Source organism: Taudactylus pleione, unplaced genomic scaffold, assembly GCF_031769625.1.
Source record: "Taudactylus pleione unplaced genomic scaffold, aTauple2 ptg000390l, whole genome shotgun sequence".
Lineage (NCBI taxonomy): Eukaryota > Metazoa > Chordata > Amphibia > Anura > Myobatrachidae > Taudactylus > Taudactylus pleione.
In genome coordinates this window covers 1,477,054-1,621,232 of record NW_028284791.1, presented here as the reverse complement: position 1 = coordinate 1,621,232, position 144,179 = coordinate 1,477,054, and the positions used below count along the sequence as shown (strand labels likewise).

Genomic DNA, 144,179 nt, shown 5'->3' with positions numbered 1-144,179 from the left:
TATTTTATTTTTTTGCATTATTTTCACTACTCAAAGCATCATAGTTCTTAAAGATGTACACTTGGAACAATGTTAGGAAGAAGATGAGATTATAAATTTTGTGAATTCCTCCAGTCAATCATACTGAACAATCAATTTATTTCACTGTAAACTACATTTCAAACTAAACATTTCATTACTATTCTATCTATATTCTTCACCCTCACTGACCAAGCTCCTTAATTTCTGCAAACCTATTATATGCTTTCAAAATTGCCATGCTACATAACAACTGCAGCTGAATTTTATACATACTGTATATACTCATAGGTGATGGGGAAATGAGGGGTGTATAAAAAGTTACAAAATAATAATCCTTAATTAAATTCCAATGTTGGTCCCATATTCCAAATTCCAAGGGATATTCAATTATTCTTATCATGAATTTTCCAAATCTAATATTTTCTTATTCAGCAAAGGTTTATAATTTACTCCTACAGCTAAGAAAAACCAAATATCTTTCAACTTTTCATTGATTGAAACAAAGTTGTCAGGAAAATAAAATAAAAAAGGTTATTTATTAAGATATTCTGAGACAACATTGAATAAATATCAGACACCTTCAGGACCAAAGCTACAGTAAAATGTAAACGCTAGCCTTTTAGAGTCATATAAGTCAAAAAGAAAAAGATTTGTCATAAATTGACGCACTTTAATTAAAAGATAACTTTTAGTTTTCAAATTCTAAAAGTCTTTATTTAGGTAATGAAACAGTGAAATATAAAAGGAGTGGTGTTTGTAAAGAAAGAAATTTACAGTAGCATAATAAAAATATCCAAACCGCTTGGAGATCTTGTGTTGACCTGAATAGTTTCTGCTTGTTGAAAATTTTGACTTTAGTAAAACACAGACCTTAAATAAAAATATATTATTTCCAAAATGACTGTGTGTGAGTTTTTACCTCCTATATCATTGTATACTTAAGAGAAGAATATAGCCTTCTCAGGAGTGTTCTATGTACTGGAGACAGAGGGGCATATTTACTAAAGTGCAGGGTTTTAGAAGTGGAGATGCTGCCCATAGCAACCAATCTTATTCTACTTATTTAAGTAACACCTTCTAGAAGATAATAGCTATAATCTGATTGGTAGCTAGGGGCAACATCTCCACTTCTAAAAACCTGCACTTTTTTATATATACACCAGAGTCATTTTGGAAATAATAATAATAATAATAATAATAATAATAATAATAATAATAATAATAATATATTTTTATTTATGGTCTGTTGGTTTTCCTATGGATAATAGTTTTTTTAATATTTATTATTCTAAATCCTAGAGCCTATTAATGTTAGCCCAGTGCTTTCTAAAGTTTTGTTGTGGGGTAATGTGTTTTTTTTTCACTCTGAACTACTGCTATACATAAACTGTGGCTCTATACTGATTGCTTATCATTCTTCTCTATGGACATTTTCAATGTAGGAGTTACTGACGGGCAATTAAGGATAGGTTTTACTTGCAGTCAAGTCCTGCATCTTCCTCCTTCAAGTGGAATGAATCCAAAAGAAAAGAGACAGGCCTCTTTCCTTTAAGTTGACATCAATCTGAATTGTCAGCACTGTCTCCAGAAAACTCTCCCAGCAGATCTCAAATAGATCAGGGTAGGCTGTCACTATCCAGCCACTGAATTTCAATGGGTAGTGAAGGGCGTCAGCTTTCCAAACCCTCCTTCAGGGGCTCAGGCATTGCCTCTATGTTTGCTGGACAGGCCTCTCTGAATAGAGTTGCTCCAAGCAGCCACCTCAGGAAAAATAATGCTCAACTGTTGGCTGGTTGTCTCTTTATAACTCCTCCAGCACGTGCTACTGAACTTTCCTGCAAGAGGCACTAGGATCCTGAATATGAGGGGTAAGTCCCATCCTCCACTCCTCCTTGCACCAGACTGTCCATGATTAACTGTGATTCATGTAGCTATTGCCTGCCTTTGTGATACCTTTCAGTGGCAAATGCAGGATTTTTAGAGGGGGGTTTCCAAATGCTTGATTTTAGAGTGAGTGTAGCCAGTCCATGAATAATTAGCCTTAACCATCTTTAATATGTGTCATACATAGTGTAATGTGCATCATAATTCCAGCATATCCAAGACCAGCGATCCCAGTAAGCCATTAATGCAGCAGTAGGTCCATCCTGCCTGAGCTAAATGTTTTTATTTCAGATGGGGGCTCCATTCCAGAGCATTGGAGCTAGTCCGGGAGTCTGGGGGTGCAGCAGAAGAACCAAGCACAACCCTGGGCATATATGTACATATTGGTCTTCTTATGCACTGAATAGTGTATTATACTATATTAATAATTTATCCTATTGATGGTCTATAGCATTGCACCCCTAACAGTGCATGTTTTCCAGATCTCCTAGTTCGGTGCACATAGGTATTTAATACCTGCTGACACATATTAAAAGATCAACAGGGAGTGCTATTTATTTCATTTGTGATTCTGAGAAGAACATGCAGTACAATTCTATTATTTTACAATTTCTATTGTGGTTATGGGCTGGGGAGGAGGGTTTCCAGGCAACCGGAACCCCCTCCCCCCCCCTGCGTGTGCCTATGCTTTTTGACATCCTTAATGGCTCATTTATCTGAATATGCAGATTAACTTTTATTTAAATAAAATAAAATAAAACTTAATTCCCAAACCAAAGACAGAACAGCAGTCCTCCAAGCACGGGCGTAACTATCATACATGCAAGGGGTGCAGCTGCTATGAGGCTCAGAGCTGAGGTGGCCCATCTTCCTTGTCACATGTTACATGTGTTATATATGTCAGGTTTGGATTATTTTTGAACCTGGGGTGGATGTAGGAGAGATAATTGGAACGGGTTTGTAGTATTGGAATGCAGCAGGTTTAATAGGAGTATTATTATTCATGACACGGTGATAAATATATAAACTGGCAGAAAATAAACAAATCCAGGTGCTGTGTGGCTGAATTACATGTGGCTGGCAGGAAAACAAAGTCCAATTAATGAAGCTGAAAACAGGTGTTTAGGTAGAGAAAATAAAGTCCAATGGAGGTGTGACTGAGGAACAGAGGTCTGAAGTACTGGAGTGGGCTCTGAGTCCGGAGAGCTGAAGGGATCATAAACCATGGGGTTTGGAGTAATGGGGTATAGCAGGGTAGATGCAGGTAGATGCGGGTATCTGGGGTAAGCCTGAGGTGGAGACAGATCAGGTAATGGAGCACTGCTAGGACTGCAATAATCACACTGAGCTAAGGAGCACAGAGAACTCTCACACAGCTTCCGCTGTGTACACGTTGCACTGGCAACTATAGAGTGTGCTGAACACCCTTAAGTACCATGGGAAAGTGCATTATAGGCTGCTGAGATTCACATGCCAGAAGCTCCAACCTGATTGGCCTATTCAGGTCAAATGCCCAAAACCAAGATGGCGGCGCCCAGCAGTCCAAAGTGCGGCAGCGCTGCCAGTCTCACCTGTCACCAGATGGTATGTACCCTTGGAACAACCACGTGAACCTCGCACCAACCTCCAGATACCAGCACCCCCACCAGTAGGACCGCGCCAAAGCACCCGCACAGGCAGAGGCCGCGAACCGCCAGGTACAACACCTCTGGTCATGACAAAATACTTTTTTCACCATTGGGTGGTACATAGGGGCCCATACAAACTTTTGCTATGGGTCCTTCAAATACCTAGTTATGCCCCTGCCTCCAAGCCATGCAAGTTGTGGTTTGGCAGGAAAACGATTCATGGGTTGCAATAAATGTTCAATCCCTCTATACCTCCACTGAAAATGAAAAGAGTATCTTGGGGCCCATTTATCAATAATCACATACTGCAATGCGATCTGGGGGGGTGATTCAGCTTAGAACGTTATTGCAAAGCTGCACGCAAGCAGCTTTGCAATTCCGTCCTTGCAATTATGGTAATACAGCAGGAAACGTCATGACTCCTGCATGCATCACTTATCCGAGCTGCGTTGTACAACGCAGCATCGGATAATCTACTTGACCATCGGCCGACTGAGTGACCCATGGGGTCATGCAAGCAGGCCGCTGTAGATGAGAGAAAGAGGCCAGGAAATCTTCCATCAGCTGACGGAGATCCAGGCCTCTTCCATCACCCCAAATGGTGGCGCCACGCCTCCGTTTTGGGAAACAGATGCCCTCGCCGCCCCCTCCCCACTCAAAATCGGCAACAGTCTGTCAACCACTGACAGTCTGCTGCCGCTCTGCATGCGAACACGCAGGACCCGTGTTGCACATGCGTTCAGCAGTGTACTGCTGAATAAGGTCCCGGGTGTGATATTATTGTCTATGATTGCATTACAGTAAGCATATTTCCTATGTATGGCATAGCACCCTCAGGGACTCAGGGACCCATCACTGCAATGTGCTCGTAGTATAGTGACTGTATTAGTGGTCTCTTAGCTCCTTTTTAAGGACTCCTGCGCATGTGTAGTCTACAGACCATGCTGTGTTCTGGAGGAATCCTCTCCAGGTAAATTTTGCGAAGTGTAGCCCAAGCTATTACCAGATGGTGTAATCTGCGGGGGGCCAAACTCTGGAATGTGAAGCATTCTGGAGTTTGGTAAATCTGACAGCATTGCATCCCCCCCATAGAAACCTAGGGGGTTGCGGCTGCTTTTGGAAATGGACGGACCACAGCATATATCGGAGACATCTGCTGTGATCCCTTCATAGTACAATTGGGAGATAATTAATTTTTGCTGCTATCCCCTGAAAATGGGTGTTTTCACAGACAACCTTACCTTAAATAGCTAACAAGAAAACTACCTCTCCCGCGTTGCATGCCCGGTCTGGCCCCGGTATCTGCTGCACTTCCTGTGTATACAGCAGTTCTGGTGCCGGATGCTGGAAGTACAACAGCTGGTATACATGGCATCATGTTACCATGGCAGCGACCAGAGGGAGAGTGGATCACTAGTCTATATACATCAAGCGGGAACCCAGGAAACTATTAATAGGCCCTTAATTTCTAATTACTAATTTCTAATAGCAATACAATGTAGACATTTTGTAGACATTTTGTAGACATCTGCATGGGTTGGGTATGGAATGCAGTTGCTCGGGATCCTGGCAGTCAGTATCCTGATTCCAGCATCCTGACAGGGTTAGGATGCCGACACCTGACGGTTGGTATCCTAACCCTGACCCTCTCCCTACCCCTGACCCTCCTTCCCTGCAGCCTAAACCTTACTCTCCCCTAGGGCCTAACCCTAACCCCTAATCCTCCCCCTAACCCCAGAACTTACCATAGGGATCCCAGCGGTCGGGATGCCGACACCTGTATTCTGACAAGTGTCTGGGATCCCGGCGGTTGATATATTGAACGCATCCCATTTGAATTTATAGTATCTCACATGCTGATAGCAGCCTGGTGACATACAGTAAACAGGGAGAATAAAAAGGTTCAAATGTTACAATTAGTTAGAAAGTTCTGATTAAGTAGAAACCCAGATCTATTTAATAGATAGATACAAAATATCAATCTATTAAATAGATAGGTATTATATATTACATTGTAAGCTGTGGTTAAAAATGAAAACACAATGGGGCTTATTCTGAGTCAGTGGCGAAAATGCAGATGGATCTGGCAGATATCTGCAAGCTGCACATTTGGCGTAGAAAGTAATCGCCACCTGCATTGGTGTTGGACTAGTGCAGACGCAGTGATTCATCCATAAATAGACCACTGTTTCCTTTAAAGGGACATTAAACAGCTACTGGACAGAATGGGTATGTAATGCGGGCTGTCGGGAATTGGTATGAAATACCGCCGGCCGCATGGCCGGTGGTTCGATTCCCAGCAGCAGCAGCCTGACATCAGCAGAGATCCCAGCAGCGGAAGCCCGACAGCGCTGGAAATCCTGATCGTGGATAGGTGAGTATCTACTAACCTAACCTAACCCCCCTAACCCTAACCCTCCTTAGGGGTGCCTAACCCTAACCTCCCCCCCAAGTGCCTAACCCTAATCCCCCCTCTAAGTGCCTAACCCTAACCACCCCCTTCCCCGCTGCCTAAACCTAAGTCCCCCGGGGGGGTGAGTAACCCTAAGTCCCCCCCGGGGGTGCCTAACCCTAACCCTCTCTCCCCCTAGCCTAAGCCTAACCCTCCCGGGGGGGTGCCTAACCCTAAGTCCCCCCCAGGAGCCCTAAACCTAACCCTCCCCCCCGCAGCTGTCCGCTCGCGGCGCCCGGCATCACTACGATTGGGATGCCGGGCGCCGGTCTCCTGGTGTCAGGGAAATGCCGGGCGTCTACATCTAGATGCCCGGCATTTCACCCTTGCCGGGATATGACAGTCGGGAAGCCGGCTGCCAGTATTTAGGCAGTCGGCTTCCCGATTGCATACCGGCTGTCGGGGTGCCTCCTGTCACAATACTGACAGCGGCTTCCGATGGTTGGTATCCCGACAGGGGTTGGGTAAGTATAATTACCCTCCCCTCTTCTCCCCCTAACCCTCCCTTCTTGTGGCTTAACACTATACCTCCTCACCCTGCACCCTAACCCTCCCTATTAGTTCCTATAACTAAGCATCCCCCCTTCATGCCTAACCCTAACACTCCCCTCTTAGTGCCTAAGCCTAACCCCCCCAGTGGTGCCTGACCTTAACCCTCCCCCTTATAGGTGCCTAACCCTAACCTCCCCCCCAAAACCTAACGCTAACCCCTACTAACTGACCTAAACCTAATACTCCCCCCCCCACGGCTAACAGTGCGGGTGCCTCAGCTTACCTTCATTCGGGCACGCCTCCTATCGGATTCCTGCATTGGGATTGATATGTTTTGGAATGCTAACTAGTTAGCTATTTTAAATGTTTAGTTATGTGACGAGACAGTTAAACCTATGTCAACATTGTCTTACCTTCAACTAATGTAAAATAAACACCATAAACGTTGTTATCAAGATATGAATTCCAATATTGATAATTGAGGCAACAGTGCCCCCCACTGTCTATTAATATTATGTATATTTCTAAAAATGACCTTTATACCTGTTAAAATGCCTACTCAGGAGTTTTTCTCTCAGAAACAGCCTATATAAGCTGTAATGTGTCAGTATAGAATTAGCCTTATTCCTGGAACAACACTGACTGCAGAAGTTCTAGGACATTTGAACATAATGCAGTCTCTAGATGCTGAGAGAAGGGCTCCATATTTGCTGATTGATTGTTGTATCTACTGAATTAATTGACGACTGTAACAAAGTATTATAATAAATTTACACTTTTATATCCAATTTGTTTGTTTAAGTATCATACCTGGAAATCCACCCATCTGGGATCTCTTAGTTTGAACCCACCCGAAACAGACCATGAAGAACCAATGGATTGTGAAAGCAGCACCTACAGTATGAGCACAGCGGTAATGTGAACGTGTACTACTTCATCTGTGCATAGTTGCTCAGTATGATCTACTTGTTGATGAAAAGTATTCTACGCATACAGTACAGTATGTGGTTCCATATAAGTGGCCATGAGAAACCTTATATGAAAATGCATGTAGCCATTGGTATCATAGTGCCTTATAACCAATGCAGGGAAATGGCACTGATGATCCCATTTGAATGTATATATTTGATTTCCTTTTTTCCAAGTACCTAAAAGCTACATAATGGTGGAAAGGTGCAATCAGGGAGATTGCTAGACTCTTTAGGGAGTCAGGGAGATTGCTGCTATTTCAGGGAGAGTTGTAAAATATGACCTGAATGCTGACATGATCCTTGGTCGTCTTGCTGCTAAAGGCTTCACTCAAATGTTTGGTATTGACAGTGGCATCCCTCATTGAGGTGACACCTGGTGCTGGTAGGGTTGTAGTATGCGAGGCTTGCAAAAAGGGTTCATGGCCTAACGGGACAGGGGAGTAGCTTTGCTGGTAGGGGTGTGGCTTCACTTTGGGGTCCGGGAGATGCGGGCTGCCCCCCCGGGGACAAGTCTGTTTCAAAGTGCCAGCTCCCTCACTGTGCCAGGAGTGCCGCACGTAATGTTACAGTGCAGCACCCGGCTCCTGTCACTGAGCTGGGTGATGGCGGGTGACACCCAGGTGCGGCCCGCACCACCCTTGTGACACCACTGGGTATTGATAACAGAATGACCTTCTCACTGTGACTAGATACAACACATTGCATATGGTCATCACTATAGCTGCTGCACATGATCAACTGTTACACCAACTTGTATTCAAATGGTAAATTGGAGGAGGAGATTTATATGGCGTAACCGGGACATTATGATGCCTGAGTGGTCACTGCAGGTATACAAAAAATAGACAGCACCCTACTGCAGATAGGCTTCACTTGTCCAAGAATTGGCCAATGTATATAATTTAAGTGGAAAGATGGGAATCTGTCTGTCATTCTCAGCTGTGTAGATGACTTATTGTTGGCAGGGCAAGAAGACAAAATAGCAAGAGTCAAATCCTTGTTGGATGATACTGTAAATTGAAAGATCAAGGGCCCACATATCAGCTATTAGGTCTAAGAATCATACAAGATCTAAGTGCTGAGACAGTCACTGTGGATCAACAGGGCTACATTTAGACTATGGTAAAGAAGTTCAGGATGTCAGATGCTAAAGCAATTAACAATATAAAGTGCTATAGGGACACTGATGAATGAAGGGAATGTAGTCAGTATCCCTATGATCAGAATGACGATTGTCACAATACAGGCAGTGGTATACCGGTAGTCACAAACCTGTCAGATTCTGATGGTGAGTATTAGTGTTCGGTTTAGGGTTGGTCACTAGAGGGAGGGTTAGGATTAGGTTGTGGGAGGGAATGATTAGGGTTATGCTGCTGGAGGGCACGGTTAGAGTTAGGCATTGTGATTGTTGGATCCCGTACCCAACCCATATGAAAGCATTGGCACATGTCAATATATAGGCCATTCTTATAGCCGTGCAAACCAGTTTGTGAATAATCCTGGAAGAGAGCACTGAATGACTGTCAAGAACATCTTCTGGTAACTGAAAGGGATCAGCTCCCTATAATTAAATTTCATGAAGTCTGGAACTTGAGATCTGCAAGTGTTTTGTTATGCTGATTGGGGATGGATGAAGATAATAGGCATTCTTAATCTAGATATGTATTCACCATCAGTTAGGTGAGCAGGAAGCAACCAACAGTGGCCTTATCTACCACAGAAGTGAGTATATGACCCTGACCGAGACAGCTAAAGAAGCTTTGTAGCTAAAATAGACTATGTGGTAATTGGGCATTTTTGATCCAAGTAAGAGTATATGTATTGCATGTGATAATAGTGGTGTGACTGATCTTTCCTCTAATACAAAGCATTTTGGTACAGTATTTCTAAACACATAGCATTAACACTATTTTCTCATGGATTTGGTAGAAAATGCTTCTGTGAATGTTTATCATATGCCCAATGAGAATAATGCTACTGACCAAGGGATTGACAGGCCATGCCCATTTTGGTAGGGAGAGGGCAGAGTCACAGTTGGGGAGGGAGGGGGGAGAGTCACACTTGGGGAGAGAGAGGACAGAGGCACACTTGGAGAGGGAGGAGACAGAGTCATACTTGATTAGTGAAGATGGCAGAGGCACTCTTGGGGAGGGAGGGGGGAGAGTCACACTTGGGGAGGGAGGGGCAGAGGCACAGTTGGGGTGGGAGGGGGGAGAGTCACACTTGGGGAGGGAGGGGCAGAGGCACACTTAATAAGTGAAGATGGCAGAGGCATGCTTGGGGAGGCAGGGGCAGAGGGACACTTGATTAGTGAAGGTGGCAGAGGTACACTTGTTGAGAAAGGGGGCCAAGGCAAAGGCACACTTGGGGAGGGCAGAGACACACTTGATTAATAAAGGTGGTGGAGGCACACTTGAGAGGGAGGAGTAAAGGCACAGAGGTAATGAGGGTAGCCTAGGCACACTTGAGGATAAAGGGGGCAGAGGCACACTTGGGAAACTTCTGCCACTGTGCACCTCTACTACTGTGCTGTATGGCATGCAGGCACAGCAAGCAGATACAATGAATGCTGCAGGGGGAATAAAGGAGGCATAGTGGGGGTGGGGAACAGAAGAGGTGATCATTAGACTGAAGTCACCATCCTCCTATGAGAGGAGTACCAGGGGCATAGATGTCTTATGCCCTGCATCTCATCTAAATCCCATTCTCCAGCTGATCACTGCCAGTGTCATGGAGTCAGGGGCCACAGCATGCTGGTGATCCTGTCAGCAAAATGATTATTAGTCACAGGCAGACATCTGAGCCATCCTATGTGCACAGGCCCCATACAATAGTACTGGCTGTACCCCCCAGTGGTGGCCCTGCTCAGCAGTATTTCATACAGTGACACACCCTGCAACAACACCAGTCAGCTTTAGACCGCTGACTAGCTGGGGGGCACAGCTGAGCCCGACTCTTCCCACCACCAAAATTAGAGATTGGTGCAGACCCCTCTGTTTTGGTTCTAAATAAATGATGTGTTTTGATTTTGAAAAAAAAACCCTCAATTGTTTTTGTTTCGGTTTTTGATTTTGGTTTTGGATCTGGATTTATTTAAAAGATTATTAAACCAGTTAAAACCATGTAACTTTGACCTGTTTTTATTCCTACAGTATTATTAACATCAATAGTCAATGGCATAATTAGGGGGTTTGAGTGGGGCACCTGCCCTGGGTGCTGTGGCACCACTGGCCAGGGCCAGGGCATCATATCCACACCTCCCACCACCATTGTGCCGCAGCTGCCTGCCGACCACCATTACTCCGCCGAACAAGGCCCGTGGTTCTCAGTGGCATTACTGCAGCTGCAGCTCCCACTTAGTTAGGGCTGCTGCAAGGAGCATGACTGCGACACCAGCATCAAGCTCCTGAGCTTCAGCCTGCTGCCTGCTCTCATTGTCCCCACCGGCTTCCAGCTTAAAGTGAGCGGGGAGGGGAAGGAGAAACACACAGGGAGACTAAGAAAGAAGGCGGAGGGAAAGGACACACAGAGAGGAATATAATCCTACACTTCAACATGACCACTACAAAATGCTCTGCTCCTTAACTTCCCACCTAATTTAAAATTGCAGTCACATGTGCTGAACTAGGTAATTGATGAGACAGGAGTTTCAATACAGATGGCTGCAATCATAAATTAACAAGGAAGTCCAGGAGCAGAGCACTTTGTACCTGGTAGAAGGGGTCATGTTGGGGTGTCTGTAGAATGAAAGGGGGGGAGACACACAGAGAGGTATAGAATGAATGGGGGAGACATAAAGAGGCATTGAATAAAAGAGGAGGAATCACACATAGAGGCATAGAATAAAGGGGGGGAGACACACAGAGAGACATAGAATGAAGGGGTGGAGAAACACACAGAGAGACATAGAATGAAGGGGGACACAATTCAGGGCTTGAGATGATGATGTGCTGAGAGAGACAATGCAGTGGGGAGATGATGGTGTGTTGAGAGACAACACAGTGGGGTGTTGATGGTGTGCTGAGGGATGATGCAGGGGGAGATGATGGGGTGCTGAGAGATGATGCAGGGGGAGATGATGGTGTGTTGAGAGACGATGTAGGGGGAGATGATGGTGTGCTGAGAGATGACGCGGTGATGATGTAATGGTATGCTGAGAGACGCAGCCACAGGGAGGAAAATATGGTGTGCTGAGAGATGACACAGGATGAGATGATAGTGTGCTGACAGATGACGCAGGTGGGGAGATGATGGTGTCCTGAAAGACAACGCAGTGGGGCAGTGATGGTGTGCTGAGAGACACAGCCACAGGGAGGAAATTATAGTGTACTGAGAGATGACACAGGGGGGTGGAGATGAAGGTGTGGCTGAGAGATGCAGGGGTGAGATGATGGTGTGGCTGATAGATGATGGTGTGGCTGAGAGATGCAGGGGTGAGATGAGAGATGCAGGGAGGAGATGCAGGGTGTGGCTAAGAGATGATGGTGTGGCTGAGAGACACAGGGGGGTGTTGTGGCTGAGAGATGCAGGGAGGAGATGATGGTGTGGCTGAGAGATGACAGTGTGGCTGAGAGACATAGGAGGGGTGTTGTGGCTTAGAGATGCAGGGGGAGTTGATGGTGTGGCTGAGAGACGTAGGGGAAAGGAAGTTACACAGGAGGAATGAGTCTGGTTGAACCACTGTTGTACGATGATGACCTTGTTAATATTCCTACACAAACAGGCATCTTCCAGATGATGTGACCTACATGAATAGTGAATACCAATTGAAGACGTCATCTTCCCAGGGAGGATACATTTCTTCAGAAGTTCCACATTGTAAGAAACCACCATATAGGTAAGGTGCATATGGAATGGAAAGGAATGTTCCCAGAGTGACGAGAGATGGGTGGCATGTCATGTTGGCACGCTCCATTTTCAGTGGTCACATCCATTTTGCCACGAACCGAAGGTGCAGGGACATAATTTAGTTTGTGTGTGTGTCAATGTTTTTCATCTTGCCCTGGGTGCCGAAGACCCTATTACACCCCTGCTAATAATAATAATAATAATAATAATAATAATATTTATAATAAAAATAATAATAATTTAAAGTTATTTCCATTTTCCTGTCAATTTCAACCACCTCACCCAATGTTGTTTTCACTCTTATTGGACAAAGGCTGCAGTGAGCTTATTTGCTAAACTAAAGCCGGGTACACACTACTGTAGATTATATTTTGTCTGATCCGGGGGATTGGATGACATATCGTCCACTTTGCATTGCTGTTATTAATCTAGTACATTATCTAGCATGCAACAGCAGTATTTAAAATATATATATTTTTATTTTTTTAAAGGGACCCAGTACATGCACTCTCTAATGGTTAGCCAAGCCTCTGTGAAGGCCACACCCAGAAGGAGACTGGCCACACCCATAAGTATTGACCCCTATCACTGCATTCCCCCGATGGTGTCCTTCATGCCCCAGTTCAACACTGTTTCTAAGTAATAATGACCTTATTCAGAGTCAGATGTGAAGCAATATTGTGGCTTTTTGCTGCCGCAGTTGCACCCATGTAACGTGTACACGTCTTTTCATATTGTGTGTCTTTTCACAGCTGAATGTCTGGCGGAAGGTATAGGGGGGGCTCTATGGTGTAGCTCAGCCTTGAAGGCCTAGTACAATACAAAAAGCAGATCTATTGCGCACTGGACTAGTGGGGAGGTTCGAGGTAGGGCTGCAATTTATAAAGGGGTGTCTAACCTCTTAAATACGAAATATACAAATCAAAACAAAATAAATGCACTCTCTACCACTCCTGAATATGAATAAAATGACTGTATACCATGCATATGCAGGTGGAACTGTATAGAATATCAAATCAGCTAATGATAAAACACTGGCCCTCATTCAGACCTGGACGCAAGTGACCGTTCGTACGTTCGGCGTACGTAAAAAAATATTTAAATTCAAGCACTCGCTCGTATTTTCGCACGCAGACAAACATCCTCCCCAAACTCAAGCGACCCCTCCTCTAACTAACGAGCGTGCCAAATAGCGAGCGTACATCCCCGAAGTGGCTTGAAGGGAACGCACGCACTAGTACTACCCGGCAGTTGGACTGTCAGATTTCGATTAACTGCTCGTTTATTCTGCCTACCTCCCTCAATCGTATCATGCCAATCAATATATCAAATCGCTAAATTGTTTTTTTTTTTTTTTTTTAACACAATGCAATAAACTTTATTCATGTCCGTGTTTGTGTTTACCCGCAGAATACGTACGGCTTAAACATTCGCTTTTAATTGTCAAAATACATGTTAGCCTCAATTAAATAATTGTTCTATTTGTTTTTCTACCCGCATATTTCCCGGAGTTCATTTCTTTATTTCAATTTGCTTACGCATGTCACTGCATCAAGCCTATCATAAGTCTCAAGAGATTTCTGGCCCTGTCGAACACATGACTCATACACTAACCAATAGAATTGGTCCTGTTAATTACCCAAATACATTAGCCAATCAAAAAATTTTGGTGCACTTTATTAAAAATGATTTTTAATAAAAACACCATTGCCATCATGAGAGCCTCCGCATTCACCAGGCGCGAGCTGCTGGTGCTAACGGAGGTCATGGATAGGCGGATCACCAGCCAGCCTCCACCCATCACCAACCGCGAAAAGCGTTCCGCATATGCGGAGGTACGGGCCCGCCTGCGCTCCTTCGGATCACGCCGCCAGATCGGGCAGCTGGAGCGCAGGTGGTCGGACCTGCAATGGCGGACGCCCCGCTTGCTGGCATGCTTTCGCATGCAGATCGCCGAAAGTAAGTTTTATGGATTGTGGTTTTCATGTTTGTCTTTGTGGCCCTAACTGCGTGTGCATGTTTTCCCTGTATTTCATATTTATTCATTGTACTCATATCTGCATGGCCATGTTTTCCCTGTATTTCATATTTATTCATTGTACTCATATCTGCATGGCCATGTTTTCCCTGTATTTCATATTTATTCATTGCACTCATATCTGCATGTTTCGTTTTTTGGGGGGGGGATTCGAAAATGGTTATTTTCGCGGATTTGTGTTGAAACTAACCACAGTTTGTTTCACATCTTTTAGGGGCCCAGCGAAGACTACGCCGTCATCGTCCGGCCAGACGGCGCTCACAGACACTCTCCCCAACCCCCAGCCAACACTCCACTACCAGTAATTCCCCTATTCCCCACTTCTCCCCAGCCTTCCAAGACCCTCAGGCTGAAATTTCGGGCCTCCTTCCCCTCCGTCCCAATTCCCCCTCTCCTCCAACCACCCCTCTTAGAATTACCCCCTCCCCGGAGTCGGTCATTACCCCACCACGATCTTTGGGGAATGGAGGCACCTCCGAGGAGGACGATGGAGGGCCTTCCGGAGCTGGCGTTGTATCTTCCGGTATGTTTTTCTTTGCGTTTTTTATCGACACAAACTGTTTGTATGTAATCATGTGTGATTCCTTTTTTGGGGGTTTTTGGCTACACTTTTGGGGATTTTGGCGATTGCCTTTACCTGTTACTGCTGATTTCAACATACACATATCACACCTGTCAGAATTTGTACATTGGCCTTGTATTTTTGGCCTACACCATTTTAGTTTGATGTGTTTTAATGGTGTAATTATGGTTTGTTTTTTTTGTTTTTTTTTGTTGGGTTTTGGTTTTGGCTTGTTTTTTAATGTGGTTTCAGTATTGTTGTATTAATCCCCACACTTTTCTCACCCACAGAGGAACAGAGGCGTCGGGCAGAATTATCCGCCTGTGTGGCCCGGATGCGCCACAATATAATTGGTGTGCTGGTGGTCCTTGACCATATGTCGGTCCTCCTTAGGGATTAGTTTGTTTTTTTTTGGCCCATTTTAAAAATAAAGTGTTATTTTCGAAGTAACGTTCTGGCTCATTCGTTTTTTCTAAATCACAGATTGTTTACCCTGACATAAGTAGACTGTTCCTGCAAGGATTTCCATTTTTTGACACTAAGATTGTGTGTTGTATTTTTATGTAAAATAGCCACAAGAAACACCTAACAGTAACAATCTCATTTCCCTTTTTTGGTGTAGTCACAATTAGATATTACTACATTTTACAGGTTCCAAGTTGGGGTGCAAGCTGCTTAGGCCAATCTTACGAAGCCAAATGATTGTACAGGCTTCCTTTGGGTGTTGGTTTGGACCCTGAAAACATATTACATTTTAGCTCAACTGGCGTCAGTACTGGATTACCCCTTAGTCAAATGTAACATGTGTGAACCTGGTTACAGTTGCTTGTAACGTTCCAAAAAAGGTACAGCATTTCACTCTCAAAACATTTATTCACAACATAACTGAAAAATCAAAGTGGTCACTCACAAACAAAATGCACAGTGATAATCACAAATACAACACATACCAACAAAACCAAATAAAAAAACAACAAATCAAGAACTGGTTGATGAAGGACCATGCCAACATGATTCCACAAATATGGCGTTGCAATATGGGTTCCAGAATATATCCCCAAAATGTCCACATACAGGTTTTTTAAGGGTAGCAGGAAGTAGTCATCGTTGGAGTGCCAAAGATTATGTGAAAAAACAGAAGATGGAGAAAATAAAAATAAATAATTAGATGTTCTCAAACAAACCCTACCACATTAGGTATAAACACTGTTGTTTTGTCAATAATTACCTAAAAAATATGGCCACCACATCATCGCATATGGCCCCCCCACATACTGACCTCCGACCAACCTCGGGGGGGCCATCCTCAGGTAAGGCATCCTCTGGCTGCATTGGGACACCACTCCTTATGGCGATGTTGTGAAATATCCCACACAGGACCACAATTTTCGAAACCATATCCGGCAAATACATGAGCTCGCCACCAGAGTGGTGGAGGCATCTGAATCGGCCTTTTAAAAGGCCGATACAGCGCTCCACCACTTGCCTGGTGGCTGTAAGTGTGGAATTATACTCACTTTGTGGCCCTGGCCTGGGAGCCAAATAAGGAGTGAGCAGCCAGGGCGTGCAAGGGTAGCCACTGTCTCCTGTGAAAAAGAATAGTCAACATCAGGCTCACTCTGTATGAAGCTTAACATTGTTAGGTACTAAAGGTCTCCACTTACCCAGAAGCCACGCATAACCAGCTTGTAGGTTGGTAAATTTGGGCCATATCCCTGATTGCCGGATGACGAAGGAGTCATGTGCACTTCCTGGTAATTTTGCATTCAGGGACAGGATCTGGAGGGAGGCATCACATACCACCATTACATTGAGGGAGTGATAGTGTTTCCGGTTTCTAAATATTGCCTCCAGCCGTGCTGGAGGCTGAAGTGGTATGTGAGTACCATCCACAACCCCTATGATGTGTGGGAAGCCAGCTATTTGGTAAAAATTGGCCTTGGCCACACTAAGGGCACCCATATCCAAAGGCATTTGAATAAAATGATGGAGGTGCTTGAAAAGTGCCTCCATCACTGCCCTCAGGATCCGGGAAAAGGAGGATTGTGATATGCCCACCACTATTCCCACCATTGTTTGGAATGATCCTGAGGCACAGAAATGTAACACCGCCATAAATTGCGTAAGTGGTGGTATTGCTGTAGGACTGTCAATTTGCCACTCAAGATCACTCTCTATTAATGAGAGAGTGTCTATGATGATTTTTGGAGGAAGACGGTAGTGTCTTAAAACCTCATCATCGGGCATTCCAAAAAGGGTGACACGTGTTCGAAATATCTGGGGCCTTGCACGCCTACGATGCCTACGCCTGGGACGAGATTGAGGTTGGTCGGCTTCCGGGAGCAGGGCCAGAACAATCTGACCCATATCAACCTGAAATGGCAAGATTTGAATATCAGGCTTTTTCCCCCCCCAAAAAAAATTTAAACATTTGACTTAGCTTGAAGATACCATCCATTGATGCTTACATGCCGGGGTATTGTCATGATATGTTGAAACTGGAAATAATCACAACATAAATATACATCATTTTATGCTGGCCATTTCTGTTTCAAAAATTTAAGCAAGACAAAACATAAAAGGGGACACACACACATTTGGGCAAAGAGCAAAACGACGTTGCGCACACTACGTCAAATTGAGCCCAAATGTAAGCAACAAATGCTACCGAGAAAACACAAACAATTTTAAGGGATGAATAAGCATTTCACAAAGTGCTAATTAGTTCGCAAATACAAGTCACAATAGTAAGTAGTAAAAATGCGCTAATTAGTTCGCAAATACAAGTCACAAAAGTAAGTAGTAAAAATGCGCTAATTAGTTCGCAAATACAAGTCACAATAGTAAGTAGTAAAAATGTGCTAATTAGTTCGCAAATACAAGTTACAAAAACGCAGCGGAACTAAAAAAAAACAAAACAGATTTTGGATTTGGAAAAACAAAGGTTACATGTGTAAGGCCAACCAAAGTTGCATAAAGACAAACAAGAACATTTCCAAAACAGTTTAACAAATGAACTTACCAAGAGATAATATATAAGAATCCGGATCAAAAGGTCTTTGGGGCAGAGCCAAAATAAAACCAAAGAGAGATGAAATGACGGGAAAAAAATATTAGAAAATTCTTAACCAGAATGAGAGACAAATTGCCCCAAAGTTAGACTTCCCCAAACTTACCAAAACTGGAAACGACCAAAAAATTAAAAAACAAAAACAAACGAACGAAAATCAAAAAACGAATATATCCAAAAAAACTACTTCCAAAAACGCAAACTCCTACACCAGCCAACAATCAACTCCAACCAACGTAACCTCCAACATTCAAAAAACGCCACCTCGAATCGAGACGCCCCAAGCCATAAATAGTGTTTCGTTTCCCGCACAAATTAAGGAGGGATCATAGGAACGCACAATCAATGATGCGGCCGCAAAATAAGGACGCATGTATAAATACGTCACGAGACAAAAACAAAATTCTGCTGTATTTCTTGTTTGAAGCTCAGACATGGCTACAGACCAGGGAAACAATGGACAACAGTCTGGCGGTAAGTATTTCATGCATTTTGACTCAATGATTAATTAGAAACATAATATTGTGCAAGTTGTGAAGTTGAGAATTCTCCAAATTTACACAAATAGGTGAGGAGGATCACATGGAAGAGGCTGCTGGGCCCAGTATTCCGGGCAAAGCTGCCAAAAAGAAAAGGCAGCCACAATTCACAAGAAAGGAGATGGAGGTTTTGATTCAGAAGTGTGTGGACATCCTGCCACAGGCAGACAGGAATATGAGTTCAAGCCAGAAGTGGAGAATGTCGGAAGAGGTAGCCGTTGAGGTCAATAGGGTGGGTGATTATGTCCGTCTAGCCCGGGATGTCAAACGGCGGTAAGTAAACACTTGACCACACTAAAACCAAAAACAAAATAAAATAAAAAATAATGGTTCCTTTTTCACCCACAGATGGCAAGACTTCAAATATCGCCTGAAACAAAAAATGGTGGACAGGGCTAGGCATGCAAGGGGGACAGGTGGAGGTCCCACCCCTGTGTCATTGGAGTTGACTGATTTAGAAGAGCTGGCACAGGCATGTGTGCAGGCTGTGGAGGTGTTTGCGTGTCCAACATGGAAACGGACATGCCAGACTTTGCGGCTCCTCATGTTGTCCCAGGTAAAAATTGTGATGTCACCAACTCTGAAATGTAATTGTGCCAATATGTAGATTCTAATGTGAGTCTTTTCTCATTTTTCCAACAGAGACACAGGCGGATGAGTCTGCTCTAGAGGGGAGCCTTGGCCGCAGAATTTCGGCAGGCTCTGCAGGGGATGAACCAGTACATCCGGCTGAGGACCCTGCAGAAGCCAGTCCAGGGCAATCACCCTTGCAGGCAGTGTCCCTCCTCACAGAACTCAATTTTAAATCGGATTTCCACACTGAGATTCTGCAGAGGATGGACGCCAGTCTGGTACCGGTGGCTGAGGCCCTGGAGCAAAATGCTGCAGGCAACGTGACCATTGGTCAGGCCCTGGCGGAAAATACCAGGGCCAACATCCGCATCGCCACTGCCCTGGAGCAACTCGTTCGCCAACACATGGTGGAGCCGACCTCCCTTCCTGCCGGAACATCAGGATCCTCCACCTCTGGCACAACATCAGCCAAACCTCCAAATGTGCCTAGCCCTGTGCCTAGTCCAGAGGCCACAACATCTGCCTCTGGACAGGCCAGCCCGATGACATCCCGGACCCGGTCTGGCGCCCTCCCTCCCCAGCCAAACGGTGACAGCATTGGCTACTTTTCCCACACTCCTTCTGTGCTTGCCTCATATTCCTTTCTGGCCAAAACTTCCCTCTCCTTTCTTGTGAATTGTTTTTAATTTTTGCATTTCCGTTTACCAAAAATTTATTGTTTGCACAATTAATAAATATTGTGGAATGAACACTGCCAAAAATGTTTTGGTTAAATATGTGCATTTATTTTTTGGGGGATACCAATAAATTTACAACAAATGTACGACTTTGTATTCTGACATTATTGTAAAAATGGGTTACATTTAATCCGGGCCCACAAGCCAACAACGTTCAACCTAAAAAATTACAAATTGGAAAAAAAGGGCTCGTTAAGGAACGTTTAAAACATTACCTAAGGAGGAAAAATCACCTTGCAAACACAAAATGAGGCACCAAACCTAAACATGATGACATTATTGTTACAATAGTCCAAAAACAACACATTGCGGCCAAAATACACCCCCACAAATGTACGCTAATTGATTGTGTAATCCAGACATTAGCAGCTATGATTTCCACCTGCGTTCGGTTTTGTGCTATCCAAAAAAACTGCTTTCCAAACACATACTAAGCCGGTTTTCAATCCAACACTAATTGATTTTCTGACAAGCCGTGATTAATCGATGCTACATCGTGGAGTGCCGGGATGGAGGAGAAGGCCATCGCCACTGTGGTCGAGTTATCCAGCCCCTAAGCTGTGCGAGCATTTTGAAGGGAAAGAGGATCATCCAGTGACGTATGAGTTGGTACGAACACATTTGACGTTCGCATTTGTTAATGTATGTACGCCCAAAAAACGCCTCGCCACGCCTGCGTTTTTCCATCTCCTCCCCCGTCAACACCCAAAAACGCCCTGTTCTGTCAATCACATTTGACATGTCACTTCCTGTACACTATTTGACGAACGAGACAAAATAAGCTCGCAATCTGCCGTGCGCACATGCGCAGTGTTACACCGACGCATGCGCGGTTAGTCAACATCGGAACGCAACGAGCGTACTGCTGGCAACGAGCGGCTCTGAATGAGGGCCCCTGTGTTTACTGAGTATAACATACATGAAGGAAAATAAGACAATAGAAAACGATCAAAATAATGTACAAATGCCAATGAAAATGACTCACTATACACATACAGGTGTATGTATACAGTGTGATCAATGATACATAAAAGTTAAGAGGTGTATACCTCTCTGGTAAATAAGTCTCACAATAGAGACTCTTTTTTTTTTTTCTCTCCATTCCCTATTGTGAAGACTTATTTACCAGAGAGGTATACACCTCTTAACTTTTATGTATCATTGATCACACTGTATACATACACCTGTATGTGTATAGTGAGTCATTTTCATTGGCATTTGTACATTATTTTGATAGTTTTCTATTGTCTTATTTTCCTTCATGTATGTTAATACTCAGTAAACACAGTGTTTTATCATTAGCTGATTTGGTATTCTATACAGTTCCACCTGCATATGCATGGTATACAGTCATTTTATTCATATTCAGGAGTGGTAGAGAGCGCATTTATTTTGTTTTGATTTAGAAGGCCTAGTAACCTTGCACCAGCCCCGGTGACACATACAGGATGCAGCACAACACAAAGAAGATATATAATACATATAACAACATTACACAAAGTCTCTCACATCATTTCATACTTTTACAAAACTCTGTAATTTGTTTTCTTTTTTTGCATGAACTATTTACATCAGCGGAGTCATTTTGCATCATATACTGTATATAAGCTATGAGATGACAGATGAAAGCGTAATGCATTGGGACATTTCTTCATGCTAATTAAGAGAATTGTCCAGCTGCTAAATGTCATGTCATATCAATGTATTGTCTGCCATGTAAAAGGGATTAATTATATTGAAGACTTAGGGGAACTGCTGTGGTATAAATACATGTACATAGACTGGTCTGGGGAAGCAATCTATTATAATCAGTCATTACTTAGTACATACAGTGGCTTTTCCTCGCTTGCACAGCAGTTTGTCAGATTAAAGATGAACCTTCTCTGTAAGTAAATGTAGACGTTCCCTAATATACTGTTTGCATCTTTTTCACTCAAATGTACATCTTAGTTGGAACACGATGCCACAAAACCGCACTGATTAAATTGATATGCGACACTTGTATATCTGTGTACGACTAAGGGGTATATTTACTAAAGTGAGAGTATTTAGAAGTGGATATGTTGCCCATAGCAACCAATCATATTCTACTTAACATTTAACTAGCACCTTCTAGAAGATAATAGCTAGAATCTGATTGGTTGCTATGGGCAACATCTGCACTTCTAAAAACTCTCACTTTAGTAAATATACCCCTAAGCGTGAATCTGTGTACGATGTGCCTAAGATACAGGAGCCGCGGCTTTCATTTCACACCAATATCCACTGTACAGATTCAGACTCAGTCGCACACAGATATACAAGTGTCACATCTCAAATGAATCAGCGCAGTCAGGTTGCGACTAAGTTGCACATTCGAGTGGAAATTACGCTACTCTGTTCAGCGCAGCTCACTTGCGCCAGACATCTTGAGCCCGATGGCGTATAGAGGCTATGTATGAGGACACATTAGTACATGATTATTGCATTTGTGCCAACAATACGGTAACTTTGTGTAATACTTTACCATGGGTCTGATGTAATGTATAATGTCACAGAATTTTAATCTTAGATAACTCTATTTCAGTTGCTTTAAATTTACAGGTACTGTAAGTGCTATTCACTCAGACACTTATATGTTATTATTTAGTACTTACGTATACTGGCCTTGATTCATTACGGATCGCTAATGCAGCGCCGTAATCGCACGCAGGTCTGCTGTGAAAATATGCTGATAAATGTCATCGAAATGCTGTCTCACTGCCGTCATAGAGATGCCCACTGCCTCCCACTACCGCTATATCACATTAGTAATATCTTGCAAGCCTCCATAAACATCGGTAACATCGTGTACCATCGGCCCCTCATGCAGAATTACAGCAGCCCTGACCTTTATTAAAAATTGCTGACCTCGTTGAACGCAGTGACTACTCAAGCTGTGTATGCCATCGCACTGGCTAAGTTATGTACGCCCATGCAACGGCATTCAAACAGTCAAGCACGCCTGCGTTTCTCTATCCACACCCCTGTAACCACCCCCATGCGGTCACTGCCTGTCACTCACTCTGCGATGGCTCTGCGTGGTCTCCATGATCACAATGTGATCACAGTGGTGCCTTTGCGCACGCGCACTGCGATGCATACGCATGCGCAGTATGCAACAATCGGCCAACTGCGAGCGCTCTTGTACTTGCGATCCTTAATGAATCAGGGCCTCTGTCTGCACCCTTAATGTAGTCACAGGAAATTCTGTAACCTTAAAAATACTAATTTTCCAAGAAATCAAATTTTTGTGACTTCGGATGCAATTTGGATTTTAAAAATAGTGTTGTACAATTTTCAGTCGGATGTCTAGGCTTCCCATTTTATAAACACACCTGAATTAGTTACTGTAAATCAAGCGATAAGTGGTTATTATTAACTTATTATGCTGCAGTACTGTAAGTGACATTTTGCTGAAATGGCTAATGTACACTTAATATTAGAGATGTGTGCAGACCCCCATGTTTTGGTTTTGGATCTTGATTCAAATTCAAGATTTTTTTGGAAACTGGATTCATCTTTGTGTTTTGCTTTTGGATCTGTATTTAAAAAAAAAAAATGATAAAACAGCTAAAATCATGTAATTTGGGCCAGTTTTTGTCCCTATAGTATTATTAGCCTCAATAACATTAATTTCCAGTCATTTTCAGTAAATTGTGACCACCTCACAGCTCACAATATTGTTTTCACCAACATTGGCCAAAGGCTGACTGGCTAATCTAAGCAAACAGAGCAGAGGTATAAACACATGGCAGTTTAAAAGACTATAGCACATCTATGAAACAGTGGCAAACAGCAGTGGCAGACAGGATGGCAGTTTAATCAAGATATATTACCCCATAGAAAGCAAGAATGTTTTCATTAATCAAGAACTAGATCAGAGGCCCAAGGCCTGTACAGGGAAATGGAGGTGGAGTATGTATGTAGTGGAAGGCAGATAGAGAAAGGTAGGATTGATTAGTTAGTAAATTTATGAGGAAGGAGGAGATAGTAAAACCAGCAGGTCAGCCTGCTATAGTGTTTGGTTTTAATTTATTATGCAACCCTTGTCGGTTATCCTTGGCTATTAATATTGTATAATTTTTTCCTTTTCAAAGTGTGTAGTAATGTATTAGAGCAATAATCAATAAAAATGTGTGTCTATGCAAAAAAGACCATGCCCAAAGCCTCCCAAAAATACATCCCATTATGAAAAGAAAAGTGGTGCAAGACAGAATTGTCCTTGGGCCCTTCCACCCTTATGTTGGATATTAAAAAGGACATGAACAGTTTAACAAATCAAGCCCTTCAGCAACAGGGACTGACACATTTGTGGCTGAAGTGCTTGGTTTGGCCCCCACAAAACAATATTTTTGAAGACTACCTCTGATCAGGAAGTTGATGATGAGGGTGTTAGTGGTGGAGATTGCCTGTGCTGGTCCAAACTCCTAGAATTTGCCACTGAAATGACTAGACTGCTTGTTATTATTTTATAAATTATTATAATTTTGTTAAATAAGTTGCATGAACTCTCTGCAAATGGTGTAACATGGAGGAGGTGCCTAGATAGATCACGTCCCTACATCTGCTAACTTTGGCTTTCCAAATAGTATAGATGCCTTCACAATGTCAGGACTTTGGCAAAATAATTCCACACCCAAGTGGTGGCTTTTCTGGTCTTATGTCCAGGCATGACAATGGCTTTCTATTTATCACATACAAGAACTGTTGGCACTGGTGGCTGACTTACACAAACAACATCCTCATCATTAACATCCTCATTAGCATCAGGTAATACACAAATATCCCCCTCATCCTCCTGTTACACTTCCACACTAGCATCCTCAATTTCTATTATGTCATCATCTTTACTTGTACTGCTTATCCCCACATTTGCACAGGGTGCAGAAAATGTGGAAGGAGAATCCTCTATGAGTACAGTATCAGAAATGTCAGAATCACACAGAACAATGGTGGACACCTTTAGACACTCCTCATGAATTTGTGATGTTTTTACACACAGTTTGTTCTTCAGCCATAGTGTTTTTTTCTGCACTGATTTGCCTGTTTTAATTTTGACACTTCTTCTAGACTCTGAGTGAGAAAGTGCTGCATTGACATGTAAAGGTTACAGAAGAAAAAGGCCTTTCCATGCCACTGTGGTGTATAGTATGTTGGGAGTCTTATATTTTTTTTGCAGGAAACTTTCCCTTTATTATTAGAGGTGATGTTTTTTCTTTAACATTGTGAAATATTGTTTTGCTTTCAGGTACCCTGTCTTAAACCATCTATGCCCTTGATCGCCAGCTTTAGTAGATGTTGAAGGACTAATATCATTATGACTGGCAGTAGGTGCAGTGCTAGTACTTGGTTGCTGCTCATGCTCTTCTGTAGACTGATTGTGATCCATATCGACTCAGAGCACTTACAACATTTCCCCATTCCCCTTCAGTACAACCACAGTGGAAAATCGAATTTTCTCTGTATGTAATTTTTTATAAGGCACACAATGTCTCCACCTGCCCCCCATACCTTTGTCCCAGAGCTGAAGAGATTCTAAGCAAATTTCTGGCTCATCCTTTTGTTAGAAAATATAAATAATTCAGAAACAATAAAGCGTACACATAAAATAAGCATTTTTAAAGTCAATTTGGATGTTTTTCCCTGCATGGACTGTGGTTGGATGTCAGTTCTTGCTAATTATCTGGCTTCCAAGCCCACGCCTGCTGCATATATAGAAAGTGAATACAGTAAACTGAAAATGATTTCCCCACTTTCCCGTTTAAGAGCTATTACTTCCTATTAATATAAAGTAAAAATGATCCTGCACATACAGTATTTGCCATTTTTGTATCCAATAATTGTATCCTATATTTTTTATTTTTCTAGGATGAAGGAGGAAAATAAAATCATCACCTTGTCCAATTCCATAATGGCTAATACTACAATATTGTATAATAATGTCACCAAGGGATCAATTTCCAGCGGCAAAATGACAAATGCTCAAAAAATCCTTCTTGGGACTCTGACCATCATTTGTTTCTGCATCTTCCTCTACTTCATCTCACTCATACTACATGTTTTCTTCACCACCCCTCATGTCCGAGACAACGCCCGATATGTCCTCTTTGCTCACATGCTGATTAATGATACATTATATCTTACTGCAGGACTTATTCTCTTCATGTTTACATTGTTCTTGGTCTACATCCCTGTGCCCATTTGTTACACAATAATCACTCTGGCGACAGCTACATTTAGGATTACCCCCTACACTTTGGCGGTCATGGCCCTGGAACGCTATGCAGCCATTTGTTTCCCACTGAGACATGTAACGCTTTGTACATCACAGAGGTCTATGTATGCCATCGCCATCATATGGGTAATTGGTCTAATACCAAATGTAGCTGATGTCATCGTCCTGAGCACCGCGGCAGAGAAGACTATATTTACTTTCAATGTTTTATGTAGCCAGGAAATATTAACAGTGAAACTAGCGCAAAGTGTGATCAGATCCAACACCTTCATCATCAGCCTAATTCTGGTGGGACTCATAATCTTGCTCACATACATTAGAGTGATGTTCATTGCAAAGAACATGAGTTCAGGCAGCAGATCTGCCTCCAAAGCCGGTAATACCGTCATGCTCCACGCATTTCAGTTTTTGTTATGTTTGTTTTCCTTAATGTCTTCATTTACCGAAACATATTTCAGAGAATTTTTCTACTTACCTACAATTAACTTTTACCTGTTTATGTGCCTGCCAAGGTTTCTCAGCCCAATCATTTACGGCTTTAGGGATAAAGTGTTCAGTAGATGTTTTACCAAATTTCCACTTTCAAAATCTTGAGAAAAAGTAATTCTTTAACTTCACATTAAGACACACACTATAGGCCTGATTGGAGGTTACCTGCCTGCGACTTTATGCAAATGCTGCTACAACCTACTTTCCTCATGTACATCTGCATGTGCAAGGACTGGGATGTGTCCTCTTTTAGCTTCCGTGCACACTGTAATACGGATTGGTGCATACTTATACTGTACATCACCATTAGTCACACATAGAAGTTTGCACAAGCCCTACGGCTGACTATGGTTTCATATGCCTGCAGCTGTGCGTCTGTGTATTGCAGCCACTTGCACTGACAAGCCGACCACACTCCTGTAACACGTCCACTGAATGGACCATTTTTGCATAAAATTCTAGCCACACCCCATGCACCGCCTGGATCGCCCATCAATTTTCCCAAAAATTCCTGATCCCATCCACCTCGACCTGAACAGTGTCTTTGTGCTTACGGTCTGTGTAACGCATGTGCCGGGCGAGTCTTTAGAAATGTTTGATCATGTGTGGTTGCAAACATTCGCTAAACTACGTGAACATTGGTATTATGTGCGGCTCTGAATCAAGCCCTGTAGTACGGAGAGAGATGTGTGACAGTTAGCAAATCTAAATCATAAATTACAGTAACTCATTGATGAAAATCATTACATTATATTAATTGTTAGACAAATATTTATATTTTTACGGAACATTCTACAAATCAAAGTTTAATGCAATGTGTGATTAGATTGAGCTCATTACAATATGAGTAATTGCTTCTCTCTAATGGGAAACAATTAGGTGAGACATTTACAAAAGACAAAACAGGGATTTATAAACCTTCCATGGAGATTACTAAATCATTAGACTACTGCATGATAATTGTCCACACTCCTGGATTGTCAGGGCCCTCCCAAAAATCAGTTGGTGCTTCTGGGCACGTTTCCTTGAGCCACTCAACATTCGGCTGGGGAAATGGATGGTACAGTAGGCCGATGATGCGATTGCCGTTGAATCACGTCATTGTGGCTCCGCCCCCACTTCACAATGTTGGTAATTTGGGCATTATGTAGAATGGGTTGGGACCACAATGACAGTATTGCCTATTTCTACCGCGCCTCGTCCGCTGCAGTGCTTACCTCCAGGAGAGGGCAACTCAAAGATGGGAAAGTGTGTACTGCAAAGAAAACCAGGCTTATTGTACATAGTGATTTATGCTTATATGGTACAAGATTTATTGATTTACAGTAGCAGTTTCTGTTTCCCATTATTGCCCGTATTCATTTGACGCCATTTTCAAATATCCCCGTATTCAGTTACATTGACTTTTTGCCGGTGCGAAAAGTCAATGTAAAAAAACAGGGATTAATATTCGCCAGCCTTTAGCAGAAGTGGGAAGTGCAGAATTGGGGTTTAGGGGTGCAGGCTTAAAAAAATAGCCTGCACCCCTGGGAATGACATTTAAAAATAGACTGTTCCCATTTTTTTTCGTAGATGGTGCAATAAGTCAATTGAAAAAAAAGGGTGATAAATTTTCACTTCCCTTTAGCAGGTGAAAAAAGTGTAGAATTGGGGTCTAGGGGTGCAGGCTTTAAAAAAAATAATCTGCACCCTTGGGAATGGCCCATTAAAACGAAATGTGCAAAAAAATAAAGAAAGAAAAAAATTGGGACACCCCCAAAAAAATATTCAAAATTTTGGGGTGAAAAAAAAAAAAAAGTGGAACAATGTTATAAAAAAAACGAAATAGGTTCAGGGGTATTCTGTAAGTATGCAGCAGGTGTTTTGTAGAATAGGCTATTAGCAGCAGGTGCATTTTTGTAGAATTTTTTAAAAATTTGTTTAGGGACTTAAAAATATGCCAGTACCCATTTTCAGGTACCCCAAATTTGATGGGACCACTTTTAAAAATGAAAAAAAAAGCTAAGTGCTCTTCTGCATCACTTCTTAAAAGTCGCCTACTTTGGAATTGAAAGAGGGTAATAGCAGGCACATGCGCGATACTTTTCACCTGGAAAACAGGCGAAGGAGGTGAAAAGTCCAGCAAGCGAAAAGTCTGGACTTTTCCCCTCAAATTGAATACGGGCGTATATATAGTTTATTTACAAAAGGTTCATGAAAAATGACAAACTAAATGCTCAACTAAATATTAGGGTGATTAAACCCTTGGCGAACTGCTGTGACAATAAATGCTAAATGCTCATTTGAACAATTGAGAAAAATTGTGACATTTAAGAGTAGAGATGTGAGCAGATAAATGTGTTTGGGGTTTGGTTCTAAATCATTGTCATCTATTGTTCTGTTTTGGATTTCTTTAAATATGTATAAAAACAGCTAAAATCATGTAACTCGGACCTGTTTTTGTTCCTCTATTACTAACACCAATAACATTAATTTCCAGTGATTTCCATTCAATGTTGATCACTTCACAGGACCTGATTTCACAAGGGAGATACGAGAGATATGGGGGTATATTTACTAAAGTGAAAGTTTTTAGAAGTGGATTCTAGCTATTGTCTTCCAGAAGGTGCTAGTTAATTGTTAAGTAGAAACTGAGTGGTTGCTATGGGTAACATCTCCATTTCTAAAAACTCTCACTTTAGTAAATATACCCCATGGTTTGTAGGTCCGAGTTCCAAATTGCCCAAGTCAGAACTTGGTTCTACTCAGAACCCCAAAGTGATTCCAAACAGGGACTCACTTTGACTTGGAACCCCAAAGTTTCGGTGTGTTCGGTTTTCAGTAAAACTGCTCATCTCTACTGCAGGTGTTGGTGATTAGAGTACCTGCCTTACTGTGCTGCATTAGCCCCTTCCATTTACTATAATTTGCATGTAAATACTGTATAATGGGGCAGATGTACTAAGCTCTGGAAAGTGATAAGCTGGAGAGTGATAAACCACCAGCCACTCAGATCCCAACTATCATTTTTCAAACACAGCCTGTAACATGACAGTTGGGAGCTGAGTGGTTGGTCATTTATCACTCTGCACTTTATCACTTTCCAGATATTCATACATTTGCCCCAATGTGCTATTAGCTTCCTATGACAAAGCCATATTGCTCTGTCTATCTCAATAACACAGGTCTGCAAATTGAAGGTATCGAAAGCTTTTTTAATAATACTTTTATATTCTTAATTATACTCCTGTGTACATCAAGAAATAGTATATTAAAAAAAATTACCACAACACATTTACCTTTAAGGGGTTACATACATTTTTAAGAAAAAACAAGAAGTTTACTTGTTTTTGACATATTTATTGTGAAATATGAAGAAGTGTAGATGCTTTCACTGTGTTTTTGTCTTAATTACATAATAAAATAACAATAAAATCAAACAATAATAGAAACAAAACCATAATTATTGAAAAAATTGTTAATATCTTGTTTCTTTTGTCTTCAAATTTTGTTTTGTCGCTTTTCGCTTATAAGCTTTTGCTGTGTCATCTCTGTGTATCATCCAGCAGCAGTCAGCCATCATGCTGATGTCCCAATAACCCTGGTATCTTCTTTCTATATCTTTAACGTCTTGGTGGAACCGTTCAAACTGTTCTTCACTGTGTAGTCTTCGAGATTATTCAGGAAATGCTCAATATGGGAATTCAAAAAATGTACCTATAAACTCATATTGCAGCCAAGGTTTCTGTAACTATTAAGCATTTCCCTGACAATTTCTTTGTTTGGGTCCTTGACGTTGCCTAAAAATTTTGAAATCACTTGTTTGAACGAAGTCCACACCGAAAGTTCCACAATATTCATTACATGCCCGAAATGTTCATCTTTTATTAACTTTCTAATGTCAGGGCCTATAAAAATGCCATCCTTCAGTTTAGCAGTTTAGTTTATGACGGCTACTTGATAAGTACAGTAGCATTAATTAGTGTGTATATTGTACTGTATGAGTGGCGTGTACTGTATATGTACTGTGTGTGTGTAGTGTGTTCTGTGTGTGTGTATGTGGTTGTAGGCAGGGGTTAAAATGAGCCGGCACAGCGCAAAACTGTGTTGCGTCTGTTGTATTTGGTTCTACCTTCGCCAGCTCATATTGTAGTTGTAGTTGTTGTGTGTGCGCAATGTTCCTTTAAGTTTAGGCCCTTTGTAAATTCCAGCTCCAGGCCCATGTGGACCTTATACTGGCACTGGCCGTGGGGGGAAGTTTTATGACGAGAACTGAATTGCAACATTCTATACTACCTACTGAATTAATTTAAGACAATGTTTTATAATAAATGTATGCAGAATACATTTATTGCTTTAAAGAATATGAAAAAAATGACTTATTCATAAATACACGTTTTGCAGAAAAACGTGAGGTGATGAGCAAAATCAGGAGTCATTTTCGTGTTCAGAAGCCAAAAATCTATAAGTATCACATAAATTTGTTAAAAAAGCTTTTTCATAGCAGACCTGTGTAATTAATTACATCTGTACCAAACATTAGACCTGCTGTACAGTGCAATGTACTAGGCACTACTTAATAATGTTGTATACAGTATATAGATAGAATGCTTATTTCTGTGACTGAGGTGCAAGATATAGTAATAGTGAAAAAAAGACTTTACTTATGGAGCTCACGGGATGCACGGTGACAAATGCCTTGGTTTGCGCTAGTGCTCATAGATAGTCCACTCAGGACATTACCCCGCATATAATCAAAGGATTTTTTGGATGATGGCAACATTATTACCATTCTGATAACATTGTCACGCAGTGGATGTTACATCACACTGTGTAAATCCCTGGGGATGTCAGTTACTCCCACCTTCATCTGACAATAAAGTATAAACTCATCAATACAATATAAAATATATCAAAAGAGACACAGTATAAAATATATAAAAGAGACACTTATAGCGGCATTCCTACACACATTTTTTATCACAATTTCTATCTTTATTCACAGTATTATTTCACAGTCATTTTAATTAACGCTATTTTTTTTAATGTTGTTAAAGTTATATTTTTATTAATTTCTCTCTCTGTGCACCACAGTAAACAAAATCTAGTCTAAACATTTTTTTGCAAATAAATTGTCAAGTGGTAGCACCTCCTACCCTACTACACACAAATTTATATCCTATAGGATGGCAGAAGGGGGTTATATAATTTACTTGATATAATCATTGTCCTGTGCATGGTCTGAGACCACTATCCGTCTTTTTGATTATAAAAATCCCAGATCCTGCAGATTTTCTGATGAGGCCCTACTTCAGATTGTCTTGTATATGCATGGTTACCGTTTGAGGCTCAGAAAGTGACAAGGGAAAGATTTGACCATGGAGGCATTTTTGAAGGTAATAAATCAGTGTGGCAATCCCATTCTCGGTGGGCAGGTAAGCTCTAGGCAGCCTTCTTGCTGAACACATCTCTAAAGGATTGGTGAGGAAGTAGAAAATGTCTTGACCTTGGAATAATTCAATGCAGACGAATTACTGATTGCAAGCACACCTGATGGCAGTGAGTTACCCAAGAAAGAAGTTTGGGTTTAATCCAATCTAGGGTTGGAGTCTGTAAGTGTAGCCAGGGGAGAACCAAGATAATTGGGTTTACAGCTGTTGGAAGTACAAAGAAGGACAATTGCTCCCTTTGGAGAGCACCAATCTGCATGGTCAAACACTGGGTCTGATGATAAATGGTAGCAGTAGGGATTTTGCTTCCATCTACTCCAGTTATACTAAGAGGACACTGCAAGGCATGGTAACAATTCCCAGAACTTTTACTATCTTAGCTGTGATAAATTTAGTTTGCTCAGAAATCCAAGAAGGCCATAAGAGGCTCTGAAGACGTGTTCAATAGCATGAACACCTCAATAGAAAATTGAAATGAGGCCTCTACTTTTGGGGTATAGTAAACTGAACCTAATCTGTCCACCCCTCGATCAATTAGGTTTTTCTTATCTCCCGAACACTTAAGACAAAAGGCGAGGTGTTCTAGCACAATACAGACATACAGTAGCTTATTCTGGAACCTCCTTTCTCATTCCTCAGGAGTGAGATCTAATTTCCCAATATGCATGAGCTCTTTGAGTGGCACAAGAAGAATTGAGACCCAAAGCACTAAGCTGTAATTATAGCTTTGGAAATGTTCCCTTTGTTGAGCTCTCTCCCTATGGTGAAGATCCACTTTAATGCAGATGGGTAGTAAATCATCAAAGGATGACAGCAGCTGCCTGGATACAAATGTGCTCTTGATTCATATAGATAACTCCTTCCAGAAAGGTGTTATTATTCCAATGGAGCTTAGAAGCGAAAGTCCTGACATGTAATGCATATTAGCCCACTATTGGGTCCTCTGTTTTAGGCACAAAATGGCGGATGCTGCAGATGTCACTTGTCCAGGCTTGTCGAAAACCTTTTTAGAAGCATTTAGGTAGTTCACACTACTGTGCAAAAGAGGATTGTTTCTTTCCCATAAAGGAGAGGCCAAGGCCTGCCCCGACAACAAAAAGATGGTATTATCCAACTTTGTTGGAAGATGGTGGCCTGATTAAAAAAAACAGACAACTGTTGGGCTCCACATTAAACTTTAGGGGGTTAATGTATGTATCTGCAACTGAGACAAGACTACTGCAGCTTTAAGTGGAGCTGTAGGAGTTGGTGCAGGCTGCATCTGGTGAGGATGAATGGCATCAAGCCACTGCACAAGGGTCTGCAAATACTGCCTGATCTGGGACTGATCATGTTCTTTTCACTGAACTCTATTAAGCAGTTGTTCAAAGAGTTCAGCTGCATCCATACAGTATTTCTTTGTGTTAAAGAGTATACTTTGACAGCACAGAAAAAAATCTCTTAATGGTGCAGGGAAGATTCAATGATTTTTTTCCTTAAAAGGTATAAATTGATCCAAAAATAAAATATGAGATCCAATCGCACTGATTTAAACTTTTAGTGCCTGAGTTGGACACCAACTATACAAAATGCCGATATTAACTCTGTTAGACATAGTTTTAAGTACCGCACATGTGTCCAAGTTTCACAGCGTATGTGTCTTGATGGTTACCACACAGAGATTCAGAACGAGTTTGGACCCAGGAAGTGTGATTTCAGCGAATGTTCCTGGTAGATAATAGTGGGGCGGCTAGGCAGGTCCGGAAGTGTAGCTGGCAGCGGCTGTTTCTAAAGACACACAGCCGCTCACACAGGGCGCCATGTACAGATGGAGAAACTGCGCCTGCCGTGGGACTGGTGCAAGCTTCGATGGTGCGTCCGATGCACCGAGATTAATTTGCGCCTCTGCAAGTGGACATCTCAGTATGAACAAACTGCATCCAATTAAGAATCAGGCCCTTAATGAGGTTATCTGCTGTCCTGAGGGGAGATGGTGGAGATCCCCAATGAGTAAAACAAAAATAAAGCAAAAAAGTAGACAGCACTTTGACCACCAAATAATAATTAGTATAAGTGAAATATTATGAAGTGAGCACATAATGTAATGACATACAGGAACATTTAATAAAACATGAATAAATAGCTGATTTATAACAATGTATTTCAAACAAGAATGTTATTCATCACTATGAACTCTAAAAAGTTCCCCCATCTTTCTCCAGACTTTTATCTGAAGCACAATAGAATTAATATCCCAGATGAGAACCTTATGTGCCTCAAGATGTAGAGATCCCTGGGATGGAAACCAGTGGAACCGAAGCAAAAGAATTACTGTATCTAAAAGAGGATTGGGGCGGGGCAAAATAATAAAATTAGACATACTTCCTGACTTTCTGGCTGTCCCCTTCGGGAGGGAGCACCCAGGTTGGTGCAACAGGGGGCAGTGCTGGGTTGTGGTGGTGTGATTGCATCATCGTGGCCCAACCTCACTTTACGGAAGTGGTATGATTTACCGCCGGACCTCTTCCTGGCGGTTGAAATCCCGACACCAGGATACCGATAGATAAGGAAATACCGATCATCGAAGGTAAGTATTAGCTAACCTATTTCTAACCCCCTAACCCTAACCCTCCTTTAGGGTGCCTAACCCTAACTTTCCCCCCAAGTGCCTAACCCTAATCCCGCCTCTAAGTGCCTAAACCTAACCCCCCCTTCCCTGCTGCCTAAACCTAAGTCCCCCGGGGGGGTGCCTAACCCTAAGTCCCCCCGGGGGTGCCTAACCCTAACCCTCCCTCCCCATAGCCTAACCCTAACCTCCCAGGGGGGTGCCTAACCCTAAGTACCCCCCGGGGGTGCCTAACCCTAACCCTCCCTCCCTCTAGCCTAACCCTAACCTCCCGGGGGGTGCCTAACCCTAAGTCCCCCCCCGGGAGCACTAAACCTAACCCTCACCCCCGCGGCTGTCCGTAGCAGCGTCCGGCATCACTTCGAACGGGATGCCGGGCGCCAATCTCCCGGCGTCTGTAAAATAACAGGCGTCTAGATTTAGACGCCTGTCATTTAACTCTCTCCGGGATAACGCAGTCGAGAAGCCGACTGTCGGGATTAGGTTCGCCGGCTTCCCGACTGCATACTCACTTTAACAATGATGAGATTACCGGCATTGTAAAGCAGGGGCCGAGGCTACGATGACACGGTTCAGTGCAAATTGCATCATTGGCCCTCTCCAGACCGCCCACATCCACCAGGTAAGTGTGTGTGTGGAGGGGGAGGCAAGGGGTGGTGGCCAGTCCCTGGAGACTTGGCCCCTCTTTCGGGTGGCCGGGAGCACCACACAATTTTTGTGAGCCTCCCGGCCATTCTGGGAGAGTAGGCAAGTATGAAATTAGTATAAGAGCACCTGTACAGTACTTATCTGTTATATGAAATTAGTATAAGAGTCCCTTTACAGTACTTATCTGTTATATGAAATTAGTATAAGAGTCCCTTTACAGTACTTATCTGTTATATGAAATTAGTATAAGAGTCCCTTTACAGTACTTATCTGTTATATGAAATTAGTATTAGAGTCCCTTTACAGTACTTATCTGTTATATGAAATTAGTATTAGAGTCCCTTTACAGTACTTATCTGTTATATGAAATTAGTATTAGAGTCCCTTTACAGTACTTATCTGTTATATGAAATTAGTATTAGAGTCCCTTTACAGTACTTATCTGTTATATAACTGCAAAAAAAATCTTCAAAAACAGAAATTGTGTAGCGTTGGACACATAAATATAAGCAATAGTAACATCCTAATTATCTAGTGACCCAACAAGAAATCTACTTTCTTACCCTTTACTTTATGTGTAATAGTAAATGAGCAATGGCGACAAACCACAATTGCCGCCTCCTTTCTCTTGGCCATGTCACAGGACGAATATGTAAGGTTAGAAAATTGTGGTGGGACCAGTGAGGAGAAATGCATTTGCTGATTTGCCATAATATCTGCATTATCTCTAGCAATTGGTTGAAGGGACAGTTTTCGTTTGTTAGGGGAATTAATACCCTTCACTTTAACAAACAGGAGATTCCTCACGGCAAAATAGGAAAAGGGCAATATTGTGTGTTGGAAAATCTGTATATGATATAGATCAGAGGTTCCAAAACTCCACCATTACAGTCTACATTTTAAAGATATGCATTCATGAACACAGGTGACTTAAGTAGTACCTCAGTCTATTTGATTTAAACTTCTGTATATGGATATCCTTAAAACCTGGACTGTAACGGCAAAGTTTGTGAATTTCTGATACAGATGAAAAAAAGGATATGTGTATATTATGGAAAGATAGGTGCTGCAGCAATCACAGGGGAAAGAACTGAACCCAAACTGAAGAGAGTTTGAAAAAAAAAAGGTGAAAAAGAAAAAAAGAAATAGTCCCAAATAACTAATAGTTAATCCGCCGCATACACAGCACAGCTACTGACACTGATTTATAGGGCTACAAAAAGGCAGATCATCACAAGAGACCTCGGAGAGTTGTCAAGGTATTCCAGACTGTCAGCTGCATGGTGCTATGGAGGGAGATCATCAATTAACAGCCAGTGAAAGTACAGCTGTCTTAGGGCCTGATTCAGCTAACAGACGCAGGCACCCGCCCGCTGCGAGAATATGCTAATCAATGCATACGCAAGGAGACTGCAACACAAGATGCAGACGCCCAGCCCCATATTAAGCCGCCCATCTCCCTTTACTCACAGCCTGATCAGCAGCATATGCCGCCGCACTGCCTTAATTATGTATGCCCCTGTAACGGTGTTATAACGCCTACGTTCACCTGACCACCCCCCGTCACCACCCACAAACGGCACTTCCTGTAAATCAATATTGGAAAGGTCTATGTGCACACTGCGTGTAGTCTGCATACCATAACCCGATCGCACTGACTAGTTTGCGCATGCACAGTGCGATGGATACGCATGCGCAGAGCAAAAATATCGGCCAAGTGCGTGCGTTCTCTCCTTTGCGTTCCTTGCTGAATCAGGCCCTTATTCTGGTAACTCTTATGGTCGGTACACACTAGATGATATGTCATCCGAACCGGTCTTCTATTGACTGATCCATATTGACTCATAGCGCTTCTAGTAATGGTGGCACGGCACCTACTGAACATTACTTTTTAACATAGGGCCTGATTCATTACTGATCGCAATGGCTGATTGTTGCATTCTGCACATGCGTATGCATCCGAGTGCACGTACGTGAAGACTCCACTGCTATCGGGACTATGCAGACTCCTTGCAGAGTGATTGACAGGAAGTACCAATGGGGGGGGTGTGATGGGTGGGTGGTCAGCGAAATGCAGGCGTACCAGTGCATTTTATCACCATTACATGGTTGTGCATAAATTAGCCACTGTGATGCCATACGCATCTTGTGCTCTTACTCTGTGTGATGAGGTTAGCAATTCCTGAGTAAGAACAGACCTTGTGCAACTGTTCGTGAGGATGCGATTGTACTTGATGTTACCGTCGGTTTTGCAGTCTTGCCAAGTATTGTGGATATGTGTAAGATAAAGGGGGCGTGCTTATGTTTGGCTGCAATGGCATTGCGATTGCAATCATTAGCATATCTTCACAGTGAGACTGTGGGGCTGATTCTGACCCATTCGCAAGCGCTATGCGCTCGCAAATGGGTTGTTGTTTGCCCCCTGTGCATGCGCCGCCTCCAACATGCGCATGCACGAGACCCGGCCAGCGACGGGCGCTCCATCGCTATGGGTCTCGCACCAAAATGGGGTCGCTGTCGATTGTGATTGACAGCTCACCCCGTTTTGGAGGTGGGCAGGGGGGGTGGCTACGCAAACTGAGGCATTCCCGAAGGAACGCCTGCCATTTGTGGGAGGCACCACTGACATCACAAGTGATGTCAGTGGTGAGCTTCCGGCTCTATTTAGAGCTGGAAGCTCACTGGGGCTTGCGGGAACGAGACGCTACCACAAGTGTCTCGTCGCAAGCCCCGATGGTCGCAATGGTTGCGACCATCGCGACCATCACCTGGCCACTCACAAAAGCTGTGGGTGGTCACCTACAGCTATACGAGCAACCAGGAGGCCGAAACAAACAAACAAAAAAAACGCCCTGATTCAGAGCGAGCATCCAGCTCTGAATCAGGGCCTGTGTGCGTTATTGCGATTGCAATAGCGGTCCTTACTGAATCAGGCCCATAGTCTCATCTACATAAAAATAATAATAATATAAAACAAAATAAACAGAATAGGCATGAACATAATAAAGTAGAATAGAATGAAAGTTAACAATAAAAGGAAAAGAAAGTTATGGTCTCTAATTATGGTCAAGAGTTTATTAAAGATAATTAGCCATAAAGGCCAATATTGTAGGCAGACAGTGGTTAGGTGGGTTGCCCTCCCAATCTCCCATCTATCCGAGTGACTCAGATTAACTCTGCATTTTGGTCCCTGGCTCCCTCACCCACTTGAGGTTGCCACCACACAAGCCCAGGGATGCACCACCTTCTAACAACGCCGGACACTTGGGGGGCCTGCCTGCTCCTAGTACCACCAGCTGCCCGCTACTACTGTTATCTTATAAGTAGGGGTGTGCACCGGCCACTTTTCGTGTTTTGTGTTTTGGTTTTGGATCTGGATCTTTCTTCATGTTTTGGATCTGGTTTGGTTTTGCCAAAACCACCCTTCGGTATTTTGGGTTCTGGGTTTTGTGTTTTGGATCTGTATTTTTTTTTTAAAAAGCATAAAAACAGCTAAAATCACAGAATGTGTTGATTTTTCTGCTCCTATGCTATTATTAACCTCAAAAACCTTAATTTCCACTCATTTCCAGTTTATTCTGAACACCTCACACCTCACAATAGTGTTTTTATGTCCAAAAGGTTGCACCGAGGTAGATGGATGGCTATGCTAAGCGACACGAGAGGGTCGGCACAAACACGTGGCCCATCTAGGAGTGACACTGCAGTGGCAGACAGGATGGCAGTTTGAAAAACTAGGCCCCAAACAGAACATAATGCAAAGAAAAAAAAGAGGTGAAAGATGGAATTGTCCTTGGGCCCTCCCACATACCCTTATGTTGTATAAACAGGACATGCACACTTTAACAAACCAATCATTTCAGCGCCAGGGTCTGCCACACGACTGAAACAAGCTGGCAATTAATCTGGCCCTGCACAAACTGGCTCTACGGAGGCAAGATGTTGTCCTCATCCTCCTCATTCACCGATTCCTCACCCTCTTCAGTGTTGTGTACATCCTCATCCTCACAGAGTATTAATTCGTCCCCGCTGGAATCCAGCACCACAGGTCCCTCTGTACGTTCTGGAGGCTGGTCTCCCTGGAAAAGTTGATAATTCATTTTGATGAACATCATCTTCTCCACATTTTGTGGAAGCAACCTCCTACGCCTTTTGCTGACAAGGTTTCCGGCTGCACTAAACACTTTTTCAGAGTGCACACTGGAGGGGGGCAACTCAGATAAAATAGAGCCAGTTTGTACAGGGGCCTCCAAATTGCCTCTTTTTCCTGCCAGTACATGTACGGACTGTCTGACATGCCTACTTGGATGCTGTCACCGATGTAATCGGTAATCCACGCTTGTCGCTGCTGCTTTGAGGATGCAGGTGCTACAGCCCACACAAATCACAAAGACAGGAAAAAAAAGAAGAATTTTTTTATTGTTTGTGGAGCGCACTTTGAGGGTTACACCACCCTTTAACAGACAGACGCATGCTTGTCGCTGCTGCTTTAAGGATGCAGGTGCGGCTACAGCCCACACATTTCACAAAGACAGAAAAAAAAGAAGAATTTTTTATTGTTTGTGGAGCGCACTTTGAGGGTGTCACCACCCTTTAACAGATAGACGCACGCTTGTCGCTGCTGCTTTAAGGATGCAGGTGCGGCTACAGCCCACACATTTCACAAACACAGAAAAAAAAGAATTTTTTTATTGTTTGTGGTTCACACTTTGAGGGTTACACCACCCTTTAACAGACAGATGCACGCTTGTTGCTGCTGCTTTGAGGACAGTATCATATGCAGTGACAGTAGACTTGTCAGAAATTGTTGGCACGTCCTTCAGTCCGGACCAGATGTCCAAACCGGCCCTTGACTTATGACACAGGCGCACGCTTGGCGCTGCTACTGTGTTGATGCACGTGCGGCTACTTCGCACACAAGTCACAAACACATAAAAAAAAATGTTTTTTATTTTTTGGAGCACTTTGAGGGTTACACCACCCTTTAACAGACAGACGACGCACGCTTGTCGCTGCTGCTTTGAGGATGCAACTGCGGCTACAGCCCACACATTTCACAAAGAGAAAAAAAAGAATAATTTTTTTATTGTTTGTGGAGCGCACTTTAAGGGTTACACCACCCTTTAACAGACAGATGCACGCTTGTCGCTGCTGCTTTGAGGATGCAGGTGAAATCTAGATGGGATTTGGAACCGGGGACACACTACCTCCATCAATTGTCTAAATCCCACTGCACTAATGGCAGATACCGGACGCACGTCTAACACCAACATAGCAGTCAAGGCCTCAGTTATACGTTTTGCTTCAGGATGACTGCTGTCGTACTTCATCCTCATCGCTAGGGACTATTGGAGGGTCAATTGTTTAGTAAAAGTAGTGGTGTTCCTACTTCCTCTCTGGGATGATGAACAACTCCCAGCAGCAGCAACAGCACTAGGAGGAAGTGGTTCTTGATCTTTCCCTATTTTATTTTTATCGGAGAAAGTTTGGTCCTCCATTTATGTTATATTGATATATACGTGCGGCTAAGGCGCACACAAACACAGAAAATATTTTTTTATCTTTGCTGGAGATTAGTGCACTTTGTGGGTTATACCACCCTTTAAGAAATGAGCCAGCCGGCTCTTTACTTATGGGACACAGGCGCACGCTTGGCGCTGCTCCTTTGTTGATGCACGTGCAGCCACAGTGCACACAATTCAGAAACACAGAAAATATTTTTTTATTTAGTTTGGAGTGTACTTTGGGGGTTACAGCACCCTTTAACGGTCAAGCCAGCTGGCCCTTTACTTATGACACAGGCGCACGTTTGGCACTACTTTGTTGATGCACATGCGGCTACTGCGCACACAATTCACAAACACAGAAAATATATATTTTTTTTGTTTGGAGTGTACTTTGGGGGTTACAGCACCCTTAACGGTCAAGCCAGCCGGCCCTTTACTTATGACACAGGCGCATGCTTGGCACTACTTTGTTGATGCACGTGCGGCTACTGCGCACACAATTCACAAACACAGAAAATATATATTTTTTTGTTTGGAGTGTACTTTGGGGGTTACAGCAGCCTTTAACGGACAAGCCAGCTGGCCCTTTACTAATGGGACACAGGCGCACGCTTTGCACTGCTCCTTTGTTGATGCACGTGCGGCTACTGCGCACACAATTCACAAACACAGAAAAAATATATTTTTTTTAGCACTTGGGGGGAGCACCCCTGATGGACAGAGCACCCCCTGGACAACACTACAGCACCCCTTTAGGACTGGGACACTGCAGAGGACTTTGGAGTGGACACAGCCCCTATGGACAACTGACTGCACAACACAGTCCAGCCAGCCCCTATGGACTTTGAAGTAGTGGACACAGCCCCTATGGACAACAGCAGCACAGACAACACAGCCAGCCCCTATGGACTTTGAAGTAGTGGACACAGCCCCTATGGACAACAGCAGCACAGCGCAGCACAGCACAGCACAACACTACTCTGCACTACACTACACTACACTACACTACATAGCCCAGCCAGCCTTAACTCCCTCCTTCCCTCTTCACTGTCCACAGCCGAGTGAGAAAATGGTGCAGACGTGGGTACCTTATATAGGATCCAAAACCCGCGAGATCCGGAAGGCGGGATGATGACGTTTTGCCTCGATTTCAGATCCGAGTCAGGTGGGAAAAGTCGAACCTGACTCGGATCGGCCTCGGATCGGGGGGGGCTCAGGGGGGTTCGGATTTCAGAAATACGAACCCGCTCACCCCTACTTATAAGTGAGTGACAGGCCCGGCAAGTGACCTGCTCCTACCAGCACGCTGCCCACCACTACAATCAAAATAGAAGTGACTCATGGGTCACTTCTTACCCAGTTGCCCTGGGCCGCCCTCCCACTCTGCCTCCTACCTAGTGCTATACAGTTTTTCTTGTTACCCGGTGCGACGTCATATTGTCACGCCACGTTGCTGAATGAGGAGCCACGTAGTGTCTAGATGTCCTTCGGGAAGACTGAGGAGCAGCTAGAAGATAAGAAGAAGAGTGAGGTAACAAAGGTAACTGTCTGGGGTTGGGTCGGGGTTGTGGAGGGGTCAGGATAGGGCTGGGGGGGGCCTGTTTATTTTTGCAGTCCCGGGCCCCATACTGTTTGATGGCAGCCCTGAATATAGCTCCTAAATATAAAATTTGATCTGAACACACATCTGCTGCCCATAGTCCCAATATGACACAGTGTTCCTAAGTTAGTACAATACAAGTTTAGCATCTTCCTCCTAATTTCCAACTCAGTGCCCACGCCTTCTCCCTCGGATCTCCTTTGTGAAATGGCACCTGAACGTGAGGGAGAGAATCCGGGACTCGGGTCAACTCAGAAACCCGTAGGCCCTTAGGACCTGATTCAGACCCACTCGCTAGGATGCATTCGCTCGTAGCTGGCTGATTTTCTCAATATGTGCATGCGTACGTATCTCAGTGCGTGAACCAGTGCTAGACATCAGGAAGAGTTTGCCCGCTGCGCAAATACAGTCCAGCAGAGTGAGTGACAGGAGAAGCCGTTTGTGGGTGATGACAGGGGCTGGCCTTTAATAACGGAGGAGTGGAGATGCGAATGCAGGCGTGCATGAGTGTCTCAAGGTAATTTCAGAGGCATGCATAATTATGAGGCAGCGTCATTGTACATGTCACCTGGCTATATTTTACACCCAAGTGATCGCAGTGCTTGCGGTAGGGTATAGTCAACCTCAAGCGCTGCGTTTGCAGCCTACGGTACCCGATGTACCGATGGTTGCATACACTTCCTGGAGATGACGTGCGCAAGTGGGCGTCTTAAGACAGGCTGGTGGGCCTCTGCATACACTGAGCAATCGCACGCCAAGACATAGTGGGCGTGCTAAAGCCTTGCTGTGCGATCGCCTTCCTGCCGAAATTTGCATACCCTGGGCGCGAGCGTACGCATCTAGTGAGCGGGTCTGAATCGAGCCCTTAGTCGGGATGGGTTCGGTTTTCAGTAAATCTCTATTTAATATGCTATTCTACTTTTTAAAACAAGCAAAGTGATCGGCAATCACAATGTATTAAATATTATATATTTTATATACTGTATTTCATTTTTAAAATGTTAACGGGTCATTTGAAGAGCACCACTTACTGTCTAGGGACTTCATTAGTATTGTGTCTTGGTATATTGATTTATATAATGTTTTCTGTTTTACTGTTAATCAGGTGTATGTGTTATTACATAACACATACTGTGAAGTATATATAAATATTCCTAAATATTAAGGGTCGTATTTAGGGTGAAATGTAAAGGGAAATTGTGGCTTTTTGCTGCTGCAAGTCTGGCGGAAGGTATTGGGGGAGCAGGGGCTGTTCCTGGAGCACCTAGTACCCTTGCACCAGCCCTAGTGACATACAACACAACACAAAGATAAATAATACACATAACAACATTACACATAGTCTCTCAGATCATTTCATACTTTTACAAAATTCTGTAATTTTTTATTTTGCATCAATTATTTACATCAGCGGAGTCACCTTGCATCATACTGTATATAAGCTATGAGATGACAGATGAAAGTGTAAGCTAATTGGGACATTTCTTCATGCTAATTATGAGACTTGTCCAGCTGCTAAATGTGATGTCAAATCAATGTATTTTCTGCCATGTTAAAGGGATTAATTATAGGGAAGACTATAGGGAACTGCTGTAGTATAAATACCATAGACTGGTCCAGGGAAGCCTATATAGAACAATGTATTATAATCATTTGTTATATACAGTTGTTTCTTTTCTCAGGTGTAGAACAGATTTTCAGACTAACAACGAACCTTATCTGTAAGTATATCCATGATTATTGTGTTTGGGCCAACAATAAAGTGGCTTTGTATAATGCTGTACCATACCATCTGATGTAATGTATAATATCAAGGGGCCTATTCATGATGTTAATATCCCCAATAATTAACATTCTAATTTGCCGTGGAATCTGGAGCAATTCATCATTGCTGCGGCACTCGGAGCAGTGGCAGTAGTGCACATTCGTGATCTACGGGTCAAGTATGCGCACAAGAGCCCCGACATCTGGAGGAAGAAGCTGGACAGGGGCAGAGGCATCCGAAAGGATCCTTCTTCACAACCCGGATGACCTTCCAATAGGGAAGAAGCGAGTTGTGATCCACGAACAGGAGCATTCGCCATCTGAAGATGGCGTATGCTGCCGCATTCAAGCTTAAAAAATATTGTATTTTTGGAGTTTGATTAATTCTGTCCCCATACTAGTGTGTGGGGACAGTGGGCCATTCCGCCAGAGCAAGGTAAGCAGGAGATATCTGTGATCCTAGTGTATGGGGACAGCGGGCCATTCCGTCAGAGGAAGGTAAGTAGGAGATATCTGTGATACTAGTGTATGGGGACAGCAGGCCAATCTAGGAGAGGAAAGTAAGCAGGAGATATCTGCGATACTAGTGTATGAGGACAGTGGGCCATTCTGCCAGATCAAGGTAAGCAGGAGATATCTGTGATCCTAGTGTATGGGGACAGCGGGCCATTCCGTCAGAGGAAGGTAAGTAGGAGATATCTGTGATACTAGTGTATGGGGACAGCAGGCCAATCTAGGAGAGGAAAGTAAGCAGGAGATATCTGCGATACTAGTGTATGAGGACAGTGGGCCATTCTGCCAGATCAAGGTAAGCAGGAGATATCTGTGATCCTAGTGTATGGGGACAGCGGGACATTCTAGTAGAGAAAGGTAAGCAGGAGATATCTGTGATACTGGTATATGGGACCAGCGGGCCAATCCAGGAGAGGAAGGTAAGCAGGAGATATCTGTGATACAAGTGTATGGGGACAGTGGGCCATTCCGCCAGAGGAAGGTAAGCAGGAGATATCTGTGATACTAGTGTATGGGGACAGCGGGCCATTCCGGGAGACAAAGGGAAGCAGGAGATATCTGTGATACTGTATAGAGGAAACATAAAAGCAGTCCAATCCACCAATCACAATGGTCTCATATAGATGCTGGGAGGCTTAAATAATAATCCAATAGGTATTGATCCACTGGTACTGAGCATGTGCAGTTCTGGGAATCAGTCCAGACTTATAATTACCAAATCCAATGTCCACATGAATTAATTAGCAGTGCTGATAGGCTTCCGCAAGAGTTGGTCCCCGGGCAGAGGTTTCTGCAGTCCGTTTGTGTGGCTGAATAGCACGCTGCTTTGACCATATATCGGCACTCCTGTGGTGGATGGATAGTATAAGAAGGCAGCCTTCTTATACTATCCATCCACCACAGGAGTGCCGATATATGGTCAATAAATTGTACAAGGATGGTTGAAGCAATACCTAGGCAGTTAGGCAGGCAAATTGGCTTGATACTGTAAGTCAAACAAGCAGCTATGTAGCATATTCCAGGAGTGTAATATCAACATAAGATATGACTAGTCTATGCAAACACAAGCAATGCCTAGTAGGTATAGTATCAACCTAACTGAAAGAAAAAAAACCTCATGCATAGATAGGAAAACAAAACAGGGAGAAATAAGAGGGGGGAAGGGGGGAAGAGTGAGAGGAAAGGAAGGGGGGAGTACAGTACTAGTCAATGTTGATTATAAGTTTCAGTGTAAACGTATTTGAAAGCAATATTAAATAGTCAACAAAGGAGGTTCCACCTTAAAATGATTAGTCCATGGAGTCCAGACTTTAACAAAAAGATCTGGGGTATCGTGAATGATCGAGGTAATACGTTCCATCCTATAGGTGGACCAGATAGCATTAATGGTGGAGATCAGCAAGGGTGGAGCTGTTAGTTTCCATCGTGTTGCAATCAGACATTTAGCTGAGTTTAGAATATGTTTACAGACATTCCTCACTTAACAACCTACTCATTTAACAACCGTTCGGACTTACGACCAGAACTCTGATCATCTGGGACACAAAGTACAATGACACAAAATGTAATTCTGAATGTCTTTTTTTTTATAACTTTAATCGTACTGTACAGTATGTAAGAGTTATGCAAAGTAAAACAATTACAGTATCACGTTTTAAATGTCTACTTTTTTAGCTTTTTACATATATAATTTATAAAAATGTTTACAAAGACACATTATATAGTATACACAATGCACATTCACGTTATTTTAGTAAGTTATAATTTTCTCTACAAACTGGTCACATATAGTTTTTAGCACAAATATTAAGTATATGATTACATGATAATGAAATCATATAATACACTAATAATAGATCATAATGCCAATCATGATTTAGGGGTAATTATTAATATAATAGTATAAGTGTAGAATGAATTTAGTTAGTTTTATAAATATGCTGAGCAATATTTGGTGGGATTTAAAAGTATTTAATAATAGGAGAAACACATATGGACTGTTATAACATTCTGTTATACACATTATAGTTCAAAATAATTATTATTAATATTATTTCTATAAAAAACACTATATAAAAAATTATTATTGTCACTTTTGGCTTCCCAAAAGTTTATATCTATATATTGAGTTAGTTTTAGTTAAGATATACAATATAAAATAGATAACAGAATATTATGAGTATTATGAGTATTAATATTAATATAATAAACTCTATATATATTTAGCTTTAATATAACTGGATCCAAATACTATAAATGGGTATAGGATAGAGGAGAATACCATATATGGAATGAGAACAAATCGTACTGGGATCCTAATCAACCAATCAAAATCCTGGCGGCAAAATGAGTTTGAATGAACCTATGGAAAAGAGACTGGGGGGATAAAAGATGGCTTCCAGTTACATTTGGGTTGATAGCCTTGAGAAAGCTACAGGCGAAACGCGTTTTGGCGTTCTCTAACAATCCCGCTGATCATGAATATATTATTTGTTTAAATGTGTCTGGAAATATAAATGTATTGTGCATATAATAAATATATGAGAATAGAAGCAGCTTAACTTACATGTAAAACCACGCTCAGCGATATTAACACGGAGACTAACAATACAGGTCTCCGTGCTGTGAACACCGGGACATTTCCCAATAGTACTGCTAATTTTAACTATATTTTATGTCTAAATATATTGTGTAAATAACTAACACATGAGAACAGAAGTGCTTGCCGCGTCCAGCAATACTAAAACGGAGACACAGTTCTCCGTGTGGTGAACATCGGGATGTTTCCCAATAATACTGCTGATTATAATTATATTATCTATCTAAATGTGTCTGGGGACATAAATGTATTGTATATATAACAAACACATGAGAACAGAAGTAGCTTAGTCTACAGGTGAAGCCGCGCTCAGCAATATTAACATGGATAGGGGTATTCAATATGGGAGTGAAAAGTCAGTTTTTGCGTTAATTTCGAACCTATGACGTTATTATCGCAGGTTTTAGTTTTACACCGTATTCAATTTCAATGATTTTTCGCAGGTTCGAAAAGTCTATGAAAAAAAACGGGGATAACTTTTCACCACTGAATAGGTGGCGAAAAAAAGTGCAGAATTGGGGTTTAGGGGTGCAGCCTTAAAAAAAATAGCCTGAACCCCTGGGAATGACATTTTAAAAATAACTGTGTCAAAAAAAAAATAGGGACACCCCAAAAAATAAATTTAAAAATTGGGGTGAAAAAAAAATTTGAAAAAATTGTTTAATACTAGGGAAATAGGTTCAGGGCTATTCTGCAAGTATGCGGCAGGTGTATTCTAGAATAGATTATTAGCGGCAGGTGTATTCTAGAATAGATTATTAGCGGCAGGTGTATTCTAGAATAGGTTATTAGAGGCAGGTGTATTCTAGAATAGATTATTAGCGGCAGGTGTATTCTAGAATAGATTATTAGCGGCAGGTGTATTCTAGAATAGATTATTAGCGGCAGGTGTATTCTAGAATAGATTATTAGCGGCAGGTGCACAGTTGCAGAATTTTAAAAAACTTACTTTAGGGACATCAAAATATGCCAGTACCCATTTTCATGTACCCCAAATTTGATGGGACCACTTAAAAAAATGAAAAAAATAACCTAAGTGCTCTTCTGCATCACTTCTTCAATGTCGGGAAAAAAGCACCTGCCGCAGCTATTTAAATCTCCAACTTTCATTTGCAGGCTAAAACGGGGGTACCCATAGTGATCCCCCATGTTTTTACAGCTTTAGGGGGGTCCTACAATTTTTTTAAGGAAAAATTCTTAATTTAACTCAAATCCCACCTCACAGGCTCCCGTTTTCGTAGGTTTCATATTGAATACGGGGATAAGCGGGCGCGCGCCCGATACTTTATCCCAGGTAAAAGCTCCGATATGAAATGTAAAATTTGACAGCGAAGTTTACGTTTCATATTGAATACCCCTTGGAGACTGATAACACAGCTCTCCGTGCTGTGAACACCAGGACGTTTCCCATTAGTACTGTGAATGTGTCTGAAAATATAAATGCGTGTACGTGAAGCAGCGCTCAGCAATACTAATAAGGAGACTGATAATACAGCTCTTCGTGCTGAGAACACAGTGTGATAATAACATATACAGACGCGAATAATACTATTAGAGGTGAAAGCAGTGTATTGGACAATGACATGAACAGCTGTCTTATATATTAATTCCAGAAAGAGTACAATCTATGATGTGGCATAATTAGCAAGGAATACTATTATCCACCAATATAAAACACTTGTTATATCCCACTATTGGGGAATCAGTATTGGGAAAATATGTGGATACTTATACTAGCCACAATGTATTAGATTGCAACATTAAAACAAACTCATTGGGAGCTACTGTGTAACAGTTAATATTGTAATCAGACCAGATAACGGGCAAAATTTACTAAGCGGCAGTTTGACGGCGGTTTCTACTCTATTCTAAACCTCGGCGGTTTGGTGGCAGTTTCTATTCTATTCTAAACCTCAGGGGTTTGGTGGCGGTTTCGCAGGGGTTTCTAAATGACAGCTCTGTTCTATTCTATTCTAAAATGTGTTTTGATGGCAGTTTTGCAGTGGTTTTGGCCTTAGTAAATCTGCAGAAAGCAAAACAGCCCCAAACCACAGTCAAAACACATTTTAGAATAGAATAGAACAGGGCTGTCATTTAGAAACTGCTGTAAAACCACAACCAAACCCCTGGGTTTAGCATAATAGAAACCACCACCAAACCACCGGAGTTTAGAATAGAATAGAAATCGCCGCTTAGTAAATTTTACCCAACCTATTGGAATTACTTGTCCATTTGCGATAGACTTTTTATAATGTGAGATATGCACACTAGTAATCAAATTGACATTATTTGATTGGTTTGAAATGTAAAAACTGACACATATAAAGAATAAAACACTACATATATTAGATCAGCGGTAAATGGAATTCTTTATTTCTTTTTAATACACATTTTTCATAACTTTTTGCACATAGTAATACTATCATTTTAACAAATATTTCGCCTTAGATATCCTGAAGAACATATTTTAAAACAAGATCAAATAAAGATTTATTAATTTTTAACTCTAATACAATACAACCAAGTAATTATCATAAACTGGGATTCTTATAGTGCGCCATTTAGAATATCCCACTTTCTGCTTTTTTCTTTATACAGTATCAAGTTTGAGTTTCCTTTAGACCTTTTCTTTATTCGGAAAACATAAAAATGATTACCTCCCGGCTCCTCGTTTAGTGACCAATTCGTTTAACGACCTAGTCATAGGAACGGAACTCGGTCGTTAAGTGAGGAATGTCTGTAATCAGTTTTTGATGAGGTCACATGGCATTAGGGATGGGGCAGGGAAGTGAAGTAAAAATAAAGTGGTGTTTGTGATTTGTATGCCATCTATATCTTTAATGAGTTCATGAACTTCTAACCAGTATTGTTGGATATGAGGACTTGACCACCAGACATGCAGCAAGGTTCCCCTGTGTCCACACAGTCTCCAGCATAGTTCAGAAGAGGTGGGATATATTGAGTGCAAACGAGAGGGAACTGAGGACCTGATTCAGACCCGCTCGCTAGGATGGGTTCTCTCGTAGTCAGCCAATTTTCACATTGTGTGCAGGCATACGCATCGCAGTGCGCGAACCAGTGTGAGAGATTGGGGAAGCGTTCGCTCGCTCAGCATAGACTGCCCAGCAGAGTGAGTGACAGGAGAAGCTGTTTGTGGGTGGTGACAGGGGGAGGCCACTAAAAACGGGGGAGTGGAGGTGTGAACACAGGCATGCCTGAGTCTCAACGCCGTTTCAGAGGCATGCATAATTAAGAGACAGTGTCATAGTTCACATCACCAGGTTGGATTTTACACTGAAGGGCTCGCAGTGCTTGCAGTAGGATATGGTCAGCCACAAGCGCTGCGATCGCAACCGATGGTACTCGGTGGTTGCATACATTTCCTGGAGATGACATGCATAAGTGGGCATCTTAAGACAAGCTGGTGTGCGTCTGCATACACAATGCGATCGCACGCCAAGACATAGTGGGCGTGCGAATGCCTTGCTGTGCAATCGCCTGCCTTCCCAAATTTACATACGTATTGAGTGAGCGAATGCATCTAGCGAGCGGGTCTGAATGAGGTCCTAAATACCATCAATAATATAGTTTGTGGGAATTTTCTTTAATTCGTACTGAAAGTGAGCTTTTGCCAATTTCCAACCTAATTGTGGACCACCCCTTGAGGGTCAAAGTCTCGCCCACCTCCCGCTCCAAAGCCATTTTGTGTGTTTCCTTTTGAGGTTGGTCAAGGGAGAGCAATAGTTGATATATAGTGGAGATAAGACCTCTGGTGGACTGATGGTATTGACATTATGACTCATTGGGTGTCTTGTCAGTGACTGATGACGATTTGTTAAGAGTATGATAACAGTGCCGGATTTGAAGAATTGATAAAATATTTTGTGAGACAGAGAGAATTGGGATTGGAGATCTGTGAATTCAGGGAAGTAGCTGAGAGGGGTGATATCTATAGGGAAGAGGAAATTAGAGCGAGTCCAGTGATGGAATGAGCGATGGTTCATACCAGGAGGGAATGCTGGGTTATTCCATAATGGTGTCAAGATGGTGTGAGAGGAGTGAAGATGATAAATTTGAGTACAGAGATCCCATATAGACAGTGTGAAATGAATGGTCAGCAAAAGTGAAATAGCAGGAGGATGGTTATGGAGTAAACACCAAATGAGACTGTAAGGAGAATATGCTAAAAGAGTGGCAGCTTCAATTTCTGTCCAAGCTCTTTGGTTAGGAGGAGCATGCTCGCACATTGTGTCAGCTGGGTAGCATGGTAGTACTTAACAAAATCAGTGACCCCTATGCCTCCAGAGGTGCGATGTTTTTGCAGCAAGCGCATTTTCACCCTAGGTCACTTTCCTGCCCATACAAAGTGGGAGATATGTATTTGAAGGTTCTTCAGGATTTTGGTAGGGATGTGAATCGGGAATGTGTCTGCCATAGGTATAATAGTTATCTTTACTGCAGCCATACGTCCTATTCAAGATAAGAACAGTTTGTTCTCTGAATTCTAATCTTGGATAACTCTATATCAATTGCTTTATATTTGCAGGAAACCGTTATATGTTATTATTTACGTTTACTGTATACAGCCCTAACATCACAAAAAAATCTGTAACCTTAAAACTAATTTTAGAAAAAAATTAATTTTTATGACTTCAGATGCAATTTGGATTTTATGCACACCTGAATTAGTTGCTGTAAATCTTTTGATAAGTGGTTATCATAAAGCAGTAAGTGCCAAAGGGCAGGCAAGCTGGCACCTGTAGTTCTGATGAAAAAAAACAATAAATTCATTATTATTTCACCACTATTACCCATGCACTCACCAGTCAGGGGTGCACGGAAGAGGTCCAGTCTTCAGGATAAGCCTGAGGTGCTTGGGAGAGGGGGAACCCCTTAATTGGGGGGTGCCCACCTCCACTGAGATCCCAGGCTTGCGCTGACTACCTTAGGGTGTTAATGCTTTGGCCGGTCTGACCCGGTGAAGGGATCCCCTGGCTATGGCCTTACACCCTGGCTAGAATTGAGTCTGGTGATGGTTTTAAAAATAGGTGGTACCCCACGCATTTATGTCCCCTATTTTTAAAACCAGGACCAATTCAGGGAGCCCAATGCTGGATCCTAAAATACGGGGGGACCCTACTCATTTTTCCCCATATTTTTGGAACCAAGACTGGCTGGGAAGCCCGGGGCTGGTTATGCTTTGGGGGGGGGGGGTTTAAATTAACCATTGAATTAATAACACACACACACAAGTGGCCTGCACATATGTCACTGATTTGTGCATGCTGCTTGTTCGGGAGAGAAACACGGGAAGGAAACTTGGGGATTAAACACGGGTAGGAACAATCAAATAGGCCATCGGAAAACTCAATAATGACAGACTGAATATCCGGTTTAAAAACGGATCATCACAGTTCCAGCACAAATCTTAGTAAATTTATACCATAGAGTCACAATGTGGAAAGGGTCTTTAGTAAAGTCCCAATGTGGAAAGTAGAGTCACAGGGCGGGATGCATGATGCATCGCAGTCACAATGCAATGCATTCTGCCAGTCATCACATGCATGCCAGCGTTGGTAACGACGGTATACATGACAATCCTTGCACAGGACTGCTCTGTCGGTAAGAGCAGCCCTTTGTGATGGAGGGACTTCTTGGTCTATGACTTAAGTCACTCAGGTGTATTTCTGCGCATGTACAGAAGGACGCACATGCCAAAGGGGGGGGGGGGGTGCTGCAAGGGATCCCATCTGATCTCTCTATCAGCACTCAGTGGAGAGAAGCCCATCAGGAAGATGGCGTTACCCACCACAACCAAGTCCCGGAGTGCATATGATAAATGCAGTGAAACCCGCATTTTTGGGTTTTGACCACATTTTTCCACTTGATGAATCCAGCCCAAAATGTGGAAAGTTTGTGCAGTAGAGTCACAATGTGGAAAGTGTCTATAATAGAGTCACAATACGGTTAGTGTCTTTAGTAGAGTCTCAAAGTAGGTAGCACTATGATTGGAAGTAATTTCGGAAAGTGAGGAGTGAAAGAGATGGTTGGGACATAGAGAAAGCCAGCAGAGAAGGAAATAACCAAAAGGACACAATAGGTAAGGTAGAGATATAAGAGGGAGCTTCGGAGAAAGACAACTGGTGGTGAAGTAAAACCAAGATTTAAAACCAATCCTGCAGTAACTCTTTCAATTTCTCCACCTGCTCCCCAAAGGGGAAAAGATATTGAGCAAATTCCTGGTTCATCCTTTTAGTTTAAAAATATAAATAATTCAGAAAGAAGGCGTACACATTAATGAAGAATTTTCAAAGTGTTTTCAAACCAATTTGGATGTTTTCCCATTCATGGCACTGGTCGGATGTCAGTTCTTGCTAATGATCTGGCTTGTAAGCCCAACCCTGCTGCAAACATATAACATTAATACAGTAAACTGAAAAATATTTCCTCACTTACTCCTTTAGGTGCTATTACTTCCTATTAATATAAAGTATCCTGCACATACAGTATTTGCCATTTTCGTATCCAATAATTGTGTCCTATGTTTTTTTTCTTTTTCTAGGTTGAAGGAGGAAAATAAAATCATCACCTTGTCCAATTCCATAATGGCTAATACGACAATATTGTACAATAATGTCACCCAGGGATCCATTTCCAGTGGCAAAATGACAAATATGCAAAAAATCCTTCTTGGGACTCTGACCATTATTTGTTTCTGTGTCTTCCTCTACTTCATCTCACTCATACTACATGTTTTCTTCACCACCCCTCATGTCCGAGACAATGCCCGATACGTCCTCTTCGCCCACATGATGATCAATGATACATTATATCTTACTACAGGACTTATTCTCTTCATGTTTTCATTGTTTTTGGTCTACCTCCCTGTGCCCATTTGTTACGCAATTTTCACTCTGGCGACAGCTACATTTATTATTACACCCTACAATTTGGCGGTCATGGCCCTGGAACGCTATGCAGCCATTTGTTTCCCACTGAGACATGTAACGCTTTGTACATCACAGAGGTCTATGTATGCCATTGCCATCATATGGGTAATTGGTCTAATACCAAATGTAGCTGATGTCATCTTCCTGAGCACCGCAGCAGAAAAGACTATATTTACTTTCAATGTTTTATGTAGACCAGAAATATTAACAGTGAAACCTCTGCAAAGTGTGATAAGATCCAACACCTTCATCATCAGCCTAATACTGGTGGGACTCATAATCTTGCTCACTTACATTAGAGTGATGCTCATTGCAAAGAATGTGAGTTCAGGCAGCAGATCTGCCTCCAAAGCCGGTAAAACCGTCATGCTCCATGCGTTTCAGTTTTTGTTATGTTTGTTTTCTTTAATGTCCTCATTTACTGAAACATATTTCACAGACATTTTCTACTTATCTACAATCAACTTTATCCTGTTTATGTGCCTGCCAAGGTTTCTCAGCCCAATCATTTACGGGTTTAGGGATAAAGTGTTCAGTAGATGTGTTCATTAACTGCATGTTAAGACACACATTATAGGCCTGCTCTGAGTTGTGGTCATCCGCCTGCGACTATGCAAATGGCGCTACAACCTACTTCTCTCATGTAGTATATCAGACATTGCAAGGACTGAGATGCCCACTTTTAGCAGCTGTATATATTGTAATACTGATTGTTGCTTCCTGATAGGTCACCATCAGTCATGGAAAAGAAATTTGCGCAAGCCCTATGGCTGACTATGGTCCTGATTCAGAGCCGGACGCTCTGACCAGAGCGCTCGCTCTGAGTCAGGGCCCTCCTCCATTAATATGGAGCGTCCTCCTGGACGCTTGTATAGCTGTGGGTCACCACCCACAGCATATACGAGCGTGCAGGATGATGGTCGCGATGGTCTTGACCATCGCGACCATCATCACTGCGAGCAACAGCCTGCTGTTGAGTTTTTCAACCGCGAGGCCAGGAGTGATTTTGGCTCTATCAGAGCCAAAATCACTCCCACTGACATCACTAGTGATGTCAGTGGGGCCGGCGTCAGACGGTAGGCATTCCCTTGGGAACGCCTCCATCTGGCAGGCACGCCCCCGGCATGCCCACCAAAGGGGGCGTGCTGTCAGTCAACATCGACAGCACGCCCCCTTTGATGAGACACTACGAGCGAAGGAAAGTCCTTCGCTCATCGCGTCTCGCGCATGCACATGACAGAGCTCCCTCCGTCGTGCGCATGCGCAGTGCAGACCATCAACCCACTTGCGAGCGGACAGCCACTCGCGAGTGGGTCTGAATGAGGGCCTATGTTCACCTGTACATCTGTGAATGCAGCCACTTGTATTGACATGACCACGAAACTCCCGTAACACGCCCACTGAATGGACCATTTATGCATTCAATTCTAGCCATTGCCCAAGATCACCTCCAAAACATTTCAGATATTGTCCGCCTTGATCTGAACAGTGTCTTTGTCCTTACATTATTTTTGGTCATGCACAGTTGCAAAAAAATCGCTCAGCTACGGAATATCGATATTACGTGCTGCTTTGAATCAAGCCCTATAGAAGCAACCAATCAGATTCTACTTATCATTTATCTAGCACCTCTTAGAAGATAATAGCTAGAATATGATTGGTTGCTTTGGACAACAACTCTACTTCTATTACCTGCACTTTAGTAAATATACTGTACCCCTAAGAATTCATTGGACTACTGCATCTTATTTGTCTACATTCCAGAACTGTCCAGAAGGCTCTCATAAATCAGCTGGTGCTTCTGGGCAAGTCTCTTGGAGTCACTCACCACCCGACGGGTGAAGTGGCTGGTACAGGAGGCTGATGACGCGATTCTTGTTGAACCACATTATTTTGGCTCATTCCCCCACTTCACAATGTTGGTAATCACAGGAAGGGGCAGCCCAAATGTAGGAAAGTATGTACATCGCACAGAAAACCAATCTAATTGTAAACAGTGATTTATGCTTATATGATTATTGGTCCTTTTGTTTGGGGTGGGGGTTACATCTATGCAGTATAGAACACCATTAGGATTGTGTTTTCATGAAATATATACATTTATATAATCAGCCTTTTGTGTGATATTCTGTTTTATTAACAATCATTATACTATTAGTAATCTATGTATTATCTATAATGTCTAACTGCAGAGAGATTTCATACTGCCATTTACAGTCATTCAGCTACTAGTAGTTGAATAGGTTGATAGTGAGCAACGTTACTTATAGGAAAATGTTGGTGGTTTTTATGTGTATTTGTACTTTTTCATTCATTTTTAATACACATTGCTATGGGCAACATCTCCACTTCTATAAACCCACACTTCAGTAAATATTCCCCATAGAGTAATGTTTTGTGATTTCTTTACCTTTGCACCTGTTCTTGAAAACGTTTGAACACTGCAGGATAGAATACCAATAGTACAAACCATTATGGAACTTGCGCCAACCCATCTAGTATCAAGTACACGAGACACACTGAAAATATTCTCATATAGTTCTGCTGAACATTATTTTGTTACTTTCTTGGATTCTTTGGACAATGACTGTATTGTGTATAAGGAATATCTACGAAAGTCTGAAAGTGAAATATCTCTGTAAGATCCTCCACTGTATCTGTAACAGCTACAGTAGCTCTAGTGGTGGTTTATACAGAGCAAACTGATTAGGGTTGGAAAATCCTTACATAGAATTGTGGCAGCTCCAGACTTAGCACCAAGCATAACTGCTGCTCCGTCACTTCCAAAACAAGAAGAATTTCTGACAATTTTTATTACATAAGCCACTTTTGTACAGCGTGTGTAGTAAGGAATCACAAATGCCCTGGGCTTCTGTACTGTTAATGTCAACCAACTCTAGAAAAAAAGTTGTAGTATGGCAATCTTCAGAACTGTCAAAACATACAGCCCATATTGAAAAGAAAAGTGGTGAAAGATGGAATTGTCCTTGGACCCTTCCACCCATATGTTATATATCAATCAGGACATGCACAGTTTTTCAAACCAAGCACTTCAGCGACAGGGCTGCCACTTTTGTAGATGAAGTGCTTGGTTGGTTTGGGCCTCCACAAACAAGCTGCCAATTGGCTTAAGGCAGCTAACAGTGTTGTTAATTCTCTCTACACTGGGAAGATTTCAATATCATCCTCATCCTCATCAGTTGGAAAAGGGAAAATGGAAATCAGTTGGCGCTATCAACAAGCAGCTTGTTCAAATGGAGGTGTCAACTCCTAGCAATATATAGAAGGGAAAGATGGATATGAACAGCGCTAAGTGACTTAATAATGTATCACAAATAAGTATTGTTATAGGTAAATCCACAAATAAAACACAAAAAATCTACAGTTTCAAAGCAGAGAAATAATGAAATATATTATATAGATCATCAATATATATTATAATCAGATATATCTCTATACGGCTTGATTGAAAATATCAATTTATTGATATACAAAATATATAAAAAAATGTATATTTCATAGATATTACATTTCACAGTATAAGCAATAAAGGTGAAAAGCACTTGGACAATACATAATAATAAAACATAAAAATAAAAATAATTATAAATATTAAATAATAAGTAAATAAAAAATAATAAATATAAATATATTGAAAATAATGACTGTAATCCAAAAATATTATAAAAATATTCCATAACAAGTCCAAAAGAAAATGTCCATATGGATTGATGTTTTTTTTTATTATTATGTATTGTCCAATTGCTTTTCATCTTTTATTGCTTATACTGTGAAATGTAATATCTATGAAATATATATTTTTTATATATATATATAATATATATTGATGTTCTATAGAATTTATTTCTCTGCATTGAAACTGTAGATTTTTTGTGTTTTATCTGTGGATTTGCCTATAACAATACTTAAATATGATACAGTATTAAGTCACTTAGCACTGTTCATATCCATCTTTTCATCCTCATCAGTGTTAATATCACACTGTTATGATACCTAATGAATTCCTGCACTGTCAAAACCTAAACCAGTGCCCTTTGCCAATAACAACCCTCTTTCCCGGAAAACACACACTTGTTTGTAAGTATTCGGCTTCCACAGGGACTTTGCACTTAAAGTAATAACAGTACAGGAAGCATAGATATCAAAATATAGACAAAGGAATGTGAAACTCTAAAAACTGATATAGAGAACTACACCTAGATTCTCAGAAGGTCTCACATCCAGAAATAAACCCAAGCACTTACTGCTTAGCTTACCAAACTAGACAGAAGAAGTCTGTCTAAAACTAATTGATGTAGTAATACAAATAGCACTCCTAACCCGTGATTACCAGAATTCTCTCCTACAGTTAGCATCACTGCAAGTTAGTAACAAACAAGGGTTAAATTTAGATACTTATAATTAAGGAACTAACAAAAGGGTATGCAGTTATATTTTCACTACATTAGTAATATATACATTCTTAAGCAATAATAATAATTCCAGAATGATAATTCAATAAACATGAGAGTGATTGCAAAACTCAGTTATTTCTTTAGCTATATAGCAAACTGCAGGAAAAGACATTTCAAAACACATGGACTATCCAGAGTAGTACATTATCTATGTGTATATCTGCTAGCAATTATATGTGGTAGAATGTATCCTGGATACTTAGCAGATGAAGAAACTAGCAATCCTGATGACCATCCACCAGCACCGGTGTTGGTTTTCTTCTAGGCCTAACTCAAAAAGTTCTTGCTCTGAAAGCAGGTTTAAACAAAGAACTTTGAAATGAGCTAGAAAGAAGCACCTCATGGCAGAAGGTATATTAATGATGTCCCGACCCCTGCACATGCAGTCTTCCCATTAACTGTGGTGCTCCTGTTTTTTATGCAGACTATGGGCCAGCAGTTATCACCTCTTTTCTAATGTAGGTTGTGGTTTCATTGAGAGCCTGCTAGTAACACCGGTTTGCAGGCTTACGGTGAGAGTATACGGACATCACCGCTCACAATAGGGCTGAAGTCTCATTGAGAGCCTGGTAGTAAGACCAGTATTCAGGCTTATGGTGAGAGTATGCAGTCGGTTTTAATGCTCTTACAATTTTATTTGTATAAAGAAAAATCCAGAGGAGGGTCCTAGTGGGGTAAGTCATTTTGCTATGACATCTCTGAGTTTTTCTAACAGGCTGACACCTGCCTGTCTGCCTCTAAGTGAAGCTGGTGATACAGAGAGTAGCCTTCCTGTGAATGAGCTGGCATTGTGTGTTATTTGTTGCCGCTGCTGATGGCGATACACCCACCCAGTGGGCTGTTACATTCATGCAATCTTTCATTTGACCAGTATTGCTTGTAAACATATCTAATCTTAAGTAGATAGAAGGTATAATGGCATTTTCTAGGCCAAGAACTAGTTTTCTATTAACATCCCAGAACAGGTGATGAATTGCTGCTCTTGTAAAATGGAATCAAGATGGAATTTGGTAGCGGAGACATAAGACCTCAATTAACTGTCATATTGGACACAGCGCAAATACTAGCATAGCCATCATTGTTTCCATGATTCTCTGTGCAACTAGATGGCTGCTTTCATATTTGCTTCCTCTTACAAAGGATTGTTTGACAGTCAATTGTAGTTTAAAAATAGTCTTTTTGGTCCCCTTCTGTGATGAAGATTTACCCCCAGCAGTAACAAGAGCAGCCCTAGCACTAATGGATTCTTCTGGAGAATTCTGGATAGGGAAGGAGTCAGTAAGTCTTTGCGAATTGGATCCAGGAGGACTGATTGTTATTATTTTACCAGATTTTTCAGCGTTTCCCAAGTACTTTGCATGAACTCTCTGCAAATGACGTAACAGGGAGGAGGTTGCTAGATGGTTAATGTCCCTAGCTCTACTTACTTTGGCTTCACAAATGATACAATTGACTTAACTAATGTTGTCAGGATTTGCGAAAAATAATTCCACACATAAGAGGTTTTTATTGTCTTATTTCCAGGCAAGACAATGACCTTTTTCTTATCATGGGCTAGAACTGGTGCCACTGGTGCCTGACTTACTGTACACAAACCACATCTTCATCATCAACATCCTCATTAACAGCATCAGCTACACAAATATCCTCCTCATCCTGTTGCAGTTCCTTAATTTCTATGTCACAATCTTTACTTGTGCTGCTCATCCCCACATTTGCAGAGGGTACAGAAATAGTAGAATGAGGCTTCCCTATCAGTAGGTATTGAAAATGTTAGACTCACACATAGCAGTCGTGGACACCATTAGACTCTTCTCAGGGTTTTGTGATGTTTCTGAATACACAGTGCACCTTTCAGCATTAGTGTTTTTTTTACTGCACTGATTTGCCTGTTTTACATTTGACACCTTTTCTAGACTAAAAGTGAGAATGTGTTCCATCATCCTGTGAGGTTACAGAAGAGGATGCCTGAATGTGTTTGGCCCTGGCTTCTGCAATAGGCATTCTAGTGCATAAAACAGCAGTAGCAGGACCACCACTCAAATATAAAGGCCATGGTCTTAGCCTTTCCTTGCCACTGTGTGTGGTGTATGACATGTTGGCAATTTTATGTTTTTAGCAGTAAACTTTCCCTTTACTATTAGTGATGTTTCTTTGCCCTTAAGCACCTGCTTTAGTAGATGTTGAAGTACTATCATGACTGGAAACAGTCGCAGCACTAGTACTCGGTTACTGTTCCTGCTCTAATATCAACTGATCCATATTGATTCACAGCGCTTCTAGTAATGGTGGCATGGCACCAACTGAGCATTATTTTGTAACACAGGGCCTGAACCTGAACAAACACATGTTTTATTCATTTAGTTTTTAAAACAACACACTGTGACTCATATCACCTCTAGTAATTTTGGCATGGCACCTACTGAATGTTATTTTTTAACACAGTGTCTGAGCTTGAACACACACATGTTTTTTTTAACAAATGACAACTTCACACTGTGACTCACAGCGCTGTTATTAATGGTGGCACAGCACCTATTGCAATTTATTTTTTAACACAGTGCCACTGCTTGGTCCTAAACACATACAAATATAGTGAGCAATGAAGCAAGGTACAATTAAATAATTTAATGACAACCAAAAGCATATAAAATATTATCCTTTAAAAAACAGGAATTGACAAAAATAATAATTAAAACAGACAGTTGAAAAGATCTGTCTGCACACAATTAGTATGCAATATTTAGTAGTATAACACTGCCCACAAAAATAAGAGCAATAAGGATTGCACAAAATATTAGCGCTGTATTATCATATATTGTGTCCAGGTTATAGCCATGCAGTAGGAACCAAGACAGCCATGTGTAGCAGTTCTGTTTCTTTGAAACAAGCATAAAAGAATATATAGGTTAGTATTCAGCAGTAGCTCAATTATTAGCTGTAGCAAGCAGGACAAAGGCCCTCATTCAGAGCCGTACGCTCTGAGCAGAGCGCACGCTCTGAATGAGGGCCGGGCTCCATTTTCATGGAGCGTCCTCCTGGACGCTCGTATAGCTGTGGGTCACCACCCACAGGCTATACGAGCGTGCATTTTGATGGCCGCGATGGTCGTGACCATCGCGACCATCGAAATTGCGAGCCGGAGCCTGCGGTTGAGGTTTTCAACCGCAAACTCCGGAGTGATTTTGGCTCTATCAGAGCCAAAATCACTCCCACTGACATCACTAGTGATGTCAGTGGGCCGGCTTCTGACGGGAGGCGTTCCCGTGGGAACGCCCCCGTCAGGGAGGCACGCCCCCGGCACGCCCACCAAAGGGGGCGTGCTGTCAATCAACATTGACAGCACGCCCCTTTTGATCGGACACAACGAGCGAAGGAAAGTCCTTCGCTCGTCGTGTCTGGCGCATGCGCACGACGGAGCTCCCTCCGTCGTGCGCATGCTCAGTGCAGACCATCGACCCACTTGCGAGCGGACAGCCGCTCGCGAGTGGGTCTGAATCAGGCCCAAAGTTAGTATTCCATACCAGGGGGATTTCCAGTTTAGGGAGACAGAGCTGTAAGTACAAAACTTTAAGATAATGCACATTGTAAAGTGGCATCCGACACACCATTGGTGCAGTAAAATCTCACCCCAATAAGGTTTGCATATCCAGTCAGATCTGGTCTTGCTTGATAGTTACAGTGGCTCAATGTCCAGCTGGTAGGGACAGAGGACCTGATTCAGACCCGGTCGCAAGCGCTGAGCTCTCGCAACCGGGTCAATGGTGGCCCACAGCTCATGCGCACGGCGAAGGCGGCTCTGTCGTGCGCATGCGCGAGACCCGGCTAGCGACGGGCAATCCGTCGCTCCGGGTCTGGCACCAAAAGGGTCAAGCTGTCAATGTTGAGTGACAGCTCGCCCCCTTTGGTGGGCGGGCCAGGGGGTGACTGCCCAAACGGAGGCGTTCCCGAGGGAATGCTTGCCGTTTGGGGGCGGCTCCACTGAGTGATGTCAGTGCCGTTTGGAGGGTGGCTCCACGAGTGATGTCAGTGGAGAGCTTCCGGCTCTGTCAGAGCCGAAAGCTCTCTGGGGCTTGCGATGAACGAGGGTCTTGTCACAAGCCCGATGGTCGCGATGGTCTTGACCATCGCGACCATCATCATGGCCGCTCGCTATAGCTGTGGGTAGTCACCCACAGCTATGTGAGCGGCCAGGAGGCCACTCCAAAAATAACAAAAAAACACCCTGACTCAGAGCGAGCGCTCTTTCAGAGCGTCCGGCTCTGAATCAGGGCCGGAGCACACAATGTACAGCGGCTTCCAGCGGCTCCCATCCCACAGCTCCGACAGCACTTCCTGGTTCAGAGATCATCTTGCCCAATCAGAAGGTCCATTTCATCAGAGGCATGTAAAGACTCAGACTAAGTATCTTATACATACATACATAAAACGGTCCTCATTGGCTACAATTTGCATTCAATTATAAATCAGTTTAACTGATAATTAGAAAGTTGTAATATCAAGGGACCAATTTTTAAAAAATGGTTGTCAACCAAATATAATATTATCAATGATTAAAATCATGCATAAATCAATTTAAAATATAATTTCATATCAAGGCAGGACAGCTCTTAAACAGGATGCATATAAATAAATATATATATATATATATATATATATACAAAAAAATTAAAATTCAGAGGGCAATCACCATCTCAGAAGGTAAACAGTTATTTTTATTTGTTACATACCACCAGTGTCATAATAATCAGGCTATGTGCGACGTTTTGATCCCATGTGGGACCTTTGTCAAGGTAAATAGAACGCCACAGAATGCTCAAGCCATCAGAAAAGGTGCTGGCTTGAGCATTCTGTGGCATTCTATTTACCTTGACAAAGGTCCCACATGGGATCGAAACGTCGGACATAGCCTGAATATTTTGACATTGGGGGTATGTAACAAATAAAAAGAACTGTTTACCTTCTGAGACGGTGAGTGTCCCCTGAATTAAAAATTTTTTGTATACAAGTGAACCTCATTTTTTGTGACGGTTACATTGAGGTTGCACCCCAAATGGATGAAAATATTGCAGTGCGTGCGGGCTGCCTTGGACTCTTTATATATAGATATATATATATACATGCAAAAAACAGCGGCACTCACAGGACTTTGTAAAGAAGACTGCAGACTCCCAAGGTCAAGTTCAACGTTTCAGTCAAACGACTTTTATCTTGATAAACAGCAGCACTCACAGACTTTGTAAAGAAGACTCCAGACTCCCAAGGTCAAGTTCAAAGTTTCAGTCAAACGACTTTTATCTTGATAAAAGTCGTTTGACTGAAACGTTGAACTTGACCTTGGGAGTCTGGAGTCTTCTTTACAAAGTCCTGTGAGTGCCGCTGTTTTTTGCATGTATACATTTTGGCCTGTTTTGACCATCAAAGGGCACCCAGGCATTTGTATGTTATTTAACCTGTGGAGTGCCGGCTTTATATCAATATATATATATATATATATATATATATATATATATATATATATATGGAAATAGTAGTTCTTGGATCGCGCACAGTGTATTAACCTGATTGTGACATTAAAGTGCAGGTGTCATACATATGAAAAGTTAATCGACCACTTGAATCCTTCAAATAAGAGGAGGCAGCAGTCCCTTCCATAGGTCTGTATGGCAATCAGACGAAATAGTGATCTGGAAAATGGGGTGGAAAGGACAAGCGCCAAATAGTGTGATAAATTAAAAAATAATTGTGCCCGTGCTCAAATAATAATGTGCGTACCAAAAGATAAATCTTTAAGGCTTATCTGCAAATCTTGTCAGTCGATTGAGTATACAAAGCTGGACCCGGGTTATTGGTGCCAGATAGGACCTTAGTAGGGAAAGGCTCTTGACAGAGCCAGGTGAAGAAGAAAAATAATATAGTGTAGTAATTTCAGAATACTGAGTCTCGTAATAAATGGTTATGCGTACCCAATAGATTCTTGTGTAGATGCATATAGTGTTAACCTTTGGTAACTTTCTCCAGGTTTCTTCCTTATTTTTCAGCCCCAAAAGTACCCACATAAAGTGGTGATGGTCTTTAAATGAAATAAATAACCATCATCAGCACTGGTGTACTTAAACAGGGGGACTTTATTACATAAATGGGGTAATAGACAAAGTATAGGACAAGTTAACACAAAAAGTAAAAAAATTAGCTTATCTGTAAGGTGGTGTCAAGTCTGTCTGAGAGAGGCTGGCAGTGTCCAACGCGTTTCGTCCTTTGAACTTCCTGTCAAGAGCCTTTCCCTACTAAGGTCCTATCTGGCACCAATAACCCGGGTCCAGCTTTGTATACTCAATCGACTGACAAGATTTGCAGATAAGCCTTAAAGATTTATCTTTTGGTACGCACATTATTATTTGAGCACGGGCACAATTATTTTTTAATTTATCACACTATTTGGCGCTTGTCCTTTCAACCCCATTTTCCAGATATATATATATATATATATATATATTGTGACATAGGCAGATTAGGGGTCCCTCTCCTGGGTAGAGGACTCCTTCCTTACACACACAGCAGCTGGGAAACAGTACATCAGTCTGGATTCGAGTACAAGCTGGTCGGCGCCAGTCTTTATTGTGCAAAACAGAAACAACATAAAGAAACCATAAACATAAATCCTAGCCCTGGCTGGGTTCTAACTTTACAGGTGGTTCCCTCACTACAAGAACCTGGCAGGGCCTAATGCCCTCACCAGCAACAAAGGCACAGCACAGCACTTACAGATAGGTTTTTCAAGTGTCTCTGAGCAAACTCCCTGCCTGCTCTCCCAGGTGAGACACTCAGCCTTAAACAAACTAGGCTTATATTGGCCACTCTCAGGTGGAAACCCTAACAAGCCTGTTACCAGGCTGCAAGACCCAAAACCTGGAGTGGCCGTGGGTGGAGCCCTCCCTCTCCTCTCACCCACAACCCCCAGGTCCCAAACCGGCTTTTCAAAAAGCCAAGACTCAAGCCTGCTACACTGCAGACTTTCTCCTGGGGGTTTAAAACACATAAGACAGGAATCTGGGACAAATGTACCTGCCACAGACCACTTTACCAGTGATCCTATCACAATATATATATATATATATATATATATATATATATAGGGTCCCAATGAGGCAGCACTCCTCATAAACCGCAAAAGGATATATGCAGGTGCCATCTAATCAGACTCACAGCGGAGTCAGAAATAGTTACAGTTACCAGACGGCGGCACTCGGTGCTTAATCAGAAGACCAGATGCGTGGCATTATACCAATGTTTCAAAGTTTATTTACAACATTTTCCTCAGGGTGCATACAATACAAAAAACTTACCACTTAAATATATGAATCCCCCGACATCCGGACCACCGAGCTGCCCGCTCATGCGCTACATAATAACATCAGCACAGCGCTCGGACCAGCCTTCCAGAAAGGCTGCCCATGTGACCTACACCAACCAATGAAAACCACAGGCGGTTGAAAGGATTCAACCCACCTGTATAAACAAAACAAAAGGAGTGCTGGGACAAGCAGTGCACCAAAACATCTCAATTAAATATAGGCACTAGACTGGGATGCCAATGTGATGACTGCAAAACATAAACGGAAAAAGTACAATATGCATTTAAAAAATATCCTGCAAGATTGACTCAAAGCCAAATGTCAATCAATATCGTCACTGGTTGTCGTATAATACTGGGCTAATCACTACCTCCCGTGTGGCGTCATACAAATAGCAATAAACTATATAGCAAAACCAAAAGCAATATATAGGAAACAGAACATATGAGAATTAGTCATTGAGGAAGTTACTCGGGAATTAGGCATCAATCGGTCCAAATTGGAAACACAAACCCACTTTATTGGCAGATACTAGGAACAATTTGCTGGACAAACTGTCGATCCAAGTCGATAAATATCGTAAAGATTTAATTGCATACAAAAAACATAAACGTGAATTTGTACAGACACTTCTCACTCAACAACCTACTCGTTTAACAACCGTTCGGACTTACGACCAGCACTCTGACCAGCTGGAACCCATAATACAATGACCAAAATGTTATTCTGAATATATTTTTTTTAATAACTTTAATTGTACTGTACAGTATGTAAGAGTTACGCAAAGTAAAACAGTTACAGTAACAAGTTTGAGTTTCCTTTAGACCTTTTCTTTATACAGAATACATAAAAATGATTACCTCCTGGTGCCTCGTTTAGTGACCAATTCGTTTAATGACCTTGTCGTAGGAACGGAACTTGGTCGTTAAGTGAGGAATGTCTATATTTGTTATTATATAACGTATATGTTTGTGCAATATTTATAATTTTTCTTAAATATCTTAGGACCTTCCTCAGAGTCAGATATATATATAGCAAAATTGTGGCTTTTTGCTGCCACACTTGCATAAATGTAGCGTGCACGCTCATCTTTTCATATTGTGTCTTTACACAGCTGCAAGTCTGGAGGAAGGCGTTAGGGAAGCAGGGGCAGGGGTGTAGTGTGTGGCCATGGCACCCGGAGCATGTGTGCTCTACCGCACCCCCCCAAGTGTGCCAGGCAGGGGGCATGTCCAGCATTTACCCCCTCACAAAGCTCTTCCCTCCTCACACATATCCCCCCCACACACACACAGCTCTTCCTCTTACTCAGCTTTCCTCCTCTCAAACACACACATCGTTCCCCCCTCACTTAGACCCCCCCAGCTCTCCCCCTCACTCAGCTCACCTCCCCTTACACAGCCCTCCCCCCTCACTCAGCCTCCCCTCACACACACAGTGTTCCCCCTCACTCATACCATCTCCCCCTCACTCAGTACACCCCCACAGCTCTCCCTCAGCTCTCCTCCCCTCACACAGTTTTCCACACTCACTCAGCTTGCCCCTTACACACACAGCTTTCCCCACTCACTGAGATCCCTCCACACAGCTCTCTCTCCCTCCTCATTCAGATCTTCCCCCTTCACACACACACAGATCCCCCCCTCACAAAGATCTCCCCTACTCACACACTCATACACATACATTTCTTCCCCTAAACATTGCTTTCATCCCCTCCCTTCACACACACAGTAGCCCTCCTTACTCAGAGCTCCTCCCCCCTATCACTGTTGCAGGGCGCCGGGGATCAGCCATCAGACAGGGGGTGGATCATCTGTTATTAAGCAGAGCCTGAAGCACATAGAGATCAGTGCCTCCATACTAGGGTCGTGGTGTGGGCGGAGCCACAAGCGCCGCTCGGCCCACACCATGCTTCCTGTCTGGAGGCACTGATCTTTTATGTGCTTCAGGTTCCGCTCAGCAGTAGGTGATCCACCCCCCGTCTGATGGTTGATCTCCGGCGCCCTGGATGGAGAAGGCACCTGGAGCAGGAGCTTCACTAGAACCATCCTCGCTACTCCCCTGAGCAGGGGTGCTATGGTGTAGCTCTGCCTGGGGCACCTAGTAAACTTGCACCAGCCCTGATGACACATACAGGATGCAGCACAACACAAAGATAAATAATACACATAACAACATTACACAAAGTCTCTCACATCATTTCCTTCTGTAATTTTTGTCTTTTGTTTTTTTGCACCAATTATTGACATTAGCGGAGTCATCTTGCATCATATACTGTATATAAGCTATGAGATGACAGATGAAAGCGTAATGCATTGGGACATTTCTTCATGCTAATTATGAGACTTGTCCTGCTGATAAATGTCATGTCAAATCAATGCGTTGTCTGCCATGTTAAAGGGATTAATTATAGGGAAGACTATAGGGAACTGCTGTGGTATAAATACATGTAGACTAATCCAGGGAAGCCTATATTGAATAATGTATTATAATCAGTCGCTGTATTATAATAGTTTCTTCTCCTCACTTGTTCAGCAGATTGTCAGACTAACAACGAACCTACTCTGTAAGTATAACCATGATTATTGCATTTGGGCCAACAGTAAAGTAGCTTTGTATAATGCTGTACCATACCATCTGATGTAATGTATAATATCACTATTATTTCTATTATATTGTTTTATATTCACAGGTGCTAAAAGGGGGTGAGTATGGGATGCTGGTGCTCGGGATTCCAGCGGTCAGAATCATAACGCCAGCATCCCGACAGGGTCAGAATACTGACACTTGCCGGTCAGTATTCTAACCCTTCCTCTCTCCCTAATCCTCCCTCCCCAGTGCCTGACCTAACCTCCCTAGTGTGCACTGCTGAATCAGGGCCAGCGATCTGCAGGGCTGGGATCTGGTCAAAATCCCGACTGCGGGGATTCCGGCACTCAGAATGCCGGTATCATAATCCCAACACTTGTCAGAATTCCAACACCGGCATCCTGACGACCGGAATCCCGAATGTATGTAGCGGGGTTGGGGGATGGTTAATGTTAGGGTTAGGCACTAGGGGGAGGGTTAGGGTTAGGCAGTAAGGCGGGAGGGTTAGGTTTAGGGTGCGGAGAGTGGTGGTTAGCTTTAGGCATTAGCAGGGTAGGTTAGGGTCGGGCACCGAGGTGAGAGGGGTAGGGGTAGGGAGAGGGGTGATTAGATTACTGACCGACAAGTTTCAGTATTCTAACCCTGCCGGAATGCCAAGTGCCAGCATCCCGTACCCATCCGCAGTAACATTGGAGAGTTGGGGGGAAGAGAAAATAAATTATTGGGTGGATAAAAGACTTAAAGGAAATGGAGAGAGCTAGGCGGAGATAATGGGGAGCTGAGAGGTGAAAGTAGGTATCGGAGAAATAATACTGGGAGAGAAATGTGTGGAGTTTGTATATTCTCCCTGTGCTTGCGTGGGTTTCCTCCGAGTACTCCAGTGTCCTCCCACACTCCAAAAATATACTTGTAGGTTAATTGGCACCCAACAAAAAAATAACCATAGTGTGTATGTGTGTCAGCATGTGGTAGGGAATATAGAGCCGTATTCAATATGAGCCTAGCCGCGATACTTTTTCGCGGCCCGGACTTTCCGTCTATATCGCCTGTTCTGCAGGCAGAAAAGTATCGCGGCTGTCCCTGCTTTACCCCATATTCAATATGGAAGTAGGCAAAAACGGGACCCGGCGAAACTGAAACAGGCGGAAAGTGCTGTCATTTTTGGGGAAATCAGCCTGACACCCCCCAAAAGATACTCTGACATGCGGGTTAGCAATGTTACCCCCCTATTTGGCTTGCTGAAGGTATTTGGTGATTTTAAATGAGCTCAATAGCTGTTAAATAGCGTTTTTCTATACGTGATGCAGAATATTATTTAGGAGTTTTTTTTCCAGACAATAACTTATGTCAGCAAATTTGGGGTACTTGTATATGGGGGTCAGCATATTTAAAAGTAGCTAAAGTGAAGTTGAAAAATAATTTTTTGGGGTGTCCTTAAGTTTTTTTTTTTTTTTACACAGATTACCTTTGGGGGACTGTCTGAAGGCTGCATGGGGTTCCCGCAATGTTGCACCCCAAAACCCCAATTCTGCACTTTTTTCCGCCTCCCATTCATAGGCGATACTTTTTCGCCTATTACATTGCATTGACTTTCCACCTAGGCGAAAAGTCTTTCACATTGAATACGGGGTAAAAGTCAAACAGGCAAAAATGACGTCATCGGCGAAAAGTTTCTGCCAAAAACACACAGAAAACTGACTTTTTGCCTCAAATTGAATACGGCCCATAGAGTCATAAAGTTTGGGGGAAAAGAGAAAGGAGCTGTTTTTGTGGGCACACAAGAAGAAATAAATAAGTAAAATGTAACTTTTATTTGTTAATACATTAAAAATATCCCAATTCAGGGAAGATATACAGTACAGTGAAAAATAAGGAATTAAAATTATTATTAAACAAGACAAACATAGATTTACAAAAGGTCGGTCCACTGATGAATTGTTAGTAATATAGGGTGATTGTATATAACTAGATGAGAGTAGGAGTTTACTAATTATAGACACTGAAAATATTCAGGAAAAGACAGGATAATAGTGAATTCTCTTAGTATTCAAAAATGTGCCTGTTATTGGCTTGTATTGCTGGTTATGTCAGCAGTGTGGACTTCATTCAGAGTCGGTCGAAGCGGCCGCACGGTCGTACGCAGCCGATGTTCGCAAAACTGCGCATGCGTAGAGGTCGCAATGCGCGTGCACAAACCTGCCGCTATGATCAGAAATTTCTCTTTCCTTGAACACCACCAGGTCGGTAGTTTGAGTGACAGAATGAGGAGTTTGTGGGTGGTAACAGGGGAAGGTGCTTGAAAACGTGGGTGTGGAGATCCGAACGCAGGCATGCCTCATTATGCGAACTGCGTTTTAAGGGAGTGCATAATTAACAAAGTAGTGTCATGGCACACGTGACATGGGAGGATTTTACACTGACCTGATCGTAGAGCTTAAGAGAAGGTAAAGTCAACCTTTAGCTCTACGACCAGTTCCAATGGTAAACGATGCTCGCGATTAATCCTTATGTAGCCGGAGATGACGTGCTATGTGTACGAGATGTGGGCGTATTTTTAGCGATCCGACCGCATCCACCCCTTGGTCGGCCAGCTAACGATCCGACCTTAGGGACGCAACATGCGTATGCTTCATTAGCATATCCGGACCCTTTTCCTATACGACCGTGCGGCCGCTTAGACCGACTCTGAATGAAGTCCTGTATCTCTAATTCCAATCCATTGCAAATGCTATAAATGAAAAGCAGACAGAAATTCCATCTATATCAATGGGGTGCCAAAATTAATTGAAAGTGTTGTTGTTTCCACGCCTTAAATAAAAGTATTATCTGAGCTGTGTCTGAGTGTTGCTATATTATAGTTCACACATCTTAAATGTAGATATTGTCAAATTATAACTGAGTATCACTGCATCCACATAGTGATACACATCCGCATGTCCATTATGGGAAGTTTAATGTAACAACATGGAGAGAGAGGAATTGATATCCAAAAGTCCCCACTCAGTTGTGTATAATGTGAGCGGAATGTGAATGGAATCTCCTTTTATTATTAATAATGCAACATATTCAGCCAAGTTGTAAACTTGTTGCTATAGTAAGTTAGTTACTACCAAATAGCAACAGTATCTGTAAGTTACTGCTGACAGTTGTGCTAGTTGTTTGAGAGAGTAGTGTTGTATATTTCAAATTCCATCAATTCTATATATAAAGATCCCTTCTAGAATACCCAAAGGAGTGAAGGGAAAATATTTTTTATATAATTTTAAAGTGTGAAAATGTGAGTTGAAAAAAAAAAGAGGAATGAATGTGCAAGATCTAAAGTGTGAAAATAAGGCAAAAAAGTGATATGATGTAACTAATGTGCAAGGGAAAGTATGGAATTCCATGATATATAGAGTTGATGGAATTTGAAATATACAACACTACTCTCTCAAACAACTAGCACAACTGTCAGCAGTAACTTACAGATACTGTTGCTATTTGGTAGTAACTAACTTACTATAGCAACAAGTTTACAACTTGGCTGAATATGTTACATAATTAATTCACATTCCACTCACATTATATACAACTGAGTGGGAAATTTTGGATATCAATATCAATTCCTCTCTCTCCATGCTGTTACATTAAACTTCCCATAATGGACATGCGGATGTGTATCACTATGTGGATGCAGTGATACTCAGTTATAATTTGACAATATCTACATTTAAGATGTGTGAACTATAATATAGCAACACTCAGACACAGCTCAGACAATACTTTTATTTAAGGCGTGGAAACGACAACACTTTCAATTAATTTTGGCACCGCATTGATATAGATGGAATTTCTGGCCGCTATTCATTTATAGCATTTGCAATGGATTGAAGTTACAGATACACTGCTGACATAACCAGCAATACAAGCCAATAACAGGCACATTTATGGATACTAATAGAATTCACTATTATCCTGTCTTTGCCTTAATATTTTCAGTGTCTATAATTAGTAAACTCCTACTCTCATCTAGTTATATACAATCACCCTATATTACTAACAATTCATCAGTGGACCGACCTTTTTATACATCTACGTTTGTCTTGTTTAATAATAATTTTTATTCCTTATTTTTCACTATATATCTTCCCTAAATTTGGATATTTTTAATGTATTAACAAATAAAAGTAAAATTTTACTAATCATTTATTTCTTCGTGTGCGCCCACAAAAATAACTCCTTACTCTTTTCCCCCAAACTTTATGATTCAATCTAGTTGATTAAGGGCTGCACCCCCGTTACCTAACTAACTATTTAGTCTTGATTATACAGGGGCTCAACTTTCTAATTATTAGTGTGCAGATACTCTCCCTCTTTTTCCTTCCCTCTATTTATGAAGGGAATATAGAGTGTAAGCTCCACTGAGGCAGGGACCAATATACATGGCCAAAATATTCTCTGTAAAGCAATGCGGGATATGTGTGCGTTATATAAATAACTGGTAATAAACAAATAAATACAGCTGATGTCAAAACGCTTGTTGTAATGAGAGACACAGTACGTGGGGGTAAGAAATGAGAGTAGAGCATACTTGCCAACTGTCCCTGATTGTCAGGGAGACTCCCTGAAATAGTAGCAATCTCCCTGACTCCCCGAAGAGCCTAGTAATCTCCCTGATTGCACCTTACACTCATTCTGTAGCTGCTCTCTCTCTCTCTTTCTCTTTCTCTCTCTCTCTCTTTCTCTATATATATATAACAAATATTTACATTCAAATGGGATCACTAGTATAATTTCCCTGTATTAGTTATAAGGCTACATGCATATTTTTTTAAAAATAATCAGTTTGTATTCATCAACAAGTAGATCTTACTAATGAGCATACACACGTCGGATTTGTCAGATTTGTCAGATGAACAATTGAATGATTTTACCAAAGATTTGAATGATTTGAACGATTTTTGACTGCATTAAAATAAATGGCATCGTCCAAGTCTGACTGCAAACACATCAGATGTCAAATATCATTATCTGACCATCGGGAACGCACATCGTTCAAATCATTCATCTGACAGATATGTCAGATATGTCAGATTTTCCTTCAGATATGAACGATTTTTTAAATCGTTATCGTTCAGATCTGAAGAAAAATCTGACCGTGTGTATGCACCATAACTGCTTTAGGGCTAATTTACATTGATGTAAATCAATTTTATGACACGCCCCTCAGATGTAGCAGGACACGCCCACTTTACCACCACGCTCATAGGTCCTGCTTTCACAATCTTCCTGAAATGCTTTTTCAAAAGTACAGTAGGCAAGTATGTCCTTTATGGTGACATATCCAGCAGGGCGACAGGTGGGGCATTCCAAAGTCTCTGGTGGCTCTGTCTGTCTCTCTCTCTCTCATATTATGAAGTATATTTATATTATTATAGTAGCTTACATACAGGACCTCATTCAGAGGCGGTCGCAAGAAGCGATCGCTCTCTCTGAATGAGGGTGGGTGCTTATTTTTTTTTTGTGTGGCCTCCTGGTCGCAAGCTAAGCTGTGAGTTACCACCTATAGCTTAGCTAGCGTCCAGGGTGATGGTCACGATGGTCAAGACCTTCGCGACCATCGGGGCTTGCGACCAGACCCTAAGGTTGGGTCTGGCCACTCGCAAGCCCCAGGGAGCTTCCTGCTCTGATTGAGCAGGAAGCTCCCCACTGACTTCACTGATGATGTCAGTGTGGCTTCCCCCATAAGGAACGCCTCCGTTTTGGAAACCAAACCCCCGGCCGCCTACAAAATGGGGCGAGCTGTTGATCAACATCAACAGCCCCCCCTTTTGTAGCGAGCTCCAGAGCGAGAGAGTGCGCAGGGCTACCCATTGACCCAGTTGCGAGCACATTGGTGCTTGTGACCGGGTCTGAATGACCCCCACAGTGTGCATAGTATTATAAGATGTGTATGGTAACTCTTTATTTTCATCGTTAGGTATGGCGTTATTGATTTTCAAACTTGTGTCAGGAGTAGACATACCTTCTCACAGAGAGATCTATTTTACACAATCTCTGTGCATGTACAGGTGGGATAAAGTCGGTACACAGTATACATACATACATACATATATAGTGTGTGTATATGGCAGCTCATCAGGTAACTAATACAGGTCCCTACCTGCCCGGCCTTGGCTGCTTCTGTTTGCTGCTGGTGGGCCTGGAAGGCAGGCAACGTGGCTGCTGGGGCGGGTCACGGCGGGGCTACAGTAGCTGGATAAGGATGGATCAGCTGGGAGGGACAAGGCGGAGGGTCCCCGCTGCGTTACCCTGTGCACTCGCACACCCTTCCCTCATGCCGCCCGCCCGCAGGCTGGCGGCCACGTACTCACAGGCTCTCCCCGACAGCCGCGCGGGACTCTCAGGGGGGGAAGGCGGGATCGCGTGACATCATGACGTCACGCGGTACTCGCGCAGTGCTCCTCTGGGAGCGTTGTGATTGCGGAATTCTTCAGGCAAAGGGGCCCGTCCACGGGCCCCTTGTGTCCTGCCGGGCCCTAGGCGAGCGCCTAGAATGGATAGCGAGAAATCCGGCCCTGAGTACAAGTGCTCATCATCGATATACAGGGGACGTAGTTCATATCCCGACACCAGCCAGAATTCTGGCACCAACATCATGATGGTAGGTATTGGGGTTATAGGGAGGGCTAAACTGGGTACACATTAAGCGAGGTGTACCCAGTGCGATATTGCCAGTGGTGGGAGCTGGCGGGGATGCCAGCATCGGCAAGTGCATACACACTTGCTGATGCCAGCAGTAACGGAGCGGCAGGTCCGACGAGCAACATTGCTGGAGCACGCATCGTCAGCGACATAGCTGGCCGAAGTGTCCGATTTGCTGTCCGATCCATTTAGTGCATACCCGGCATTAGAGTTAGGGGTTAAGCACTAGGGGAGCTGTTAGTATTAGGCTGAGGAGGGGGAAGGGTTAGGTTTAGGATGCGGGGAGGGAGGGTTAAGTTTAGGGGTAAGGTTAGGGTACTTACCTGCAGGTGTTTGTGTCCTACCCCAGACGGGATGCTGGCATCGGGATTATGAGGACTGGCATCCCGTACCCATCCCAATTACAGTGTCTGCATAGGACTCATCATTGACTCTCTGAGGCACACACTTATAATGTGCCTCAGACCTTAACACTATTTCTAATAGCTTCCCTGATATTGTTCCCAAGTTCTAGGCCTGGCTAAAGCTGCACAAACACACAACGATTTTGTAAATGAACGATTTTGTAAGTAAACAATTTCTGTTAATTTTTTCAAGGGAAAATGAATGAAAATCGTTTACTAAAATTGTTCATTTACTAAATTTAATGAACGATTTTTTTGAACTACAAACGATTTTTGCATATTCACCTAATAAAAATCATTGAGTTGGTCAGTCTGACTGAACTACAAACTACAAACGTGAACGCGCATGAACGATAATCATTCATCGTTTTAACTTAGAAAGTGAACGATTTTTTCACCGATTGAATGATAAGCGATATTGTTCACGATAATCGTTCAAAAAATCGTTGTGTGTGTATGCACCTTCAGGTGTTACTTCCATCAGGTAGCACTCCCCTGCCAACCCTAGTTCCTGTATCTCATCAAGTTCTAGGCCTGACTTAGGTGTTACCTCCATCAGGTAGCTCTCCCCTGCCAGCCCTAGTTCCTCTATCTCATCATGTTCCCCAGAAAGAATATTGCATCATCACCAAGTTTAATCTATTAAAGCCATAGCCTGGCCTGCTCGTCGGCACCATCTCTGGTTCAAAAACAAATACGGACCTTGACCGTCTAATTATGAATAATAATCAACAATTAAGTTTAACGATGGCATTGATTTTAGTTTTAACTTGCAGGAATTAATAAATAAAAAGGCAGACTCCTTTCATGACAATACACTTAGCCTCTGGAGGATCTAAAACTGCTGGGGGGTATATTTACTAAAGGTCGATTTTAATTGATTTAAAATCGATCAACATCGATTGAAATCAATTAAAATCAATGTTGTGCTTCTGGGGTTAAATCACACATTTACTAATACTTAAAAAAATAAAAATTTGTTTGTTAGTAAATGTGTGATTTAGCTCCAGAAACACAACATCGACATTAATCAATATTGATCGATTTTAAATTGCACAAAATCGATTAAAATCGACCTTTAGTAAATATACCCCCTGGTCTCAGGGCCTGATTCAGCAAGGAAAGCAGATGCAAAGATGCATGCAATTGGTCGATTAATTTGCACTGCGCATGCGTATGCATCAAAGTGCGCAAACCAGCAGTTGCGATCTGAACTGCGATTGCAAATGGTACACAGGGCCTGATTCAGAGCCGGACGCTCTGACAGAGCGCTCGTTCTGAATCAGGACCGGCCCTCTGGTTTTTTAAAGCGGCCTCCTGGCCGCTCGCTTAGCTGTGGGTGACCACCCATAGCTATAGTGAGCAGCCAGGAAGATGGTCGCGATGGTCTTGACCATCGCGACCATCGGGCTTGCGAAGAGACCCTTGTGGTAGGGTCTCGTTGCCGCAAGCCCCAGAGTGCTTTCGGCTCTAACAGAGCCGAAAGCACTCCCACTGACATCACTTTTGATGTCAGTGGGGCGGCCCCAGATGGTAGGCATTCACTCAACATCGACAGCACGCCCCCTTTGGTACGAGACCCGGAGCGACGGATTGCCCGTTGCTATCTGGGTCTTGCACATGCGCACGAGGGAGCCAGCTCCGTTGTGTGCATGCGCACTGGGCCACCATCGACCCATGGCAGAGTGATTGACAGGAAATGCCATTTGTGGGTGGTGATGGGGGGGTGGTTGTGCAAATGCAGGCGTGCCTGTGGGTTGCAACGCCGTTGCATGGGCGTGCATAAATTATCCGCTACAATGCCCTATGCAGCCTGAGGCCTCATAGCGTGCACTGAAGTTAGCAATTTCTGAGTGAGGTCTGACCTGCCTTACTGTGCGTATGGGTCTGATGTTACTCAATGTTTCCAATTATTTTGCTATGTTGCGGATGTGAGTAAGGGGAAGTGGGCGTCCTTATGTTAGGCTGCGATCATAATTTGATTGCAAACATTTGCATTTCACCGCTGATATTAGCAACTGCGCTGCTTGCGTATGAGCAGAATAGCGATCCTTGCTGAATCAGGCCCACAGTCTTTTCAGTGTTCAATTTGTCACGGGTGTTTAAAAAAGGTTAAAATCCTGATAATGCAACTGTATAATTCACTTAATGAGGTAATGAACGTAAGCAAATGCTTCTAATAAACTGTACACCTGTCCTCAAAACCATTATCTCTCTCTAAAAACGTATGTATATTATTTGTAACGGGCGGGACACTTAAATCACTGCGCAGTACATGGAAAATGGCCGCCGTGGCCATTTTCCCGGTGACTTGTGCATACTCTATAGACTCTGGGTGCACTGTAGTTCCCAGTGTCTATAACTCCGGCGCTGGCCGCGCACAGCTCAGTGCGCTGCCGGCCGCTGGACAGAGAGGAGGGGGCCCATATCGGAGACTGCACACTGGACCCCTCCTCTCTAGAAACGCCCCTGGATGGAGGCAATGCCAATATTTCCTCAGATTGAGAGATTGTTAGCCATTGTGCATGCATGTAAGCCGCTCTGCACATGCCCAGCAATTGATTTTCGATTACGCTTGCACAGATAATTCACTCGCAAAGTGAGAGACAGGCAGTCAGTCCTTGTGGAGGTAACAGATATGGTCTGAAAAACGCAGGCGTGTCAGACCATTTAAACTAGAGATGAGCGGTTTGGATTCCTTGGAATCCGAACCTGGCCAAACATGGGGAATCCAAGGAGATCTGAGCAGCGGCTCGGATTTTCCCATCTGACTCAGATCCCACTTTGAGGTAAAACTTCACACTCACGGCATTGGATTCTCGCAAGTTTTGATTTCCATATAAGGTGCCGCGGATGGGACTCGGCGCCATTTCCTTGTTGAGTACGCTGATGTATGCTGCACTTAACTCTGCTGTATAGGCTGTGCTTCTTAGTTAATGTGTATGTAGGGGGGTGCACGCTGCTGTGCTGTACTCTGCTGTATTGGCTGTGTCCAGACTTACAACAAGTCTCACAAGTGGCTGTGCTGCTCAGTCAATGAATGTGCATAGGACAGAGGTTCCCAAACGCGGTCCTCAAGGCTCCTCAACGGTTCTGGTTTTAAAGCTATCCATGGTTGAGCACAGGTGACTTATTTAGTGCCTCAGTCAATTTGATTTAACCATCTTTGCTCAACCACAGATATCTCTAAAACCTGAACTGTTGGGGAGCCTTGATGACCGCAATTGGGAACCTCTAGGATAACTGCTGTATGCTGTGCTGTACTTTGCTGTATAGGCTGTGTCCACACTCACAAGTCACAAGTGGATGTGCTTCTTAGTCAGTGTAGGGGGTGCATACTGTTGTATGCTGTGCTGTACTCTGCTGTATTGGCTGTGCATTGTTCAGACTCCATCGGTAAGAAATTCACGTACAAATATAAGCCCTATGACTTTGCTCCACACTGTTTGAATAGAGCGGCACTGTAAAATAAAAAAATAAAAATTGTATTGTTTATACTCTTTTATGTGTTATGATCACGTGCACATATAAGACCTGTGGCTCCAGTCCACACAGGAATACAGCTATGCCATCAAAAAATAAATAAATGTATTCAGGGCTGCCATCAGAAATTGTGGGGAAAATTCGAGACGTATTCAAGATCTGCAGCAATTGGAGAAAAAATACTTTCAAGCACTGTGTTCTCTAACTGACCTTATAAAAGTTAGTAGACACTGGGAGCCAGGGAGAAAGAGCATTGGCTGAATTTCCGGAGAGAGAGGGGGCCCGGGTAGCAGAGGTGTGGAACGCAGTGACGTGCGGTACCGCGATTGGCTGCCATTCCGTGAGCTGTGATTAGCACACAGCCGGCTCCATGTTTAAAATGCCACCAACACTCTTCTCATCTTCTCTGGCTGCCGGTGCATTCAACCAGTGATGTGCGGTACTGCCAGGGCCGGATTTTCCATTATGTGACCTAGGCATCCGCCTAGGGCCCGTTGGGTCCCAAGGGGCCCGTGGCCGGGCCCCACTAAATCCGACCCTGGAGAAAACATATAAACACACAACGTTCTGGGCTGGGCCCTGCTATGCCGGGCCCCGGGGACAGGAGGAGGCGGAGTTGCAGCCCATCAGATGGGAGCCCGGAGCTCTGATACTAGTGCATCGCAAACGGGGCTAATGAAACCTGGCAATTAGCAGCTGCCCGAAATGAGTGTATTTTCTGCCTGAAGAAGACCAGTGTCAGCGTGGCTCACTTCCTGCTCCTCGGTCCTCACCTCCAGTCAGCTGAGCTCCACCTCCGTGATGTGTGCAGTGTGAGCTGCAACATGCGCTGATCTAGCCTGCGATGCGGTAGCCCGGTTGACACTGGTCTCCTTCATATAGAAGATAAACTAATAAACTAATTCATCAGCCCCCCGGCCTCCAGCAGTCCTCAGCAGTTCCTTCCTGACTCCCCAGCAGCGTCACACAGAGTGGAGCCGCCAGCCCATCCCCCCTGTACTGCAGCCCCTCCCCTAGCAGTTTGTATATCCCCTTTCAAACAAACCCCGCGCACAGAGTAGCTAGCCCCCTCCAACCAACCACCCACCTGCGTCTCTGTAGCTAGTCATCTCACCCCCCCTTCCCGCAGGCACACAGGATCCTTCCCAATGCAGGTTTGCAGCCCTAACCCCTCCCCCTCCCCTCACTGTGTGTGTGGGAACCGCGGGTGACTTCCACTCACCTGAATCACCAGGGGTATGTAGCAACATGACACAGCACAGACAGGAAAGAGAGAAATGGCATATTGGTAAGTTTAACTGAAAATGTTTTCTCATAGTGTTAAATTAAATGACATAGCCCTCTCTACCTGTTAATTAATTATGGCAGCTACATCTATGTATATATATATATATATATATATATATACAGTATATGTGTGTGTATATATATATATATATATAGATGTGTGTGTATATATATCTATATATATATACTGTGTATATATACTGTATGTATATATATATATATATATTTATTTATTCTCCGGGTCACTAGTTATTGTGTAGATGTTTATTTTCTATTCTGTTCCCTCACCTTCTCCCGTCTCCATCTGCCCCCCCCCCCCTTCCTCCCATCTCGCCCTATTTCCCCCCCTTACCTCCCATTTCCCACTGGTCTTTCCCATGTTTTCTCCTATGACATTCTAAGTGGGGTCTTCTTGTAACAGCCCTCAATTTGTGTTATGGAGGTGTGCACGTGCGCTCTGGAAGAGCATCAATTGTCGTTGTTCTGGAGGCGCATCTCCCATCAGATTAGGTCCGGCGCTAGGTGCCTCAGCACCCAGCGCCGTCCCGTACTTCTCCTCCACCGGCCATACATTTTTCTCTACTGCCGGAGGGTGGGGATATCCTACTCACGGACCCGGCGCCCCTTTGTGGCCGCACAGACCGAACATGCCTGGAGCTCCAGCGACACCTAATATATGCACAAGCTTATTTGAAGCAGGGGGGCCCCAAACCGGCATCTTGCCTAGGGCCCCATGAGGTCTAAATCTGGCTCTGGGTACCGCACATCACTGAATTCCACACCTCTGCTACCCAAACCTCCTCTATCTCCGGTCCCAGGTCTGGAGTCCCCGCAGTCACCCCCCTGATGATGGCCCTGATTGTATTATTTGTACTGTACTGTTTTGTGCACTTTGCTCATGTGCATAAATAAGCCCTGTGGCTCTAGTTCATGCATGAATACAGCTTTGCCATCCAAAAAATTACATAACTGTATTGTTTGTACTGTACTGAACTGTTTTGTGTGCTTTACTTTGCTCACATGCATATATAAGACCTGTGGCTCCATTCCATGCAGGAATACAGCTGCGCCATAAAAATTTTTTTATAATTGTATTGTTTGTACTGTACTGAACTGTTTTGTGCGCTTTGCTCATGTGCAATTGTTTGTACTGTTTTGTGCACTTTGTTTTGTACACGTGCATATATAAGCCCCACAGTGATCTGCAAATTGATAAATGGATAACGTTCTGTTTAGAGAAGACGAGCAACCAAACACTGTCGGTGCAGCTGCTGCCACCAGTAATGATGATGCCGCTAGTCCTTCAATGTCATGTACTAAAGCTGATGCTCAAGGGAATAGAGAGCCTAAGGGTGCATAAATACCTGTACGATATCGGCCCAATTTGGCTGATTTAGCCAAATCGGAACGGCAAATTGGGCATATTGTGCAGTGTGTATGCCCAATTTGCGCGTACTCGCGGTGACAAGTGATATCGTGCGATTGGCTGTGCTGCACAGTCAATCATACGATATCGCATGTGAGCCTGTACAAGTTAATGAAGGACGGAACAGTGATTGTTCCGTCTTTCATTAAATCTTTCAAGTGTGTACCGGCAATCATGCGATGTCCAGAGTGAAGGCAAATTGCCCTGAATATCGGCACGATTGCCGGTCGTTTAGGTGTGTACCCTGCCTGAGTCAGGGCATCTCAAAAAAAATAAAAATAAAAGCCATATACAGTGCTAAAGAAAAAAACACATCTAATTAAGGGAATGTAGTGGCAAGGAAAGACTGAGGCCTTGGCCATTATTTATGAGTGGTGGTTCTGCAAGTGTCAGTGGGGCATCTTCCTCTGCCTCTCATGACGATTCAAGACATTTTCACTCAGAGTGTGGAAGAGGTGTAAAAAAATTAAAACCACTAAGACAGTAGAACTCTGCATTCAGAAACAGATATGTCACAAATGCCTGAGGAGAGTCTAAGGGGTAAATTTACTAAAGTGAGAGTTTTTAGAAGTGGAGATGTTGCCCATAGCAACCAAATGGATTCTAGCTATTAACTTCTAGAAGGTACTAGTTAAATGTAAGTAGAATCTGATTGGTTGCTATGGGCAACATCTCCACTTCTAAAAACTCTCACTTTAGTAAATTTACCCATAAGTGTGTCCACGAGTGCGATGTGTGAGCCTAACATTTGATACTGTTGTACTCACAGAGAAGACACCTTCCACCATGCTCCCTCTGCAAATGTGGTGATGAGCAGCACAAATATAGCTGATGACATAGAAATTGAGGATGCCACCGAGGAAGTGCAAGTGTCAGGCTGCGGCCTAGGATCGGCCGTTACTCAAGTCAGCACCAGCTTCCCCTGATCTCTAGAGTGGTCACATGTCAGATGTGGCGGCGAGTGACGCGCTGAGGATTATAACTGGGGTCTGCTAGGACATCCATGTGCTTCCTCCGCAATATGGTTTCTGCAGTTAACATCATGGACGCAGCCATGACAATCTGCTTTCACCTGACTAACCCTTTACCTAATGCCAGATACTTGACCAAAGGGCCGCGACCTGCTTACTGGGTGCAGCTTAAACCCAATTCCCACTTGGAGGGGTCACTGGTGAACACCTCCCAGTAAGTTAGGCTCAGCGCCTTTGGTCAGGTCTCGCCAACATCTGGTACTAGTGGATGAGGAAGGCAGTAATCCAGGCCCCTCGTCTCCTGTTCCCTCCTCAACCTGGGTCCGTGTCTTCCAATTCCATGGCAGAGACTCACCTTAGCTAGACCATGACAGTTTGTACAGGCACTATGGAAGATGTTGAATTGCAGGCTGCTGGGGCATTGCAAGATCTCACCTTTCGCATTGAGAATCAGGAGGCAGCACAACACCTGGTGGCTCAATATCTCCAGGAACTCTCTGGTCAATTACTCTCCATCCAGTCGACTCTGGCCAATATACTTCCTACCCCTTCTCGATCTTCTCCTGCAATCCTCTAGTAGCAGTAACTCAAAAATCTCATCTGCAGTTGGTCTCTCCTAAGCATTTTTATGGAAACCCCAGATGATACCGGGGCTTCATCAATCAGTGAAAGATAACATTTTAGTGCCTACCCCAGAACTTCCCCACTCCAAGGTCAAAGGTGGCGTACATTATTTCTTTATTATCTGGGACCGTCCTGGACTGGGTTTCCCCACTATGGGAATGAGCTCATCCTCTCGTCGCTAATTACGAAAATTGTTTTTGCTCTTTCAAGAGAATTTTCAATGAGCCAGGCCGGACAGCCTCGGCTTCCTCTGATGTCCTTCGAGTTCGACAAGGGACACGTACAATGGGGCAGTATGTGGTTCAATTCCAAACAATCACTTCCGAATTAAAGTGGAACGATGAGGCACTTAGGGCAGCCTTTCTTCATGAATTATCCAAAAGGATGAAGGATATATTGGCCTCTTGAGATGTTCCTGAATCTTTATCGGAAGAAATATCCTTATGTATCAAGATAGACTTGCTCCACAGAGAACAGCAGGCTTGTAAAGGGTGTGAAGATCATTTCAAAGATAGATTTCTGCCATCTGCACATTCCTCCTCTCCTGCTCCCACTAAAGAGGAACCTATGCAGATCAACAGGTCTTGGTTAACTTCGGCTGAGCAGACCTGCCGAATCCAGAACAAGCTCTGCCTCTATTATGCAGCCCCTCTCTGTTCTCTCCTCTTGGGAAATGGGCGACCCTAACTGGCTCTGGGAGCATCTGGTTGGGGGTGTTAACCAAGTCTTCTCATGAGAAGATAGTCTTTTACCGGTGTCCATTTGTTTCAAGACTCAAACAAAATATATAAAAGCCTTGGTAGACTCAGGAGCCACTGGAAATTTTATTTCTGAATCTCTGACACATAAAAAACTAGAAATCCCAGTTCTTCCTCTTTCAAAAAATGTGGCTCTTTCTGGAGTGGATGGCAATGTTATTCCTGGAAACGTCATATCTTCAGTTACTCTACCTGTTTCACTTCAAGTTTGTTGCCTACATCAAGAGGAGTTAGAATTCCTGGTTCTACCTAAGACTCCCCATGCTATAGTTTTAGGTCCTCCTTGGCTGAAATCCCACAATCCCATGCTGGACTGGTCCACCATGCATGGCCTGGCCTGAGGATCCAATTGTTTTAATCAGTGTCTTCCTCTTGTTGTTCCTGTATGATCTCAACAAGTCTCTATGAATCTTCCTCGAAGCTTCCTATGTCTGATTGATTAATTTCCAAACCAGACTTTTGTCTAGCCAAACCATATGAAGATTTTGCTGATGTTTATCGTGAACAAGCTGCAGATAAATTGCCTCCCCATCGCCTATGGGACTGTGACATCAATCTTATCCCTGGGTAGAAGCCACTTCGTGGAAGCCACTTTGTGGCTGTATCTATCCTCTTTCGGTTCCAGAAACAGCTGTTATGTCTGATTACATAAAAGAAAACCTAGCCAAGGGTTTTATAAGACCATCTTCCTCTCTTGCTGGGGCAGGATTTTTCTTTGTTGAGAAAAAAGACAGAGGTTTCAGACCCTGCATAGACTACCGTGGGCTGAATCAAAGCACTCTAGAAAATAAATATCCTTTTCCACTCATCTTGGAGCATTTTGACAAGGTTCATGGAGCGTCTATTTTCACTAAATTGGATCTCCGGGGAGCCTATGATTTAATTCTTATTAAGACAGGGGACAAGTGGAAAACTGCTTTTATTATGCAAAGCAACCACTATGAATACTTGGTGATGCCTTTGGCTTGTGTAATGTGCCAGCAGTCTTTCAAAGTGATGTCAACGAAATCTTCAGTGATGTCCTTTACAAATTTGTTGTAATTTATCTGAACGACATTTTAATTTTTTCAGAGAACTTGAAATCTCATCACCTACATGCCACAGAGGTTCTGTTTCATCTTCGAAGTCATCATCTCTACGAGAAAATTTCGAAATGCCTTTTTGAACAGTCCTCCGTGCCATTTTTAGGGCACATAATATCAGGAAATTCTCTTCAAATGGATTCAGACAAGCCTTAGAGCCATCCAAGATTGGCCCCAACTGCACTCCTTGAAAGCCATCCAATGATTTCTTGGCTTCGCTAATTATTATAGGAGATTAAATTAAAACTGTTCTACAATTGTTGCTCCCATCATGGCTCTCAATAAGAAGGGTGCTAACCCATCTTGTTAGCCTCCTGCAGCAGTGATGGCTTTCCAAGCCCTCAAAACAGCTTTCCTACTGCTCCAATTCTTTGTCAACCGCAATTTGAAAAACCCTCCATGTTAGAAGTCGATGCCTCTTCAGTAGGAGTGGGAGCTGTACTGTCTCAAGTGGCTGAAGATGGGAAGAATCATCCTTGTGGTTTCTTTTATCATAAATTCTTTATGGCTGAAAATAATTATGCAAAAGAGGATCAAGAATTGTTGGCTATGAGATTGGCACTAGGAGAGTGGAGACACCTTTTGGAAGGTGCTAAATTTCCTATTACAATCATCACGGATCACAAGAATCTTCTTTATCTCAAGACAGCTCATTGTTTGGTTGCCAGACAGGCTCACTGGTCTCTTTTCTTTTTCAGGTTTCATTTTAAAGTGCAATTTCGTCCTGGCATACAAAATAAAAAGGCAGATGCACTCTCCCGGTCATTTCTGCCTCCACAGGAAGAAGAAGAACAACCTCAAATTCATCCTATTCTAGATCCTCTTGCCTTTGCTCACACCCAGTTGCATCCTCCTCCTCCTGGCAAGCTCTTTTTGACACCTCAGTTACGTAAGAATCTATTACTCGCAGCTGCGAGTGACATGTTTAGGATTATACCTGTGGTTTGCTAGGACATCCATGTGCTTGCTCCGAGATGTGGTTTCTGCGGTTACCATCATCAACAGAGTCACTGGTGAACAGCTCCCAGTAAGTTAGACTCCACACCTTTGGTCAGGTCTCGCCAACATCTGGTACTAGTGGATGAGGAAGGAACCAATCCAGGCCCCTCACCTCCTTTTCCCTCCTGGGTCCACGTCTTCCATTCCCATGGTGGAAAATCACCTTAGCTGGGACGTGACAGCAAGAGTGTCACAGTTGGTGTTAGTAAGTTACCTGTCTCAGGTGATGAACTGGAATCACTGGAGGCCGGCTGGACTGGAATCATGGGTAACATGAATAGCTCTTTTAATATAGTGAGTGAGACCATAAGGAACTTGGAGGGACTGGGCTGGGATTGGCAGGTAGGCTGACTGAGCTGGTTGGGGTACCAGTAGATGAGCTTGCAGATGGATGGTAGCATGGAAGCTACTTGGTGCAGCTAATGAGCCGTGAGGTGAGAGGACTTGGAGGAACCGGACTGGGACCGGCAGGAAGGCAGACTGAGCTGGTCGGGTTACTAGTAGATGGGCTTGCAGATGGATGGTAGCGTGGAAGCTACTTGTTGTGGCTTGGGAAGCCGTGGGTAGATGTTGGTAGCTGGGTGGCTACGTGGAGCGACTGGATAGCCGTGGGTAGACGCTGGTAGCTGGGTGGCCACGTGGAGTGGCTGGATAGCCGTGGGTAGACGCTGGTAGCTGGGTGGCTACGTGCAGCGGCTGGATAGCCGTGGGTAGATGCTGGTAGCTGAGTGGCTACGTGGAGCGGTTGGATAGCCGTGGGTAGACACTGGTAGCTGGGTGGCTACGCGGAGTGGCTGGATAGCCATGGGTAGACGCTGGTAGCTGGGTGGCTACGTGGAGCAGCTGGATAGCCATGGGTAGACGTTGGTAGCTACGTGGAGTGGCTGGATAACCGTGGGAGAAGCTGGTAGCATCAAAGCTACTTGTAGCTGCTTGGGAGCCGTAGGTGAGAGATGGTAGCATGGAAGCTACTTTGTGCGGCCTGGGAGCCGTGGGTGAGAGATGGTAGCGTGGAAGCTACTTGGTGTGGCCTGGGAGCCATGTGGAGAAGCTGGTAGAGTGGAAGATACTTGGAGCGGCCAGGGAGCTGTAGGTGAGAGATGGTAGCGTGGAAGCTACTTGGTGCGGCCTGGGAGCAGTGGGTGAGAGATGGTAGCATGGAAGCTACTTGGTGCGGCCTGGGAGCCGTGTGGAGAAGCTGGTAGTGTGGAAGCTACTTGGAGCAGCCTGGGAGCCGTAGGTGAGAGATGGTAGCATGGAAGCTACTTGGTGCGGCCTGGGAGCCTTGTGGAGAAGCTGGTAGTGTGGAAGCTACTTGGAGCGGCCTGGGAGCCGTAGGTGAGAGGCTGGTAGCATGGATAACTGAATGCAGCAGGCTTATGGATAGCATTGGTCTAGGATCCAGCAGGAGCCTGGGACACACTGGTACTCAGAGGTACAGCTATAGCACAAGTTGTACACCACGGGACGTAATGAGATGTTCAAGCACTGAGTGCTATTAGAGTAGGATCTATATACCTAGAGTCAGGCAGCGATTGGTGGATACGGACAGGTGGTCTGGCAGTGGCATTCTGAGTGGAACAAGGCACAACATGCAGAGGGAGTAATCATCTCTGCAGCCCTTGAGAATCAGGACCACACCTGTGATTCCAATTAAGACTAGCAATGCTCACAGACAGAGCAGGGTCCAGGAGATTAATCAGTGTGGGGAGAGCAGTCTGCACACACAGGGTTGTCACAGCCAGCATGATTCAGCCAGAGCAGATCTCCCAGGGGAATTACAAACACAGATCCATGGAGCAGCTGGCAGAGGTAAGTCTCAAAAGGTAAAAACTAGCCAGGATTGTGACAAAGAGGATGAGGGGAATATTTGTGTAGCTGATGCTGGTGCTAATGAGGATGTTGTTTGTGTAAGTCAAGAACCAGTGAAAGCAGCTCTTGGCCATGATATGAGGAAGGCCTTTGTTTTGCCTGGGCATGCCTGGGCATAGGACCAACAAATGCACTTCTAATGTGTGGAATTATTTTTACCCAAAGCCTGACAATAAGGGGTAAATTTACTAAAGTGAGAGTTTTTAGAATTGAGTTTTAGAAGTGATGTTGCCCATAGCAACCAATCAGATTCTAACTATTATCTTCTAGAAGGTGGTAGTTAAATGTTAAGTAGAATCTGATTGGTTGCTATGGGCAACATCACTTCTAAAACTCACTTCTAAAAACTCTCACTTTAGCAAATTTATCTCTAATAGTCAAGCCATCTGTAGCATATGTAAAACAATGGTAAGCAGAGGTAAGGACGTTAACTATCTAGGAACCTCCTCCCTGTTACATAATATGCAGCAAACTCATGAAAACATCAGAAACTGGTGGTAAAAAAATTACAAGCAATTCAGCATCAGCTAGCTCCCTTCTTTCAACTAGATCCCAGCACCTGCAATCTCTACCGCCAACACCTTCATCCTCAATATCCACAGTAATGATCGGAGGTAGTCCTGCAACGAATTTGTTAAGGCTAGGTGACTCCTCCCCTATCCAGGATTCCTCAGAAGAATCCTTCAGTGTTAGGCCTGCTGCTGCTGCTGAAAATGGATCTTCATCTCAGAAGGGGACCAAGACTAGTATTTTACAAAAACAACTGATGTGAAACAATCCATTGCAAGTGGAAACAAGTATGAAAGCTCTCATCCAGTCGCGCAGTGGATAACTGATGCCATCATGGCTATGCTAGTATTAGATCTGCATCAAATATCCATCATTAATGCAGTGGGTTTCACAGAGTTAATTGAGGTCCTGTGTCCCCAGTACCAAATTCCATCTCGGTTCCATATTACCTTAAAAGCCATTCTTCAGCTGTACCAGGACGTTAAAAAAAAACGAATTATCGGCCTACAAAATGCCAATGTACCCACTGTTCACCTAACCACAGATATGTGGACAAGTAGTAGTGAGCAAATTAAAGATTACATGACTGGGGCAGCCCACTGGGTGGGTGATTAATCTTTAGCAGCAGCAGCAGCAGCAGCATCACTGTCTAACAAACAATGCCAGCTCATTTAGAGGCAGGCAACTCTGTGTATCATCAGCTTCACTAAGAGGCATACCACTGACAACCTCTTAGAAAAACTAAGTTATGACATAGCAAAATGGCTTAACCCACTTGGACTCATTAAAAAATGACAGGGCCATGCAGGAGAAGCTGCCTGTGGCCCCAAAACTTTCAGACACTGCTAGCTTGAGTCAAAGTGATTCCCTTAATTAGGCATTTGGAAGATCAGCTGGGGAAATTGAAGGAGGAGATTAACAAACAAAGCAATTCTGCTAAGTATGCCAGACTTGTAGATCAAGTCCTTTGTTCGTTTCACCAGGATCCAAGGGTTGCCAATATCTTCAAATTGGATCACTACATTTTGGCGACTGTGCTTGATTTTAGGTTATTGTTTCCAATTGATCCAGATCTTAAGAGATGCAAAGAGCTCCTGTTGAGCAAGGTGGCAGCTCAAATGATACGTGACATGACGACATCTCCACCTTCAGTTTCTCCAGCAGCTGCCAGGAAAAAACTCAACTTTCCCAAAAGACCCAGTGGTGATGCAGAGGAGTAAATTTGTGACATCTGGTCATATCTACAAGAATTGGTGAAAATTAGGTACACTGCTACCATAACTCCATCTAGTAGGGTCACCATCCAAAGAATGGTGGAGGATTATTTTGATGACACCATACACATACTTGTAGTTATGTCACAGAGTCCCTTTGACTATTGGAAAAACAAAAAGGCAATTTGGAGGCTCTTGTACAGACTGGTTTTGCATTACCTAAGCTGCCCACCCTCCAGTATGTACTAAAAAAGAGGTTTCAACACAGCCAGGAACCTTATCAGCAATCAGCATAGAAGGCTATAGCCTCAAATTGTGGAAAAGCTGATGCTCATTAAAACGAACTAGAAATTCCATGAGAAAGACTTTTACAGCCAATTACATAAAAAATACAGAGGTACCTGTAATGGTTTATTCCAGCAGGGATATATTAATATTGTATGAGGATGATGTACACACTGATGAGAGTGAGGAATCGGATGATGATGGCAACAACATCTTGCCTCTATAGAGCCAAGTTTGTGTACATAATGATCATTGCCAGCAATGTTAGCTGCCCATTGGTAGCTTTTTTGTGGGTGCCCAAACAAACAAATCACTTCAGCCACAAGTGACAGTCACTGTCGCTGAAGTGATTGGTTTGTTAAACTGTGCATGGCCTGTTTAATATATACAATATAAGGGTAGTTGGGAGGGCCCAAGGTCAATTCCATCTTGCACCTCTTTTCTTTGCCTTGTGCGCTGCTTGGAGCATTTGCTGATTGTCTTTTTGTTTAGATGACACTACATTTTAATAGTTTATTAAACTGCCATCCTGCCTGCCACTGCAGTGCCACTCTTGTTTCATAGATGTGCCATGTTGGAAGTTGCACTGCCACAGCTGCTAAAATCTTCTACATGCGGTTGATGAATCCCAAAAATGTCCAGCTATTGTTATGGCCACAGACAGCATCTCCTGCATAACCATTTAATATTTTTAAAAAGTTTGAACCACCAAGTTGATTGGGTGGGAAAAACATGGTAGATTTAAAAATTTACCCGGTTTTTAGTAATTACTCCTCCCCCCAACCCCAAAAGGTTGCCCCAGGACCCTGGTGAATTGATAGGCTGTTATAAATAATGGTTCAGCTCAATAAATGCCTGTCTCTTTTGTATGTAGGTGACTCTAATTGGAATAACTGGATAATGTAGATCAGAGGTTCTCAAACTTGGTCCTCAGGACACCACACAGTTCACATTTTCCAGGTGACCCAGCAGGTGCACATGTGTAGTCATTACTCACTGACACATTTTAAAAGATTCACAGGTGGAGCTAATTATTTCACTTGTGATTCTGTGAGGAGACCTGGAAAACATGCACTGTTTGGGGTCCTGAGGACCGAGTTTGAGAACCTGTGATGTAGATGGTGGATGTCATGCGAGACAAAAATATGAGCAGCAGCACAGAGCAGCTTCCTGAGAGGATGTGTGCAATAAAGTGCAAATATGTTTAATACAAAAATTAGTTGTGTATATTGGTCACATACATACATATTAACATGTTACATACAGTGTGTAAAGTAGGCTGATGTAACCTGAGGCACTCCACCCATTGCTGACAAACAACTTACAGCATGCCTGGCAAACAGCACAGATGCTAGGAGTTGTACAGTAGTTCAGCCGGAGAGCCACAGGCATCTTAACTCTGATGTAAACAGCAAGTCTTGGTCCAATTATCCCCAACAACCTCTCTGAGCACAAAGTAAATGTCTATTTACAGTGTGTAAAATTTAGCACCTCCACAAGCAAGGTCACCGCATTTCTATGCAGATCTTGATTAATGAAAACATTCTTGGTTTCTCTTTGGGGTCAAAAAGTTTATTAAAATGCCATACTGCCTGCCACTGCAGTGCCACTCTGTTTCCTAGATGTGCCATGTTGGAAGCTGAAGTGCCACATGTTTGTGACGCCCACTGGTGTCGCTTATCTTAGTCAGCCAGCTAGCTCAGTGCAACCTTTTGGCCTAAACTGGATGAAAACAATATTGTGAGCTGTGGGGTTTTAAAAATGAACTGGAAATGAGTGGAAATTAATGTTATTGAGGTTAACAATACTCTAGGAACAAAAAAGGTTCAAATTACTGTATGTGACTTTAGCTTTTTTGTAAATGTTTGGAAAAAAACAAAACCAAAACCAGTCACAGCGTTTTGGCAAAACCAAAACCGGACAATGATTAGAACTGTTTTGTTTGCATGCTTGTATATGCATTCATATGGACACTGATGCATGGGTTTCAACTCCTATGCTCTTTATTCAGCCATTTGCAAAATATACACATACTGAACAACAGACTACACCCACTTCCCAGCTTTCCCCATGGTCCTAGGGACCGTCACTGAAGATTCAGGCTTTCACATATAAATTAGGGAGTGTCTACAAACATTAGGCATATCTAATGCAATAACATCACATCCTCTTTTCTTTAAAGATAAGCCCTGTATCCTTCAGTGCAACAATTCAACAATGTAATATGGTAAGAATATCATCTAACATGTTTCAATAAGTCTCTCAGGTCTGCGAATTTCTCTTTTGGATCTTTCATACACAGTCTGTGTTTCATCAACCATGTTGGACCTTTCTTGAATCATGGTTTGTTCACCGTTATCCAGATTATCATACATGTCAGATGAAGGATATTCTTCAGTCATGTTGTCTTCATGTTGGTTAGGTTGAGATATTAAATCCACCTGATTTCTTCTTACTACTGTTCCATGCTCTGTGCGTATAGTATAAGATCTTGGTTCTCCTTGTGCTTGCACAGTACCTTTCTGCATCCAAATGCCTTTCTCATAGTCTCTGAGATGGACTTGGTCACCCGACCTAAGATCAGACAGGCTTTTTGCTCGTCTATCATGGAACAGTTTTTGTTTCACCTGTTGTCGTTCCTTACTCAGTCTTACTAATGTTGAACTATGCATTTTAAGCAGTTCATCATGTATTGGAAGATTTGCTCTAATGCTCCTTCCCATCAACATTTGTGCTGGAGAGAATCCATTCTGCAGAGGTGTACTGCGGTAGATTAAGAGACTTTTGTAGAAATCTTCTTTACCTTCCTGCGCTTATTTCATGAGACTCTTTACAGTTTTTACTGAACTTTCCATCAATCCATTTGACCATGGATAGTGGGAACGTGACGTAGTATGGACAAATTCCCAATCATCAGCAAATTGTTTAAATTCAGCACAGGAAAACTGAGGACCATTGTCAGTGAACACCTCCATAGGAACACCATGCCTTGCAAAGATTGACTTCATGCAATTGATTACAGCTTTATTAGTAGTTGTATGTAGTGTCTTTACCTCAGGATGATTAGAATAATAATCAGTCATGACAATGTACGTTTTCCCATTGCAATCAAACAAATCTGCGCCTACCTTCTGGTATGGTCATTTCTGGCACTGCATGAAGACTCAGCGGCTCTACTTGTTGATTTGGTCTATACATAAGACATAACTCACATGTAGCTGTTGTCTGTGCTATGTCTTGGTTCATTCTTGGCCAATACATCACTTCATGTGCCCCCCTCTTACATTTTTCTTTTCCTAAGAGGCCTTCATGTATCTTGCACAGAATAGTTTTTCTTAGTCGTGCAGGTATGACAAACCTATTGCCTTTGTAAATGATGTCATTGACAACAGTAAGGTCACTGCGGTACATCCAATAATCATGAATTGACAGCGGACAAGCATTTTTTTCTGCTGGCCATCCTTTTAGAATTATGGCCCTCATTCAGAGCCGTACGCTCTGAGCAGAGCGCACGCTCTGCATGAGGGCCGGGCTCCTTTTTCATGGAGCGTCCTCCTGGACGCTCGTATAGCTGTGGGTCACCACCCACAGGCTATACGAGCGTGCATTTTGATGGCCGCGATGGTCGTGACCATCGCGACCATCGAAATTGCGAGCCGGAGCCTGCGGTTGAGGTTTTCAACCGCAAGCTCCGGAGTGATTTTGGCTCTATCCGTCAGGGAGGCACGCCCCCGGCACGCCCACCAAAGGGGGCGTGCTGTCAATCAACATTGACAGCACGCCCCCTTTGATCGGACACAACGAGCGAAGGAAAGTCCTTCGCTCGTCGTGTCTGGCGCATGCGCACGACGGAGCTCCCTCCGTCGTGCGCATGCTCAGTGCAGACCATTGACCCACTTGCGAGCGTACAGCCGCTCGCGAGTGGGTCTGAATCAGGCCCCATGTCTTTTAACACTTTCATTGTGTCATCTGTCTGTTTCTTTTCTAATCTGTTCTTGTCTTGCAAGAGACACTGGGAGAGAAGTTACAATAAAATCCACATATGCTTCAATCTCTTTGTCCATCAGACTTCCGGAACCTTCACTTTTGTCCACAGCACGAGAAAGTGTATCAGCAATGTACATGTATTTACTGGGACAGTACAGCAATTGTACATCATATTTCTGTAGATTTATAAGCATTCGTTGAATTCTCATGGGACAGTCATGCAACGATTTAGTCATGATAGCTACCAATGGCTTGTGGTCAGTTTCTACTGTAAAAGCTTGACCATACACAAATTGATGAAACCTCTCACATGCATAAGTGATTGCTAGAAGTTCTTTTTCTATCTGAGCATACCTTGTTTCAGCACTTGTCAACGCTCTAGATGCATAGATTACAGGTTGCCATGTATCTTCATGTTCTTGCAACAATACAGATCCTAGGCCAAATTGAGAAGCATCTGCTGAAATTCTTATTCTTTTTGCAGGATCAAAGAATCTTAGTACCAATTGCTCTGTAATGGTCTGTTTCAGTTTTTGCCAACTTTCTTCTTGTTCATGTGACCACATCCACTCATTATCTTTGTCCAATAACCATCTAAGAGGAGCTGATTGTTCTGAAAGTTGAGAAATAAATTTTTCTAAGTAACTAATCATTCCTAGGAATCTTCTGACATCATCTTTGTTATTAGGACGTTCCATATTCACTATGGCTGATATTTTCCTTGGGTCAAGCTTCACACCTTGATCTGAGACTACGTCACCCATAAAGGTAAGTGTTTTCACGCCAAATTCACATTTGTCCTTGTTTAACTTTAGATTCACTTTTCTGATAAGTTCCATCACTTGTCTCAATCTAGAATCATGTTCTTCCTCTGTAGAACCCCAGATAATAATGTCATCCATCATTGTTTCAACACCTGGAATATGTTCAATAATTATGTGTATTCTTTTGTGGTATACTTTTGGAGTGGACAGTATCCCATATGGTAGTCGAAGAAATCTGTATCGACCTTCTGGTGTATTAAATGTACACAGCTTTGAGCTGGTTTCATCTAGCTTCATTTGCCAGAATCCTGAAGATGCGTCCAATTTACTGAACCATTTTGCTCCCGCAAATTGCGGCATGATTTCATCTCTGGTTGGTAATTTGAAATGTTCTCTTTTAATAGCTTTGTTTAAATCTCTTGGATCTAGACATATTCTGAGTTGTCCATTTTTCTTTTCCACAATTACTAAGGAGCTCACCCATTCAGTAGGCTCATCAACTTTTTCTATCACACCCAAAGCTTCCATGTGGTTTATCTCTTTTTGTAGGTTTTCTCTCAGTGCAAATGGCATTTTTTTACAGGGGTGTATCACTGGAGGAACTTGCATGTTTATATTTATCTTATGCTCACCAGGCAGACAACCTAAGCCTTCAAATATGTCACTGTATTCTGTGAACACTGATTTGCACTTATCTTCTACTTGTGATGTCACCATAAAAACTTTCTTTATCAAGCTAAGTTTCTCACAGGAAGTTAATCCTAAAATCGGTTGCACATCTCTATCCACAATCAGTAGAGAGGTTTTAAACTTTTGTCCTTTGTATTTCAGTGTCACTAGGCATTTACCTTTTACAGGAATTTTCTCACCTGTATAGCCTGCAACTTTCACATTGGCTGGATGAATTTTAGGTTTTACTCTAAAAGTCTTATAGTCTTGAAAATATATTAGATTAACCTGTGCACCTGTATCAAGCTTAAAGGGAATGGCAATCTCATTCACTGTTAAAGGAACAATCCATTCCTTCTTATCTGCTCTGCACAGTTCAATGGTATCCACAAAAAACTCTGCAGTCTCAGCTTGTGTAACAGTGTGCACTGTGTTTGATTCACTTTTGGTTTTACAGCATATGGCAAAATGATTCATTCTACCACATTTCATGCAGGCTGGGCACATTTTAGGATTGTGATTATTTCCACATCTATTACACATTTCTCTGTTAGCCTGTGACTTATACTGCTTCATTTTAGAGAATGGTGTTCTGTTTGGCTCTGTTTTCTTCACAACATGTACAGCACCATCAGTTACCTTGTGTAGGGTTTTAGCTTGAAGCTTTGTCATTTCTGCAGATCTGGATATATTCACTGCCTTATCTAGTGTTAAATCTTGATCTCTCAGCAATCTCTCTCTGAGTCCATTATCAGGTATTCCACATACAATACGATCTCTAATCAGTGAATCCTTTAAATCACCAAACTCACAGGTTTTGCTGAGTAATTGCAGTTCTGTAAAATACTGATCAAATATATCTTTATTCTTCTGATCACAAGTGAAAAACTTATATCTTTCATATGTCACATTTTTTTTGGTACAAAGTAGTGTTCAAACTTTTGCATTATAGAGTTTAAAACCATATTCTGCCCTTCAGCAAACTGAAAGCTATTATAAATGTCCAGCACATCCTCTCCTATCACATGAAGGAAAATGGATGCCTTGGTGTTATCTTCCTCGTTATCTGCTCCACATGCAGTAAGGTAAGTATTAAACCTTTGTTTAAATCTTTTCCAGTTTTCAGACAAGTTACCAGACATTTGCATGCCTGGTGGAGGAGACAGCTTATCCATTGCTACTCACAGTTTGATGTGACAAGAGCACAAGACAGAGTTTTCACACACTGGGTATCACAGCTTTGCAGACTTTTGCAGGATCATCTCACACTCTAAGCACTAGCAGATTCCATTTTACACTTCTACTGACACCATGTTTTGTTTGCATGCTTGTATATGCATTCATATGGACACTGATGCATGGGTTTCGACTGCTATGCTCTTTATTCAGCCATTTGCAAACTATACACATACTGAACAACAGACTACACCCACTTGCCAGCATTCCCCATGGTCCTAGGGACCGTCACTGAAGATTCAGGCTTTCACAGATAAATTAGGGAGTGTCTACAAACTTTAGGTATATCTAATGCAATAACATCACAAGAACTAAAACCAAAACCAACAAAAATGGTCCGATGCACATATCTAGTTTAAACACTGTTTTCTGGATGCGCATAAATTAGCCACTGTTTCCTTGCTCACAGCATGAGAGCCCTCTGCATATCTGGAGACCAGCTTGCCGGACCTGCATTTGGTGTTTCCGATGTATTTGGTCTTGTATGTGAGTGGCAGATGTGAGATGCTGTCATTGGGTGTCTCTAAGCACATTAGCATATTAGCGCAATTGTGAATCCATGAGAGATCGCAGCTATGATGGCGTTTGTATCCACATCTGAATCAGGCTCGCAATAAATATCGACACAGCAACTTAGAGTTGATCTTCCACATGACCCCACTCAACTTTTCTGTTCACCCTCCATGTTCAGTGCAACCTAAGTGCTTGATTCAGATTTGGGAATAGAGTAAGATAGAGCAAGTAGCTGTGCACCTTGGTAACATCATGTTGCACTGCAGGGGGGGGCAGATGTAGAATGTGCAGAGAGAATTAGATATGGGAGGACCAGTGTCCAAACAATTCTAAATTGCAGTGTAAAAATACAGCTGTCCAGCATTTGTGTTCTACAAGAAAAAGCAGCCAGTACTTACCCTGCAGAGCACAAGAGATTCTAAACAAATTTCTGGCTGATCCTTTCAGTTTAAAAATAATTCAGAGAGAAGAAAGCGTACACATATGAATTTTGAAACCAATTTGGAAGTTTTCCGCTTCATGGACTGTGGTTGGATGTCAGTTCTTGCTAATGATCTGGCTTCCAATCCCAAGCCTGCTGCATATATAGAAAGTAAATACAGTAACTGAAATTGATTTCCACATTTACCCCTTTAAGTGCTATTACTTCCTATTAATATAAAGTAATAACATAAAGTAATAACAATCCTGTACATACAGTATTTGCCATTTTCGCATCCAATAATTGTATCCTATATTTTTTTTTGTCTAGATTGAAGGCAGGAAGAAAATGTATCAACTTGTCCAATTCCATAATGGCTAATACTACAATATTGTACAATAATGTCACCCAGGGATCCATTTCCAGCAGCAAAATGACAAATGTGCAAAAAATCCTTCTTGGGACTCTGACCGTCATTTGTTTATGTGTCTTCCTCTACTTCATCTCGCTCATTCTCCATGTTTTCTTCACCACCCCTCATGTCCGAGACAACGCCCGATACATCCTCTTTGCTCACATGTTGATTAATGATACATTATATCTTACTGCAGGACTTATTCTCTTCATGTTTACATTGTTCTTGGTCTACATCCCTGTGCCCATTTGTTACATGATATTCACTCTGGCTACAGCTACATTTAGGATTACCCCCTACAATTTGGCGGTCATGGCCCTGGAACGCTATGCAGCCATTTGTTTCCCACTGAGACATGTAACTCTTTGTACATCACAGAGGTCTATGTATGCCATTGCCGTCATATGGGTAATTGGTCTAATACCAAATGTAGCTGATTTCATCGTACTGAGCACCACAGCAGAGAAGACTATATTTACTTTCAAAGTTTTATGTAGACTGGAAATATTTACATTGAAACCTCTGCAAAGTGTGATAAGATCCAACAACACCATCATCAGCCTAATTCTGGTGGGACTCATAATCTTGCTCACGTACATTAGAGTGATGTTCATTGCAAAGAATGTGAGTTCAGGCAGCAGATCTGCCTCCAAAGCCAGCAAAACCGTCATGCTCCACTTGTTTCAGTTTTTGTTATGTTTGTTTTCTTTAATGTCCTCATTTACCGAAACATATTTCAGAGAATTTTCCTTCTTACCTGTAATTAACTTTTACCTGTTTATGTGCCTGCCAAGGTTTCTCAGCCCAATCGTTTACGGGTTTAGGGATAAAGTGTTCAGTAGATGTGTTACCAAATTTCAACTTTCAAAGCCTTTAGGACAAGTCATTCATTAACTTCATGTTAAGACACATATTATAGGCCTGCTTCTGAGTTGCACACAAAGGCGCACACAGCTGTGTCTATTGTCAGTTACCTGCCTGCAACTTTATGCAAATGACGCTACAACCTACTTTTCTCGTGTATATCAGAAACTGCAAGGACTGAGATGCCCACATTTAGCAGCGATGCATGTTATAATACTGATTTGTGCTTCTTTATACATCACCATCAGTCACACCATAGAAATGTGCACCAGCCTTACAGCTGACTATGGCTTCATATGCCTGCAGCTGTGTGTCTGTGAATGCAGACACATTTGCATTGACACGCCCACCACACTCCTGTAACACACCCACTGAATGGACCATTTATGCATTCAATTCTAGCCATTGCCCAATCACCAACCTGTATTGGCCATCAAGTTCCCAAAACAATTCTGATACCGACCATCTCAATCGGAACAGCGACTTTCTGCTTACATTATTTTTGGTCATGCACAGTTGCAAAAAATTTTGCTCAGCTAAGGAACGTCGGTATTACGTGTGGCTCTGAATCACGCCCTATGGTACAGATAGCGATGTGTGTCGCTTAACATATCATCTAAATCATAAATTAACTCATTGATGAAAAACATTATATTATATAAAGTGTTAGGCATAAATTTATATTTTACAAAACATTCTACAAGTGAAACTACAATGAAATGTGTGATAACTGTACATTGAGCTCATTACAATATGAGAAATTACATAGCTTCACTGTAACGGGAAACAATTAGGTGAGAAATTTACAAAAAACAAACCATTGATTCATAAACCTTGCATTTAAATTAATCCTTCATTAGACTACTGTATCATTTTTGCCTACTCTCCTGGATTGTCCAGAAGGCTCCCAAAAATCAGCTGGTGCTTCCGGGCGAGTCTTCTGGAGTCACTCACCACCCGGCGGGTAAAGTTAGCTGTCCAGGCGGCCGATGACGCGATTCTTGTTGATTGACATTATTGTGGATCATCCTCCCACTTCACAGTGTTGGCAATCCCTGGGAGGGGGCAGCCCAAATGTAGGAAATTATGTACATCGCATAGAAAACCAATCTTATTGCAAGCAGTGATTTATGCTTATATGATTAATGGTCCTTTTTTGGGGGTGGGGGTTACATCTATGTAGTATAAAGCTTACTGGAACTCCATTGTGTTTTCATGAAATATATACATTGATATAATCAGCCATTTGTGTGATATTCTGTTTTATTAACTATCATCTTTCTATAATCTATGTATTATCTATAATGTCTAACTGCAGAGAGATTTAATACTGGCATTTACAGTCATTCAGCTACTAGTAGTTGTTAAGGGTCAGGGGCGTTTTAAGAAAGGATGGGGCCCATGTGCAGCCTCCGTTTGGTCCCCCTCCTCTCTGTCAGTGGCTCAGCGCATTTTTAGCGCTGTAGATTCTGGCTTCATGCCAGAATCTACTGCGCATGCGCGGGTCTCCAGGATGAATGGCGCCCGTGCCTACTTTCCCGGGGACATCTTTTCTGCACATGCGCAGATCACTGGGAAAATGGCAGCCACCATTTTCCCAGTGAGTGTTTACTGCTCTGCAGCGCCGGTCCGGATCTGCAGCACTTTGGGATCTGCGGAGGGGTAAGTATAATGTTAACTATGAGTGCGTGGTGTGAGGTGTGGGCCCCCCTGGACCCAGGGGACCGTGTGCACTGCCCACCTTGCACCCTTTATAAAGACCCCTATGTGAAGGGTGATATTGAACAACGTTATTTATAGGAAAATGTTGGTGGTTTTGGTTGGTAGTTTTTGTTTAGACTTTTTCATTCATGTTTAATTCACATTTGTCATAACCCCATTATAGCTAAGTAGAATAATAGAGAAATGTTGTTTGTGTTTATATGATCCTTATTGTATTTAATGTCAGCTATTTATAAATTATATATCTACATTTAATATAGAATAAATATTTAAAACCTACAGTTCATATATGTACACAGTTATTATAGTAAACAGCTGTCAGTTCATTTACATGGTCCACCCCTCCCCCCCTCCCCCAGGATTTAAGTGACTTGAGTGAGACTTTAGGACTTGAAGTTGTAGTTCAGTATTTCCCTGCATTGGGTATAAGGCACAATGATCCCTCTGGCTACATGCGTTCTCTGAGAAGTATCAGTGTGTTTTCATTACCAATTTGATCTTACTAACTGCTTTGGGGCTCATTTACAATTGTATAGAAATCAATGTTATGACACGCCTCTCAGATGTAGTAGTGTACGCCAACTTTATCGCGCGCTTATAGGTGTTGGTTTCACAATCTCCCTGAAATGCTTTTTCAAAAGTAGGCAAGTATGGTGTATACTACTGTATCTAATTGATGTGATTTTAACAACATGTTTGTCCATTGAGTATCTGTTTCTCTGCAAGTTCTTGTTACTGAATAAACACAACAGGATATTTCTCTCTCACTTCTCTGCCAGAAAATATTTGTGAGAACATCTAGGTCAGGGGTGGCCAACCAGTCAGAGGCAAAGAGCCCAAAAATATCTGTAGGTATGTCAAAGAGCCAAGATCATGCGTGCGTGAAAGGTGTGCGTGCAAAAAAGGGGTGTGGCCTTGTGCCAACCAGGCCATGCCCCTGGTATGATGTTTGTAGGAGCTTGTAAAAGTGCATGCACACAATCACTCCATCCTCCCTATGTGTCACTCCAGCCCTCCATGTGTCACTCCAGCCCTCCATGTGTCATTCCAGCCATCCATGTGTCACTCCATCCTCCCCATGTGTCACTTCAGCCCTCCATGTGTCACTTTAGTTGTCCTCCATGTGTCACTCCAGCCCTCCATGTGTCACTCCAGCCATACATGTGTCCCTTTAGTTGTCCTCCATGTGTCACTCCAGCCATCCATGTGTCACTTTAGTTGTCCTCCATGTGTCACTTTAGTTGCCCTCCATGTGTCACTCCAGTTATCCATGTGTCACTCCATCCCTCCATGTGTCCTTTAGTTGCCCTCCATGTGTCACTCCAGCCCTCCATGTGTCACTCCAGCCAGCCATGTGTCACTCCAGCCCTCCATGTGTCACTTTAGTTGCCCTCCATGTGTCACTCCAGCCCTCCATGTGTCACTCCAGTCCCTCCCATGTGTTACTTCAGCAGCCCCTCATATGTCACTCCAACCCCCATTAGTCACTCCAGCAGACCCTCATATGTCACAACAGCAGACCCCTCCAGTCCCCCCCCTCTCTCCCTGGGCCACTCCAGTCCAGCCCCCCACATGTCACAAATAAAATGAAATTAAAAAAAATTAAGACCCACAGCTCTTACCTTGCGGTGGACTGTATGCATCACGTAGGTAGGCTTTGGCATCTGCGACCACGTCCTCCTTGTGGCTGCAGGTTCAGTCACAAATTGAACCCATCTAGTATCAAGTACACAACCTACACTGAAAAGATTGTCAGACAGTTCAGTAGAACATTATTTGGTTACTTTCTTAGATTCCTTGGACAATGACTGTATTGTGTATAAGGAATATCTACGAAAGTCTGAAAGTGAAATATCTTATTACATAAGCTGGGTTTGTACAGCGTGTGTAGTAAGGAATCACAAATGCCCTGCGCTGCTGTACTGTCAAAGTCAACCAACTCAAGAAAAAGTTGTATTATGGCAATCTTCAGAACTGTCATCACCTGCTATCAGGGCAATAAAAACGATGGAGCAGCCAGTGCAGCCCCAAGGCCCCTGCATCTGGCTATCATAATGCCAGGAATGGCAACCTGCAGCCAGTAATGGCACTGCAGTGCGGTCGGAGCATCCTTCACACACTATGGCCACACATCCTGCAGCCTGTATAGCTGCTCAGAGCGTCCTTAGGATACTCTGGCCAGTGTGTTAGCTACAGTCATAGCGCTCTGTCCCACTCAACCCCTAGGGTGTAGCCTTTTGATGGCATGCGTTCAGGGGGCAGCAGTGGCACAGGGTGCACTGAAGCCCTGTTACAGGACTGTCTGACATTGTCACCATCATTGCACAAAAACAACAAGAATGATAGTAACTCGTGACCAAGGACTGCAGCTGTGTCCTATCTCAGGTTACACCCAAACAACCAAATATACAACCTTTACACAATGGGAGATAGTATCAATAGTGCAGTCTTTCTATATAAATATACAAGGCAGTCCCCTTTATCTCAATATAGTATTGCTTCCGGATGTGGGGTTTTCTTCCTTTTCACATATACTGGATGGAACTCACCATGGAAACTTAACTGGCATTCACTAAGCAATTTCTTTCATACTTTCTTATTCTTTGGAGTACATCATACTTCTAGGAGTCACTAGACACACTCACCGTTTATCCCCCTTGGGTCATGCACATCAAGGTTTCTTTAAAAAACACTTTTTACGGAAATATGTGAACAATAATGGTATTCTTCATAAAAAAATATTTTTATTGCTCCCAGAAAAACCATAAAAAATTGAACAACAATGGATAAAAAGACAAAGTAAAAATATAAAAACAAAAAGCAGTATGAAACTCATAGGTGGCAATGCAAAGTCTGTAATTCAGTTCGTATGTATGTCTCCATATACCCTAAATTAGAGGTATATCCCCAGCCAAAAATAATTCTTTGAGAAAATCACATGAAGAACATCCAAAAAACAGAATGATATCACCTGTGGTTCAGTCCCTGCTTAGAACTCCACAATCAACGCATTTCGGACACTTGGTCCTTCCTCAGGATGTGGAGCAAGAAGTCTGAGAAGGGCCTTATATACCCCTCTCCTATGGACAGCAATAACAAGATCGTTATCCAATAATCACAATTATATGTAAAAAACCTCATTATAAACCCTTACATTACCATCTGTCGTTCCTTACAATGTATCCCTAAACTATAAATACATAGTGAATGGATAACAGAAACTCCATTTTATAATGGTTACATGAAAACCGCTCGCACCTGTATAAAGACGCCCCTTAGCCACTCAAAACACATGTCATCTCTGGCAGTTGTAGGATTAATTGGGAACATCGAGAGCCATCGGAGCTGCTCGCAGTGCTTGAGGTAGCCTTTTCCTACCACAACATTGTGAGCAGTTCTGGCTAAAATACAACCCAATCACGTGTGTAATGATGCTACTTTGCTAATCATGCACACCCATTAAACGCCGTTCTGACAGTCGGACACGCCTGCGTTCGCACATCCACACATCCGTTTTCAAGCACCTTCCCCTGTTACCACCCACAAACGGCGCTATCTGTCACTCAAAATAGCGGCCCGACTGCAGGCTATAGGCGAGCACTTTCACATCGCAATGACTGGTTCGCGCACGTGCATTGCGACTCATACGCATGCACAGATTGCGAAAAATCGCTCAATGCGAGCGCAGAATAGCGTCCGGGTCTGAATCAGGCCCTTAATTCATTAGTTACTACTTGAAATAGTTTCAGAGTAAAACTTATACAGCACTATAGTGGTGAAAAATGATTTACATTTACACAATCATTGACTAAGAAGTCTTGTTTTTAAAAAAAAAACATACAATAAAAACAATCCACATACAGTATATATCTATATTAGCATCCTACTTAAAAATAGCAGCTTATTATCTTATATATTCTGGATAACCTATTTACAAATGAAATTAGTAAGTAATTATATCCAATAATTCCAACTATAATATTCTATTTCAATTAGGGATGTGCGCCGGACCATTTTTGCCGGATTTGGATTTGGATTTGGTTCTAATTCGTCGTCCGGCTTTGGATTTGGATTTGGATTTGCCAAACTGCGGTGACTGGATTTGGATTTGGATTTGGATTTGGATTTTTTTACAAAAATTTACAAAAAAAGCTAAAATCACATAAATTGGTCTTTTTTTTCTTCCTAGAGTATTATTAACCTCAATAACATTAATTTCCAGTCAATTTAGACCATATCACAGCTTATAATATTGTTTTCAACATTATTGGCCAAAGGTTGCAGTGAGCTGACTGGTTACTAAGCGACAAAGCAGCGGCACAACGACACCACAGTATAAAGCACATCTATGACACATTGCCACACAGCAGTGGCAGAAATGAAAAGTAGTGCACACACCCAGTGGGGTACGGCCAGCAGAGTCACAGTACTTGTTTACAAAGTGGGCTACGGCCCTAGGAGTCACAGTGCACAATCTTATTAGCATTACACCGCACATAGGGCCTGATTCACATTACACCATAAAGTAGTGTCTCTTATTTATGTTACGACACACAGTAGTGCCCCTTTTACACAATGCCCACAGTAGTGACCCTTTTACACAATGCCCACAGTAGCGGTGTCCCTTACACAATGTCCCCCAGCAGTGGTGCCCCCTATGCAGTCCCCTTAGTAGTAGGGTCCACTATGCAGTGCCCCCAGTAGAATGCCCCCCAGTAGTATGCCCCCCATTAGCAGGCCCCCCCCAGTAGTATGCCCCCCATTAGCAGCCCCCCCAGTAGTATGCCCCCCATTAGCATGCCACCCAGTAGTATGCCCCCCCAGTAGTATGGCTCCCCCAGTAGTAGGCTGCCCCAGTAGCAGGCCCCCCCAGTAGTAGGCTGCCCCAGTAGTAGCCCCCCTGTAGTATGGGCCCCCCCTGTAGTATGGCCCCCCCTGTAGTAGGCTGCCCCAGTAGCAGCCCCCCCAGTAGTAGTAAGCCCCCCCAGTAGCAGGCCCCTCAGTAGTATGGCCCCCCCAGTAGCAGACCCCCCCAGTAGTATAGCCCCCCCCAGTAGCAGGCCCCTCTGTAGTATAGCCCCCCCAGTAGTATAGCCCCGCCTAGTAGCAGACCCCCCCAGTAGTGCAGACCCCCCCAGTAGTATAGCCCCCCCCCAGTAGCAGGCCCCTCTGTAGTATGGCCCCCCAATAGTGCAGATCCCCCCCAGTAGTATGGCCCCCCCAGTAGCAGACCCCCCCCAGTAGTATAGCCCCCCCCAGTAGCAGGCCCCTCTGTAGTATGGCCCCCCCAGTAGTATTGCCCCCCCCAGTAGCAGACCCCCCCCAATAGTGCAGATCCCCCCCAGTAGTATGGCCCCCCCAGTAGCAGACCCCCCCCAGTAGTATAGCCCCCCCCAGTAGCAGGCCCCTCTGTAGTATGGCCCCCCCAGTAGTATTGCCCCCCCCAGTAGCAGACCCCCCCCAGTAGTGCAGACCCCCCCCAGTAGTGCAGACCCCCCCCAGTAGTATAGCCCCCCCCAGTAGCAGACCCCCCCAGTAGTGCAGACCCCCCCCAGTAGCGCCCCCGGACCTTTGACAAGTAAAAAAATAAAAAAAATAACACTTACCTGATTCCCCGCTCCCGCGCCGTCCGCTCTGTCACACGCTGAGGAGGGAGCCGGAAGACGGAGCTCATGTGTGAGCTCCAGCCGGCTCCCTCCGTGCAGCAGCCAATGAGAGTCTGTGTGACTCTCATTGGCTGCTGTAACAAACACACAGCTGCCGCTGGCGGCTGTGTGTCTGTGTCTGTGTAGGGCAGAGCGCTATCACTGCGCTCTGCCCTACACGCGAGGAGACCTGATGTCGGATTCTCTAGTGAGAATCCGACATCAGGCGGCCACCGTTCGGCCCCGAACGGGGATCCGAGTCAGGCGGTGAACACCCGAACAGGGTTCGGGTGGACTCGGATCCCCAATGTTCGGAGCGGTTCGGATTCCACAGAATCCGAACCGCTCATCTCTAATTTCAATAGTTCTTTTTCAAGCCCACTGTTATAGGAAACAATGTATATTTGCACATATAATGTCCAGGTCAGCCAATATAGTTAAAGCCAATTGAAAGAACATCTATTATTTTGAGTATAATCACATGTATGTAGGGACTAACGGAACACTTGTATAGATTATATTTGTGGCTCTGATATTTACACCACTCCTGGAAAGTTTGTCTCCACAAATATAGAAAATTGCAGAAATGAATGAAACAGTTAATCTGCCAATACGGTTGGCTTGCGACCTGCCGTGTACTTCAATGCAGTCACTCACCGCTGGTATCCTAGTGCTGTGGTATGCTGTGGGGGCCGGCGGAGCTGGCTTGTGACCTGCCAAATGTGGCCTCAATGCTGTCCCTTCTGGTACTGGATTCCTATTGAGCAATCCACCCAAGCAAACTGACGGAGTAGCAGTTAACATCCTCCAGGACAGTAGAGCACAAGTACAATCCTCACAAACCGCAGCTTTGAAAAAAAGTATCCAAGGGTGTAGCGAAATTATAACTGGTTATCCTTTATAACTAATCATGGAGCAATTAGAACTGTGGACTCCCAAGCAGCCCCCCTGACGCGTTTCTTTTGATGAGCCGGATTTTTTCAAAGGAAATGGGTTTCAGCAGCCTTCATAATATGGAACATATTCTCCACTTTGCTGGACTGAGGTACATTCCCCTTCCCCTCCCTATGTCATGGCTTGCTGTGTAGGTTTGGATGGATTGTTGCTGTTCCTCCATTCATTGAAGCCTATAAAGGGTGGAATTCCACCTGGTCTCTACCTCTTGCTTCAATTGGTGGCATGGCAAATGGAACTGTTTCTGAAGCCACTGCAATCATCTACATTCAGTTGCTGAATGCTGAAAATGTCCAGAAGTATTTCTGGCATCAGACAGCATCTAGTACACTTTCATTGTTTGAACATGTTTGACCCACCAAGTTTATTGTGTGGGCAAAACATGGGATATGTTCAAATTCATCCAGTTATAAAGCAGTCACAATGCTACATGCATTATTGGAAATGACAAATCCTGAGAAGAAATCACGCTCACATTTAGCACTTATGTACACACTTAGGGGCATATTCAATAGGCTGCGAGAATATCAAAAAACCTGCACCTGCAAGGTTTTTCCTGCAGGTGCGGGTTTTTTGCTATTCTATTAGGTGCGTATTTTTATTTTATAAAAACACGCACCTCCTGAGCAAGTGTGATTTTTCCAAAAATCGTTGTATTTAGGAGAAATCACCAGGACGTGCTCTGACACCCCCCGCAGCACAGGCCCCCCATAGGACTAATTAAGCAATTGGAAGTATCCAATTTGCTTAATTAGTCCTTAATTACTTCCTTCTGCAGTGCTGACTTCTTCATCCAGCGTTAGGAGCCGACTCTTCTGCAGCAGGGTGAGTATGTCAGTGTGTGTGGTGTATGTAAGTGTGTATGAGTGTGTGTGTGTGTGTGTGTGTGTGTGTGTATGAGTGTTGTGTGCGTGTGTCAGTGTGCCCCCCCAGTCTCACTGTGGTCCCCCCGGAATAGGCGCTGGGAGAACTACATCTCCCTTGCTGCTCCCACCATCCCCCGGGACTCCCAACAGCCCCCTCTCCAGGAAGAAGAGAGAGGAGAAGCCACCGGGAGCTGTGGAGGACCCCGCGCAGGTAAGTGGGTTTTCTTTGTTTTTTTATATTACGCGGCGCGTGGTTTTTAATGATGAAAACCCCGCATCCACTATTTTTTAAATTGAATCCCGCAGGTATCGGGAGCGCGCATACCTGCGGGATATCGAAATTGGGCATGAGAGGCGCGAGGATTTAGCCTCGCTAAACCTCACGTCCAATTGAATATACCCCTTAGACTCTCTTTTGGGATTTGTGAAGTTTATGAATACACAGTTTTCAGCCATGGATTTATTTTGGTGAACTGATTTTCCTGTTTTAAAGGTGGCACATGTAGACATAGGGGGTATATTTACTAAAGTGAGAGTTTATAGAAGTAGAGATGTTGCCCATAGCAACCAATGAGATTCTAGCTATTATCCTCTAGAAGGTTCTAGATAAATAAGTAGAATCTGATTGGTTGCTATGGGCAACATCTCTACTTTTAAAAACTCTCACTCTAGTAAATATACCCCTTAGAGTAAGAAGGTGTTGCATGTGAGGTTTCAGAAGAAGCTTGACTATGTTTGGCCCCAGCTTCCACAATAGGCAATCTCTAGCCTGAAAAATCAGTAGCAGGACCACCGCCCGCAAAGGAGGGCCATGGCCTCAACCTTTCTTTTCCACTGCATGTGGTGTATGGAATGTTGACAATTATTTTTGTATACCAAGAGCACCTATACCCTCACCCTCTCCCTCTGGTCTCACTGTGAAAACGCGCATGTTCACAAGGGAGGGACTTTGATATGTAATTCAAAACAGGTGACACCTAAAGCCAGGAAGATGACGATTTGGCTCATTTTGAGATCCAAACAGGGCAGCAATACCCAAGCACCTAAGTTTAGATGTGTTCAGATTCCAGGAACCTGAACCCGCACATCTCTAATATTTATATCTTGTAAGAAACCTGCTTAAAAACAAACAACTCTTCACAACGGTCGGTTATACTAGATCACTTTTTTACTTGCAAAAGTTGTTATAGCACACTTGTAATGGCTTCCTGACACTAGCTAGCCCCCCACCACCTCTAGATACTGTCCAGCTGCCACCGGCTGCTAGTCAGCACCCACTGGATCCCACAATCTTTTTATCCATCACACATTCCAGAGCAATCACACCCATGTAGTGCAACTGTGTGTAAAAGCTTTCCTGTAGGAGATAGCATCATCCTTAACCCTGTCTGCTCCTAGTCCCAGAGTACGAGTCCTGTTCTGGGCAAACAGGGAATTATTATTATTATTATTATCCTTTATTTATATGGCGCCACAAGGCTTCCGCAGCGCCTTACAAAGTACAGAAACAAATGAGCACACAAGACAACAGTTATTAACAGTACAGACAATTCAGGACAAGTACATGATGTATAAACAATGCTGCATAACACCTAAATAAGCAGCAGGGTGTCAGTAATCAGTTTTAGGCACCATTGTAAATGAAAGTAAAAGTAAGGCAAGAAGAAGCACGTGAGGAAAGAGGGCCCTGCTCGTGAGAGCTTACATTCTGAGGGGAGGGTCAGACAAACAGGGGTGACACAGATGGGCTAGATAGTGAGGAAGGAGCATAGAGTAGTGGGTTAGGATGAGCGCTGGAAAGCATTGAGGAAGAAATGGGTCTTGAGGGCCCATATGAAGATTAAGAGCCAGGAAGCCAAGTGATGGAGGAATTTTGCAGGAGCAGTGGTGTCAGAGGGGTAAATCCAGGGTTTGGTGATGGCAAGGAGAATCACGGCATTGCAGATGAAGTGCTCATGAACAGGGACCAGTTTATTATAGACAAAACTGGCTTTCCAGAGGGAACAGGAGAGAGGGACAGAGTTAAGAGGCGAGAGGAGAATGAGATTATTAGGAATGCGGGGCCTAGTCACTCCACTGAACACTCCATTGGTTCCTGGCAATTTGGACAATTCATCCAGAAGTGCCCCAGTTCGACAAACTCAAAGCAACCTTCTGGGGTCACCCTGTGCTCTGTGTCAATATTTTGTGTTGGCTTTGCCCTGAAGATCAGCCTGACAACCATCTACACTGTCTGGGCCATAATATCGGTCTATGGCTATTGTAAGCTCTTCAATGCTTCAAATGACTGCTGATAGCTCTGCAGAACCCATTTTTGCAGCTCCTGTTCTAGATTTTGCAAGCTATGGTCAATTGCAAGAACTTATAAGATTCTGACTGGTTGATTTCGTTTGGGCTATAACTAGGGGTGTGCACCGGCCCCTTTTCGTGTTTTGTATTTTGGTTTTGGATCTGGATCTTTCTTCGTGTTTTGGATCTGGATTGGTTTTGCCAAAACCACCCTTCCGTGTTTTGGGTTCTGGGTTTTGTGTTTTGGATCTGTATTTATTTAAAAAAAACATAAAAACAGCTAAAATCACAGAATGTGTTGGTTTTTCTGCTCCTATGCTATTATTAACCTCAATAACCTTAATTTCCACTAATTTCCAGTCTATTCTGAACACCTCACACCTCACAATAGTGTTTTTATGTCCAAAAGGTTGCACCGAGGTAGCTGGATGACTATGCTAAGCGACACGAGTGGGCGGCACAAACACGTGACCCATCTAGGAGTGACACTGCAGTGACGGACAGGATGGCAGTTTGAAAAACTAGGCCCCAAACTGTACATAATGCAAAGAAAAAAAAGAGGTGCACGATGGAATTGTCCTTGGGCCCTCCCACCCACCCTTATGTTGTATAAACAGGACATGCACACTTTAACAAACCAATCATTTCAGTGCCAGGGTCTGCCACACGACTGTGGCTGAAATGATTGGTTCGTTTGGGCCCCCTCAAAACAAGCTGGCAATTAATCTGTCCCTGCACAAACTGGCTCTACGGAGGCAAGATGTCATCCTCATCCTCCTCATCCACCGATTCCTCACCCTCTTCAGTGTGTACATCCTCATCCTCACAAAGTATTAACTCGTCCCCACTTGAATCCACCACCACAGGTCCCTCTGTACGTTCTGGAGGCTGGTCTCCCTGGAAGAGCTGATAATTCATTTTGATGAACATCATCTTCTCCACATTCTGTGGAAGCAACCTCCTACGCCTTTCGCTGACAAGGTTCCCGGCTGCACTAAACACTCTTTCGGAGTACACACTGGAGGGGGGGCAACTCAGGTAAAATAGAGCCAGTTTGTACAGGGGCCTCCAAATTGCCTCTTTTTCCTGCCAGTACAGGTATGGACTGTCTGACATGCCTACTTGGATGCTGTCACCGATGTAATCCTCCACCATTCTGTCAATGGTGACCGTATCATATGCAATGACAGTAGACATGTCAGAAATTGTTGCCAGGTCCTTCAGTCCAGACCAGATGTCCAAACTTGGTCCTGCCTGCCCTGCATCACCACCAGCGGGTTGCTTAGGATACCTAAGTTTTTTCCTGGCAGCCCCAGTTGCGGGAGAAAATGAAGAAGGAGCTGTTGACGTGTCACGTTCCGCATCAGCTGACAGTGTGTTCACCAGCTGGTCTTTGCACCTCTGCAGGCTTGTGTCGGCCGGAAAGAGAGACACCACATAGGCTTTAAACCTAGGATCGAACACGGTGGCCAAAATGTAGTGGTCTGATTTCAACTTATTGACCACCCTGGAATCCTGGCAAAGCGAATGAAGGACTTCATCCACAAGTCCCACATGCCGAATGGAATTGCTCCGTCTTAGCTCCTCCTTCACTTTCTCCAGCTGCTTCTGCAAAAGCCTGATGAGGGGAATGACCAGACTCAAGCTGGCAGTGTCTGAACTGACTTCACGTGTGGCAAGTTCGAAGGGCTGGAGAACCTTGCACAACACGGAAATCATTCTCCACTGTGCTTGAGTCAGGTGCATACCCCCTCCTTTGCCTATGTCATAGGTGGATGTATAGGCTTGAATGGCCTTTTGCTGCTCCTCCATCCTCTGAAGCATATAGAGGGTTGAGTTCCACCGCGTCACAACCTCTTGCTTCAGGTGATTGCAGGGCAGGTTCAAGAGTGTTTGCTCCAGTCTTCGGCACGCAGTCGCTGAATGGCGAAAGTGGCCAGTAATTTTTCGGGCCACCCAAAGCGTCTCCTGCACGCCCCTGTCGGTTTTCAGAAAATTCTGCACCACCAAGTTTATTGTGTGAGCAAAACATGGGACGTGCTGGAATTTGCCCAGATGTAATGCCCGCACAATATTGGTGGCGTTGTCAGATATCACAAATCCCCAGGAGAGTCTAAGTGGGGTAAGCCACTGGCGAATGATTTCCCTCAGTTTCTCTAAGAGGTTGTTGGCGGTGTGCCTCTTACTGAAACCGGTGATACACAGCGTAGCCTGCCTTGGAACGAGCTGGCGTTTCTGAGATGCTGCGACTGGTGACGCTGCTGCTGTTGCTGCGTAAGGTGATACATCTACCCAGTGGGCTGTCACAGTCATATAGTCCTTAGTCTGCCCTGTTCCACTTGTCCACATGTTCGTGGTTAAGTGGACATTGGGTACAACGGCATTTTTCAGAACACTGAGGACACTTTTTCTGACGTTTCTGTACAGTCTCGGTATCGCCTGCCTAGTGAAGTGGAATCTAGACGGGATTTGGAACAGGGGACACACTACCTCCATCAATTGTCTAAATCCCACTGCACTAATGGCGGATACCGGATGCACGTCTAACACCAACATAGCAGTCAAGGCCTCAGTTATATGTTTTGCTTCAGGATGACTGCTGTCGTACTTCATCCTCCTCGCTAAGGACTGTTGGAGGGTCAATTGTTTAGTAAAAGTAGTGGTGTTCCTACTTCCTCTCTGGGATGATGAACGACTCCCAGCAGCAGCAACAGCATCAGCGGCAGCAGGAGGCGTAGCAATGCAGGATCCTCCGGAGGAATCCCCGATAGGAGAGTCAGTCATGCCAGTGACATGGCCTGCAGGACTACTTCCGATCCTGACTAAGGAGGAAATTGACGAGGAGGGAGTTGACGGTGTGGTTTGCAGGCACTTGGATACAACAGGACAACGGGATTTAGGTGTCCCTGGACTGCTTACGGTCTTAGCCAAAGTTTCTGAACTTGACAGTAACTTATTGTGAACGCGCTGCAGGTGCCGAATAAGGGAGGATGTTCCTAGGTGGTTAACGTCCCTACCCCTACTTATTCCACCTTTACATAAGGTACATATGGCAAGACAGTTGTTGTCTGGATTTGGATAGAAATATTGCCAGACCAAAGAGGTGGAATGTTTGGTCTTCTGCCCAGGCATGACCGTGATGGGCTTTTTCATCCCACGGACAACAACTGTCTCCCCCGGAGCCTGATTTAACAAACCACATCACCATCAGAATCCTCCTCGCCAACTTCCTCCTCAGCGCCAGCTACACCAGTATCCTCATCCTGTTGTACTTCAACAGTGACATCTTCAATTTGCATATCAGCAAGTGGACTGTGGGTGCTCCTTTCAGCACTTGCAGGGGGCATGCAAATGGTGGAAAGAGCCACCTCTTCCCGTCCAGTGCTGGGAAGGTCAGTCATCACAACCACCACCACACTTGGACTCTCCTTGGGGATTTGTGATATCTTCTTAGAAAGCACAGTTCTTCGCTGTGCTTTTGCCAGCTTAACTCTTTTGATTTTTTTAGTGGGAGGAGGGCTTCCATCGTCATGTGAAGCTGAACCACTAGTCATGAACATACTAGGGATCGACCTTAGCCGTTCCTTGCCACTCTGTGTCGTAAATGGCATATTGGCAAGTTTACGTTTCTCTTCAGCTGATTTAAATGTTTTTTTCAAGGTCATTTTCCTGAACTTTGTCATTTGGGATTGCATGTGCCCTCTATTATGACATTGGGCATCGGCCTTGGCAGACGACGTTGATGGCATGTTATCGTCTATGTCATGACTAGTGGCAGCAGCTTCAGCACTAGGAGGAAGTGGTTCTTGATCTTTCTCTTTTATTTTTATCGGAGAAAGTTTGGTCCTCCATTTATGTTATATCGATTTGATATATACGCGCGGCTAAACACAGAAAATATTTTTTTATTTTTGCTGGAGAATAGTGCACTTTGTGGGTTACATCAGCCTTTAAGAAATGAGCCAGCTGGCTCTTTACTTATGGGACATAGGCGCACGCTTGGCGCTGCTCCTTTGTTGATGCACGTGCGGCTACTGCGCACACAATTCACAAACACAGAAAATAATTTTTGTTTTGGTTTGGACTGGAGTGTACTTTGGGGGTTACAGCACCCTTTAACGGTCAAGCCAGCCGGCCCCTTTACTTATGACACAGGCGCACGCTTGGCACTACTTTGTTGATGCACGTGCGGCTACTGCGCACACCAATTCACAAACACAGAAAATAATTTTTTTTTGGTTTGGACTGGAGTGTACTTTGGGGGTTACAGCACCCTTTAACGGTCAAGCCAGCCGGCCCTTTACTTATGACACAGGCGCACGCTTGGCACTACTTTGTTGATGCACGTGCGGCTACTGCGCACACAATTCACAAACACAGAAAATAATATTTTTTTTGGTTTGGACTGGAGTGTACTTTGGGGGTTACAGCACCCTTTAACGGTCAAGCCAGCCGGCCCTTTACTTATGACACAGGCGCACGCTTGGCACTACTTTGTTGATGCACGTGCGGCTACTGCGCACACAATTCACAAACACAGAAAATATTATTTTTTTTGGCTTGGACTGGAGTGTTCTTTGGGGGTTACAGCACCCTTTAATGGTCGAGCCAGCCGGCCCTTTACTTATGACACAGGCGCACGCTTGGCACTACTCTGTTGATGCACGTGCGGCTACTGCGCACACAATGCACAAACACAGAAAATAATTTTTTTTTTGGTTTGGACTGGAGTGTACTTTGGGGGTTACAGCACCCTTTAACGGTCAAGCCAGCCGGCCCTTTACTTATGACACAGGTGCACGCTTGGCACTACTCTGTTGATGCACGTGCGGCTACAACGCACACAATTCACAAACACAGAAAATAATTTTTTTTTTGGTTTGGACTGGAGTGTACTTTGGGGGTTACAGCACCCTTTAACGGTCAAGCCAGCCGGCCCTTTACTTATGACACAGGCGCACGCTTGGCACTACTCTGTTGATGCACGTGCGGCTACAACGCACACAATTCACAAACACACAAAAAATATAATTTTTTTAGCACTTGGGGGGAGCACCCCTGATGGACAGAGCACCCCCTGGACAACACTACAGCACCCCTTTAGGACTGGGACACTGCACAGGACTTTGGAGTGGACACAGCCCCTATGGAGAACTGACTGCACAACACAGTCCAGCCAGCCCCTATGGACTTTGAAGTAGTGGACACAGCCCCTATTAACAACAGCAGCACAGCACAACACAGCCAGCCCCTATGGACTTTGAAATAGTGGACAACAGCAGCACTACACTACACTACACTACACTACACTACACAGCCCAGCCAGCCCTAACTCCCACCCTCCCTCTTCACTGTCCACAGCCGAGTGAGAAAATGGCGCCGACGCGGGTACCTTATATAGGTTCCAAAACCCGCGAGACTCGGAAGGCGGGATGATGACGTTTTGCCTCGATTTCAGATCCGAGTCAGGCGGGAAAAGTCGAGCCTGACTCGGATCTGCCTCGGATCGGGGGGGGCTCGGGGGGGTTCGGATTTCAGAAATCCGAACCCGCTCACCCCTAGCTATAACAAGATTTTTTGTTACCTTTGCCAGGTTGGCTAGCTGAGTACGTGTTGCAGACCCCATCCTAATTAGCCAGTCATAAAAATGATGTGCCTTCCCGGGCCCTGTCACCTCAATCCACACCAGAATCACAGCTTTTAGCTGCTGATAATTCACAGCCTGGGTTTGGGCATATCCTGTTGCGTAGTTAAGGCCTAGAGGATTTCTTTCATTTTGCTTTCTGAACTGAAATAGTAGCGAAATTTGGCCTCCCTTAACATGCACCGACAAGCCAATTTTTCTGATACATATAGTTTTAGCTGTCAACGGCTGTTGCATATTACCTCCTGAGGAGGAAAAACACAAAGGAACTAGACTTTCCCTGTTATTGTGTGTATATAGAGTACACACAGAAACTTTTCCCTAGCTGTCTGTTCTCAGGTAACTGCACCACACAAAGGTTTAAAAGGCAGAGTAGAGAGAGGAACAGAAAGAAAACACCTTTTTCAATGACCCTTTCTCTAATACAACAAATTTACATACAGTTGGTTTGATTGCAAATATTCACACTGTGTAAACATGTAATCCTCATCAAGGACGCAGCATAGCCATTACACATTTGCACAGGGGCGGATTGGGCAGCCGGGAAATCGGGGTACTTCCCGCTGGGCCGGACATCTCTCTCATTAGCAGCCCCTTCAGGGTCTTCACTGCTATGGCCGCGCATGTGAGAAGCGGCGGTGGAGAAATCCGGAGATGTCAGACGGCTGGGCCGTGCAGAGGCAGCTCAGTCCCTCATGGCTGCCAGTAACACTGCCTTGCAGTTACTTCTCCCCACCACCAGGTGTCTCACTCCAGTGTGGGCTCCTCAGACAGCACAGCATGAGGGTCGTCACTTGCTGAACATGGCGCTTCTGCTCCTCGATCTGAACACGGCGGCGGAGACACGGAGGAGTGTCCCACTGGTGGTTCCTGAAAGTGCAAAAGGAAGCAGGCACCACTCCTCTTTCACCAAGGCCACGATGTGACTGTGGGAGCAGTGAGACCAGCATTGGAAAAATTCTGGTAAGTGGCCCTCATGGGGGCTGAACACAGCTGCCAGCACACACTGATGTGTGACATTGTTATTATATAGGGGAGGGGGAACAGTACAGTGACATATGAGGGGGAATAACACAGCTCCCAGTAAACTACTATGACATTGTTATTATAAAGGGGAGGGGGAACAGTACAGTGACATATGAGGGGGAATAACACAGCTCCCAGTAAACTACTATGACATTGTTATTATATAGGGGAGGGGGAACAGTACAGTGACATATGAGGGTCCATAAGACAGGTCCCAGCACACTACTATGTGACATTGTTATTATACTGTATAAGGGAGGGGGAACAGTACAGTGACATATGAAGGGGAATAACACAGCTGCCAGCACAATGATATGTGGCATTATTATATAGGGGGAGGGGACTATAGAGTGACATATGATGAGAGGTAACACAGCCCCCAGCATACACTGATATGTGGTATTATTATATAGGGGAGATGGGACAGTACAGTGATATATGAGGGGGAATAACACAGCTCACAGCACACTATGTGGTGGTATTATTATATAGGGGAGGGGGGACCTAACAATTATATATGAGGGGGAATAACACAGCTCCCAGCACACTATGTGGTGGTATTATTATATAGGGGAGGGGGGACCTAACAATTATATATGAGGGGGAATAATACAGCACCTAGCACACACTGATATATGGTATTATTTATTATTATATAGGGGAGAGGGGGCCGTTGAATGATATATGAGGGGAAATAACACTGCTCCCAACACATTGATATGTGGTATTGTTATTAATATGTAGGGAAGAGGGGACTGTACAGTGATATATGAGGGGGGGAAACACAGCTCCCAGTGCACACTGATATGTTTTATTATTATATAAGGGAGAGGGGACTGTACAGTGATATATGAGGGGGAATAATACAGCTCCTAGCACACTGATATGTGGTATTATTATTATTGTATAGGTGAGATGGGACAGTACAATGATATAGAAGGCGGAATAACACAACCACCAGCACACACTGATATGTGGTATTATTATTCTATAGGGGAGAGGGGACAGTACAGTGATATATGAGGGGGAATAGCACAACCACCAGCACACACTGATATGTGGTAGTATTATTCTATAGGGGAGAGGGGACAGTACAGTGATATATGAGGGGGAATAGCACAGCTCCCAGCACACTGATCTCCTATCCTCTATATATAGAGGATAGGAGATCGTACAGTGATATTTTAGGAGGATTAACAAAGCTCCCAGCTCACACTGATATGTAGTATTATTATTATATTGAGGTGAAGGCACTATACAGTGATATGAGGGGGAATAAAACAGCCCCCCAGCACACACTGAAATGTGGTATTATTATTATTATTATTATTATTATTATTATTATTATTATTATTATATAGAGATGGTAATGTACATTGATAAATGATGAAGAAAAAAACAGCTTTCATCTCTCTCTATCTTTCTATCTCTCTCATTTGTTTCTCTCCCTCCCCCCAACTCTCTCTGACATTGCGCGCTGTCTCTCCTCCATTTGCTCCCTATATTCCATCATATCCATTTAGATATGTCATCAGATCCTGCCCCCTTCATAGACTCCACCTCTTCCCATTTAAGGCTGCTGTAGAAATTTCCCGGGCTGGTTTTCCTTCCCAATCCGCCCCTGCATTTGCACTTTGGTTAACTTTTTTATATGTGCAAATAAACTGATTTTATGGGCAGGTTAACCCCACTCACTGACCTAGCAAGGCAGCACATGGTTTCTGCCACACTAAACGTGGCTGTCAGAATGATCCTATGAATGATACCACTTGGAAGAAACCTGCTTACAAACGACTTTTCACACAGTCGGTTATGTCAGATGGCTACTTTACCCATCACAAATGTTGTTTCAGCACACTTGTATACATGAGATGGCTTTCTGACACCAGCTATGCCCCACCAGCAGGAGCTACTGTATCATCTGGCTGCTAATCAGCATTGGAAGCCCTGCCCACAGGATCCCGCAATCCTTTTATCCATTACAGGCTCCAAAGCAATCACACCCATGTAGTGCATGTGTGCGAAACCTTTCCTGTAGAAGACATCATGATCTTTAACTCTGTCTGCTCCTTGTCCTAGGGAGCGAGTCCCTGTTATAGACTGCAGAATGTGGCAAAGTACCCTCTTATATAGTACTGTGCAACATTTTAATGCAGGTGTGGAAAAAATGCTGAAAGTAAGAATGCTTCAAATCTAGAATGGTTAATAGTTTATTTTTATCAATTAACAAAATGCAAAGTGAATAAACAAATTCTTCTATTGTAGGTACATTTGCACACTGTTTTTGTAGGAACTCGGCATGGAGGTACAATATTGAGTGTCTGCAGGCAACAGTGAAGCATGGTGGAGGTTCCTTGCAAGTTTGAGGCTGCATTTCAGCAAATGGAGTTGGGGATTTGGTCAGGATTAATGGTGTCCTCATTGCTGAGAAATACAGGCAGGTACTTAACCATCATTAATACCATCAGGGAGGCATCTGATTGGCTTTGAATGAATTCTGCAGCAGGACTATGAAAGAAGATACATCTAAATCATATCAATATATGGTGTGATCACTCTTTTTCTTCAAAACAGCATCAGTTCTTCAATTCTTCTAGGTACACTTGCACACAGTTTTTGAAGGAACTCGGCAGGTACGTTGTTCCAAACATCTTGGAGAACTAACCAAAGATCTTCTGTGGATGTAGGCATGCTCATATCCTTCTGTCTCTTCATGTAATCCCAGACAGACCCAATGATGTAGAGATCATGGCTCTGTGGGGCCACATCATCACGTCCATGATTCCTTGTTCTTCTTACGCTGAAGATAGTTCTTAATGACATTGGCTGTATGTTTGGGGTCGTTGTCCTGCTGCAGAATACATTCAGAGCCATTCAGACACCTCCCTGATGGTATTGCATGATGGATAAGTACCTGCCTGTATTTCTCAGCAATGAGGACACCATTAATCCGGACCAAATCCCCAAATCCATTTGCTGAAATGCAGCCCCAAACTTGTAAGGAACCTCTACCATGCATCACTGTTGCCTGCAGACACTCATTATTGTACCTCCCTGCCGAGTTCCTTCAAAAAAAGTGTGCAAATGTACCTACAATAGAAGAATTGATTCTATTTTGAAGTCAAAGGGTGGATTTATGTTTTGTTCATTCACTTAGCACTTTGGGCCTGATTCAGCACGCACCCGTCCGCTGCGAGAATATGCTAATGAGTGTATACGTACATCAATCGCAGCACAAGAGGCAGATGCCCAGAAATACATAATGCCGTCCCCTTTACCCTCCGCTAACATCCGTACTGATACGCAAGTAATAATCGGGAACGAGTTACATCGGAGCCGCACGCAGACTAAAGGCAGACCTGTCCCTGCCGCAGGAGTTGAGAGACTTCCTGCCTGCAGAGGGACGCCAGGCTGCATACGTCATCTCAGTAACTAATTCATGCATGCCCCCGCAATGGCTTTGCTACACACTGGCATGCCTGCGTTCGCCCGAACACTCCCCCATCACCACCCACAAATGGCACTTCCTGTCAATCACTCTGCAATGGAGCTGCGTAGCCTTTGCAATGGCATTTCCATTCGCAATTGCTGATTCGCGCACGCACACTGTGATGCATGCGCAGTGCGAAAACATCAGTCAAGTTTGTGCGTTCTCTCACTTGCGTTCCTTGCTGAATCAGGCCCTTTGTTAATTGATAAAAATAAACTATTAACACTTCTATTTTTGAAAGCATTCTTACTTTGCAGCATTATTTCCACACCTGCCTAAATCGTTTGCGCAGTACTATATGTACTGTATGTACTGTATGTACTTTTACAAAATTCAGTCATTTTTTTTTTCGCACCAATTATTTACATTAGCGGAGTCACCTTGCATCATACTGTATATAAGCTATGAGATGACAGATGAAAGTGTAAGCAAATTGGGACATTTCTTCATGCTAATTATGAGACTTATCCAGCTGCTAAATGTGATGTCAAATAAATGTGTTTTCTGCCATGTTAAAGGGATTAATTACAGGGAAGACTTTGGGGAACTGCTGTAGTATAAATACATGTAGACTGGTCCAGGGAAGTCTATATTGAACAATGTATTATAATCAGTCGTTATATACAGTTGTTTCTCCTCACTTGTACAGCAGATTGTCAGACTAACAACGAACCTTCGCTGTACTGTAAGTAAATCCATGATTATTGCATTTGGCTCAACAGTAAAGTAACTTTGTGTAATGCTGTACCATACCATCTGATGTAATGTATAATATCACTTCTCTGAATTTAATCTTGGATACCTCTGTCAATTGTTTTATATTCACAGGTGCTATTGACTCAGAAACATTTCTAAGTTACAATTTATGTACAGTATACTCTATGCTGCCCTAATGTTGTCACAGGAGATTCTATAACCTTAAAAATACTTGTTTTTAAGGAAATCAAATTTTTTTGACTTCGGATGCAATTTGGATTTTTTTTTTTAAACAGAAGCCATCACACTGTAGAGTTAAGCTGGGTACACACGCAAAGATTTTCTGTCCAACCATCCAACTAGTTGATTGGATGGAATGAAAATCAGGTAATGTATGGGAGTAACTGAAGATCAGCAATTTGCTCCTTAATGCCAGAAAACAGATGAAAATGACGTCAGACAAGTTTGTTAAATGTTTGAGCTAAACAATTTGTTCAAACAACAGTTTTTGTCCATTTTCCGGTGTTTGGGAGCAAATTGCTGATTGTCATTTGCTTTCATATCTTACCAGATTTTCATTCCAACCAATCTTCGAGTTGGATGGTTGGACAGAAAATCTTTACGTGTGTACCCAGCTTTGGATAAGTAACCTGACAGACAGAAAAAGATAAGCTAGAGAAATAAGAAGGAGTTTTGACGAAAGACACCTGGTGGTGAAGTCAGTGCAGGTACAAAGAGGAAAACAGGGATCTGCATTTGGGGGTATAAATAAATAAATAAATTGGGGGAGAAAAGACTTAGAGGGAAAGTAGTCACCTGAGAAATAATACTCGGGGAGAAGTACAGCTGACTGGGAAAAGCTAGTTGTAATGAGAAACACTTAGGGGGAAACTTACTAATATTACAGATCATAGTTTATAGCTGGAACACTTCCAGCGGGAAATCTCAAATTTACTGTAAAGCGTGTTAGGCTGATAAGTGTCATTCAAAGGTGATAATGATTGTGTTGTGGCATGTGCCAGTTCACTCATATTGACCCTAAATTGCAAATCCCAGTGTCGCCGAAACTTGCATGTCAGATATCCAAAGGCTGAGGCACAGGAGCACTCAACTCAAATAGAATTGTAATCAGAGGCAAATCGCAACGCGTTCGCAAAACTCTTCCAATTGGTCCAAAGTCACACATGGTCCTGTGTCTACATCATGACCTAATAAATACACCCCTAAACTGCTGCCACGCATGCGCGCACGCGTGTGTGTAGGTGTGTGTGTTTGTAGGTGTGTGTGTTTGTAGGTGTGTGTGTGTAGGTGTGTGTGTAGGTGTATGTGTGTGTGTGTAGGTGTATGTGTGTGTGTGTAGGTGTGTGTGTAGGTGTGTGTGTGTAGGTGTGTGTGTTTGTAGGTGTGTGTGTGTGTAGGTGTGTGTGTAGGTGTGTGTGTAGGTGTATGTGTGTGTGTGTAGGTGTGTGTGTAGGTGTGTGTGTGTAGGTGTGTGTGTTTGTAGGTGTGTGTGTGTGTAGAGTGTGAGAGAAGTGGTGTTGGAGGTGGTTTTTTTCCATTATTTTATTTCTCTGTGTTTAGTGTTATTTGTGTTCATGGAGGAGGACAGTGGTAGGTGGAGGCCAGTGGATGTGGAGGTCTCAGACTCCGATGTGGAGGAGGATGAGGTGTCTGTGCAGCAGCCTCTCGATGACGATGATGATGATGGCGACGATATGTCTTTGCTCCGGGAAAAGGCCAAGGCCTTCATTTATCAACAAGTTTTATCATTCATATCGAGTGATAAAACTCATTGTGTACGATAATGGTGCCCCAGCCAATCAGCTCCCAACGGTCATCTGTTTGAAAGATGACCGTTGGGAGCTGATTGGCTGGAGCACCATTTATCATAAGCGAAGAGTTTTGTCACTCATTGTGAATGATAAAACTTGTTGATAAATGAGGCCCCAAATGTGGCAGCAATGTGCTGTTCGCATTTCAGGAGAATGTGGCCCTAGTAGAAGGGGTACTGAAACATTTTGAAGTATTGTTTGGGCGGGATGTCTCTAGATCAAGAGGATGCAAACAGTCCCTTATTTGAAATCAAATATTGGATGAGGTGAATTGTCCTGGCTCGTTCAGTGACATCAAGCTTTAAGTGAAGCAGAAAATGGCCACAGAGTGGAAAACGGAGAGGCAGACCGGTGGCAGATCACCATTTTAGCTGCAATGGCTGGTATATGAAGAGTCACTGCAAAGAATTATGCCCCGCAAGTGCTGCAGGGTACCCACGTACATGACTGATGCCCCGGCCAAAAAGAGTGAGTAATGTCTTGATGCTAACCTTTGTATTATTTAAGAATTTTTTTTGTCTATTAATTAATGTTTTTGCAAATATACTTTACACATCTTACCACAAATGTGCATAGTTCTCTCTAAACTGTATGTTTTATTTTTTGTTGCACACATGGAAATGTCATTTTGCAATCATGAAACAAATGCGTCCAAACAGCCATCATATTTAGAATGGCAATATTGTGCCATTTTATTGTAAAACTAACCTAAGTGTTTTTTTTGTACTTTAAAATATAAATAAAATAAAAATTGATTGTCATGCATTATTAAAAAAAAAAATAAGTTTCCATGTTGTAAAGGCTACACATAATGCCTATACAAAGTACAGTTGATTGTATTATATTTAACTAGTTAGACCAGGCTACATAGGATCCCTCTCTGATAGTTTGCAAAACCCATCATGCGCATGTTACATGTTTGTTAAATGTGTCAATAGAACATATTTAAAAAAGTATTTAATATATTTATTTTCACATGTTACATCACAGGCAAAAGTACAAGCGTCAAATCAAAATCAACATACCCACCCTTAAGGCAGGATGAGGATCAGACATGTACAGTACTTACCATTTCTGGTTTATTGTGTGTTTTGTGTCAAAACAGAATCTTGCAAACAAAAATACCCATTTTTATTTACGGCCCAGAAACAATAAAAGCCTTCCAGGCTCACCCAGACTTACAAGAGCTGCCTTGAGATGTAGAGTCTGAGGCTGCTTCTGCATTCCTCACCTACATCGCTGCTTTCGATGACTGCCATGTGGAGCTGATGAAGACGCAATTGAGACAGTTGCTATTAATGAACCGACAGTTTCACAAACGTGACAGCAGTCTGCCAACCATTAATCTTAGCATCATGCAGCTAAGTGACACTGTAGAAAAAAAATAATTGTCATATTAATAGTAATCTTGAAAATTTTGCTAGAATTATGGAATCCAAACACGTGTCCTTGAGGCACAAATTAATGCAAACATAATATTTCAAGAGAGTTTTAAAGAATGTACCAAAATCATACAAATGCTGTTAGGGATTTTTAGTGCTACCATGTCCTCCTACCAGAGCCACAAACTAGAACCTACATCATACATGCCTACCCTCCCAAATTTTCGCGGGAGGCTCCCGATTTTTCAGGTAACCCCCCGCACCCCGGGAAGGGTAGGCATGTCTCCCGCATTCTGCCCACTTCCTAGTGAAGTGGGCAGAATTAGGAGAATACCCGCGACAATTGCGGGTCTCCGTGAAGGGGGCGGGGCGTAAGCTGTGATTCTGCATGAATCACAGCATTTGGCCCCGCCCCCTATGTAAATTGTGCCCAATCGCGACAATTTTACCGTGAGGGGGCGGGGCTTAATGACGCAAATCGTCAAGCCCCGCCCCCGTCGGCCCCCTGCTGCTTCTCTTACCCGGGCTTCTCCCGGGAAGAGAATGTTAAAGGTAGGCAACCCTGACCTACATCAGTTTAACTCCCTCATTTGCACCAATGCCACCCAGGTGCGGGGCTCGCACCGCAGGAGGTGATGCAGGTCCAAGTCGCTCTTCACCCATCTCTACACAGCCTCCTAAAAGAAAATGATAATAGTTAAACTTAAAATTAATAATTATTATGTTACGATTATATACTTGTTACATAGTTATTAATATGAGTATTACTGTTTAATGCCTATTTAAGGCATCCTTTGTAGATTGTAGGTGCATCATTTCATTTTTTGCCTCCAAAAACAGTCCAAGCTGTTGTTGAAGCATTAAATATATTGTTTAAAAACATCTTGGGCAAAATGTATTAAGCGGCGGGTTCTAAACCCCCAGCAGTTTGGTGGCGGTTTTGCTTTCCACAGATTTATTAAGACCAAAACCACTGCAAAACCGCCATCAAAACAAATTTTAGAATAGACTAGAACAGAGCTGTCATTTAGAAACCGTCACAAAACCCCCGGGGTTTAGGACCTGCCGCTTAGTAAATTTTGCCCTTTGTCTATTTACAGTATATTTCCATCGAAACACTATCTGCCTTTTTCCTTGCACTATTATTATTATTTAGATCATGACCATTAAATGAAGGTTTAAAGATAAATAAATTAAAAGGCATAAACTTCTTAGCAACATTGACACAGTGGGGAAACACATTTGTTAAGTAATACACACCAGCAGATGTGGTCACACATTATTTTACATTTAATTAAAAAAACACATAATTTGTTCTGTACTGGAGCAGAGCATGTTTTGCTGATGGTGTGTTAGTTTACCAACGTTATATAATCCACATTTTTGTAGAAGAATGAAGTACAAAGGTTGTGTAATATACTTACAGGTGATATAGCTGGCAATCACTGAAGCCTTTACCTGCCTCCCACTTTCTGTGCTCACAGAGTTGCCTGTAACCATAGATATGTGTACTTACCCAACAGCCATCCATCCACCATTTGTCCCAACTCAAAATTAGCATGAATGAGTGACTGAGGATAGACATCATGACATGAGCCAGGATAGACCACCACTACACTCATGATTGTTATTTTGCATCACAAACCACCTGCATATAGGTTGAATGCCCTTGGACCCAGTTTAGGTAAATGCGAGCCCTAGTCTTAGGTGGTCTCAGACTATGGACCTCATTCAGAGCCGTGCGCATCTCTAAAAAGAGCTGGCCTCCTGGACACTCGCTAAGCTGTGGGTGACCACCCACAGCTTTAGCGAGAGGCCAGGTTGATGGTTATTGCTAATGATATGGCTTCCAAGCCCAAGCCTGCTGCATATACGTAAATAACATATAGTAAACTGAAAATGATTTCCCCATGAAAAGGTGTCTTTCTTTTGTTTGTACTTGTTTTCCTTTTTCCGCCTGGTTTTAGTCTCATATCCTTGAAGCAAATATTCTATTTTTTATCACAATGAATAACTAATTTTGCACCATTAAAAGCTTACTCGCAAGGTTTTACCCAGGAATTATACCTTAAAATCATTAGGATAATTTCCTATAATAAAGAATGCACATAACTATGAAATTAAGCAAAGGAAAATTTATTTAAATAACAATTGATTATTCAATAATATTCACATATATGTAAAACAATACTTTCACATTGTTAAACACAATCCAATATTACAATATGTTTTAATATGTTTTAACTATATATATATATATATATATATATATGTGTGTGTGTGTGTGTGTAAGCTATGCAAGAAATGGTGTGAGAGACAAGTGTGGTAGAGCATGGAGGGAAATGTGTGTGTGTGTGTGTGTATGTGTTTGTGTTGTGTTATGATGGGTATGTGGTCAAGATGCTGGCGGGTGGGATCCCGGACGTCAATATACCGACACTAGAATCCCGACACCCGTCAAAATGCCGTAGCCACCATCCTGAAGACATCAGAATAAAAGTATGTAGGTAAGTATGAGAGTTAGCCTGGGGATGAGGGAGTTTGCTGTAGGGACCTCCTTGGAGTGGGTTAGAGGTAGGCATCAACCGGGGAGGGTTAGGGTTAGGCTGCGGGGAGGAGGGTTACGGTTAGGCACTACCGGGGGATGGTTACAGTTAGTCAACCCCCCCCCCGGGGTTGTTAGGTTTAGGTTGCGGGAAGGGGGGCTAGGGTTAGGCACTAACGGGGGATGGTTAGGGTTCGGCACCCCCCAGGGAGGTTTAGGTTTATGGTGTGGGAAGGGGGGTTAGGGTTAGGCACACAGGAGGGAGGTTAGGGTTAGGCACCACCAGGGGAGGTTAGTGTTAGGCACCAACAAAGGTGGATTAGGATTAGGGGGGAGAGGATGAGGGTTAGGGTACTTACCGGCCCCTGTCAGCATTCTTCACAATCGCGATATCGGAGTCAGTATTTGAACCACCTTAATACTGGCAGCCGGCTTTCCAACTGTCATATCCCGGCGAGGGTGAAAAGCCGGGCATCTAGATGTAGACGCCTGACATTTCCCTGATGCCGGGAGACCGGTGCTCGGCATCCCAATCGAAGGGATGCCAGGTGCCGCGAGCGGACAACCATGGGGGGGGAGGGTTGGGTTTAGGGCACCCAGAGGGGACTTAGGGTTAGGCACCCCCCTGGGAGGGTTAGGGTTAGGCTAGGGGGGAGGGACAGTTAGGGTTAGGCACCCCCGTGGGGGACTTAGGGTTAGGCAGCCTCCCGGGGGACTTAGGCTTAGGCAGCGGGGAAAGGGAGGGTTAGGGTTAGGCACTTAGAGGGGGGATTAGGGTTAGGCACTTGGGGGGGTTTAGGGTTAGGCACCCCTAAGGTAGGGTTAGGGGGTTAGGTTAGGTTAGTCAATACTTACCTATCGACGATCGGGATTTCCAGCGCTGTCAGGCTTCCGCTGCTGGGAACTCTGCTTTGGTTGGCCAGACGCTGCCGGGAATCGATTACCTGCATCTCATCCACCAGCATATCATACAGATTCCATTATGATGATGGATTTTGTAGGGAATAAGAGTTATTTGTGCATTACAGTAAATCCTGGATATATTAAAAAATTTTGGTCCACGTTAATCTGAAAAAAATACTTAAATGTGTGTGTGTGTGTATAGTTGTGTGTAAGATATGCAGAGAGGTATATATACAAGAATGTAAGGGGGAGGGGAGGACAGCATGGAATCCTTTGTTTAGGAGGACACATGGCCACATGGTGGAAGCTATTTTATCCTACAAATCAACATACCCCATATTGGAATGTGGGGTCTCACTTATCCCATTCCAAACTGTTATTAATTCAACTTCCCTGATAAAAAACCTATTTGATCAATACAGTCACATCTATCCCTATAACACTGATTAAACCCTAGGATTATAACGATGATAATATACTACATTATACAAACTTCACAATACTATCATAATGTAGCAAGTAATTCACAGCCCTTATGGAACCAAACTTCATGGTTCAAGGCATTATTATTATTATTATTATTATTATTAGTATTATTAAAGGGAAAAACATAGCAGTAGCCATTTTCTTCCCCCTAACAATTACCAACTGATATTAAACTGAAATATACAAATTCTACAAACTACTATATATTTCAGTCAGGTTACATATAGTATTTTAGAAGGTATAAGATTTCAAACAGTATATAGTACCTATGAGCCTATTGCAATATCCCCTATATAATTTTATCCTACATAGCGGACATTCCAGGTGAGAATGGTAAGCAGGAGATATCTGTGATACTAGTGTATGGGGATAGTGGGCTATTCCGGGAGAGAAAGGTAAGTAGGAGATATCTGTGATACTAGTGTATGGGGACAGCGAGCCATTCCGGGAGAGAAAGGTAAGTAGGAGATATCTGTGATGCTAGTGTATGGGAACAGCGGGCCATTCCGGGAGAGAAAGGTAAGTAGGAGATATCTGTGATACTAGTGTATGGGGACAGCGGGCTATTCCTGGAGAGAAAGGTAAGTAGGAGATATCTGTGATGCTAGTGTATGGGAACAGCGCGCCATTCTGGGAGAGGAAGGTAAGCAGGAGATATCTGTGATACTAGTGTATGAGGACAGCAGCCATTACAGAAGAGAAAAGTAATCAGGAGATATCTGTAATACTAGTGTATGAGGACAGTGACCATTCCAGGAGAGGTAGGTAAGTAGGAGATATCTGTGATACAAGTGTATGGGGACAGCGAGCCATTCCGGGAGAGGAAGGTAAGCAGGAGATATCTGTGACACTAGTGTATTGGGACAGCGAGCCATTCCGGGAGAGGAAGGTAAGCAGGAGATATCTGTGATACTAGTGTATGGGGACCGCGGGCCATTCCGGGAGAGGACGTTAAGTAGGAGATATCTGTGATACTAGTGTATGAGGACAGCAGCCATTCCGGTAGAGGAAGGTAAGCAGGAGATATCTGTGATACTAGTGTATGAGGACAGTAGCCATTCTGGGAGAGGAAGGTAAGCAGGAGATATCTGTGATACTAGTGTATGGGGACAGCGGGCCATTCCGGGAGAGAATGGTAAGCAGGGGATATCTGTGATAGTAGTGTATGGGGACAGTGGGCCATTCCGCCACAGGAAGGTAAGCAGGAGATATCTGTGATACTATTGTATTTGGACAGCGGGCCATTCCGGGATAGGAAGGTAAGCAGGAAATATCTGTGATACTAGTGTATAGGGGCAGCAGGAGAGAAAGGTAAGAAGGAGAGATCTGTGATACTAGAGTATGGAGACAGCGGGCCATTCCGAAAGAGGAAGGTAAGCAAGAGATGTCTGTGATACAAGTTTATGAGGACAGCGGGCCATTCCGGGAGAGGAAGTTAAGCAGGAGATATCTGTGATACTAGTATATGAGAACAGCAGCCATTCCGGGAGAGGAAGGTAAGCAGGAGATGTCTGTGATACTAGTGTATGGGAACAGCGGGCCATTCCACCAAAGGAAGGTAAGCAGGAGATATCTGTGATACTATTGTATTTGGACAGCGGGCCATTCTGGGAGAGGAAGATAAGCAGGAGATATCTGTGATACTAGTGTATGAGGACAGCAGCCATTCCGGGAGAGGAAGGTAAGCAGGAGATATCTGTGATACTAGTGTATGGGGACAGCAGGCCATTCCAGGAAAGACAAGTAAGCAGGAGATATCTGTGATACTAGTGTATGAGGACAGCAGCCATTCCGGGAGAGGAAGGTAAGCAGGAGATGTCTGTGATACTAGTGTATGGGAACAGCGTGCCATTCTGGGAGAGGAAGGTAAGCAGGAGATACCTGTGATACTAGTGTATGAGGACAGCAGCCATTCCGGAAGAGGAAGGTAATCAGGAGATATCTGTAATACTAGTGTATGAGGAGAGAGAGCCATTCCAGGAGAGGTAGGTAAGTAGGAGATATCTGTGATACTAGTGTATGGGGACAGTGGGCCATTCCGGGAGAGAAAGGTAAGCAGGAGATATCTGTGACACTAGTGTATTGGGACAGCGAGCCATTCCGGGAGAGGAAGGTAAGCAGGAGATATCTGTGATACTAGTGTATGGGGACAGCGGGCCATTCCGAGAGAGGAAGGTAAGCAGGAGATATCTGTGATACTAGTGTATGGGGACAGCGGGCCATTCCGGGAGAGAAAGGTAAGCAGGAGATATTTGTGATACTAGTGTATGAGGACAGCAGCCATTCTGGGAGATGAAGGTAAGCAGGAGATATCTGTGATACTAGTGTATGGGGACAGCGGGGCATTCCGGGAGAGAAGGGTAAGCAGAAGATATCTGTGATAGTAGTGTATGAGGACAGCGGGCCACACCGGGAGGGGAAGGTAAGCAGGAGATATCTGTGATATTAGTGTATGGGGACAGCGGGCCATTACGCCACAGGAAAGTAAGCAGGAAATTTCTGTGATACTATTGTATTTGGACAGCGGGCCATTCCGGGAGAGGAAGGTAAGCAGGAAATATCTGTGATACTAGTGTATAGGGGCAATGGAGAGAAAGTAAGCAGGAGATATCTGTGATACAAGTGTATGGGGACAGCAGAACATTCCTGAAGAGAAAGATAAGAAGGAGAGATCTGTGATACTAGAGTATGGAGACAGCGGGCCATTCCGGAATGGAATTTATTCAGGAGATGTCTGTAATACTAGTGTATGAGGACAGTGGGCCATTCCTGGAGAGGAAGGTAAGTAGGAGATATCTGTGATACTAGTGAATGAGAACAGCGGGCCATTCCGGGAGAGGAAGGTAAGTAGGAGATATCTGTGATACTAGTGTATGGGGACAGTGGGCCATTCTGGGAGAGAAAGGTAAGCAGGAGATATCTGTGACACTAGTGTATGGGGACAGCGGGACAGTCCGGGAGAGAAAGGTAAGTAGGAGATATCTGTGATACTAGTGTATGGAGACAGTGGGCCTTTCAGATATCTGTGATACTAGTGTATGGGGACAGCGGGCCACTCCGGGAGAGAAAGGTAAGCAGGAGATATTTGTGATACTATAAGTTCCATTAATCCATTTTCCATTTTCTATCCATTTGTGTATTTCTATATAGAAAGAAGTGAGTTTGATACTTTGCATGGATCGAGAGAATCTTCCAAGCATCCTGGGGATTGAAGTTGCATCTTTGCAATGTGTCTGTGATCTGTGTGTAGCTGCAGCCTTGTGAGAGTGTCTCTGGGAGAGGTTGGGTATGAAATACCGGCAGCTGAGTTCATATCCCGACAGCGGCATGCTGAAACTGAAAATCCCGACAGGGGGTCTTAAGTATATTAATCCTACCCCTCTCCCCCCCTAACCCTAACCCTCCCTTAGTGGTGGCTAACCCCTACCTCCCCCCTAGTGCTTAACCCTAACCTTCCCCAGTGGTGCCTAAAGTTTACCCCCCCTTCCCACACCCTAAACCTCCCGGGGAGTGCCTAACCCTAACCCCCCGGTGGCCCCTAACACTATGCCCTCTCCCCATAGCCTAACCCTCCCCCGGGGGTGCCTAACCCTATAATCCCCCAGGGGTGCCTAAACCTAACCCCCCCCCATGGCTATCACCTAACCTGTCCCCACTTACCTTTGTTCGGAATGCTGGCTGTCGGGATTTTGGCATAAGGCTAAAGATAGATGTCGGGATTTCGAGGCTTTCTTTCATCCCCATCCATCGGTTTATTGACTACATTCCTCTTGGAGAGAGTGTGAGCTCTGTGTCATTCGGATGGTATATCCAGTATGATATTCCCATTGTGGGTGTGACTTGTAGAGGAAGTAGCTTTGTTTTAGGTATCCTGAGTGTGTGCCTATCTGTGCCTGAGGCAGGAAGTGGTCTTTGTGTGTGAACTGGCCATGTGTCTTCAAATGCTAATAGACCAGCCAAACTGGTTTCTGGGCAATAATTGAATAAGGGTGTATAAATAATATTAATATATAATGAAAAATAAGTAGTAAACAATGAAATAATACATATTCACACTTTAACACCCCACTTACCGCTTTAAGTGCTATTATTTTCTATAAATGTAAAGTAACAACAACCCTGCACATACATTTTTGCATCCAATAATTATATTCTACATCTTTTACTTTTTTCTAGATTGAATGCTGAAAATAAAGTCATAACAATTCCATAATGGTTAATATGACAATTTTGTACAATAATGTCACCCAGGGACCGATTTCCAGCGGAAAAATGACAAATGCTCAAAAAGTCTTTCTTGGGACTCTATCCATCGTTTGTTTCTGTGTCTTCCTCTACTTCATCTCGCTCATTCTACATGTTTTCTTCACCACCCCTCATGTCCGAGACAACGCCCGATACGTCCTCTTTGCCCACATGCTGATTAATGACACATTATATCTTACTGCAGGACTTATCCTCTTCATGTTTTCATTGTTCTTGGTCTACATCCCTGTGCCCATTTGTTACACAATAATCACTCTGGTATCAGCTACATTTAGGATTACACCCTACAATTTGGCGGTCATGGCCCTGGAACGCTATGCAGCCATTTGTTTTCCATTGAGACATGTAACGCTTTGTACATCACAGAGGTCTATGTATGCCATTGCCGTCATATGGGTAATTGGTCTAATACCAAATGTAGCTGATTTAATCGTCCTGAGCACCGCAGCAGAGAAGACTATATTTACTTTCAATGTTTTATGTAGACGGGAAATTTTAACAGTGAAACTAGCGCAAAGTGTGATTAGATCCAGCACCCTCATCATCAGCCTAATCCTGGTGGGAATCATAATCTTGCTCACGTACATTAGAGTGATGTTCATTGCAAAGAACGTGAGTTCAGGCGGCAGATCTGCCTCCAAAGCCGGTAATACCGTTATGCTCCACGCGTTTCAGTTTTTGTTATGTTTGTTTTCATTAACTTCCTCATTTACTGAAACATATTTCACAGAAGTTTCCTACTTGCCTACAATTAACTTTCTCCTGTTTATGTGCCTGCCAAGGTTTCTCAGCCCAATTGTTTATGGGTTTAGGGATAAAGTGTTCAGTAGATGTGTTACCAAATTTCAAATTGCCAAACCTTTAGGACAAGTCATTCATTAACTTCACGTTAAGACACATATTATAGGCCTGCTTCTTAGTTGGACGCAGAAGCACACTCAGCTGTGTCTATTGGCTGTTACTTACCTGCGAATTTATGCACACGGCGCTACAAACTACTTCTCTCATGTATATTGGAAATTGCAAGAAACTGAGATGCCCTACTTTTAGCATCTGTCCATGCTGTAATACTGATTGGTGCTTCCTTGGCATGCAGTTGAAATACCAGCGTGCCGGTGCCGGAATCCAACACCAGTTAGAATTCAGGAACCAGCATCCTGACTGCCGGCATCTCGTCGGTCAATAGTGGGGTTAGGGGGGGGGTTAGGAACTAGGAGGAGGGTTAAGGTTAGGCACTAGAGGGGGAGGGTTTAGTTTAAGTACTAGGGGGGGTAGGTTAGCTTTAGGGTGGTGGGAGGGAGGGTTAGGGGTAGGGTTAGGACACTTAACCAACAGGTGTCTGTATCCTAACCCTGTTGGGATGCCCGTGTCTGAATTCTGACCACTAGGATCCCAAGCACCAGCATCCCGTACCCAATCCACTTCCTTATACATCACTCTCGGTCACAACATGGAAATTTGAACCATCCCTATAGCAGGTGCATTTCTCTATCTACCTATAGCCTCCTACTGTACAGCCATGGCCGGAAGTTTTGAGAATGACACAAGTATTGTTTTTTTCACAAAGTTTGCTGTTTTAGACCTTTTTGTCAGATGTTACTATGATATACTGAAGTAAATTACAAGCATTTCATAAGTGTCAAAGGCTTTCATTGACAATTACGTTAAGTTTATGCAAAGAGTCAATATTTTCAGTGTTGACCTTTCTTTTCCAAGACCTCTGCATTTCACCCTGGCATGCTGTCAATCAACTTCTGGATCACATACTGACCCATTCTTGCCTAAGCAATGCTTGGAGTTTATTCAGAATTTGTGGGTTTTTGTTTGTCTATCCACCTCATGAAGATTGACCACAAGTTCTCAATGGGATGAAGGTCTGGAAATTTTCCGGGCCATGGACCCAAATTTTCGATGTTTTGTTCCCCGAGTCACTTACAGTAGTTATCACTTTTGCCTTATGGCAAGGTGCTCCATCATGCTGGAAAAGACATTGTTCATCACCAAACTGTTCTTGGATGGTTGGGAGAAGTTGCTCTTGGAGGATGTTTTGATACCATTCTTTATTTCTTTATGGTGTTCTTAGGCAAACTTGTGAGTGAGCCCACTCCCTTGGCTGAGAAGCAACCCCACACATGAATGGTCTCAAGATGCTTTACTGTTGGCATGACACAGGACTGATGGTAGCGCTCACCTTTCCTTCTCCGGACAAGCGTTTTTCCAGATGCCCCAAACAAACTGAAAGGGGATTCATCAGGGAAAATAACTTTACCCCTGTCCTCAGAGGCCTAATCCCTGTACCTTTTGCAGAATATTAGACTGTCCCGTATGTTGTTCCTGGAGTGAAGTGGCTTCTTTGCAGCCCTTCTTGACACCAGGTCATCCTCCAAAAGTCTTTGCCTCACTGGCACTCACACCTGCTTCCTGCCACTTCTGAGCAAGCTCTGCACTGGTGGTGCCCGGATCATGCAGCTCAATCAACTTGGGCAACCCTGAAGCCTTCTTCATAACTATTGAACCTCTCTCCTTGAAGTTCTTGATGATCCGATAAATGGTTGATTTAAGTGCAATCTTACTAGCAACAATATCTTTGCCTGTGAATCCCTTTTTTGTGCAAAGCAGTGATGACTGCACATGTTTCCTTGCAGGTAACCATGGTTAACAGAGGAAGAACAGTGATTTCAAGCTCCATCCTTTATTTTAAGCTTCCAGTCTGTTATTTTAACTCAATCAGCATGACAGAGTGATCTCCAGCCTTGTCCTCTTCAACACTCTCACCTGTTTTAACAAGATGCATTCGCACGCAGCCATCTGCTGCTAAAATATGCAAAAGCCATGATCGCACGGTAAGACAATAGTATGCCCACTATGTCTTAGCATGCAATCATGGGCTGTATGTACAGTAAGATGCACCTAGCCAATCATAAGCCTCCCACTTTTCCCATCTCCAGGAAGTGTATGCAATAATCAGTAACATCTAGTACCATCAGGCATGCACGCAGCACTTGTGGTTGACCATATCCTGCCACATTCACTGTGATCGCTGTAGTGTGAAAAACAGCCAGGTGATGTGTACTATGACGCTGCGTGTAAATTATGCATGTCCTTGAAACACTGTTAGAACGCACAGGCACGCCTGCGTTCACACCACCACACCCCCGTTTTCATCTACCACCCCCTGTCACCACCCACAAACAGCTCATCCTGTCACTCAATCTTGCGAGCCATCTCAGCTCAACGTGCTATCGCCTCCCGATTGCAGTGACTGGTTTGCACGCGCACGTGCGCTGCATCTTATAAGCATGAGCAGTTAGCGAAAATCTTCCAGCTGCGTGCAAACGCAGTCTAGCGAGCAAGTCAGAAATGGGCCCTACATTTATTGTCATGGTTCAGAGGGACTTTGCAATGAATGGCAAATTCATCTGATCACTCTTCATGACATTCTGGAGTATATGCAATTTGCCATCATAAAAACCAAAGCAGCAGACTTTGTGATACCCAATACTTGTGTCATTCTCAAAACTTTTGGTTATGGCTGTATGTCTGCACATGTGCGTGTTTGGAAGCAGCTGCTAGCATTGACACGCCCATAACACGCCCCTAACACGCCCACCGCCCAGGATCGCCATTTAATTTTCCAAAACACTTCTGATACCATCTTTCTCGCTCCCAACAGCATCTTTGTGCTTAGGCTATGTGTAACGCATGCACCGCATGAGTCTTTAGAAATTTTTGGTCATGCTCATTTGCAAAAAATCACTCAACTACTGTACGTCAATGTCGGTATTACATGCGGCTTTAATTTGGACCAATAGTACAGAGAGAGATGTGTGATGCTTAATAAATCATATAAATCATAAATTAAGTCATTAATGAAAAACATTACGTTATATAAATTATGTTAGGCGTATAATTATATTTTTACAGATTATTCTACAGGTAAATGTTCAATGCATTGTTTGAGTACAGTATATTGAACTCAATATATATGATAAATTGCATAGCTTCACTGTAATGGGAAACAATTAGGTGAGAAATTTACAAAAGACTATGATGTCTTTGTACTAAGCTTTGGATGGAGATAACATACCAGCCAACCAGCTCCTAACTGTCATTATTCAAACACAAGGTTTAGAAGAGGAGAGAAAAAAAAGAAAAGACTCCTATCAGGGCACACTCCTGTGCTGTATTGATGGCTACAAAATTAGTATTGGAGAAATAGGACAAACTGATTACATCTAAGTGAGATCATGATCATATGTGAAATTTACATTAATGTCTCAATTAGCAGACAGACCACCATATATTTACCCATTTAATATATCTGAAATAGATGTATTGATGTTGATATTAAAACTAAAGTTTATTAAATTCTTAAAATGAAACATAGACACTCGAAATCAACTTATTATACAAAGACAGCATAGACAAATAAGAACATTAATAGTGTATGATACACTATATCTATTAACAGTGATCCACTATATCCAGGTCTATTTGACAGTACTGGAAGTATAGTTATAAATATTTGCTAATGATATACACAATTGAAATCGACAATTCATCGAAATGCCACCCTAAATAGTACACATGCGATAATTCACTAATCACAGAAAACATGTATATGGTGCTGGGGGTATAGTTATAAATATATGCACAATTGGAATAGATAATTCATCAAAGTACCACCCAACCTAGTACACATATTAAGATGCAATATTTCAATGATCACAGGAAACATACATATGGTATGTCTAGTGAAAGTAGTCCCTCAATAATCCACCGGAACCAGTGAAAAAATAATACATAGGATGAGCCCACCACAGCCTTCTAGTGTGATATTAGTTAATAAAGGTGTAATGTACTGTTATCTAGGGTAAGATATTATAAGGTTGAGTGGATCCACCTGTATATTTAGATATACAAATAACTATAAATATAAAAAACATGTATCACAATTGACATACAAATACAAAACTAAAGGCGAAATAATAAACAAATACATACAACATGCAAAAGGTATAATGATACCACAATATTAAAATGCTGAACACCACGGATACCACCTATATATATAATATGGAGATTATTAGAGGCATCCCTCTATTCCGATCTGGGAGAGTACATATGGTACTAAATATTTTCCTGATATAGATACAGGTATAGAGTGGTGTGCTTATATGCCCAGGATCTGCTGTTGCCTGTCTTAGATATTAGAGGACAGGGAATGAGAGTCCCAGGAACTGGCACCAGAAATTAGAAAGCTGCTTCCGCTGTTACAGCCCAGTCTCACCAGTATCCCTGTTGCCGTACAGCAGCGCAGGGAATCCAGGCAGCTGGCTATAATGAGAGAGCAGGAAACAGTAGAAGGAAGAAAGTACCTGCCAATATTGTCTCCCTTCTGTATGATCGTCCGTGGTGCAGGGGTCCAGAGTGCGCACTGTGGAGCCCACCATCAGGCTGTCTGACACGTGTTTCGCCGGGGCTTTATCAAAGGAAGCAGCCATCAATACAGCACAGGAGTGTGCCCTGATAGGAGTCTTTTCTTTTTTTTCTCTCCTCTTCTAAACCTTGATAATATTTACTCCTGGGATGCACCTCCAGTTTTTGAAATATACCTAGATAAGTGTATTCAATAAATCTATAATTAGATCGTTAGAATTAACTGTTTTCCTGTGCAAACAATTTTCTTCCCCTTTTCCTGTATGACATTATTCAAACACAGTCTGTGACATGGCAGTTAGGAGCTGATTGGCTGGTACTGTATGTCCGTTCACTTCAACTCCATCCAAGGCTCAATAAATAGACCCCTATGTTAGATTCACTCAAACCAGTGATTTATACACCTTCCATTGAGATAACTAACTTATTAGACTACTGCATTATACTTGCATATTGTCCCAGGATCATCTGGAAGGCTCCCAAAAATGTGGTTGGTACTCCTGGGCAAGTCTCCTTGAGCCACCCTCCACCCAGCCGCGGCCATCCACTCCCAAAGTGAAGTGGATGGTACAGGCAGCTGACTGATGATTCGCGTTGAATAGCGTCATTATGACTCCACCCTTTAGCTTCACAATGCTGATAATCACGACATTCTATAGCGGGAGACAGGGCAACAATTATGTAATTGCTTCACCATGCCCCCAGTGCATCTGCCTCTCCACACACCCCACAGAGCCAACTTGGCTGGTTCCTCCCGCAGGAGGCAGCCCAAAAGGTCGGTAGGAACTTCATAGAAAACCAGCTTTATTGTAAGCAGTGATTTATGCTTATTGGATTATTGGTCCTTTTTTTCTGAGGGAGGTTACATCTATGCAGAACAGTGACTAGGGTAACGAGACCGGTGCCGCCACACAGAGCGCACCCCATGGTCCCTTGCTTCTGGCTTCTGGCTAGTAGGGTGCCATTACAGGCACCGAACGAAGGGATTAGGTTTAGAAACCCCCAAGAGGACTTAGGGTTAGACACCCCTCTGAAAGGGTTTGGGTTAGTCTAGGGAAAAGGGGGTTAGAGTTAGGCCCCACTAGGGAGAGGTTAGGGTTAGGCATCCCTCCTGGAGTGTTAAGTTTAGCGTCCAGGAAGGGGGAGTTAGGGTTAGGTACCAATGGGGAGAGGTTAGGGTTAGGCACTAGAGGGGGAGGTTAGGGTTCGGTACCACTAATGGAGGTTTATGGTAGGTAGAGGAGAGGGTTATGGTGCTTACCAGCCTCAGTCCGAATTTAGATCCGATGGTCTTCCACTGTCGGTATTACATACTGATTCCCCTGTAATGACACAGCCAGTAACGCTGCAGCAGTCCTTTGAACACTACAGACAGGCACTCTGCCATGTGTAGAGCGGTACAGAGCGGCTTCTGGGTACTGGCTGGCCATGATGTCATACATAGACAGACCGTAGCCAGCACAGGACACATTAAAGCCCTGTTATGGCACTGCATATATGCAGCATAAGGCTTTATTGAATTTCATTTGCATTGTATTTTAAATGAATTATATACTTATTTATTTATATTTATATTATTTATATAATCAACTTTTTGTGTGATATTTTATTTATTAACTATCATCATACTATTAGTAATCTATGTATTATCTATAATGTCTAATAGCCGAGAGATTTCATACTGGCATGTACAACCATGCTGCCACTAGTATTTGTGAAGTTGATATTGTGGCTATTTTTAATGTTTAATTGTTTGCATTTCATTTATTATGCCTATTTATGTCTTTTGAGGATTGATGACATTTATTAAATTATTTATATTTTACATCAACTGTCCATTGATAGGTCAATATTAGCTCTTTTATTAATTGAATAGCGCTGGTATAATACTTTCCTTTTTCCTTTACCAAACTAAGGGCTTACTGTACATCCCCTACATACCAGCAGCTCTCAGACAACGCTCAGTTTTTTTGTGTTTTTATATGGTCTTTTTATCTGCATAGTGAGCAGCAGTCATGAGTTGTTTTAGCACTTTCCAGGATAGAAGTTCTAGAAGGAAATCCTACATGGCACATTGGGAGGGACAAGCACAGGATACACCTGAGCCTGATCAATTGAATATGTTTAAGTGTTTTTATAAATTGGAGGATTTATTAAAGGTGGAATCCAGAAACTGGCTTGATGGTGTGAACCTTCAGAAATATATAGAGAACAAAATGGTGCCTAGAAGACTCGGACTTTTTAAATCCTCAATTTTTCATGTTGGTGTGGTATATCAAAAAGAATGGGATAGATTACTCGATGATTGCTCATTGGCTCTGATGCGTCTGATTGTTAAATTTAAAACAGCTAAAGTACAACCAATTGAAAAGGAGATAGATGATTTGAAAAAATCTATGGAACAATTTGACACATATGAAGGTTATGATGAGAAGGATAAAAGGATAAGCAGTAGAGTAATAAGTTATGAGAAACAACAGATTGAACCTAAACAAAAGAAGTTTAAACGAGATCTGATTGATTACGATAATGATACAGTTAGAACCTATAGGTTCAAATCAAAAGGGAAACAGGTGGATAGAGAAAGACCCTGGCAGGGTACTAAACTGATGGAGCCAGAAAGATGATCAAACAGCTTAGATTTCAGTCAACTTGCTCATCATAATAGTTATAGTCCATTGATAACAAGAAATAGAGATTCTCCAAAGTATAAAAATCCTAACTATATTCGACAGCAGGTTCGATTTAATCCCCACTCCCTAGAACCATCAGGGATACATTCTACAAAGAAGGATCAGTCAGAGGACGTGACTTTTTTAGGGGCCAGGCCAAAATACAACAGAGACATGAATCACCTTTACATTCATACAATCCGGGCCCCCCAAAAAGGAGAAGGGATTCGAGCCCCGAGGTAGGAGGGGAGGGAAGATCAATAAGAGACAATACAAAAAGACCAGAATAAAGGGACATTTAGATTCCACTCCCCAGTCTACTCGAAATAAAAACAATAATATCTTTAACATTTCCTCTACTGAATTAGATGATTCACAGTTATCATTACTTAAAAAAGACCTCAAGTTTTCGCCTATGTATGAGCCTAATATATCTGTATGTTGACCTTAACCAATATATTCACACCTTGGGCCTTAAAAGATATCCTGCCAAGAAACAAGTTATTCAATCTGATGATGCTGCGGCACCTATTATATTGAATGAGACGGATGGTTAATCTTTGTCCATGTTTGAGGAGTTGTGGCTAGAGGGTAATATAACTGATGAGGAGAACTGTACATCTATGAACCAAGAGGTTAAGGTTTTTGATAATACCAGACTAAGAGATCTGTGTAGGAGAAAATCTGAATTTTTTCCGATGAGCACAAGAAGTAATCATATTGACATGTTTTATAAAATTACATTAGAGGACATCAAAACCCAATGCATCTCCAAACAGGGAAGTTCTAAGTTTGTTTCGAATTTGTTTAGGGAGAAAAAAAGAGCACTAAAAAAGCTAACCCAAGATACATTGATTATTGTTAAGGAAGCTGATAAAGGTGACGGTCAGGTAATCATGGATCGTTTCCACTGTGAAAATGAGGCCCTTAGACAACTGCAGAATACCGTAGTTCTTTTTATGCCGTTCTGTCTAAGGATCCCACTAGTGATTTTCTAGATGAACTTAAATGTTTATTGAACTCAGCTAAAAATTTGGGGAGTTATCTCTAAAGAGACTTATAGCTTTCTATTATCATCCTTTCCGGTCACTCCTATTTTTTATTTTTTAACAAAAATTCACAAGTCCCTCACTTCACCCCCAGGTTGCCCCATTGTGTCGGGTATTAACTTACATCAAATTTGTCTTTTTATGTTGATTCTTTTCTTCAATCACAGGTGAGCACTTTGAAATCACATTTAGCGGACACTACACATTTTTTGGAATAAAATTAAAAACATTGAATGGCAGGAATCTTATGCCTTTCTGACCTTAGATGCAACTGCATTATTTACACACAATCCACACTATAAAGTGGTGGAGGTCATTAAGGAATGGTTGATCCGAGATGGAGATCTCTCTAAGACACATGAGCATTTTCTTTTAGATTGCATCACCTTTATTTTATCACATAAATTTTTTTTGTTTCTTGACACTTATTATTTACAAGTCATGGTGATGTCCATGGGGACCAGGTTTGCACCCAGCTATGCCAACCTTTACATGGGAGTCTTCGAAGAGACCCATGTGTGGGGGGGCGGCTGGGACATGAACCTGGTCTTCTATGGCTGTTATATAGACGATCTATTTTTTGTTTGGAATGGGGACATCACTTCTGCCACTTTTTTGTTGATTCACTGAACACTGATTCTTTTAATTTATCCTTTACATCTACGTTTAATAAACAGAGGACAGATTTTTTGGATGATTAAGGAAAATAGGATTTATACCTTGAATTTTACTAAATCCGTTAATACTAATTCCTATTTGCCCCTTGGAAGACTAATATTCCCAAGGGACAACTGATGCGCCTACATCGGAATTGCAGTAGCTTGGATATTTTTTCTAAACAAGCTTTAGAAATGATTGAAGCATTTAAATAACGTGGATATCCTGATTCATTATTAATAAACACCTATAGGGAAGTGTTGGACATGGATAGGAGCATCCTCCTAGACCAGAGGCCTACTAAACAAAAATGGAGGGCTATTACAGAGAGTAGGGAAAGAGCCTTTATCTGTAAATATACCAATAGTTTTAGGGGGATTAAAAATATTATTTCACAGAATTATTGATTATTAAAACAGGATAATGTGTTGAAAGATATCCTTCCAGTAAAGTCAGACATTGTCTTTAGGAAAAATAGAACCTTGAAAACTATTCTAGCAACTAGTCACCTTAGAATGCAGAAGAGGGAGAACCAGAAGGGATCAGACTGGTTGACGGAAAAACCATTGGGCTTTTTTAGATGCGGCACAACACGCGGAACACGAAAGAGGTCTCCTTACCAAATAGTGATGACATTTATAAGATTGCTTCATTTATAAATTGTGACTCCAAATATATCATTTATATGTTGTCCTGTCCATGTAAGTTATATTACATTGGAAGAACGATGAGAAGTCCAAAGATCCGGTTTATGGAACACCATAGAAATATTGTCAATAAAAATCCACTATAAGGAATCTACATTTGAACCACTACCCTTTGCTGAGATATCGATAACCATCTGTGCTGTGTGAGTAGGTAAGTGACTTCACTATGAGCCCCCAACTAAGGAATCTATATTTCAACCTCTATATACCCCTGCCTATACCTTCTAATATCCTACCTATAAACCTCTAAGGATGACACTATTTTGCGTACGCAGTCATACAGTAAATAAAGACTACAGACTTGGAACGAACGTGTGGTTCGAAAGCACAAAGTATTATTCAAGGAAAAATACAGTCAGTTACATGCTATTGATCCATACACAATTTTGCGCAAAGGAATTATACAGACCCAAGTACAGTATACATACGCAGCGCTCTCTGGTCCAGATGTTAGGCATCAGCAAGAAACCCCTTGTCAGTCAGCATTCAGCAAGAAGACTAAGACCCAGTGTTGGAGCACACATATTTATACCCCCCAGAAATAGACAACACAATAGAGAAGTTTGTTGCTGATGTCATTGGTCTTCAAGGGGGATGTATCTGTTACAGAGCATTTAACAGGCTGATTCAAATAGACACAACCCAGCCTCCAACAACTGAGGGTCTCTGGTTTCCCGCCCCATGCAACATCCTAACAGTTGTTCATATAATATACATTTTGTTGCTTGAAGTCTCTGCGGTCCATAAGTTGAGAATGCATGATGCGATCTCCACACCGATAATACCGGAATACTGTTGAAAGAGTACGCATCAGTACAAAACCAAACACGGCTTACTTAGCATGTAT

The 144,179-nt window shown here is 43.1% G+C and overlaps 4 protein-coding genes and 1 pseudogene across 4 annotated transcripts; 4 read left to right on the top strand and 1 right to left on the bottom strand.

Annotated features, from left to right (window-relative positions):
- The first annotated feature begins 25,705 nt into the window (after positions 1-25,705).
- LOC148507632 (odorant receptor 131-2-like) lies at positions 25,706-26,665 on the top strand. Its single transcript, XM_088445807.1, has one exon. The coding sequence runs from the start codon at positions 25,706-25,708 to the stop codon at positions 26,663-26,665; it is 960 nt and encodes a 319-aa protein (XP_088301933.1).
- A 17,341-nt stretch (positions 26,666-44,006) lies between these two features.
- Positions 44,007-84,572, top strand: LOC148507630 (odorant receptor 131-2-like). Its single transcript, XM_088445805.1, has 4 exons — positions 44,007-44,070; positions 53,788-54,716; positions 62,032-62,051; positions 84,246-84,572. Exons 2-4 carry the CDS (start codon positions 53,831-53,833, stop codon positions 84,570-84,572), a joined length of 1,233 nt encoding a protein of 410 aa, XP_088301931.1. The 5' UTR covers positions 44,007-44,070; positions 53,788-53,830.
- Positions 56,582-57,180, bottom strand: LOC148507631 (E3 SUMO-protein ligase KIAA1586-like; annotated as a pseudogene).
- Positions 84,573-88,045: 3,473 nt separating the features above from the next.
- LOC148507629 (odorant receptor 131-2-like) lies at positions 88,046-100,256 on the top strand. Its single transcript, XM_088445818.1, has 2 exons — positions 88,046-88,124; positions 98,114-100,256. Exon 2 carries the CDS (start codon positions 98,157-98,159, stop codon positions 99,090-99,092), a length of 936 nt encoding a protein of 311 aa, XP_088301944.1. The 5' UTR covers positions 88,046-88,124; positions 98,114-98,156; the 3' UTR covers positions 99,093-100,256.
- A 32,507-nt stretch (positions 100,257-132,763) lies between these two features.
- LOC148507628 (odorant receptor 131-2-like) lies at positions 132,764-133,690 on the top strand. The gene has a single exon (XM_088445804.1). The coding sequence runs from the start codon at positions 132,764-132,766 to the stop codon at positions 133,688-133,690; it is 927 nt and encodes a 308-aa protein (XP_088301930.1).
- The last annotated feature ends 10,489 nt before the right edge of the window (positions 133,691-144,179 follow it).

Excerpts from the sequence above, each read along its gene's own strand:
- LOC148507632 (XM_088445807.1), top strand. The coding sequence starts at position 25,706 with ATGAAGGAGGAAAATAAAATCATCACCTTGTCCAATTCCATAATGGCT.
- LOC148507630 (XM_088445805.1), top strand. The coding sequence starts at position 53,831 with ATGGCTAATACGACAATATTGTACAATAATGTCACCCAGGGATCCATT. Across the intron at positions 54,717-62,031 it reads GGATAAAGTGTTCAGTAGAT|TCCTTCGCTCGTCGTGTCTG; the intron begins GTGTTCATTAAC and ends AGCGAAGGAAAG. Across the intron at positions 62,052-84,245 it reads TCCTTCGCTCGTCGTGTCTG|ACTCAAACAAAATATATAAA; the intron begins GCGCATGCGCAC and ends ATTTGTTTCAAG.
- LOC148507629 (XM_088445818.1), top strand. The coding sequence starts at position 98,157 with ATGGCTAATACTACAATATTGTACAATAATGTCACCCAGGGATCCATT.
- LOC148507628 (XM_088445804.1), top strand. The coding sequence starts at position 132,764 with ATGACAATTTTGTACAATAATGTCACCCAGGGACCGATTTCCAGCGGA.